The sequence below is a fragment of the Pseudophryne corroboree genome, chromosome 9 (assembly GCF_028390025.1).
Source record: "Pseudophryne corroboree isolate aPseCor3 chromosome 9, aPseCor3.hap2, whole genome shotgun sequence".
Classification (NCBI taxonomy): Eukaryota; Metazoa; Chordata; class Amphibia; order Anura; family Myobatrachidae; genus Pseudophryne; species Pseudophryne corroboree.
The window spans coordinates 470,657,234-470,779,953 of NC_086452.1; the positions used below are offsets into that span (position 1 = coordinate 470,657,234).

General features: G+C 49.1%; 1 protein-coding gene across 1 annotated transcript; it reads right to left on the reverse strand.

The window, feature by feature from the left end:
- Positions 1-22,732: 22,732 nt before the first annotated feature.
- On the reverse strand, positions 22,733-79,738 carry TWF2 (twinfilin actin binding protein 2). Its single transcript, XM_063941350.1, has 9 exons — positions 79,630-79,738; positions 52,001-52,078; positions 43,481-43,659; positions 40,541-40,636; positions 39,711-39,815; positions 39,498-39,623; positions 27,457-27,607; positions 26,953-27,074; positions 22,733-23,692 (listed from the first exon to the last, which is right to left on the reverse strand). Exons 1-9 carry the CDS (start codon positions 79,652-79,654, stop codon positions 23,525-23,527), a joined length of 1,050 nt encoding a protein of 349 aa, XP_063797420.1. The 5' UTR covers positions 79,655-79,738; the 3' UTR covers positions 22,733-23,524.
- Between the last annotated feature and the right edge of the window lie 42,982 nt (positions 79,739-122,720).

Below are 122,720 nucleotides of genomic sequence, written 5' to 3' on the forward strand. Positions count from 1 at the left end.
TGTCCGAATGGAAAATCAGATATGGGCTTTTGTAAGATAAAGCTGCCAATTCTGATACTCTCCTGGCAGAAGCCAGGGCTAGAAGCATGGTCACTTTCCAAGTGAGATATTTCAAATCCACCTTATTTAGTGGTTCAAACCAATGAGATTTTAGAAAGTCCAAAACCACATTGAGATCCCACGGTGCCACTGGAGGCACCACAGGAGGCTGTATATGCAGCACTCCCTGAACAAAGGTCTGGACTTCAGGGACTGAAGCCAATTCTTTTTGAAAGAAAATCGACAGGGCCGAAATTTGAACCTTAATAGATCCCAATTTGAGACCCATAGACAATCCTGATTGCAGGAAATGTAGGAATCGACCCAGTTGAAATTCCTCCGTCGGAGCACTCCGATCTTCGCACCACGCAACATATTTTCGCCAAATTCGGTGATAATGTTGCACGGTTACTTCCTTCCTTGCTTTAATCAAAGTAGGAATGACTTCTTCCGGCATGCCTTTTTCCTTTAGGATCCGGCGTTCAACCGCCATGCCGTCAAACGCAGCCGCGGTAAGTCTTGAAACAGACAGGGACCCTGCTGAAGCAAGTCCCTCCTTAGAGGTAGAGGCCACGGATCTTCCGTGATCATCTCTTGAAGTTCCGGGTACCAAGTCCTTCTTGGCCAATCCGGAACCACTAGTATCGTTCTTACGCCTCTTTGCCGTATAATTCTCAATACTTTTGGTATGAGAGGCAGAGGAGGAAACACATACACCGACTGGTACACCCAAGGCGTTACCAGCGCGTCCACAGCTATTGCCTGCGGATCTCTTGACCTGGCGCAATACCTGTCCAGTTTTTTGTTGAGGCGAGACGCCATCATGTCCACCATTGGTCTTTCCCAACGGGTTACCAGCATGTGGAAGACTTCTGGATGAAGTCCCCACTCTCCCGGGTGAAGATCGTGTCTGCTGAGGAAGTCTGCTTCCCAGTTGTCCACTCCCGGGATGAACACTGCTGACAGTGCTATCACATGATTCTCTGCCCAGCGAAGAATCCTTGCAGCTTCTGCCATTGCACTCCTGCTTCTTGTGCCGCCCTGTCTGTTCACATGGGCGACTGCCGTGATGTTGTCCGACTGGATCAACACCGGTTTTCCCTGAAGCAGAGGTTCTGCCTGGCTTAGAGCATTGTATATTGCTCTTAGTTCCAGAATGTTTATGTGAAGAGACGTTTCCAGGCTCGTCCATACTCCCTGGAAGTTTCTTCCTTGTGTGACTGCTCCCCAGCCTCTCAGGCTGGCGTCCGTGGTCACCAGGATCCAATCCTGTATGCCGAATCTGCGGCCCTCCAATAGATGAGGACTCTGCAACCACCACAGAAGAGACACCCTTGTCCTTGGAGACAGGGTTATCCGTAGGTGCATCTGAAGATGCGACCCTGACCATTTGTCCAACAGATCCCTTTGGAAAATTCTTGCGTGGAATCTGCCGAATGGAATTGCTTCGTAAGAAGCCACCATTTTTCCCAGGACTCTTGTGCATTGATGTACAGACACCTTTCCTGGTTTTAGGAGGTTCCTGACAAGGTCGGATAACTCCTTGGCTTTTTCCTCCGGGAGAAAAACCTTTTTCTGAACCGTGTCCAGAATCATCCCTAGGAACAGCAGACGAGTTGTCGGCATTAACTGGGATTTTGGAATATTCAGAATCCACCCGTGCTGTTTTAGCACTTCTTGAGACAGTGCTAATCCCATCTCTAGCTGTTCTCTGGACCTCGCCCTTATTAGGAGATCGTCCAAGTATGGGATAATTAATATGCCTTTTCTTCGAAGAAGAATCATCATCTCGGCCATTACCTTTGTAAAGATCCGAGGTGCCGTGGACAATCCGAACGGCAGCGTCTGAAACTGATAGTGACAGTTTTGTACAACGAACCTGAGGTACCCCTGGTGTGAGGGGTAAATTGGAACGTGGAGATACGCATCCTTGATGTCCAAGGATACCATAAAGTCCCCCTCTTCCAGGTTCGCTATCACTGCTCTGAGTGACTCCATCTTGAACTTGAACTTCTTTATGTACAGGTTCAAGGACTTCAGATTTAGAATAGGCCTTACCGAGCCATCCGGCTTCGGTACCACAAAAAGAGTGGAATAATACCCCTTCCCTTGTTGTAGAAGAGGTACCTTGACTATCACCTGCTGAGAGTACAGCTTGTGAATGGCTTCCAAAACCGTCTCCCTTTCGGAGGGGGACGTTGGTAAAGCAGACTTCAGGAAACGGCGAGGTGGATCTGTCTCTAATTCCAACCTGTACCCTTGAGATATTATCTGCAGGATCCAGGGATCTACCTGCGAGTGAGCCCACTGCGCGCTGTAATTTTTGAGACGACCGCCCACCGTCCCCGAGTCCGCTTGAGAAGCCCCAGCGTCATGCTGAGGCTTTTGTAGAAGCCGGGGAGGGCTTCTGTTCCTGGGAAGGAGCTGCGTGTTGCTGTCTCTTCCCTCGACCTCTGCCTCGTGGCAGATATGAATAGCCCTTTGCTCTCTTATTTTTAAAGGAACGAAAGGGCTGCGGTTGAAAAGTCGGTGCCTTTTTCTGTTGGGGAGTGACTTGAGGTAGAAAGGTGGATTTCCCGGCTGTAGCCGTGGCCACCAAATCTGATAGACCGACTCCAAATAACTCCTCCCCTTTATACGGCAAAACTTCCATATGCCGTTTTGAATCCGCATCGCCTGTCCACTGTCGCGTCCATAAAGCTCTTCTGGCCGAAATGGACATAGCACTTACCCGTGATGCCAGTGTGCAGATATCCCTCTGTGCATCACGCATATAAAGAAATGCATCCTTTATTTGTTCTAACGACAGTAAAATATTGTCCCTGTCCAGGGTATCAATATTTTCAATCAGGGACTCTGACCAAACTACCCCAGCACTGCCCATCCAGGCAGTCGCTACAGCTGGTCGTAGTATAACACCTGCATGTGTGTATATACTTTTTTGGATATTTTCCATCCGCCTATCTGATGGATCTTTAAGTGCGGCCGTCTCAGGAGAGGGTAACGCCACTTGTTTAGATAAGCGTGTTAGCGCCTTGTCCACCCTAGGAGGTGTTTCCCAGCGCTCCCTAACCTCTGGCGGGAAAGGGTATAATGCCAATAATTTCTTTGAAATTATCAGCTTTTTATCAGGGGCAACCCACGCTTCATTACACACGTCATTTAATTCTTCTGATTCAGGAAAAACTATAGGTAGTTTTTTTCATACCCCACATAATACCCTGTTTAGTGGTACCTGTAGTATCAGCTAAATGTAACGCCTCCTTCATTGCCAAAATCATATAACGTGTGGCCCTACTGGAAAATACGGTTGAATCGTCACCGTCACCACTGGAGTCCGTGCCTGCGTCTGGGTCTGTGTCGACCGACTGAGGCAAAGGGCGTTTCACAGCCCCTGACGGTGTTTGAGTCGCCTGGACAGGCACTAATTGATTGTCCGGCCGCCTCATGTCGTCCAACGACTGTTTTAGCGTGTTGACACTATCCCGTAGTTCCATAAATAAAGGCATCCATTCTGGTGTCGACTCCCTAGGGGGTGACATCCTCATATTTGGCAATTGCTCCGCCTCCACACCAATATCGTCCTCATACATGTCGACACACACGTACCGACACACAGCAGACACACAGGGAATGCTCCTAACGAAGACAGGACCCACTAGCCCTTTGGGGAGACAGAGGGAGAGTTTGCCAGCACACACCAAAAGCGCTATATATATATCAGGGATAGCCTTATAATAAGTGCTCCCTTATAGCTGCTTTGTTATATCAAAATATCGCCATAAATTTGCCCCCCCCTCTCTGTTTTACCCTGTTTCTGTAGTGCAGTGCAGGGGAGAGACTTGGGAGCCGTCCTGACCAGCGGAGCTGTGAGAGGAAATGGCGCCGTGTGCTGAGGAGATAGGCCCCGCCCCTTTTCTGGCGGGCTCGTCTCCCGCTATTTAGAAAAATCAGGCAGGGGTTAAATATCTCCATATAGCCTCTAGGGGCTATATGTGAGGTATTTTTAGCCTTTATAGGTATTCATTTGCCTCCCAGGGCGCCCCCCTCCCAGCGCCCTGCACCCTCAGTGACTGCCGTGTGAAGTGTGCTGAGAGGAAAATGGCGCACAGCTGCAGTGCTGTGCGCTACCTTTAGAAGACTGCAGGAGTCTTCAGCCGCCGATTCTGGACCTCTTCTGACTTCAGCATCTGCAAGGGGGCCGGCGGCGCGGCTCCGGTGACCATCCAGACTGTACCTGTGATCGTCCCTCTGGAGCTTGATGTCCAGTAGCCAAGAAGCCAATCCATCCTGCACGCAGGTGAGTTGACTCCTTCTCCCCTCAGTCCCTCGCTGCAGTGATCCTGTTGCCAGCAGGAATCACTGTAAAATAAAAAACCTAGCTAAACTTTGTCTAAGCAGCTCTTTAGGAGAGCCACCTAGATTGCACCCTTCTCGGCCGGGCACAAAAATCTAACTGGAGTCTGGAGGAGGGTCATAGGGGGAGGAGCCAGTGCACACCACCTGATCTGAAAAAGCTTTACTTTTTGTGCCCTGTCTCCTGCGGAGCCGCTATTCCCCATGGTCCTTTCAGGAACCCCAGCATCCACTAGGACGATAGAGAAATTGGTCTTACCGTACCGTCCGGTTTCAGTACTACAAACAAGTTGGAATAATACCCCTTGTTTTGCAGATGAGGTGGTACTGGAACAATGACCTGAGTCTGCACTAGTTTTTGAATGGCGTCCTGTAAAGTTATACTTGCCTCCTGTGAAACTGGTAAGCCTGATTTGAAGAATCTGTGAGGTGGGAGCTCTTGGAACTCCAGTCTGTAGCCCTGGGAAACAAGATTTATGACCCAGGGATCCTGGCACGAACTTGTTCAGATGTGACTGAAGAATTTTAACCAGGCTCCCACCCGCCAGTCTTCCAGGCATCGCGGTCCACCGTCATGCTGAAGGCTTTAAGGAAGCAGAGCTTGGTTTACCTCTAGCGCCTCTGGTGGCTGTAGAAGAACCTCTGGTTTTGCCCTTAAACTTGGCTGTCCGAAAGGACTGCAAATTGGAAGCTGAGTAGGTCTTCCTGGCTGGGGGAGCTGCGGAGGGAAGCTATGTGGACTTACCTGCAGTAGCTTTGGAGATCCATTTATCCAGTTCATCTCCAAATAAGGCCTCTCCTGTGAATGGTAGGCCTTCCACGCCTTTCCTGGAGTCCGCATCAGCAGTCCACTGGCGTAGCCATAAGCCCCTGCGTGCTGACACTGACATAGCCGTGGTGCGTGCATTAAGCAAGCCTATTTCTTTTATGGCTTCCACCATAAAGTCCTATATATGTTGCAGGAGTAAAACAATTTCCCCCCTAGATAAGGAATCTAACCCCTCAATTAGGTTACCTGACCATTTAGCAATGGCTTTTGTGATCCACGCACATGCTATAGTGGGTCTCTGAGCCACCCCATGTACAAGGATTTGAGTGTGGTCTCAATTCTACGATCATCCGCGTCTTTCAGGGAGGCTGCACCCGGGACAGGCAGTACTATTTTTCGTGACAACCTGGATACTGATGCGTCCACTATCAGTGGCATTTCCCATTTTTTCCTATCCTCAGGAAGAAAAGGAAAAGATTAGAGCAACCTCTTAGGGAATTGAAATTTCCTATCAGGATTAACCCATGGTTCTTCAAACAGGGTATTCAGTTCCTTTGACACAGGAAAATTGACTGAGGATTTCTTTTTTACATTAAAATAAGATTCCTCACACTCCTCTGTCAGCTTATCAGGAATTTGTAGAACATCTCTGATAGCCTCTATTGTCTGTGACAGAGACTCATTCCCCCCTTCTGTATCCACCTTCCGCTCCTCCATGTCTGACCCTGTATCATCAGAGTCAGACTGCAGGATATGTGCCAGAGTATGTTTTTGCGGACAAATAGTAGGGGTCTGAGACGCTGTTTTGGGTACGGAGTCTCTGTTCATAAACTCAGCCACAGACTGTCTTAAGTATTGCGTCTCTTTCTCATTGCGGGACAATTTAGTAGAAATATTGGAAATCATTCCTTTAATGGAATCCAGCGTTGCTGGTTCAGCCCCGCTAGCCTGGGAAGGTGCACTACACTGAGCACACAGTAGTGAGCCCCCTGGGGAAGAGGAACACTCTGCCTTACATGAAACACACTCTTTGCCTGACATATTGTAAATGTGACAACACACACACACACACAGGAAAGGTTAAAAGCACAATTAACCCACAAAGAGCCCTTCCAGGGAGACACAGATACTATGGAGCCAACACACACAGTGCCCTTAACGCTAATGCCAAGCTTAGCTGGGTCGCAGACTAAGTACCGAGATTGGTAACTTAGTGCACTAATAGTCGCTCCCCCCTGCTATGACCCCCTGGTACCGCTGAGGTAATCTGGAGTCTCTCTGGAGGAGCTGCACGTCCCTGTCAGTCAGCGTCTGTAACCACTGCAGAGGGAAAATGGTGCTGGCGAGCTGCTGTATCCACTCATAGTGAAGCCCCACCCCTTCCATGACGCGCGGGCTTCCCGCTTTTTTTTTAAATACTGGCTGAGGTAATTTAGTGCTTAAAATGTAGCCAGATCCATTTTAAGTCTTTGTTGCCAGTGTGGGTACTCTGTACAGTGTACAGAGACTCAGTTCGCCCTCTCAGAAGCTGTGCGTCTGCACTGTGTACTGAGTCTGGAGACGCAGTCCGCCCCGGTTAGAAGCCGTGCGTCTCCGTACCCTCATGCCACCATAATGGCTGGCGACCCGCTAACCGGGACGCCGGCTTAGTACTCACCACTCTTCATTCTTCTGGCTCTGGTAGGGGTGGCGGCGTGCTGCGGGAATGTACGCTCGCCATGTTGGGGCTTGTGAATAGTTCCCTTAGGAACTAGTGTCCTGTCAGCGGGGAACGGGACCATTAACCCTTCAAGAGGTTGGGCCGTCGCCCCCCCCCCCCCACCCCCCCCACACACACAAGTCAAACGAAGCAGGCAGGCTGGTGCCATCCAGTCCTGTCTGAAAATAACAGATGAAATAAATGTAGAAAACTCTTCAGGAGCTTCCATAAGCGTGACTGACTCCTCTGGGCACATTTTCTAAACTGAGTCTGGTAGGAGGGGCATAGAGGGAGGAGCCAGCCCACACTATCAAATTCTTAGTGCCCATGGCTCCTAGTGGACCCGTCTATAACCCATGGTACTAAATGGATCCCCAGTATCCTCTAGGACGTAACAGAAATAAAGGCGTCCAGGCAGGTATATAGGGAGAGCAACGCAGGAGTATGGGAGAAATCCTCGCGTGGGAATATCCTTCATTCTTTCTTGGTCCCAACTTGGTGAACTTTATAACCATCTTCGACCCACCTCTGTTGAAGTCCACCCAACTATCCCCACTTATTGCATTATACGTGACCTCACTTCCACGACTGCGCAGAAGAATCCGCACTCCACCGTAGTGCGTTGCATGGGGGCAGTTCCTCCAATGTGGCAGACGCGATGCGCCGTCCATTCAAATCTGGGCTCAGCTGCTCATCAAATATCTCACCATACATTAATAGAGTTTCCCACACAGAGCCTGCCACTTCCGGCCAATTCCCTCGTGTTTCTTTTATCCAGTTTCCGTGCATTCATTTGCGGTTGTATATTTGCCAGGATGTTACAGACACACAGCCTCGCGAGTCGGGTGCATCTGTGACAGCCGCGCAACCATCAGTGGTCGCATAACGGAAGAATCCAAAGCTCCTTTGTCTGCATTCGGTATGTACTCAATGACAAATACGGTATCCGGTCTTTAGGTCACCATGAGTTTTTCCCATTTTTCTTTTATTTTATTTTTTAACTTTTTCATACTTTACGATCCACGTGGACTACAATTGGGAATAGTAACCTGCCCATTCGAGGATACACAGTGCACTAATTGGGGTTCCCGGTCACTTTATGAAGAAAACGACACAAATTTAATTAAAAAAAACTCTTGTCAACCTTATCCATGTGTCGACCTAGTCACTGTCGTCCAATAGTAGTCGACCTAATGACTGTTGACCTAGTAGTTACTGTCGATCCAGCGAACCACACCCAACAAATACTTCCCCTTCCCGGAAGCACCCAGTATGGCAGCCCGTAGGCCCCTCAAGTTATTACTGATGGTTCCTTAAGCAATAGCTGTAAACACCCTCCCACAGCCCACCGGCGACCTCTCACCTTGTACAGTCCAACTTTAGCCCCATCGCACAGTCTTACCTTTGCCTGCTGTCTGCACAGCGTCACATAACATTACCCAGCAGCACAGTAACAGAGCAGGACGGGTGCAGAGGAACCACCTGGAAAGAACGGGAGGAACCAGTGGGGTAGTAAGAGCAGGAGACCGGTGAGGGGAGACGTGTAGCAGGAAGCCAGGAACCTGGTGAGGAACTGTCTGCAAGATAATTGTACTTTATTAACTCTAACTTAAAATAAGAATTTACTTACCGATAATTCTATTTCTCGGAGTCCGTAGTGGATGCTGGGGTTCCTGAAAGGACCATGGGGAATAGCGGCTCCGCAGGAGACAGGGCACAAAAGTAAAGCTTTTACAGGTCAGGTGGTGTGTACTGGCTCCTCCCCCTATGACCCTCCTCCAGACAGGTACTGTGCCCGGACGAGCGTACACAATAAGGGAGGATTTTGAATCCCGGGTAAGACTCATACCAGCCACACCAATCACACCGTACAACTTGTGATCTAAACCCAGTTAACAGTATGATAACAGAGGAGCCTCTGAAAGATGGCTTCCTAAACAATAACCCGAATTAGTTAACAATAACTATGTACAAGTATTGCAGATAATCCGCACTTGGGATGGGCGCCCAGCATCCACTACGGACTCCGAGAAATAGAATTATCGGTAAGTAAATTCTTATTTTCTCTATCGTCCTAAGTGGATGCTGGGGTTCCTGAAAGGACCATGGGGATTATACCAAAGCTCCCAAACGGGCGGGAGAGTGCGGATGACTCTGCAGCACCGAATGAGAGAACTCCAGGTCCTCCTTTGCCAGGGTATCAAATTTGTAAAAATTTACAAACGTGTTCTCCCCTGACCACGTAGCTGCTCGGCAGAGTTGTAATGCCGAGACCCCTCGGGCAGCCGCCCAAGATGAGCCCACCTTCCTTGCGGAATGGGCCTTAACAGATTTAGGCTGTGGCAGGCCTGCCACAGAATGTACAAGTTGAATTTTGTTACAAATCCAACGAGCAATCGACTGCTTAGAAGCAGGTGCACCCAACTTGTTGGGTGCATACAGTATAAACAGCGAGTCAGATTTTCTGACTCCAGCCGTCCTTTAAATGTATATTTTTAAGGCTCTGACAACGTCCAACAACTTGGAGTCCTTCAAGTCGTCTGTAGCCGCAGGCACTACAATAGGCTGGTTCAGGTGAAACGCTGATACCACCTTAGGGAGAAAATGCGGACGCGTCCGCAGCTCTGCCCTATGTCGAATGGAAAATTAAATAAGGGCTTTTATAAAACAAAGCCGCCAGTTCAGATACTCTCCCGGCCGAAGCCAGGGCCAGTAACATAGTCACTTTCCATGTGAGATATTTCAAATCCACCTTCTTTAGTGGTTCAAACCAATTTGATTTGAGGAAATCTAAAACTACATTTAGATCCCACGGTGCCACCTTAGGCACCACAGGAGGCTGTATATGCAGTACTCCTTTGATAAAAATCTGGACCTCAGGGACTGAGGCCAATTCTTTTTGGAAGAATATTGATAGGGCCGAAATTTGAACCTTAATAGATCCCAATTTGAGACCCATAGACAATCCTGATTGCAGGAAATGTAGGAAAACGACCCAGTTGAAATTCCTCCATCGGATCACTCCGCTGCTCGCACCACGCAACATATTTTCGCCAAATACGGCGATAATGCTTCGCGGTGACTTCCTTCCTTGCCTTTATCAAGGTAGGAATGACTTCTTCTGGAATGCCTTTTCCTTTTAGGATCTGGCATTCAAACGCCATGCCGTCAAACGCAGCCGCGGTAAGTCTTGAAAAAGACAAGTACCCTGCTGAAGCAGGTCCCTTCTCAGAAGTAGAGGCCACGGATCGACCGTGACCATCTCTTGAAGTTCCGGGTACCAAGTCCTTCTTGGCCAATCCGGAGCCACTAGTCTTACTCCACTTTGCCGTATAATCCTCAATACCTTTGGTATGAGAGGCAGAGGAGGAAACACATATACCGACTGGTACACCCAAGGTGTTACCAGCGCGTCCACAGCTATTGCCTGCGGATCTCTTGACCTGGCGCAATACCTGTCCAGTGTTTTGTTGAGGCGAGACGCCATCATGTCCACCATTGGTTTTACCCAACGGTTTAATAGCATGTGGAAAACTTCTGGATGAAGTCTCCACTCTCCCGGGTGAAGGTCGTGTCTGCTGAGGAAGTCTGCTTCCCAGTTGTCCACGCCCGGGATGAATACTGCTGACAGTGCTATCACGTGATTCTCCGCCCAGCGAAGGATCCTGGCAGCTTCTGCCATTGCCCTCCTGCTTCTTGTGCCGCCCTGTCTGTTTACATGGGCGACTGCCGTGATGTTGTCCGACTGGATCAACACCGGTCTTCCTTGAAGCAGAGGTTCCGCCTGGCTTAGAGCATTGTAGATTGCTCTTAGTTCCAGAATGCTTATGTGAAGAGACTTTTTCAGGCTCGACCACACTCCCTGGAAATTTCTTCCCTGTGTGACTGCTCCCCAGCCTCTCAGGCTGGCATCCGTGGTCACCAGGATCCAATCCTGCATGCCGAATCTGCGGCCCTCCAATAGATGAGCCTCCTGCAACCACCACAGAAGGGATACCCTTGTCCTCGGCGACAGGGTTATCCGCAGGTGCATCTGAAGATGCGACCCTGACCATTTGTCCAACAGATCCCTTTGCATGGAATCTGCCGAAAGGGATTGCTTCGTAAGAAGCTACCATTTTTTCCCAGGACTCTTGTGCATTGATGTACAGACACCTTTCCTGGTTTTAGGAGGTTCCTGACCAGGTCAGATAACTCCTTGGCTTTTTCTTCGGGAAGAAAAACCTTTTCTGAACTGTGTCCAGAATCATCCCCAGGAACAGCAGACGAGTTGTCGGCATTAATTGGGATTTTGGAATATTCAGAATCCATCCGTGCTGCTTTAGCACCTCTTGAGATAGTGCTAAACCCATCTCTAGCTGTTCTCTGGACCTTGCCCTTATTAGGAGATCGTCCAAGTATGGGATAATTAATACGCCTTTTCTTCGAAGAAGAAATATTATCTCGGCCATTACCCTTGTAAAGACCCGAGGTGCCGTGGACAAACCAAACGGCAGCGTCTGAAACTGATAGTGACAGTTTTGTACAACGAACCTGAGGTACCCCTGGTGTGAGGGGTAATTGGAACGTGGAGATACGCATCCTTGATGTCCAAGGATACCATAAAGTCCCCTTCTTCCAGGTTCGCTATCACTGCTCTGAGTGACTCCATCTTGAACTTGAACTTCTTTATGTACAGGTTCAAGGACTTCAGATTTAGAATAGGCCTTACCGAGCCATCCGGCTTCGGTACCACAAAAAGAGTGGAATAATACCCCTTCCCTTGTTGTAGAAGAGGTACCTTGACTATCACCTGCTGAGAATACAGCTTGTGAATGGCTTCCAAAACCGTCTCCCTTTCTGAGGGGGACGTTGGTAAAGCAGACTTCAGGAAACGGCGAGGTGGCTCTGTCTCTAATTTCAACCTGTACCCCTGAGATATTATCTGCAGGATCCAGGGATTTACCTGCGAGTGAGCCCACTGCGCGCTGTAATTCTTGAGACGACCGCCTACCGCCCCCGAGTCCGCTTGCGAAGCCCCAGCGTCACGCTGAGGCTTTTGTAGAAGCCGGGGAGGGCTTCTGTTCCTGGGAAGGAGCTGCCTGTTGCTGTCTCTTCCCTCGTCCTCTGCCTCGTGGCAGATATGAATAGCCCTTTGCTCTCTTATTTTTAAAGGAACGAAAAGGCTGCGGTTGAAAGGTCGGTGCCTTTTTCTGTTGGGGAGTGACTTGAGGTAGAAAGGTGGATTTCCCGGCCGTAGCCGTGGCCACCAAATCCGATAGACCGACCCCCAAATAACTCCTCTACGCATCGCCTGTCCACTGTCGTGTCCATAAAGCTCTTCTGGCCGAAATGGACATAGCACTTACCCGTGATGCCAGTGTGCAGATATCTCTCTGTGCATCACGCATATAAAGAAATGCATCCTTTATTTGTTCTAACGACAGTAAAATATTGTCCCTGTCCAGGGTATCAATATTTTCGATCAGGGACTCTGACCAAACTACCCCAGCACTGCACATCCAGGCAGTCGCAATAGCTGGTCGTAGTATAACACCTGCATGTGTGTATATACCTTTTTGGATATTTTCCATCCTCCTATCTGATGGATCTTTAAGTGCGGCCGTCTCAGGAGAGGGTAACGCCACTTGTTTTGATAAGCGTGTTAGCGCTTTGTCCACCCTAGGAGGTGTTTCCCAGCGCTCCCTAACCTCTGGCGGGAAAGGGTATAAAGCCAATAACTTCTTTGAAATTAGCAGTTTTTTATCGGGGCACCCCACGCTTCATCACACACGTCATTTAATTCTTCTGATTCGGTAAAAACTACTGGTAGTTTTTTTTTACACCCCCCATAATACCCTGTTTAGTGGTACCTGTAGTATCAGCTAAATGTAACATCTCCTTTATTGCCAAAATCATATAACGTGTGGCCCTACTGGAAAATACGGTTGATTCGTCACCTTCACTACCGGAATCAGTGCCTGTGTCTGGGTCTGTGTCGACCGACTGAGGCAAGGGGCGTTTTACAGCCCCTGACGGTGTTTGAGGCGCCTGGACAGGCACTAAGTGAGTGTCCGGCCGCCTCATGTCGGCAAACGACTGCTTAAGCGAGTTGACGCTATCCCGTAATTCCACAAATAAAGGCATCCATTCTGGTGTCGACCCCCTAGAAGGTGACATCCTCATATTTGGCAATTGCTCCGCCTCCACACCAATAACGTCCTCATACATGTCGACACACACGTACCGACACACAGCAGACACACAGGGAATGCTCTATACGAAGACAGGACCCACTAGCCCTTTGGGGAGACAGAGGGAGAGTCTGCCAGCACACACCAAAAAGCGCTATATATGACAGGGATAGCCTTATGATTAAGTGCTCCCTTATAGCTGCTTTTATATTAATATATTGCCATTTATTTTGCCCCCCCTCTCTGTTATACCCTGTTTCTGTAGTGCAGTGCAGGGGAGAGACCTGGGAGCCTTCCTGACCAGCGGAGCTGTGACAGAAAATGGCGCCGTGTGCTGAGGAAATAGGCCCCGCCCCTTTTCCGGCGGGCTCGTCTCCCGCTATTTAGTACATTTTGGCAGGGGTAAATATCTCCATATAGCCTCTGGGGCTATATGTGAGGTATTTTTAGCCTTTTTAAAGGTTTTCATTTGCCTCCCAGGGCGCCCCCCCCCCAGCGCCCTGCACCCTCAGTGACTGCCGTGTGAAGTGTGCTGAGAGGAAAATGGCGCACAGCTGCAGTGCTGTGCGCTACCTTAAGAAGACTGCAGGAGTCTTCAGCCGCCGATTCTGGACCTCTTCTTGCTTCAGCATCTGTGAGGGGGCCGGCGGCGTGGCTCCGGTGACCATCCAGGCTGTACCTGTGATCGTCCCTCTGGAGCTTCATGTCCAGTAGCCAAGAAGCCAATCCATCCTGCACGCAGGTGAGTTCACTTCTTCTCCCCTCTGTCCCTCGTTGCAGTGATCCTGTTGCCAGCAGGAATCACTGTAAAATAAAAAACCTAAGCTAAACTCTCTAAGCAGCTCTTTATGAGAGCCACCTAGAATTGCACCCTTCTCGGCCGGGCACAAAAATCTAACTGGAGTCTGGAGGAGGGTCATAGGGGGAGGAGCCAGTACACACCACCTGACCTGTAAAAGCTTTACTTTTGTGCCCTGTCTCCTGCGGAGCCGCTATTCCCCATGGTCCTTTCAGGAACCCCAGCATCCACTTAGGACGATAGAGAAATTAACTTTTTTACTTTATTAACTTTATTGCTGGAGCTTTATAGCGGGAGCCATTACTAGGGATGAATGTCCCACATAATAACTAGATTCTACGTGGGAACATTTTTACACTAGTCGCAAACTTGTAGGGCCTCGATAATCGTGTGGCTAGCAATTTAATATAAGTATGTAAAGAGCAGCTGATGACGACAAGTCGCGGAGCTTGGCCTCTAGGTCCCAAGCTGCTGTGTACGTGGGGTTATAGTCACACCATAAATCTGAACTCTCTGATACCAGCGTGACATCACAGCTACGGCTATACGTGGTTCAATGCCCATTTACTAATATGTGCAACGTGTGTGTCACACATCCAGAATGACCGGCAGTTCTAACATTCCTATGTGGTTATATGCTGGGTGTGAAGCTGTGGATACATACAGTAATTACAGGTGTTTCCTCCATTTGATAAGATATTCATTCCCAGCATAAGGGTGATCGTTACCTGGCAGCATTTGCGCAACTGACAGGATATTTTAAGGACACCAGCTTCCGGGCAGAGTCAGTGGATACTTCAGCCGGGTCATCTTTCGCCAAGTATAACCGGAAGCAGCAGCGGTACACAGATACGGTAACGCAGCAAGAGGTGTTTGGTGTAAGTAGACGCCTCCAGCGTGCATCTGTGATCCCGTGTTGCGTCCGAGGACATAGCATCGGATCACTTGCGATGCCATTGGCCGGCTGCGTGACCCTTGAGGTTTTGCTCGCTGGCTGCCGCAGCTTCTACCAAAAGATCTCCGACGCCCCCCAAACGGCTGCAGACTGTTACTGTCTGGCGCAAAAGCAAAGTACTGCACACCGGTAATTAGCGACATAACAGCGCCGGGACCTGAATTAGTGATGAGCGGATTCGATTTTACTCAGTTCTTAAAACGGCATCTTATTGGCTCACGGATGTCACGTGTTTTGGATAGCCAATAAGATGCCGTTTTGAGAACCGAGTAAAACCGAATCCGCTCATCACTAACCTGAATGCAGCATGCATAAACACATATATTTATAATATATATACGTATGTATGTATATATATATATATATATATATATATATATATATATATATATTTCTCTAACGTCCTAGTGGATGCTGGGGACTCCGAAAGGACCATGGGGAATAGCGGCTCCGCAGGAGACTGGGCACAAAGTAAAAGCTTTAGGACTAGCTGGTGTGCACTGGCTCCTCCCCCTATGACCCTCCTCCAAGCCCCAGTTAGATTTTGTGCCCGAACGAGAAGGGTGCAATCTAGGTGGCTCTCCTGAGCTGCTTAGAGTAAAAGTTTAAATAGGTTTTTTATTTTCAGTGAGACCTGCTGGCAACAGGCTCACTGCATCGAGGGACTTAGGGGAGAGAAACGAACTCACCTGCGTGCAGAGTGGATTGGGTTTCTTAGGCTACTGGACATTAGCTCCAGAGGGACGATCACAGGCCCAGCCATGGATGGGTCCCGGAGCCGCGCCGCCGGCCCCCTTACAGATGCTGAAGCAAGAAGAGGTCCATAAATCGGCGGCAGAAGACTTTCCTGTCTTCATAAGGTAGCGCACAGCACTGCAGCTGTGCGCCATTGCTCTCAGCACACTTCACACTCCGGTCACTGAGGGTGCAGGACGCTGGGGGGGGGCGTCCTGGGAAGCAATGAATTTACCTTAGTTGGCGAAAAATACATCACATATAGCTCCTGGGCTATATGGATGTATTTAACCCCTGCCAGTTTTCCAGTAAAAAGCGGGAGAAGAGCCCGCCGTGAAGGGGGCGGGGCCTATCTCCTCAGCACACAGCGCCATTTTTCCCACACAGCTCCGCTGGTAGGAAGGCTCCCAGAATCTCCCCTGCATCCTGCAACTACAGAAACAGGGTAAAAAAGAGAGGGGGGCACTTATTTGGCAAAATAACAGATATAAGCAGCTATAAGGGATAGACACTTATTGTAAGGTTGTCCCTATACATATATAGCGCTCTGGTGTGTGCTGGCAAACTCTCCCTCTGTCTCCCCAAAGGGCTAAGTGGGTCCTGTCCTCTATCAGAGCATTCCCTGTGTGTGTGCTGGGTGTCGGTACGTGTGTGTCGACATGTATGAGGAGGAAAATGATGTGGAGGCGGAGCAGAGTGTCTGTAACAGTGATGTCACCCCCTAGGGGGTCGACACCTGAGTGGATGTACTGTTGAAAATTACGTGACAGTGTCAGCTCTATATAAAAAAACAGTGGTTGACATGAGACAGCCGGCTACTCAGCTTGTGCCTGTCCAGACGTCTCATAGGCCGTCAGGCAGATGGCAGATACAGACGCCGACACGGATACTGACTCCTGTGTCGACGGTGAAGAGACAACCGTGATTTCCAGTAGGGCCACACGTTACATGATTGAGACAATGGAAAATGTTTTATACATTTCTGATAATACGAGTACCACCAAAAAAGGGGTATTATGTTCGGTGAGGGAAAAACTACCTGTAGTTTTCCTGAATCTGAGAAATAAAATGTGTGATGATGCGTGGGTTTCCCCCCGATAACAATTAATAATTTCTTAAAAAGTATTGGCTGCATACCCTTTCCCGCCAGAGGTTAGGATGCATTGGGAAACACCCCCTAGGGGGGATAAGGCGCTCACACGCTTGTAAGAACAAGGGCTCTACCCTCTCATGAGATGGCCGCCCTTAAGGATCCTGCTGATAGAAAGCAGGAGGGTATCCAAAAAAAGGTATTTACACACATACTGGTGTTATACTGCGACCAGCTATCGCCTCAGCCTGGAGGTGCAGTGCTGGGTTGGCATGGTCGGATTCCCTGACTGGAAATATTGATATCCTAGATAAGGATAGTATATTATTGCCTATAGAGCATTTAAAAGATGCATTTCTATATATGCATGATGCACAGCGGAATAATTGCCGACTGGCATCAAGTATAAGTGCGTTGTCCAATTCTACCAGTAAAATGGTCAGGTGATGCGGATTCCAAACGTCATTTGGAAGTATTGCCTTTGAAAGGGGACATTTGGGGTCGGTCTTTTAGACCTGGTGGCCACGGCAACAGCTGGGAAATCCACGTTTGTACCCCAGGTTGCCTCTCAAAATAAGACGCCGTATTATCAGGCGCAGTCCTTTGTTGGCAAGCGGACAAAAGGTTCCTCTTTTCTGCTCGTGACAGAGGGAGAGGAAAAAGGCTGCAGAGATCAGCCAGTTCCCAGGAACAGAAACCCTTTCCAGCCTCTGCCAAGCCCTCAGTATGACGCTAGGGCTTTACAAGCTCAGGCACGGTGGGGGCCCGTTCTCAATGAATTTCAGTGCGCAGTGGGCTCACTCGCAAGTAGACCCCTGGATCCTTCAGGTAATATCTCAGGGGTACATATTGGAATTCGAGACGTCTCCCCCTCGCCGTTTCCAAAAGTCGACTTTACCGACGTCTCCCTCGGACAGGGAGGCAGTTTTGGAAGCCATTCACAAGCTGTATTCCCAGCAGGTGATAATCAAGGTACCCCTCCTGCAACAGGGAACGGGGTATCATTCCACACTATTGTGGTACCGAAGCCAGACGGCTCGGTGAGACCGATTCTAAAATCTAAAATCTTTGAACACTTACATACAGAGGTTCAAATTCAAGATTGAGTCACTCAGAGCAGTGATTGCGAACCTGGAAGAAGGGGACTAACATGATGTCTCGGGACATCAAGGATGCTTACCTTCATGTCAAAATTTACCCTTCTCACCAAGGGTACCTCAGGTTTATGGTACAGAACTGTCACTATCAGTTCAGACGCTGCCGTAGGGATGGTCCACGGCACCCTGGGTCTTTACCAAGGTAATGGCCGAAATGATGATGTTCCTTCGAAGGAAGGGAATTTTAGTTATCCCTTACTTGGACGATTCCCTGATAAGGGTAAGATCCAGGGAACAGTTGGAGGTCGGTGTAGCACTATCTCAGATAGTGTTGCGGCAGCACGATTGGATTCTCAATATTCCAAAATCGCAGCTGGTTCCGTCGACGTGTCTTCTGTTCCTAGGGATGATCCTGGACACAGTCCAGAAAAAGGGGTTTCTCCCGGAGGAGAAAGCCAGGGAGTTATCCGAGCTAGTCAGGAACCTCCTCAAACCGAGCCAAGTCTCAGTGCATCAATGCACAAGGGTTCTGGGTAAAATGGGGGCTTCCTACGAAGCAATCCCATTTGGCAGATTCCACGCAAGAACTTTCCAGTGGGACCTGCTGGACAAATGGTCCGGGTCGCATCTTCAGATGCATCAGCGGATAACCCTGTCACCAAGGACAAGGGTGTCCCTCCTGTGGTGGTTGCAGAGTGCTCATCTTCTAGAGGGCCGCAGATTCGGCATTCAGGACTGGGTCCTGGTAACCACGGATGCCAGCCTGCGAGGCTGGGGAGCAGTCACACAGGGAAGGAATATCCAGGACTTATGGTCAAGCCTGGAGACATCACTTCACATAAATATCCTGAAGCTAAGGGACATTTACAATGCTCTAAGCTTAGCAAGACCTTTGCTTCAAGGACAGCCGGTGTTGATCCAGTCGGACAACATCAAGGCAGTCACCCACGTAAACAGACAGGGTGGCACAAGAAGCAGAAGGGCAATGACAGAAGCTGCAAGGATTCTTCGCTGGGCGGAAAATCATGGGAGAGCACTGTCAGCAGTATTCATTCCGGGAGTGGACAACTGGGAAGCAGACTTCCTCAGCACGACCTCCACCCGGGGAGAGTGGGGACTTCACCCAGAAGTCTTCCACAGGATTATAAACCGTTGGGAAAAACTCGACAGGTATTGCGCCAGGTCCAGGGACCCTCAGGCAATAGCTGTAGACGCTCTGGTAACACCGTGGGTGTACCAGTCAGGGTATGTGTTTCCTCCTCTGCCTCTCATACCCAAGGTACTGAGATTGATAAGATGGTGAGGAGTAAGCACTATATTCGTGGCTCCGGATTGGCCAAGAAGGACTTGGTAACCGGAACTTCAAGAGATGCTCACGGAGGATCCGTGGCCTCTACCTCTAAGAAGGGACCTGCTCCAGCAAGGACCCTGTCTGTTCCAAGACTTACCGCGGCTGCGTTTGACGGCATGGCGGTTGAACGCCGGATCCTGAAGGAAAAAGGGCATTCCGGATGAAGTAATCCCTATCCTGATCAAAGCCAGGAAGGATGTAACCGCAAAAACATTATCACCGCAATTGGCGAAAATATGTTGCGTGGTGCGAGGCCAGTAAGGCCCGACGGTGGAAATTCGACTGGGTCGATTCCTACATTTCCTGCAAACAGGAGTGTCTATGGGCCTGAAATTGGGGTCCATTAAGGTTCAAATTTCGGCCCTGTCAATTTTCTTCCAAAAAGAACTAGCTTCAGTCCCTGAAGTTCAGACGTTTGTAAAAGGGGTACTGCATATACAGCCTCCTTTTGTGCCTCCAGTGGCACTTGGGATCTCAATGTAGTTTTTTTTTTTGGATTCCAAAAGTCACATTGGTTTGAACCACTTAAATCTGTGGAGTTAAAATATCTCACATGGAAAGTGGTCATGCTGTTGGCCCTGGCCTGGGCCAGGCGCGTGTCAGAATTGGCGGCTTTATCCTGTAAAAGCCCTTATCTGATTTTCCATTCGGACAGGGCGGAATTGAGGACTCGTCCTCACTTTCTCCCTAAGGTGTTTTCAGCATTTCACTTAAACCAACCTATTGTGGTGCCTGCGGCTACTAGGGACTTGGAGGATTCCAAGTTGCTGGACGTAGTCAGGGCCCTGAAAATATATGTTTCCAGGACGGCTGGAGTCAGAAAATCTGACTCGCTGTTTATCCTGTATGCACCCAACAAGCTGGGTGCTCCTGCTTCTAAGCAGACGATTGCTCGTTGGATTTGCAGTACAATTCAGCTTGCACATTCTGTGGCAGGCCTGCCACAGCCAAAATCTGTAAAAGCCCATTCCACACGGAAAGTGGGCTCATCTTGGGCGGCTGCCCGAGGGGTCTCGGCTTTACAACTTTGTCGAGCAGCTACTTGGTCAGGGGCAAACACGTTTGCTAAATTCTACAAATTTGATACCCTGGCTGAGGAGGACCTGGAGTTCTCTCATTCGGTGCTGCAGAGTCATCCGCACTCTCCCGCCCGTTTGGGAGCTTTGGTATAATCCCCATGGTCCTTTCGGAGTCCCCAGCATCCACTAGGACGTTAGAGAAAATAAGAATTTACTTACCGATAATTCTATTTCTCATAGTCCGTAGTGGATGCTGGGCGCCCATCCCAAGTGCGGATTGTCTGCATTACTTGTACATAGTTATTGTTACAAAAATCGGGTTATTGTTGTTGTGAGCCATCTTTTCAGAGGCTCCTTCTGTTATCATGCTGTTAACTGGGTTCAGATCACAAGTTGTACGGTGTGATTGGTGTGGCTGGTAATGAGTCTTACCCGGGATTCAAAATCCTTCCTTATTGTGTACGCTCGTCCGGGCACAGTATCCTAACTGAGGCTTGGAGGAGGGTCATAGGGGGAGGAGCCAGTGCACACCAGCTAGTCCTAAAGCTTTTACTTTGTGCCCAGTCTCCTGCGGAGCCGCTATTCCCCATGGTCCTTTCGGAGTCCCCAGCATCCACTACGGACTATGAGAAATAGAATTATCGGTAAGTAAATTCTTATTATATATAGGTATGGATAACCCAGCACTCCACTCGGTATCAAAAGCAACTTGCTGCGGTGCCTTCCCAATAAGAGATACTGGATCCCAAGTAGACAGCAAAAGTTTCACGGGCGGCACTCGAGCAGACTCAGCAACAATATTAAATCAAGTCATTTATTGTAGCCAACATGTTTCGGGGACAGCGCCCCGTCCTCAGGGCCCTGTTGTACTATAGTACTGTGATGTGTGTAGAAAAAAAGGGGTAGGGGTAACGGCGACTAGTGTTATTTAGAAATATATTTAAAAAAAATACACTGTGGTAATATTTCTAAAAAGTGTGGAACTTTAAGAGCCAATAATAGTATATAAAACAATTTTAATACGCAAGAGAGTAAAAAGTATAACAATTAAAATATGTCAAGAGTTAGTAAAAATAGTAACAAAATCAGCATGGTATATTTCAGTAGGTCAGACTTATCTTAGTATCAATGGAGGTCAACAGGGGAACCCAACGCGTTTCGTCCTTTAGGACTTCATCAAGGGGTCTTGATGAAGTCCTAAAGGACGAAACGTGTTGGGCTTTTTATTCTCTTGTGTATTAAAATTGTTTTATATACTATTATTGGCTCTTAAAGTTCCACACTTTTTAGAAATATTACCAGTGTATTTTTTTTAAATATATTTCTAAATAACACTAGTCGCCGTTACCCCTACCCCTTTTTTTCTACACACATCACAGTACTATACCTGTACTGTATTTTTTAGGGGTTGGCTGACACCCGAATATTGCTGGGGTGTGTATTTTATGGTATTCTAGTCACATAGACTATTTTTATAAATATTTCTTATCAGTATGGGGGTGGAGGGGCAGGGGGGGGGGGGGGGGGGGGAGATAAATCTTCTCTAAATTTCCTTTTGCCTTAGTCGTTCTCCAACTGTTAGTGGTCCCCACTGACTTCCCTATCACTGTACGTAACCTTCTATGGCGTATCACCCAGTCTGACCTGCTCAGCATCTTACATTCCATGATACCAGTATAGAGCTCTTACCTAAATTACAGGAGAAACAGGTTTACCCTCCTCGTACTCCGCAGCTGGTGAGATGTTTGCACAATTTACTAAGTTTGCAAAAGTAAACACAGGGATTGGGGGGGACAAGTTCCTCGGTCTAAGTTATAGAGAGTTAATATGTTCTGGTGAAACGGAGAGTGCGCTACGGCTCGCCAGGAACGTTACAGGGAGGGAAGAGAAAGACGCGTCATGCACACGGACGCACGGTTCTGCACATCAGACACACAGGTTTGAAGGAAGGCTACGGAATTGCCTCTTTCCTCGATGTTCCCGTTTTACTTGTTTTAAACTTATGTTTAATCCAGCTAATCAATTGTTACAACGGAGCTAGTGTTGTGGTATTTCCACCTGGAGCCTCCCTTAGGACAGGAGATTGTGCATATAGCATTAGTTACCAGTCTATGGGCCAGACTCACAGTTGTATGTAATGCAGATAGTTAGAGTTCAGCGATGATCATCACGGTCGCACTGCATGTACGCGGCAATTCACTAGCGATGTCGGACGCAGAGAGGATTTGACAGTGACTGACAGGCAGGGGGCGCTTGTGGGAGATATTGGGGAGCAGAAGCACAAACGCCGGGTGTGCAGTTACCGTTTTGGGGGCATGTCTCAGGCTGCGACCCCGTGCACAGAAAACATGGCACCAGCGTCTCAGTTCCCACGCCAATCCTGCACAACCACAAAGATCTCAGGACCGCGACAAATCTAATGATCTGTGACGGAAGCCGCCTGTGGGCGTCTCTATACAAATCCTGGCGGCTAAAATAGTTGCATAGTTTTGCAAGGTATCAGCGCACGGGATGGCAGCTGCGAATGCACTACCGTACAGCCGAGTCAGGCCCTGCGTGGCTGAAAACGTGGCACGCACCCAGTAAATCACAGGTCAGCAGGATTATACAGCATCACCCCACCCCCGGGCAATAACAAGTCAGTCCGTACTTAAAAACAAAGTACTTTTATTAATTTTGTATAGAAAATACAGAGCTTAGGGTGAAATAATCTGATTTCCAAGGTAGACTGGGGTCTTGGCTGATGCTTTGTCTGGAATGTATGCCACCTCCGGGGAGTAAATGTAACAGGCCGGGATGAAGTGACTTGGCAGTAAGCAGGACCAGGAAAGGATTCTATCCCTTTGGGCCCAGGTCTCACCGGTGTAGTATGACCACAGCAATGGGAAGGGAAACCACCTTTTCCAGCATCTCGGAAGCGCAGCCGCCGACGCCTCCAGACGAGAGAAACTTTTCTGGCGAAGCCTTAAGCCGATTTCATGACATGTAACCCTAGATGCCTGTTGCCCAATTCCAAAGCTAAACAGTAACATAATTATACAGGCGGCTAATACCAGCACTACAGAAAGAGTATAAAAGTCATTAAATCCTCCTAATTGCACCACTCCTGTCCATTGTATGCAGACGGATGAAAGCGGCTGAGGTCACGCCAGTGGCATGTGTCAGGAAGCCGTGAGCGACACGACCTGGAACACGCACAATGTGGGTGACGGAGAGGTTGCGGGGGAGATTGGCACCAGGTCTGGCATCATTCTGGCTTAGACAAAAGCAAAACGTAAGAGATAAAAGGGAAGATTTCTCCCGGACCGTGTCCATGTAAGAAGCCACAGCTACAGAGGAAGAGGAGGGGGCGCAGACACCCACCCGTTTCAACTTAAAAACCATTACACAGGTCCATCCTGGCAGCATATGGAAGGCCCAGACTTGGACATCAGTCGCCTGTCTAACTGTCCTCCCCATTCTCCCCCGGCCCCTTTATCAGGCGCTTCTGTCCGCGTTTCCCTGCGGGACCTTTGGGTTTGGCAAAAGCCTGTTTGAAGGCGTGTTGTTTGGGGTGGACTTCGTCGTACAGAAACTCTGACGTCAGCTCAGACCCGTCTTCAATTTCAACCTGGAAAATAGAGACACAAACGTGGATACAGGTTTCGTCATGGGCCGAGAACTAACGGAGTCCGAGTTCACCCGACTGGCGGAATACCGGCCAAATCTAACTTTTATTTAAAGGGGCACTCTTCTGCTCTATTGTAATATAAAGATTAACAGGCAAAGACACAACCTGCCGACCTCTGTTCTATAGGGACATCATCCTATAGTGACAGCACCTTATGGAGTAACTAGGACTACTCTCTGTTCTATAGGGACATCATCCTATAGTGACGGCACCTTATGGAGTAACTAGGACTACTCTCTGTTCTATAGGGACATCATCCTATAGTGACGGCACCTTATGGAGTAACTAGGACTACTCTCTGTTCTATAGGGACATCATCCTATAGTGACGGCACCTTATGGAGTAACTAGGACTATTCTCTGTTCTATAGGGACATCATTCTATAGTGACAGCACCTTATGGAGTAACTAGGACTATTCTCTGTTCTATAGGGACATCATCCTATAGTGACAGCACCTTATGGAGTAACTAGGACTACTCTCTGTTCTATAGGGACATCATCCTATAGTGACAGCACCTTATGGAGTAACTAGGACTACTCTCTGTTCTATAGGTACATTATCCTATAGTTACGGCACCTTATGAAGTAACTAGGACTACTCTCTGTTCTATAGGGACATCATCCTATAGTGACGGCACCTTATGGAGTAACTAGGACTACTCTCTGTTCTATAGGGACATCATCCTATAGTGACAGCACCTTATGGAGTAACTAGGACTACTCTCTGTTCTATAGGGACATCATCCTATAGTGACGGCACCTTATGGAGTAACTAGGACTACTCTCTGTTCTATAGGTACATTATCCTATAGTGACGGCACCTTATGGAGTAACTAGGACTACTCTCTGTTCTATAGGGACATCATCCTATAGTGACGGCACCTTATGGAGTAACTAGGACTACTCTCTGTTCTATAGGGACATTATCCTATAGTGACAGCACCTTATGGAGTAACTAGGACTACTCTCTGTTCTATAGGGACATCATCCTATAGTGACTGCACCTTATGGAGTAACTAGGACTATTCTCAGTTCTATGGGGACATCATCCTATAGTGACGGCACCTTATGGAGTAACTAGGACTACTCTCTGTTCTATAGGGACATCATCCTATAGTGACAGCACCTTATGGAGTAACTAGGACTACTCTCTGTTCTATAGGGACATCATCCTATAGTGACGGCACCTTATGGAGTAACTAGGACTATTCTCTGTTCTATAGGGACATCATCCTATAGTGACGGCACCTTATGGAGTAACTAGGACTACTCTCTGTTCTATAGGGACATCATCCTATAGTGACAGCACCTTATGGAGTAACTAGGACTACTCTCTGTTCTATAGGGACATCATCCTATAGTGACAGCACCTTATGGAGTAACTAGGACTACTCTCTGTTCTATAGGGACATCATCCTATAGTGACGGCACCTTATGGAGTAACTAGGACTACTCTCTGTTCTATAGGGACATTATCCTATAGTGACAGCAGCTTATGGAGTAACTAGGACTACTCTCTGTTCTATAGGGACATCATCCTATAGTGACGGCACCTTATGGAGTAACTAGGACTATTCTCTGTTCTATAGGGACATCATCCTATAGTGACGGCACCTTATGGAGTAACTAGGACTATTCTCTGTTCTATAGGGACATCATCCTATACTGACGGCACCTTATGGAGTAACTAGGACTACTCTCTGTTCTATAGGGACATCATCCTATAGTGACAGCACCTTATGGAGTAACTAGGACTATTCTCTGTTCTATAGGGACATCATCCTATAGTGACGGCACCTTATGGAGTAACTAGGACTACTCTCTGTTCTATAGGGACATCATCCTATAGTGACAGCACCTTATAGAGTAACTAGGACTATTCTCTGTTCTATAGGGACATCATTCTATAGTGACAGCACCTTATGGAGTAACTAGGACTACTCTCTGTTCTATAGGGACATCATCCTATAGTGACAGCACCTTATGGAGTAACTAGGACTACTCTCTGTTCTAAAGGGACATCATCCTATAGTGACAGCACCTTATGGAGTAACTAGGACTACTCTCTGTTCTATAGGTACATCATCCTATAGTGACGGCACCTTATGGAGTAACTAGGACTACTCTCTGTTCTATAGGGACATCATTCTATAGTGACAGCACCTTATGGAGTAACTAGGACTACTCTCTGTTCTATAGGGACATCATCCTATAGTGACGGCACCTTATGGAGTAACTAGGACTACTCTCTGTTCTATAGGGACATCATCCTATAGTGACAGCACCTTATGGAGTAACTAGGACTACTCTCTGTTCTATAGGGACATCATCCTATAGTGACAGCACCTTATGGAGTAACTAGGACTACTCTCTGTTCTATAGGGACATCATTCTATAGTGACAGCACCTTATGGAGTAACTAGGACTACTCTCTGTTCTATAGGTACATCATCCTATAGTGACGGCACCTTATGGAGTAACTAGGACTACTCTCTGTTCTATAGGGACATCATTCTATAGTGACAGCACCTTATGGAGTAACTAGGACTACTCTCTGTTCTATAGGGACATCATCCTATAGTGACGGCACCTTATGGAGTAACTAGGACTACTCTCTGTTCTATAGGGACATCATCCTATAGTGACAGCACCTTATGGAGTAACTAGGACTACTCTCTGTTCTATAGGGACATCATCCTATACTGACACCTACAGGGCTACTCTGTAGTCAGATAACAGACCGATCTGTGACGGACGCTGTGCGATGTACGTAGCCGCCAGGACTCGCAGTGTCGCAGATGGGCGTCTCCGTACAAGTCCATGCGGCTGCGCACCGTATCTGCGCACACATTCCCGGTGGCATTAGCCCCAGTGTACGGTTCTCCTGTGGTGTGAACACTGCATCCGTCCACCAAACAGGGTCAGCTGCCTTTGTACCTAGCGTTCCCACGCTCACCCGTCAGCCATACTCCGCAGAGGCAGCGATTATGTGGCCTGATCCAATCGTGATGAGAACACACTCTAAATAATAGTGGTAATGAGGCACCAACACCTCACAATACAGTGCCTCATGATAGCCCGCACTGTTCCGCATACTGGTCCGGCAGTGGGCAGGTGACCGCGCAGTACTACCGATAATCTCAGCGTAACCAGAGTAAAGGACTCGGCTAGCCAGCCGTCACTACAGCGGCAATGTTACCTTCTTAGCAACGTCCAGCTGGAAGTCCTGCTCCACGGATTCCAGCAGCCGGTTCTTGCAGCTGGAGTACAGCATGCGCTCCTTGATACCACACTTGTAGCCCGGCATGGAGTAAATGAAGACTGGAAAGGAGAAGATTCAGTCACTGCACACACCAAAAGGACCTCTGGAGATTCTGTAACTAGCAATGGAAGGCGGAGATGCATCAAGCCTTGGAGAGAGATAAATTGGAGGTGTAACACACAGCAGCCAATCAGATTCTGTCATTTACATAGCAGAGTCTCTGAAATGACAGCTAGAAGCGGATTGGTTGCTTTGGGCAACTTCGCCACTTCAGCTCTCTCCAAGCCTTGATACATCCCCCCGTAGAGGAGGTCACTATTGGGAAACCTACGGGATCGTCTATAAGTTAGTGAAATGATTGCGCTCTCATTATAAGGAGGGTTTCCATGGAGGTGGGAGGGAGTAGCCCCATGGTCTAGGTTACACCAGGACAGCACTTACCTACAGACTCCAGGTAGTCCCCCTCGTGGGAGTGTTTGTAGAGGAAGAAATGATAGCGGGCGGTGTCCTTAGGGACCCTCGACGGCAGGTCTTGGATATCGGTGTGCTTTGTATGTACTAGGTCAATGGTCTCCTTTTCTAGATCCAGTTTCTAGACAATGAGAAGGAGCTATTATCAGCGGGGACAGAACAGGTATGGCGGAGCAGCCCTGAAAGGCCCGATGAGAGGGAGTTATATGAGCGGTGGCCTTCTCCTGTCCCTAATGTGAAGCATTCCTATATTATAAAAGCGTCTGGACTCCCGACTGATCCCGTGTGGAAATGTTATACTCCCTTGGGTGCCATCTGACATGACTGCCCTGGGGACGTCCGGGAGACAATGACAACATCATTGAGGCACGTGAGGCATCAGCTACTCGTGCCTCTGTGTCTTTCACACACTCCCCAGGCTGCCTTATGTACTGCAGGTGTTGGTGACAGCCTGATGCTGGGTCCCCTGAGCAGCCAGATGTTATACCGCTGTGTACACCACCGGTTACAGGATTCTATGTTCCTGTATGAGTTGAATGGACAGAAATACATGGCTTGCGCTACGTGTTATGTAAATGAATGGGGGGGGTGGGGGGTGGGGGGGGGGGGGAATTTGTCCACTCTGAATCTAAATTTTCCTACATTCCCTAAATTACATATAGGCGGGATGCCCTTCAGAGCTGCCGGGGTTTCTCCATAATCGGGAAAATCCAACATATTGGTGATAAATCCTTTATAAAACGCACAAATACATATATAAATGAAATAAACCTCTTCATCACTGCACACAGTGACACCTGCAGGCTGTAAGTATGTACTGCAGGCTGTTACCAAGTCATGGGGGGGGGAAAATAAGAATTTACTTACCGATAATTCTATTTCTCATAGTCCGTAGTGGATGCTGGGAACTCCGTAAGGACCATGGGGAATAGCGGCTCCGCAGGAGACTGGGCACAAAAGTAAAGCTTTAGGACTACCTGGTGTGCACTGGCTCCTCCCCCTATGACCCTCCTCCAAGCCTCAGTTAGGATACTGTGCCCGGACGAGCGTACACAATAAGGAAGGATTTATGAATCCCGGGTAAGACTCATACCAGCCAGACCAATCACACCGTACAACCTGTGATCTGAATCCAGTTAACAGCATGATAACAGAGGAGCCTCTGGATAGATGGCTCACAACAACAATAACCCGATTTAGTTAACAATAACTATGTACATGTATTGCAGACAATCCGCACTTGGGATGGGCGCCCAGCATCCACTACGGACTACGAGAAAATAAGAATTTACTTACCGATAATTCTATTTCTCGGAGTCCGTAGTGGATGCTGGGGTTCCTGAAAGGACCATGGGGAATAGCGGCTCCGCAGGAGACAGGGCACAAAAAGTAAAGCTTTACGATCAGGTGGTGTGTACTGGCTCCTCCCCCTATGACCCTCCTCCAAGCCTCAGTTAGGTACTGTGCCCGGACGAGCGTACACAATAAGGAAGGATTTTGAATCCCGGGTAAGACTCATACCAGCCACACCAATCACACTGTACAACCTGTGATCTGAACCCAGTTAACAGTATGATAACAGCGGAGCCTCTGAAAAGATGGCTCACAACAATAATAACCCGATTTTTGTAACTATGTACAAGTATTGCAGACAATCCGCACTTGGGATGGGCGCCCAGCATCCACTACGGACTCCGAGAAATAGAATTATCGGTAAGTAAATTCTTATTTTCTCTATCGTCCTAGTGGATGCTGGGGTTCCTGAAAGGACCATGGGGATAATACCAAAGCTCCCAAACGGGCGGGAGAGTGCGGATGACTCTGCAGCACCGAATGAGAGAACTCCAGGTCCTCCTTAGCCAGGGTATCAAATTTGTAGGATTTTACAAACGTGTTTGCCCCTGACTAAATAACCGCTCGGCAAAGTTGTAAAGCCGAGACCCCTCGGGCAGCCGCCCAAGATGAGCCCACCTTCCTTGTGGAATGGGCATTTACATATTTTGGCTGTGGCAGGCCTGCCACAGAATGTGCAAGCTGAATTGTATTACACATCCAACTAGCAATAGTCTGCTTAGAAGCAAGAGCACCCAGTTTGTTGGGTGCATACAGGATAACAGCAAGTCAGTTTTCCTGACTCCAGCCGTCCTGGAACATATTTTCAGGGCCCTGACAACATCTAGCAACTTGGAGTCCTCCAAGTCCCTAGTAGGTGCAAGGCACCACAATAAGCTGGTTCAGGTGAAAAACTGACACCACCTTAGGGAGAGAACTGGGGACGAGTCCGCAGCTCTGCCCTGTCCGAATGGACAAACAGATATGGGCTTTTTTGAGAAAAAAACACCAATTTGACACTCGCCTGGTCCAGGCCAGGGCCAAGAGCATGGTCACTTTTCATGTGAGATGCTTCAAATCCACAGATTTGACTGGTTTTAAACCAATGTGATTTGAGGAATCCCAGAACTACGTTGAGATCCCACAGTGCCACTGGAGGCACAAAAGGGGGTTGTATATGCAATACTCCCTTGACAAACTTCTGGACTTCAGGAACTGAAGCCAATTCTTTCTGGAAGAAAATCGACAGGGCCGAAATTTGAACCTTAATGGACCCCAATTTGCGGCCCATAGACACTCCTGTTTGCAGGAAATGCAGGAAACGACCGAGTTGAAATTTCTTTGAGGGGCCATCCTGGCCTCACACCACGCAACATATTTTCGCCACATGTGGTGATAATGTTGTGCGGTCACCTCCTTTCTGGCTTTGACCAGGGTAGGAATGACCTCTTCCGGAATGCCTTTTTCCCTTAGGATCCGGCGTTCCACCGCCATGCCGACAAACGCAGCTGCGGTAAGTCTTGGAACAGACATGGTACTTGCTGAAGCAAATCCCTTCTTAGCAGCAGAGGCCATAAGACCTCTGTAAGCATCTCTTGAAGTTCCGGGTACCAAGTCCTTCTTGGCCAATCCGGAGCCATGAGTATAGTTCTTACTCCTCTACGTCTTATAATTCTCAGCACCTTAGGTATGAGAAGCAGAGGAGGGAACACATACACCGACTGGTACACCCACGGTGTTACCAGAACGTCCACAGCTATTGCCTGAGGGTCTCTTGACCTGGCGCAATACCTGTCCCGTTTTTTGTTCAGACGGGACGCCATCATGTCCACCTTTGGTATTTCCCAACGGTTTACAATCATGTGGAAAAAACTTCCCGATGAAGTTTCCACTCTCCCGGGTGGAGGTCGTGCCTGCTGAGGAAGTCTGCTTCCCAGTTTCCATTCCCGGGATGAAACACTGCTGACAGTGCTATCACATGATTTTCCGCCCAGCGAAAAGTCCTTGCAGTTTTTGCCATTGCCCTCCTGCTTCTTGTGTCGCCCTGTCTGTTTACGTGGGCGACTGCCGTGATGTTTTTCCCACTGGATCAATACCGGCTGACCTTGAAGCAGAGGTCTTGCTAAGCTTAGAGCATTATAAATTTACCCTTAGCTCCAGTATATTTATGTGGAGAAAAGTCTCCAGACTTGATCACACTCCCTGGAAATTTTTTCCTTGTGTGACTGCTCCCCAGCCTCTCGGGCTGGGCTCCGTGGTCACCAGCATCCAATCCTGAATGCCGAATCTGCGGCCCTCTAGAAGATGAGCACTCTATAACCACCACAGGAGAGACACCCTTGTCCTTGGATATAGGGTTATCCGCTGATGCATCTGAAGATGCGATCCGGACCATTTGTCCAGCAGATCCCACTGAAAAGTTCTTGCGTGAAATCTGCCGAATGGAATTGCTTCGTAGGAAGCCACCATTTTTACCAGGACCCTTGTGCAATGATGCACTGTTTTTAGGAGGTTCCTGACTAGCTCGGATAACTCCCTGGCTTTCTCTTCCGGGAGAAACACCTTTTTCTGGACTGTGTCCAGAATCATCCCTAGGCACAGCAGACGTGTCGTCGGGATCAGCTGCGATTTTGGAATATTTAGAATCCACCCGTGCTGTTGTAGCAGTATCCGAGATAGTGCTACTCCGACCTCCAACTGTTCCCTGGACTATGCCCTTATCAGGAGATCGTCCAAGTAAGGGATAATTAAGACGCCTTTTCTTCGAAGAAGAATCATCATTTCGGCCATTACCTTGGTAAAGACCCGGGGTGCCGTGGACAATCCAAACGGCAGCGTCTGAAACTGATAGTGACAGTTCTGCACCACGAACCTGAGGTACCCTTAGTGAGAAGGGCAAATTTGGGACATAGATGTAAGCATCCCTGATGTCCCGGGACACTATATAGTCCCCTTCTTCCTGGTTCGTTATCACTGCTCTGAGTGACTCCATCTTGATTTGAACCTTTGTAAGTGTTCAAAAAATTTTTTAGAATAAGTCTCACCTAGCCTTCTGGCTTCAGTACCACAATATAGTGTGGAATAATACCCCTTTTCTTGTAGTAGGAGAGGTAATTTAATTATCACCTGCTGGGAATACAGCTTGTGAATTTTTTCCCATACTGCCTCCTTGTCGGAGGGAGACCTTGGTAAAGCAGACTTCAGGAGCCTGCGAAGGGGAAACGTCTCAACATTCCAATCTGTACCCCTGGGATACTACTTGTAGGATCCAGGGGTCCTGTACGGTCTCAGCGCCATGCTGAGAACTTGTCAGAAGCGGTGGAACGCTTCTGTTCCTGGGAATGGGCTGCCTGCTGCAGTCTTCTTCCCTTTCCTCTATCCCTGGGCAGATATGATCTTATAGGGACGAAAGGACTGAGGCTGAAAAGACGGTGTCTTTTTCTGCAGAGATGTGACTTAGGGTAAAAACGGTGGATTTTCCAGCAGTTGCCGTGGCCACCAGGTCCGATGGACCGACCCCAAATAACTCCTCTTCCTTTATACGGCAATACACCTTTGTGCCGTTTGGAATCTGCATCACCTGACCACTGTCGTGTCCATAACATCTTCTGGCAGATATGGACATCGCATTTACTCTTGATGCCAGAGTGCAAATATCCCTCTGTGCATCTCGCATATATAGAAATGCATCCTTTAAATGCTCTATAGTCAATAAAATACTGTCCCTGTCAAGGGTATCAATATTTTTAGTCAGGGAATCCGACCAAGCCACCCCAGCTCTGCACATCCAGGCTGAGGCGATCGCTGGTCGCAGTATAACACCAGTATGTGTGTATATACTTTTTATGATATTTTCCAGCCTCCTGTCAGCTGGTCCTTGAGGACGGCCCTATCTATAGACGGTACCGCCACTTGTTTTGATAAGCGTGTGAGCGCCTTAGCCACCCTAAGGGGTGTTTCCCAACGCGCCCTAACTTCTGGCGGGAAAGGGTATACCGCCCCTAATTTTCTATCGGGGGGAACCCACGCATCATCACACACTTTATTTAATTTATCTGATTCAGGAAAAACTACGGTAGTTTTTTCACATCCCACATAATACCCTCTTTTGTGGTACTTGTAGTATCAGAAATATGTAACACCTCCTTCATTGCCTTTAACGTGTGGCCCTAATAAGGAATACGTTTGTTTATTCACCGTCGACACTGGATTCAGTGTCCCTGTCTGTGTCTGTGTCGACCGACTAAAGTAAACGGGCGTTTTAAAACCCCTGACGGTGTTTTTGAGACGTCTGGACCGGTACTAATTGTTTGTCGGCCGTCTCATGTCGTCAACCGACCTTGCAGCGTGTTGACATTATCACGTAATTCCCTAAATAAGCCATCCATTCCGGTGTCGACTCCCTAGAGAGTGACATCACCATTACAGGCAATTGCTCCGCCTCCTCACCAACATCGTCCTCATACATGTCGACACACACGTACCGACACACAGCACACACACAGGGAATGCTCTGATAGAGGACAGGACCCACTAGCCCTTTGGAGAGACAGAGGGAGAGTTTGCCAGCACACACCAAAAACGCTATAATTATATAGGGACAACCTTATATAAGTGTTTTCCCTTATAGCATCTTTATTATATATTTCTAACGCCAAATTAGTGCCCCCCCTCTCTGTTTTAACCCTGTTTCTGTAGTGCAGTGCAGGGGAGAGCCTGGGAGCCTTCCCTCCAGCCTTTCTGTGAGGGAAAATGGCGCTGTGTGCTGAGGAGATAGGCCCCGCCCCTTTTTCGGCGGCCTCGTCTCCCGCTCTTAACGGATTCTGGCAGGGGTTAAATATCTCCATATAGCCTCCGGAGGCTATATGTGAGGTATTTTTAGCCAAAATAGGTTTTCATTTGCCTCCCAGGGCGCCCCCCTCCCAGCGCCCTGCACCCTCAGTGACTGCCGTGTGAAGTGTGCTGAGAGGAAAATGGCGCACAGCTGCAGTGCTGTGCGCTACCTTTAGAAGACTGAGGAGTCTTCTGCCGCCGATTCTGGACCTCTTCTTACTTCAGCATCTGCAAGGGGGCCGGCGGCAAGGCTCCGGTGACCATCCAGGCTGTACCTGTGATCGTCCCTCTGGAGCTGATGTCCAGTAGCCAAGAAGCCAATCCATCCTGCACGCAAGTGAGTTCACTTCTTCTCCCCTAAGTCCCTCGTTGCAGTGATCCTGTTGCCAGCAGGACTCACTGTAAAATAAAAAACCTAAGCTAAACTTTTCTAAGCAGCTCTTTAGGAGAGCCACCTAGATTGCACCCTTCTCGGCCGGGCACAAAATCTAACTGAGGCTTGGAGGAGGGTCATAGGGGGAGGAGCCAGTACACACCACCTGATCGTAAAGCTTTACTTTTTGTGCCCTGTCTCCTGCGGAGCCGCTATTCCCCATGGTCCTTTCAGGAACCCCAGCATCCACTAGGACGATAGAGAAATAGAATTATCGGTAAGTAAATTCTTATTTTCTCTGACATCCTAGTGGATGCTGGGAACTCCGTAAGGACCATGGGGATTATACCAAAGCTCCCAAACGGGCGGGAGAGTGCGGATGACTCTGCAGCACCGAATGAGAGAACTCCAGGTCCTCCTCAGCCAGGGTATCAAATTTGTAGAATTTAGCAAACGTGTTTGCCCCTGACCAAATAGCTGCTCGGCAAAGTTGTAAAGCCGAGACCCCTCGGGCAGCCGCCCAAGATGAGCCCACCTTCCTTGTGGAATGGGCTTTTACAGATTTTGGCTGTGGCAGGCCTGCCACAGAATGTGCAAGCTGAATTGTATTTCAAATCCAACGAGCAATAGTCTGCTTAGAAGCAGGAGCACCCAGCTTGTTGGGTGCATACAGGATAAACAGCAAGTCAGATTTTCTGACTCCAGCCGTCCTGGAAACATATATTTTCAGGGCCCTGACTATGTCCAACAACTTGGAGTCCTCCAAGTCACTAGTAGCCGCAGGTACCACAATAGGTTGGTCCAGATGAAACGCTGAAACCACCTTAGGGAGAAAATGAGGACGATTCCTCAATTCCGCCCTGTCTGAATGGAAGATCAGATAAGGGCTTTTACAGGATAAAGCCGCCAATTCTGACACGCGCCTGGCCTAGGCCAGGGCCAACAGCATGACCACTTTCCATGTGAGATATTTTAACTCCACAGATTCAAGTGGTTCAAACCATTGTGACTTTAGGAACCCCAAAACTACATTGAGATCCCAAGGTGCCACTGGAGGCACAAAAGGAGGCTGTATATGCAGTACCCCTTTTACAAACGTCTGAACTTCAGGAACTGAAGCTAGTTCTTTCTGGAAGAAAATTGACAGGGCCGAAATTTGAACCTTAATGGACCCCAATTTTAGGCCCATAGACACTCCTGTTTGCAGGAAATGCAGGAATCGACCTAGTTGAAATTCCTCCATCGGGGCCTTACTGGCCTCGCACCACGCAACATATTTTCGCCTAATGCGGTGATAATGCTTTGCGGTTACATCCTTCCTGGCTTTGATCAGGGTAGGGATGACTTCATCCGGAATGCCTTTTTCCTTCAGGATCCGGCGTTCAACCGCCCTGCCGTCAAACGTACCCGCGGTAAGTCTTGGAATATATAGGGTCCTTGATGGAGCAGGTCCCTTCTTAGAGGTAGAGGCCACGGGTCCTCCGTGAGCATCTCTTGAAGTTCCGGGTACCAAGTCCTTCTTGGCCAATCCGGAGCCACGAGTATAGTTCTTACTCCCCTCCGTCTTATAATTCTCAATACTTTTGGTAAGAGAGGAAGAGGAGGGAACCCATACACTGACTGGTACACCCACGGTGTTACCAGAGCGTCCACAGCTATTGCCTGAGGGTCCCTTGACCTGGCGCAATACCTGTCCAATTTTTTTGTTTAGGCGGGACGCCATCATGTCCACCTTTGGTTTTTCCCAACGGTTTACAATCATGTGGAAGACTTCTGCTGAGGAAGTCTGTTTCCCAGTTGTCCACTCCCGGAATGAACACTGCTGACAATGCTATCACATGATTTTCCGCCCAGCGAAAAATCCTTGCAGCTTCTCTACGTGGGCGACTGCCGTGATGTTGTCCGACTGGATCAGCACCGGCTGACCTTGAAGCAGAGGTCTTGCTTGGCTTAGGGCATTGTAAATGGCCCTTAGCTCCAAGATATTTATGTGAAGTGATGTCTCCAGGCTTGACCACAAGCCCTGGAAATTTTTTCCCTGTGTGACTGCTCCCCAGCCTCGCAGGCTGGCATCCGTGGTCACCAGGACCCAGTCCTGAATGCCGAATCTGCGCCCTCTAGAAGATGAGCACTCTGCAACCACCACAGGAGAGACACCCTTGTCTTTGGTGACAGGGTTATCCGCTGATGCATCTGAAGATGCGATCCGGACCACTTTCCCAGCAGGTCCCACTGGAAAGTTCTTGCGTGGAATCTGCCGAATGGAATTGCTTCGTAGGAAGCCACCATTTTTCCCAGGACCCTTGTGCACTGCTGCACTGACACTTGGCCTGGTTTTAGGAGGTTTCTGACTAGTTCGGATAACTCCCTGGCTTTCTCCTCCTGGAGAAACACCTTTTTCTGGACTGTGTCCAGGATCATCCTTAGGAATAGAAGACGTGTCGTCGGGATCAGCTGCGATTTTGGAATATTAAGAATCCAACCGTGCTGCCGCAACACTACTTGAGATAGTGCTACCCCGACTACCAACCGTTCCCTGGATCTTGCCCTTATCCGGAGATCGTCCAAGTAAGGGATAATTAAAACTCCCTTCCTTCGAAGGAGTATCATCATTTCGGCCATTACTTTGGTAAAGACCCGGGGTGCCGTGGACAATCCAAACGGCAGCGTCTGAAACGGATAGTGACAGTTCTGTACCACAAACCTGAGGTACCCTTGGTGAGAAGGGTAAATTGGGACATGGAGATAAGCATCCTTGATGTCCAGAGACACCATATAATCCCCTTCTTCCAGGTTTGCCATCACCGCTCTGAGTGACTCCATCTTGAATTTGAACCTTTGTATGTAAGTGTTCAAGGATTTCAGATTTAAATTAGGTCTCACCGAGCCGTCCGGCTTCGGTACCACAAACAGCGTGGAATAATACCCCTTTTCCTGTTGTAGGAGGGGTACCTTGATTATCACCTGCTGGGAATACAGCTTGTGAATGGCTTCCCATACCGCCTCCCTGTCGGAGGGAGACGTCGGTAAAGCAGACTTTAGGAAAACGGCGAAGGGGAGACGTCTCGAATTCCAATTTGTACCCCTGAGATACCACCTGAAGGATCCAGGGGTCCCCTGTGAGTGAGCCCACTGCACGCTGAAATTTTTGAGACGGGCCCCCACCGTGCCTGAGTCCGCTTGTAAAGCCCCAGCGTCATGCTGAGGACTTGGCAGAAAACGGGAGAGGGCTTCTGCTTATGGGGCGCAAAGGACTGCGCCTGATAATACGGCGTCTTCTTATGTTGAGAGGCTACCTGGGGTAAAAATGTGGATTTTCCAGCCGTTGCCGTGGCCACCAGGCCTGTTAGACCTACCCCAAATAACTCCTCCCTTTTATAAGGCGATACTTCCATATGCCTTTTGGAATCAGCATCACCTGACCACTGTCTTGTCCATAACCCTCTTCTGGCAGAAATGGACAGCGCACTTACTCTTGATGCCAGTCGGCAAATATCCCTCTGTGCATCACGCATATATAGAAATGCATCTTTTAAATGCTCTATAGTCAGTAATATACTGTCCCTATCTAGGGTATCAATATTGTCAGTCAGGGAATCCGACCAAGCCACCCCAGCACTGTACATCCAGGCTGAGGCGATTGCTGGTCGCAGTATCACACCCGTGTGAGTGTATATACATTTTAGGATATTTTACTGCTTTCTGTCAGCAGGTTCCTTAAGGGCGGCCGTATCCGGGGACGGTAGTGCCACCTGTTTAGACAAGCGTGTGAGCGCTTTATTCACCCTAGGGGGTGTTTCCCAACGTGCCCTATCCTCTGGCGGGAAGGGGTATGATGCTAATAACTTTTTAGGAATTAACAGTTTTTATCGGGGGAAACCCACGCATCATCACACACTTCATTTAATTCCTCAGATGCAGGAAAAACTACAGGCAGTTTTTTCTCACCCAACCTAATACCCTTTTTAGTGGTACTGGTATTATCAGAAATGTGTAAAAACATTTTCCATAGCCTCAATCATGTAACGTGTGGCCCTACTGGAAGTCACATTCGTCTCTTAATCGTCGACACTGGAGTCAGTATCCGTGTCGGCGTCTGTATCTGCCATCTGCGGTAACGGGCGTTTTAGAGCCCCTGATGGCTTTTGAGACACCTGGACAGGCACAGGCTGAGTCGCCGGCTGTCTCATGTCATCAATCTTTTGTAAAGAGCTGACTCACATAATTCCTTCCATAAGCTCATCCACTCAGATGTCGACTCCCTAGGGGGTGACATCTCTGTTACAGGCAATTGCTCCGCCTCCACCTCATTTTCCTCCTCATACATGTCGACACAACGTACCGACACACAGCACACACACAGGGAATGCTCTGATAGAGGACAGGACCCCACTAGCCCTTTGGGGAGACAGAGGGAGAGTATGCCAGCACACACCAGAGCGCTATATATATATACAGGGATAAGCTTATATAAGTGTTTTTCCCCTTATAGCTGCTGTATTGTTATACTGCGCCTAATTAGTGCCCCCCTCTCTTTTTTAACCCCTTTCTGTAGTGTAGTAACTGCAGGGGAGAGCCAGGGAGCTTCCCTCCAACGGAGCTGTGAGAGAAAATGGCGCCAGTGTGCTGAGGAGATAGGCTCCGCCCCCTTCTCGGCGGCCTTTTCTCCCGTTTTTCTGTGGAATCTGGCAGGGGTTAAAATTCATCCATATAGCCCTGGGGGCTATATGTGATGTATTTTCGCCAGCCAAGGTGTTTTTATTGCTGCTCAGGGCGCCCCCCCCTAGCGCCCTGCACCCTCAGTGACCGAAGTGTGAAGTGTGCTGAGGAGCAATGGCGCACAGCTGCAGTGCTGTGCGCTACCTTGGTGAAGACCGGATGTCTTCTGCCGCCGATTTTCCGGACCTCTTCTTGCTTCTGGCTCTGTAAGGGGGCCGGCGGCGCGGCTCTGGGACCGGACTCCGAGGCTGGGCCTGTGTTCGGTCCCTCTGGAGCTAATGGTGTCCAGTAGCCTAAGAAGCCCAATCCACTCTGCACGCAGGTGAGTTCGCTTCTTCTCCCCTTAGTCCCTCGATGCAGTGAGCCTGTTGCCAGCAGGTCTCACTGAAAATAAAAAACCTAAAACTAAACTTTCACTAAGAAGCTCAGGAGAGCCCCTAGTGTGCACCCTTCTCGGCCGGGCACAAAAATCTAACTGAGGCTTGGAGGAGGGTCATAGGGGGAGGAGCCAGTGCACACCAGGTAGTCCTAAAGCTTTACTTTTGTGCCCAGTCTCCTGCGGAGCCGCTATTCCCCTTGGTCCTTACGGAGTTCCCAGCATCCACTAGGACGTCAGAGAAAACCACGAAAACGGATAATAAAGTATTTTCTCCAGCATGAGAAGTGCTGAAACGGTAATCTATAATGAACGGTGCACCAACATATGTATATAAGACCCTGTGAGGATGACGGATGTGGACGCTATGCGACCTACCAGCTGAATGTAGTTGATTCTCTTCTGCTTCAAGAGCTGAATGGCCTCCTCTGCCTCTGGTCTTAGAGGGAAGAACAGTCCCTGCAGAGTCTGCTGTTTGCTCTCCACACTGATCTCCGTCTTTACCTGGGAAAGAGTCACCAGAGGTCACGGTGGAAGATCAACGCCTCAGCCCGCCTCCCCCTGTGGCCGCATATATCACGGCGCACTCACCTCATTTATTTTGATTTGCTGCAGTTCCCTCTCGGCAGCAGTAAGGGGCGCCGGAGCAGCGCAGAATGAAACGTGCTTCTGGTACCCACTGAGAGCGATGTCTTCCTGCCACACAGAATGGTACAATTAGTTCAGGAAATTACCAACAAGTTGTTAGAATTAAAGTTGCATTTGAGAAAATCGCCCGTCTGTGGGCCTAATTCACACCTGATCGCTGCGTTTTTTGTTGTCCTGCAATCAGATAGTCGCCGCCTACAGGGGGAGTGTATTTTAGCTGTTCAAGTGTGCGATCGCAAGTGTAGCCGAGCTGTACAATTTTGTGCAGTCTCTGCGCAGCCCAGAACTTACTCAGCCGCTGCGATTACATCAGCCTGTCCGGGACCGGATTTGACGTCAGGAACCCGCCCTGCAAACGCTTGGACACCCCTGCGTTTTTCCAAGCACTCCCAGAAAACGGTCAGTTGCCACCCACAAACGCCCTCTTCCTGTCAATCTCGTTGCGAACGCCCATGCAAATGGATCCTTCGCACAAACCCGTCGCTGACCGGCGACCCCCTTTGCAGCCGTGCGACGCGCCGGCGCAGTGCATACGCAGTTCGGATCTGATCGCACGCTGTGCGAAAACGCACAAAGGTGATCAGATCTGAATTACCCCCTATATCATTTATAAGCGAGTGCACCATATAATTAAGCTGCCAAACCCTAACTGCACATATACGATACAGACATCCCCCAGGCTAATGAATGGATAAGAGAAGACACCTTAAACCCCCACTTCAGTATCTCTGTTTATATACGTCTTAGAGACCTTACTGACGCAAATTACTGACCTTTAGTGTCCCGAACAATTCATCTTTAATGTGTCCACCTCCAAACTCCTTCTTGACGGTGGCCCGGGTTGCAGCGTACAGCATCTTCAGCCGCACCTGTCACAAAAGCACAAAGCTCAGACACGAGGACGGTTTCAAATAGCCGCTGTAACCGCCATATTGGACTGGGGAAGAACAGTAAAACATTACATGGTGGCCTCTGTGCTTCAATAAAGAACCAACAACCAACTAGGACATAATTTCATAAACACAACAGAGTAACAAAGGCAACTATTAAGGGATGAATCAGTACAGATGCCATTCTATCTCTTCCCTTCCCCATAACCACTATCTCCTCAAAAATCGGTAGAGATGCCATTGCAGCTCTTCCCGTCCCCATAACCCCTTTATCTCCTATCAAAAATCTCCTGTCAAACTTATTGAGTGTAATAATCCCCGCACGATACAACAGCATGGGGAGGTGACCCAGTGCAAAGTGTGTGGCGCCATTGAGGCCTAGGTATGACATATCTAGGGGTGCATTCAGGTATTAAAATATAACAGAGCAGATCTGGAGGTGGCAGACGCACAAAACTCCAGACTCGCTCGTAGTTTGCATAGGGTGAGAACATAAAACTTTGTCACGTGCAATCCCTACGCTAGGATCTAGCCAGAAAACAGTTGGACGTTACAGTCTCTTTAAATAGGATATTTTAATTTTCGGAAAACCTGAATTGTCCCCCAGTCATGACCCACAACTGGAGCGCTGAGAATCATAGTTACCTGTAAGGTTCTAGGCTTGTTACGCACCTGAGGGCCACTGCAGTCATGAGCACAGTGCAGACCGCGCTCCACCTGCGCAGCTAGGACCTGGTCATACAATGTACAACCATTTAATGATAACCGTAAGTAGTGTTCACTCTAGGCTGTTTTAGCAGGGCGTCGCGCCCTGCCCGTTTTTTTAGCAGGCAAAACCCGCCCTGCCCCTTTTGCGGCGCCCTTCTAGAACAGCCGCCCGCTTCCTGCCCTCCCGGCGTGTATAGATGCCGTGCGCATGCGCGCGGCATCCATTCACGCATTGGGAGAGGGCTGGGGGAAGCCCAACAGTGACGTCGCCGGCCACAGACGCTCTCTATAGTAGCGTCTGTGGGCCGCCCCGCCCCTAAAATGACGTAGGCATGGCCACGCCCCCTAATTTGCGTGGCCGCGCCCCGTTTCGGGCGTCCGGCGCCCTGCCCCTTTTTACTCCTTAAGGGCCAGATTTATATCCTCAGGGACATGAAATCCTCTGCTCATGGTTATTACAATGCACTTCTAGACTTGCCAGATAGAGTGGGGCAAAAAAGTATTTGGACAGCCCCCAATTGTGCAAGTTGACCCATCATAGATTTCAAGTGTGAGAGACAGAATCTGGAAATCACATTGTATGATTGTTACACTATTTATTTGTTTATTCTTGCAGAAAATAAATATTTGGACAATCAGAAAGTTGAACTCAATACTTTGTAATATAACCTCGGTTGGCAATTACAGAGGTCAAATGTTTCCTGTAGTTCTTGACCAGGTTTGCACACACTGTAGCAGGTATTTTGGCCCACTCTTCCATGCAGATCTTCTCTAGATCTGTCATGTTTTGGGGCTGTCGCCGGGCAACATGGACTTTCAACTCCCTCCACAGATTTTCTATTGGGTTGAGGTCTGGAGACTGGCTAGGCCACGCCAGGACCTTGAAATGCTTCTTACGTAGACACTCCTTAGTTGCCCATGTCAGTGTGTTTGGGGTAATTGTCATGCTGGAAGACCCAGCCACGTTCCATCTTCAATGCTCTTACTGAGGGAAGGAGGTTTTTGCCCAAAATCTCACGATACATGGCCCCATTCATACTCTCCTTAATACGGATCAGTCGTCCTATCCGCTTTGCAGAAAAGCAGCCCCAAAGCATGATGTTTCCACCCCCATGCTTCACAGTGGGTATGGTGTTCTTGGGATGCCATTCATCATTCTTCCCCCTCCAAACACGGCGAGTGGAGTTTATACCAAAAAGTTTGATTTTGCTCTCATCTGACCACATTACATTCTCCCAATCCTCCTCTGGATCATCCAGATGGTCACTGGCAAACTTTAGACGGGCCTGGACATGTGCTGGCTTAAGCAGGGGGACCATTTGGGCGCTGCAGGATTTCAATTTCAATCCATGACGACGTAGTGTGTTAGTAATGGTAACCTTTGTGACTGTGGTCCCAGCTCTCATGAGGTCTTTGACCAAGTCCTCCCGTGTAGTTCTGGACTGATTCCTCGCCGTTCTCAAGATCATTGATACCCCCATGAGGTGAAATCTTGCATGGAGCCCCAAGTCGAGGGAGATTGTCAGTGATCTTGTATTTCTTCCATTTTTTAATAATTGCGCCAACAGTTAATCTCTTCTCACCAAGCTGCTTGCCTGTATACAAGTAAATTGTTTAAAAATCATACACTGTGATTTCCTGGTTTTATTTTTCAGATTCTGTCTCTCGCAGTTGAAGTGTACCTATGATGGAAATTACACACCTCTCATCTTTTTAAGTGGTTGAACTTGCACAATCGGTGGCTGTCCAAATACTTTTTTTGCCCCACTGTAAGACCTCGTGGCATCCAGTCTCTGCCAGCGACATGGCGCTATACCTGTATCTGGCCACAAGGGGGAGTGTAATATACAGGTCTATGTACGGCTGGGAAACAACATGCGGCCCTCCAGCTGCTGAGGTACTACATATCCCAGCATGCCCTGCCACAGGTTTAGCATGCACTAATACTGTGGCAAGGCATGCTGGGATGTGTGGTACCTCAGCAGTTGGAGGGCTGCATGTTGCATACCCCTGCTGTACTGTATATTAGGGATGTGAGGTATAAGTGAGGCTGTGTGACAGGAGTGGGGGGAGTGTGTGACTGTATGGAGGCTGATCGGGGATCTTGCATCATACCGGAGAGTGGTCAGGTGACCATGACAGGAAGAGCCATTCGTATCCCTGAGCGTTCTGGCTATCCAGGCGGTACAGGATGTAGCAGGGCTGCGTCTCGTCCAGGAGAGGGAGGACGAGGGCGTCGTAGTCTTGGTCCCAGTTCAGCCTCAGCTCCTTGTGAGCTCCAAACACCAGCTGCTCTGCAGAGCCGAGAACACAAGCAATGAACCCGGATCACACACACTGTACTAACACAGGGGCAGGCATGCTGGGATGTATAGTTCCACAGTAGCTGGGGTGCCGGATGTGGCCTATGCCAGTACTAATCTATATACCGATCACACGTCCCCCGATCCCACCATCCTCCCCTATATACCGATCACACATACCCCGACCTAACCATCCTCCCCTATATACTGATCACACATCCCCCGACCTCACCATCCTCCCCTATATACTGATCATACATCCCCCGACCTCACCATCCTCCCCTATATACTGATCACACATCCCCCGACCCACCATCCTCCCCTATATACTGATCACACGTCCCCGACCCCACCATCCTCCCCTATATACTGATCATACATCCCCCGACCTCATCATCCTCCCCTATACACTGATCACACATCCCCCAACCCCACCATCCTCCCCTATATACTGATCACACATCCCCCGACCCACCATCCTCCCCTATACACTGATCACACATCCCCCGACCTCACCATCCTCCCCTATATACTGATCATACATCCCCCGACCAACCATCCTTCCCTATATACTGATCACACATCCCCCGACCTCATCATCCTCCCCTATACACTGATCACACATCCCCCGACCTCACCATCCTCCCCTATATACTGATCATACATCCCCCGACCAACCATCCTTCCCTATATACTGATCACACATCCCCCGACCTCATCATCCTCCCCTATATACTGATCACACATCCCCCGACCCACCATCCTCCCCTATATACTGATCACACATCCCCCGACCCCACCATCCTCCCCTATACACTGATCACACATCCCCCGACCTCACCATCCTCCCCTATATACTGACCACACATCCCCCGACCTCACCATCCTCTCCTATATACTGATCACACATCCCTCAACCCCACCATCCTCCCCTATATACTGATCACACATCCCCCGACCCCACCATCCTCCCCTATATACTGATCACACATCCCCCGACCTCACCATCCTCTCCTATATACTGATCACACATCCCCCGACCTCATCATCCTCCCCTATATACTGATCACACATCCCCCAACCTCACCATCCTCTCCTATATACTGATCACACATCCCCCGACCTCACCATCCTCCCCTATATACTGATCACACATCCCCCGACCCACCATCCTCCCCTATATACTGATCACACATCCCCCGACCCCACCATCCTCCCCTATATACTGATCACACATCCCTCGACCTCACCATCCTCCCCTATATACTGATCACACATCCCCCGACCCCACCATCCTCCCCTATATACTGATCACACATCCCTCGACCTCATCATCCTCCCCTATATACTGATCACACATCCCCCGACCCCACCATCCTCCCCTATATACTGATCACACATCCCTCGACCTCACCATCCTCCCCTATATACTGATCACACATCCCCCGACCTCACCATCCTCCCCTATATACTGATCACACATTCCCCGACCCCACCATCTTGCCCTATATACTGATCACACATCCCCCGACCGCACCATCCTCCCCTATATACTGATCACACATCCCCCGACCCCACCATCCTCCCCTGGTATCCGGACTCCAGGTTGACAACAAAAAGGTCAACACACCTTAGGTCGACGCCAATTGGTCGACACACCTTAGGTCGACATGGCCAAAAGGTCGACATGGACAAAAGGTCGACAGGAATAAGGTCGACATGGACAAAAGGTCGACATGAGTTTTTCACAATTTTTTTCTTTTTTGGAACTTTTTCATGCTTAACGATCCATGTGGACTACGATTGGAACGGTAATCTGTGCCGAGCGAAGCGGAGCGAAGGCACCATGCCCGAAGCATGGCGAGAGAAGCGAGCCATGCGAGGGGACGCGGTGCACTAATTGGGGTTCCCGGTTACTCTACGAAGAAAACAACACCAAAAAAACAAAAAACTCATGTCGACATTTTTCCATGTCGACCTTGTTCCTGTCGACCTTTTGTCCATGTCGACCTAAGGTGTGTCGACCAACTGGCGTCGACCTAAGGTGTGTCAACCTTTTTGTTGTCGACCTGGAGTCCCAGACCCCTCCCCTATATACTGATCACACATCCCCCAACCTCACCATCCTCCCCTATATACTGATCACACATCCCCCGACCCACCATCCTCCCCTATATACTGATCACACATCCCCCGACCCACCATCCTCCCCTATATACTGATCACACATCCCCCGACCTCACCATCCTCCCCTATTCACTGATCACACATCCCTCGACCTCACCATCCTCCCCTATATACTGATCACACATCCCCCGACCCACTATCCTCCCCTATATACTGATCACACATCCCCCGACCCCACCATCCTCCCCTATATACTGATCACACATACTCCGACCCCACCATCCTTCCCTATATACTGGTCACACATCCCCCGACCCCACCATTCTCCCCTATATACTGATCACACATCCCCCGACCCCACCATCCTCCCCTATACACTGATTACACATCCCCCGACCTCACCATCCTCCCCTATATACTGATCACACATCCCCCGACCCACCATCCTCCCCTATATACTGATCACACATCCCCCGACCCACCATCCTCCCCTATATACTGATCACACACACACCCCGACTCACCATCCTCCCCTATATACTGATCACACATCCCTCGACCTCACCATCCTCCCCTATATACTGATCACACATCCCCCGACCCACCATCCTCCCCTATATACTGATCACACATCCCCCAACCCCACCATCCTCCCCTATATACTGATCACACATCCCCCGACCCACCATCCTCCCCTATATACTGATCACACATCCCCCGACCTCACCATCCTCCCCTATATACTAATCACACATCCCCCGACCTCACCATCCTCCCCTATATACTGATCACACATCCCCCGACCTCACCATCCTCCCTAATATACTGATCACACACCGCCCGACCCACCATCCTCCCCTATATACTGATCACACATCCCCCAACCCCACCATCCTCCCCTATATACTGATCACACATCCCCCGACCCACCATCCTCCCCTATATACTAATTACACATCCCCAACCGTCCTCCCCTATGCGCCGATCACACGTCCCCCACCGTCCTTCCCTATATACTGATCACACATCCCCTGACCTCATCATCCTCCCCTATACACTGATCACACATCCCCTGACCTCATCATCCTCCCCTATATACTGATCACACATCCCCCGACCTCACCATCCTCCCCTATATACTGATCACACATCCCCCGACCCCACCATCCTCCCCTATATACTGATCACACATCCCCCAACCTCACCATCCTCCCCTATATACTGATCACACATCCCCCGACCTCATCATCCTCCCCTATATACTGATCACACATCCCCCAACCTCACCATCCTCCCCTATATACTGATCACACATCCCCCGACCCCACCATCCTCCCCTATATACTGATCACACATCCCCCGACCCCACCATCCTCCCCTATATACTGATCACACATCCCCAGACCCACCATCCTCCCCTATATACTGATCACACATCCCCCGACCTCACCACCCTCCCCTATATACTGATCACACATCCCCCGACCCCACCATCCTCCCCTATATACTGATCACACATCCCCCAACCTCACCATTCTCCCCTATACACTGATCACACATCCCCTGACCTCATCATCCTCCCCTATATACTGATCACACATCCCCCGACCTCATCATCCTCCCCTATATACTGATCACACATCCCCCGACCTCACCATCCTCCCCTAAATACTGATCACACATCCCCCGACCTCATCATCCTCCCCTATATACTGATCACACATCCCCCGACCCACCATCCTCCCCTATATACTAATTACACATCCCCAACCGTCCTCCCCTATACGCCGATCACCCGTCCTCCCCTATATACTGATCACACATCCCCTGAACTCATCATCCTCCCCTATATACTGATCACACGTCCCCCGACCCCACCATCCTCCCCTATATACTGATCACACATCCCCCGACCTCATCATCCTCCCCTATATACTAATCACACATCCCCCGACCTCATCATCCTCCCCTATATACTGATCACACATACCCCGACCCCACCATCCTCCCCTATATACTGATCACACATCCCCCGACCTCATCATCCTCCCCTATATACTGATCACACATCCCCCGACCTCACCATCCTCCCCTATATACTGATCACACATCGCCCAACCCCATCATCCTCCCCTATATACTGATCACACATCCCCCGACCCCACCATCCTCCCCTATATACTGATCACACATCCCCCGACCCCACCATCCTCCCCTATATACTGATCACACATCCCCCGACCTCACCATCCTCTCCTATATACTGATCACACATCCCCCGACCCCACCATCCTCCCCTATATACTGATCACACATCCCCCGACCTCATCATCCTCCCCTATATACTGATCACACATCCCCCGACCCCACCATCCTCCCCTATATACTGATCACACATCCCCCGACCCCACCATCCTCCCCTATATACTGATCACACATCCCCCGACCTCACCATCCTCCCCTATATACTGATCACACATCGCCCAACCCCATCATCCTCCCCTATATACTGATCACACATCCCCCGACCCCACCATCCTCCCCTATATACTGATCACACATCCCCCGACCCCACCATCCTCCCCTATATACTGATCACACATCCCCCGACCCACCATCCTCCCCTATATACTGATCACACATCCCCCGACCCCACCATCCTCCCCTATATACTGATCACACATCCCCCAACCTCACCATCCTCCCCTATATACTGATCACACAACCCCCGACCCCACCATCCTCCCCTATACACTGATCACACATCCCCCGACCCCACCATCCTCCCCTATATACTTGATCACACATCCCCCGACCTCACCATCCTCCCCTATATACTGATCACACATCCCCCGACCTCATCATCCTCCCCTATATACTGATCACACATCCCCCGACCTCACCATCCTCCCCTATATACTGATCACACATCCCCCGACCCACCATCCTCCCCTATATACTGATCACACATCCCCCGACCTCACCATCCTCCCCTATACACTGATCACACATCCCCCGGCCTCATCATCCTCCCCTATATACTGATCACACATCCCCCGACCTCACCATCCTCCCCTATATACTGATCACACATCCCCCGACCCCACCATCCTCCCCTATATACTGATCACACATCCCCCGACCTCACCATCCTCCCCTATATACTGATCACACATCCCCCGACCCCACCATCTTCCCCTATATACTGATCACACATCCCCCGACCTCACCATCTTCCCCTATATACTGATCACACATCCCCCGACCCACCATCCTCCCCTATATACTGATCACACATCCCCCGACCTCATCATCCTCCCCTATATACTGATCACACGTCCCCCGACCCCACCATCCTTCCCTATATACCGATCACACATCCCCCGACCTCACCATCCTTCCCTATATACCGATCACACATCCCCCGACCTCACCATCCTCCCCTATATACTGATCACACATCGCCCAACCCCATCATCCTCCCCTATATTCTGATCACACATCCCCCGACCCCACCATCCTCCCCTATATACTGATCACACATCCCCCGACCTCACCATCCTCCCCTATATATTGATCACACATCCCCCGTCCCCACCATCCTCCCCTATATACTGATCACACATCCCCCGACCTCACCATCCTCCCCTATATACTGATCACACACCGCCCGACCCACCATCCTCCCCTATATACTGATCACACATCCCCCAACCCCACCATCCTCCCCTATATACTGATCACACACCGCCCGACCCACCATCCTCCCCTATATACTGATCACACATCCCCCGACCTCACCATCCTCCCCTATTCACTGATCACACATCCTCCGGCCCCACCATCCTTCCCTATATACTGGTCACACATCCCCCGACCCCACCATTCTCCCCTATATACTGATCACACATCCCCGACCTCACCATCCTCCCCTATATACTAATCACACATCCCCCGACCTCACCATCCTCCCCTATATACTAATCACACATCCCCCCGACCTCACCATCCTCCCCTATATACTGATCACACATCCCCCGACCTCACCATCCTCCCCTATTCACTGATCACACATCCCCCAACCTCACCATCCTCCCCTATATACTGATCATACATCCCCCGACCTCACCATCCTCCCCTATATACTGATCACACACCGCCCGACCCACCATCCTCCCCTATATACTGATCACACATCCCCCGACCTCACCATCCTCCCCTATATACTGATCACACATCCCCCGACCTCACCATCCTCCCCTATATACTGATCACACATCCCCCGACCTCACCATCCTCCCCTATATACTGATCACACATCCCCTGACCTCACCATCCTCCCCTATATACTGATCACACGTCCCCCGACCCCACCATTCTCCCCTATATACTGATCACACATCCCCGACCTCACCATCCTCCCCTATATATTGATCACACATCCCCCGACCTCACCATCCTCCCCTATATACTGATCACACATCCCCCGACCCACCATCCTCCCTTATATACTGATCACACACCGCCCGACCCACCATCCTCCCCTATATACTGATCACACATCCCCCAACCCCACCATCCTCCCCTATATACTGATCACACATTCCCCGACCCCACCATCCTCCCCTATATACTGATCACACGTCCCCCGACCCCACCATCCTCCCATATATATATATATATATATATATATATATAGTCCAGTTACTTTTAGCAGTCATACACAGTAAGAATGTATAAGTGGAAATGACAGGACTGAGATTATCTATCCTAGTGTAACACACAGACTGTGTGTGTGTGTGTGTGTGTGTGTGTGTGTGTGTGTGTGTGTGTGTGTGTGTGTGTGTGTGTGTGTACACACACACACACTCTATATCGGATCACGCTGCATTGTACACGATTACTGTACACATTTCTGCTTTAGTATCTGAGCACATCAGGGTGAAATAACCCCCGGTCGGACAGGTACACGCAGCCACCGCGCTGTGCGGCACCGTTATGATGAACCCTTCCCGGTACCCTCTGTCACTGCCTGGGAGAAATGCCAGTGACCCGTGACAGTGACCAGCTATGGCGCAGGCATTGGGAAAGTACCCCCCCTCCCAGAGGTGAGTATATAGCTATATCGGTCTATATAACAAGCAGTGACATCCCCGTGTCTCTATGTACAATTGGCCAATGTGTTTATCTCTCAGCTATTCTAAGCCCACACATTCCAGGCGGCCTCGGAAACATTTTCCATGAGCTGGCTTCTGGCTCCGCTGTGCAGCTAAGCCCCTGTTATTTACCCCAGCGACAGACCCCTCTGACTGCTCTCGATCACTGCACCTGCGGGTCCTCTCTTGCGGCGGTCAGCGATGGCCGCGGATAACGCCCCACCTGTCGGCAAGGAGTCAGAGCTCCGTATCATCGGCACTAGAAGCTGCCGGCTACCCAGGCCACATCCACAGGCCCCCTTACCCGAACATAACCTCTGGCTTCATGTGTGCACACTGGGCCCTGACCCTTATTACATCAAAATAAAGCAGCTTCACCCTTTAGCCGAGTCAATCAGATATTAGCGCTTACTCGCGCTGAAAGAAGATATCCTGATTCGTTGCTGTGGGCTACAGGGTCTTATTTACAGGCCAGGGTGTCAGGATTTCCTCTACAGCTCAGGGGTAAATAAATCTGATTAGGTTAGAGATTATAACTCCTGGGCCCTCACTAGAAATCCCAACATGACCTGCTGGGGGTAGTAGTCCTGCAGACTGCGAGACAATGACACAAGCTCAAAGTCTAGACCAGACTTAGGTTTTGGTGACCCCAAAGGTTGAGGAACTGCAAGACCCAGCATGCAGTCACACTAATGTACAGCCGCAGGTCACCTACGTCTAATCTGTGGATAACTCTGGTCATTTCCATTTAAACCCTCGCTACATATGTATCATTACGCTGCTGCATACATACATATTATAGATATATATATATATATATATATACATATATACACACACACACACACAGTATATATATATATATATTTGGTTGGGGATCTCACTATAAGGTCTCACAGCATCAATATAAGGCCATGCGTACTATAAAGAAATGTCATTTCTTAGCTATAGGAAGTGTCTGTTACAATCCGCACATATGAAACGCTCTAGGACAATACAAAGTTGCATATTACCCGCTTCCCTCCATCCCCCCAGTCACCGCTACTCACCGTCTTCGATAACCACCTTTATGAGCCGGATAGATCCATTACGTGCCTTGGCGAAGAAATCCTTCAGTTCCGGTGTAGCTACAAGAAGCAAGAACATGCCGGTGAGTCAGCTGTACGCGGCGGGTGAAGAATCAGGCGGACGCTGCAGGGGAAAAGCTTCAGGACGTCTGCCGCAGATCACAGGCACATAGGGAATAACTGTCTGAGGACATGTGCTAAACTGGAACACAATCCTGACAGCATCACCTCCCAAATATAGCCCAGAGCTACACCGCCGGAGGAGGGGGGCCAGTCATACACAGGCAGACCTCCGAAGCTTGTCCCTAATGGGGGCAGAGGGCAACATCTAAAACAACAGACAATGTAACACCCAGAACTGCTCATTCCTCCAGTATAGATGATACCTCAGCGTCACTGCTCCGGCCACTGGGGGCACCGTATAGTACTGACTGCGGGGACGCCGCTGTCGCCGGGATACACGGCATAAGCGTACAGAGAAATAGTCCGCGGCTCTGAGAAGATGACCCTGGCCACAGAGGCCCCTAATAACATATGACACACACACACTGCTAAGTGCCGCACAAAGCAACAACTTCCTTTTATGTCTGTACAACACCTCCACCCTCCGGCCCAGTCATAACTAATATATATATATATATATATATATATATATATACACACACACACACACAGTACATACATACACCGTGATCTCACCATCTAACCTCCGCCGCTACCTGGTGGCCCAGACATATATATATATATATATATATATATATATATATATATATATATATATATGAAGAATTTACTTACCGATAATTCTATTTCTCGTAGTCCGTAGTGGATGCTGGAACTTCCGTAAGGACCATGGGGAATAGCGGCTCCGCAGGAGACTGGGCACAAAAGTAAAAGCTTTAAAATAGCTGGTGTGCACTGGCTCCTCCCCCTATGACCCTCCTCCAAGCCTCAGTTAGGATACTGTGCCCGGACGAGCGTACATAATAAGAAAGGATTTTGAATCCCGGGTAAGACTCATACCAGCCACACCAATCACACCGTACAACCTGTGATCTGAACCCAGTTAACAGTATGATAAACGTAGGAGCCTCTGAAAAGATGGCTCACAACAATAAACAACCCGATTTTTTTGTAACAATAACTATATACAAGTATTGCAGACAATCCGCACTTGGGATGGGCGCCCAGCATCCACTACGGACTACGAGAAATAGAATTATCGGTAAGTAAATTCTTATTTTCTCTGACGTCCTAGTGGATGCTGGGACTTCCGTAAGGACCATGGGGATTATACCAAAGCTCCCAAACGGGCGGGAGAGTGCGGATGACTCTGCAGCACCGAATGAGAGAACTCCAGGTCCTCCTCAGCCAGGGTATCAAATTTGTAGAATTTAGCAAACGTGTTTGCCCCTGACCAAGTAGCTGCTCGGCAAAGTTGTAAAGCCGAGACCCCTCGGGCAGCCGCCCAAGATGAGCCCACCTTCCTTGTGGAATGGGCTTTAACAGATTTTGGCTGTGGCAGGCCTGCCACAGAATGTGCAAGCTGAATTGTATTACAAATCCAACGAGCAATCGTCTGCTTAGAAGCAGGAGCACCCAGCTTGTTGGGTGCATGCAGTATAAACAGCGAGTCAGATTTTCTGACTCCAGCCGTCCTGGAAACATATATTTTCAGGGCCCTGACTACGTCCAGCAACTTGGAGTCCTCCAAGTCCCTAGTAGCCGCAGGTACCACAATAGGTTGGTTCATGTGAAACGCTGAAACCACCTTAGGGAGAAATTGAGGACGAGTACTCAATTCCGCCCTATCCGAATGAAATATCAGGTAAGGGCTTTTATAGGATAAAGCCGCCAATTCTGATACGCGCCTGGCTGAAGCCAGGGCTAACAGCATTACCACTTTCCATGTGAGATATTTTAAATCCACTGTGGCAAGTGATTCGAACCAATGTGATTTTAGGAATCCCAAAACCACATTGAGATCCCCAGGTGCCACTGGAGGCACAAAGGGAGGCTGTATATGCAGTACCCCCTTTACAAAAGTCTGGACTTCAGGAACTGAAGCCAGTTCCTTCTGGAAGAAGATCGACAGGGCCGAAATTTGAACCTTAATGGATCCTAATTTTAGGCCCATAGACAGTCCTGCTTGCAGGAAATGTAGGAATCGACCCAGTTGAATTTCCTCCGTCGGGCCTTACTGGCCTCGCACCACGCAACATATTTTCGCCAATTGCGGTGATAATGTTTTTGCGGTTACATCCTTCCTGGCTTTAGATCAGGATATGGATGACTTCATCAGGAATGCCTTTTTTCCTTCAGGATCCGGTGTTCAACCGGCATGCCGTCAAACGCAGCCGCGGTAAGTCTTGGAACAGACAGGGTCCTTGCTGGAGCAGGTCCCTTCTTAGAGGTAGAGGCCACGGATCCTCCGTGAGCATCTCTTGAAGTTCCGGTTACCAAATCCTTCTTGGCCAATCCGGAGCCACGAATATAGTGCTTACTCCTCTCCATCTTATCAATCTCAGTACCTTGGGTATGAGAGGCAGAGGAGGGAACACATACACTGACTGGTACACCCACGGTGTTACCAGAGCGTCTACAGCTATTGCCTGAGGGTCCCTGGACCTGGCGCAATACCTGTCGAGTTTTTTAATCATGTGGACGACTTCTGGGTGAAGTCCCCACTCTCCCGGGTGGAGGTCGTGCTGAGGAAGTCTGCTTCCCAGTTGTCCACTCCCGGAATGAATACTGTTGACAGTGCTATCACATGATTTTCCGCCCAGCGAAGAATCCCTGCAGCTTCTGCCATTGCCCTCCTGCTTCTTGTGCCACCCTGTCTGTTTACGTGGGTGACTGCCATGATGTTGTCCGACTGGATCAACACCGGCTGACCTTGAAGCAGAGGTCTTGCTAAGCTTAGAGCATTGTAAATGGCCCTTAGCTTCAGGATATTTATGTGAAGTGATGTATCCAGGCTTGACCCTAAGCCCTGGAAATTTCGTCCCTGTGTGACTGCTCCCCAGCCTCGCAGGCTGGCATCCGTGGTCACCAGGACCCAGTCCTGAATGCCGAATCTGCGGCCCTCTAGAAGATGAGCACTCTGCAACCACCACAGGATGGATACCCTTGTCCTTGGTGACAGGGTTATCCGCTGATGCATCTGAAAATGCGACCCGGACCATTTGTCCAGTAGGTTCCACTGGAAAGTTCTTGCGTGGAATCTAACGAATGGGATTGCTTCGTAGGAAGCCACCATTTTTACCCAGAACCCTTGTGCATTGATGCACTGAGACTTGGTTCGGTTTTAGGAGGTTCCTGACTAGCTCGGATAACTCCCTGGCTTTCTCTTCCGGGAGAAACACCTTTTTTCTGGACTGTGTCCAGGATCATCCCTAGGAAACAGAAGACAAGTCGTCGGAACCAGCTGCGATTTTGGAATATTGAGAATCCAATCGTGCTGCCGCAACACTACCTGAGATAGTGCTACACCGACTTCCAACTGTTCCCTGGATCTTACCCTTATCAGGGAATCGTCCAAGTAAGGGATAACTAAAATTCCCTTCCTTCGAAGGGATATCATTTCGGCCATTACCTTGGTAAAGACCCGGGGTGCCGTGGACCATCCCTACGGCAGCGTCTGAACTGATAGTGACAGTTCTGTACCATAACCTGAGGTACCCTTGGTGAGAAGGGTAAATTTTGACATGAAGGTAAGCATCCTTGATGTCCCGAGACATCATGTAGTCCCCTTCTTCCAGGTTCGCAATCACTGCTCTGAGTGACTCAATCTTGAATTTGAACCTCTGTATGTAAGTGTTCAAAGATTTTTGATTTTAGATTTAGATTTAGAATCGGTCTCACCGAGCCGTCTGGCTTCGGTACCACAATAGTGTGGAATAATACCCCGTTCCCTGTTGCAGGAGGGGTACCTTGATTATCACCTGCTGGGAATACAGCTTGTGAATGGCTTCCAAAACTGCCTCCCTGTTAGAGGGAGACGTCGGTAAAGCCGACTTTTGGAAACGGCGAGGGGGAGACGTCTCGAATTCCAATATGTACCCCTGAGATATTACCTGAAGGATCCAGGGGTCTACTTGCGAGTGAGCCACTGCGCACTGAAATTCATTGAGAACGGGCCCCCTCCGTGCCTGAGCTTGTAAGGCCCTATCGTCATACTGAGGGCTTGGCAGAGGCGGGAAAGGGTTTCTGTTCCTGGGAACTGGCTAATCTCTTCAGCCTTTTTCCTCTCCCTCTGTCACGAGCAGAAAAGAGGAACCTTTTGTCCGCTTGCCAACAAAGGACTGCGCCTGATAATACGGCGTCTTATTTTGAGAGGCGACCTGGGGTACAAACGTGGATTTCCCAGTTGTTGCCGTGGCCACCAGGTCTAAAAGACCGACCCCAAATGTCCCCTTTCAAAGGCAATACTTCCAAATGCCGTTTGGAATCCGCATCACCTGACCATTTTACTGGTAGAATTGGACAACGCACTTATACTTGATGCCAGTCGGCAAATATTCCGCTGTGCATCATGCATATATAGAAATGCATCTTTTAAATGCTCTATAGGCAATAATATACTATCCTTATCTAGGATATCAATATTTCCAGTCAGGGAATCCGACCATGCCAACCCAGCACTGCACCTCCAGGCTGAGGCGATTGCTGGTCGCAGTATAACACCAGTATGTGTGTGAATACATTTTTGGATACCCTCCTGCTTTCTATCAGCAGGATCCTTAAGGGCGGCCATCTCATGAGAGGGTAGAGCCCTTGTTCTTACAAGCGTGTGAGCGCCTTATACCCCCTAGGGGGTGTTTCCCAACGCACCCTAACCTCTGGCGGGAAAGGGTATACAGCCAATACTTTTTAAGAAATTATCAATTGTTATCGGGGGGAAACCCACGCATCATCACACACCTAATTTTATTTCTCAGATTCAGGAAAACTACAGGTAGTTTTTCCCTCACCGAACATAATACCCCTTTTTGGTGGTACTCGTATTATCAGAAATGTATAAAACATTTTCCATTGTCTCAATCATGTAACGTGTGGCCCTACTGGAAATCACGGTTGTCTCTTCACCGTCGACACAGGAGTCAGTATCCGTGTCGGCGTCTGTATCTGAGGTAACGGGCGCTTTAGAGCCCCTGACAGCCTATGAGACGTCTGGACAGGCACAAGCTGAGTAGCCGGCTGTCTCATGTCAACCACTGTTTTTGTTATACAGAGCTGACACTGTCACGTAATTTTCAACAGTACATCCACTCAGGTGTCGACCCCCTAGGGGGTGACATCACTGTTACAGACACTCTGCTCCGTCTCCACATCATTTTTCTCCTCATACATGTCGACACAAACGTACCGACACACAGCACACACACAGGGAATACTCTGATAGAGGACAGGACCCCACGAGCCCTTTGGGGAGACAGAGGGAGAGTTTGCCAGCACACACCAGAGCGCTATATATATACAGGGATAACCTTATATAAGTGTTTCTCCCTTTATAGCTGCTGTTTTATATTTGCTGCCAATAGTGCCCCCCCTCTCTTGTTTTACCCTGATTCTTGTTGCAGGGGAGAGTCAGGGAGCCGTCCTTCCAGCGGAGCTGTGAAAGAAAATGGCGCTTGTGTGCTGAGGAGAAAGGCTCCGCCCTCTTCACGGCGGCCTTTTCTCCCGCTTTTTTCAGGAAAACTGGCAGGGGTTAAATGCATCCATATAGCCCAGGAGCTATATGTGATGCATTTCTTTAGCCATATAAGGTTTTTATAGTGTTTTATTGCGTCTCAGGGCGCTCCCCCCCAGCGCCCTGCACCCTCAGTGACCGGAGTGTGAAGTGTGCTGAGAGCAATGGCGCACAGCTGCAGTGCTGTGCGCTACCTTATTTGAAGACAGGAACGTCTTCTGCCGCCGCTTTCTCCGGACCTCTTCGCTCTTCTGGCTCTGTAAGGGGGCCGGCGGCGCGGCTCCGGGACCCATCCAGGCTGAACCTGTGATCGTCCCTCTGGAGCTAATGTCCAGTAGCCAAGAAGCCCAATCCACTCTGCACGCAGGTGAGTTCGCTTCTTCTCCCCTTAGTCCCACGATGCAGTGAGCCTGTTGCCAGCAGGACTCACTGAAAATAAAAAACCTATTTAAACTTTTACTTCTAAGCAGCTCAGGAGAGCCACCTAGCCTGCACCCTTCTCGTTCGGGCACAAAAATCTAACTGAGGCTTGGAGGAGGGTCATAGGGGGAGGAGCCAGTGCACACCAGCTAGTCTAAAGCTTTTACTTTTGTGCCCAGTCTCCTGCGGAGCCGCTATTCCCCATGGTCCTTACGGAAGTCCCAGCATCCACTAGGACGTCAGAGAAATATATATATTTATATTATATATACATATACACACATACACACATTGCCACCAAAATGAGACCCTGGCACTCCGGTGTTACGTGTATCCTGCTCACGTGCCTTCCCATCAGAGTTATTCCTGCTGAATATAGTACATAAGCTGGGCGGCACTCAGAGACGCTCACGGACCAGGAAAAGGTTAACAAGCCCCGCAGGGCAACTTTGATGTGACCTTTCGGGGTAAAATGAGGAAGGGGATTTTACCCCGAAACGTCACATTAAAGTTGCCCTGCGGGGCTTGTTAACCTTTTCCTGGTACGTGAGAGTCTCTGAGTGCAGCCCAGCCTGTGGACTATATATATATATATATATATATATATATATATATATATATATATATATATATATATACACACACACACACACACACACACACACACAGGCGCGCGCGTGTACGGCGGCACTCGGATGACATAAAGACAGGACACACACACAGTGATCTCACCATCTAATTGCCACGCTCCATACTGGTGGCCCAGTCATAACTAAATATATACACACACACAAACAGACGCAGTTAATGCAATATCACCTCTAATAATACAAATAATACAAAGCGATGTCGTAGCAGATGAATATAGTACAAACAAATATATGTAGCGGCAGAATATCCCCGGTAACAGATTTAGGAACCCCCCTCTCCCCCCCAAGTGTACCCTTATTTCGGCAGACGTGTGTATCGGTGGATGCAAACTATGACGAGGGGCCAGTGATGTCCTCGTAATGTAAATTACTAAAATCCCAGATGTGTCACCTGCATGACATCCCATCAGGACACTTCCTAGATGTGTGAGCGGAGCTTCAGCTGTCTGTGACCGGGGGGGATACTTTATAACAGAGCTGATGTGCGGCATCAAACATCTAGCGGGAGATGTATTATTAGTGTACATACTGTATATGCTCAGCCGTCAGAGTGCGGGGGGGAGAAACCTCTGCAAGTCCAGTAGTGCACCCTGCCCCCTAGCCACCACCAATGCACCTATGCGTCATGCCCCCTGACCACCACCAATGCACCTACGCATCCTGCCCCCTGACCACCACCAATGCACCTATGCGTCATGCCCCCTGACCACCACCAATGCACCTACGCATCATGCCCCCTGACCACCACCAATGCACCTACGCATCATGCCCCCTGACCACCACCAATGCACCTACGCATCATGCCCCCTGACCACCACCAATGCACCTACGCATCATGCCCCCTGACCACCAATGCACCTATGCGTCATGCCCCTGACCACCACCAATGCACCTACGCGTCATGCCCCCTGACCACCACCAATGCACCTACGCGTCATGCCCCCTGACCACCACCAATGCACCTACGCATCATGCCCCCTGACCACCACCAATGCACCTACGCGTCATGCCCCCTGACCACCACCAATGCACCTACGCATCATGCCCCCTGACCACCACCAATGCACCTACGCATCATGCCCCCTGACCACCACCAATGCACCTACGCATCATGCCCCCTGACCACCAATGCACCTATGCGTCATGCCCCCTGACCACCACCAATGCACCTACGCGTCATGCCCCCTGACCACCACCAATGCACCTACGCATCATGCCCCCTGACCACCACCACTGCACCTACGCATCATGCCCCCTGACCACCACCAATGCACCTACGCATCATGCCCCCTGACCACCACCAATGCACCTACGCATCATGCCCCCTGACCACCACCAATGCACCTATGCGTCATGCCCCTGACCACCACCAATGCACCTACGCGTCATGCCCCCTGACCACCACCAATGCACCTACGCATCATGCCCCCTGACCACCACCAATGCACCTACGCATCATGCCCCCTGACCACCACCAATGCACCTACGCATCATGCCCCCTGACCACCACCAATGCACCTACGCATCATGCCCCCTGACCACCACCAATGCACCTACGCATCATGACCCCTGACCACCACCAATGCACCTATGCATCATGCCCCCTGACCACCACCAATGCACCTACACATCGTGCCCCCTGACCACCACCAATGCACCTACGCATCATGCCCCCTGACCACCACCAATGCACCTACGCATCACGCCCCCTGACCACCACCAATGCACCTACGCATCACGCCCCCTGACCACCACCAATGCACCTACGCATCATGCCCCCTGACCACCACCAATGCACCTACGCATCATGCCCCCTGACCACCACCAATGCACCTACGCATCATGCCCCCTGACCACCACCAATGCACCTACTCATCACGCCCCTGGCCACTCCCAATGCGCCTACTCATCACGCCCCCCGGCCACTCCCAATGCGCCTACTCATCACGCCCCCCCGGCCACTCCCAATGCGCCTACTCATCACGCCCCCCGGCCACTCCCAATGCGCCTACTCATCACGCCCCCCGGCCACTCCCAATGCGCCTACTCATCACGCCCCCCGGCCACTCCCAATGCGCCTACTCATCACGCCCCCCGGCCACTCCCAATGCGCCTACTCATCATGCTCCCGGCCACTCTCAATGCGCCTACTCATCATGCTCCCGACCACTCCCAATGCACCTACGCATCATGCCCCCGGCCACTCCCAATGCACCTACGCATCATGCCCCCGGCCACTCCCAATGCGCCTACTCATCACGCACCCCGGCCACTCCCAATGCGCCTACTCATCACGCCCCCCGGCCACTCCCAATGCGCCTACTCATCACGCCCCCCGGCCACTCCCAATGCGCCTACTCATCACGCCCCCCGGCCACTCCCAATGCGCCTACTCATCACGCCCCCCGGCCACTCCCAATGCGCCTACTCATCACGCACCCCGGCCACTCCCAATGCGCCTACTCATCATGCCCCCCGGCCACTCCCAATGCGCCTACTCATCACGCCCCCCGGCCACTTCCAATGCGCCTACTCATCACGCCCCCCGGCCACTCCCAATGCGCCTACTCATCATGCCCCCCGGCCACTCCCAATGCGCCTACTCATCACGCCCCCCGGCCACTCCCAATGCGCCTACTCATCACGCCCCCCGGCCACTCCCAATGCGCCTACTCATCACGCCCCCCGGCCACTCCCAATGCGCCTACTCATCATGCCCCCGGCCACTCCCAATGCGCCTACTCATTACGCCCCCCAGCCACTCCCAATGCGCCTACTCATCACGCCCCCCGGCCACTCCCAAAGCGCCTACTCATCACTCCCCCCGGCCACTCCCAATGCGCCTACTCATCACGCCCCCGGCCACTCCCATTGCACCTACTCATCACGCCCCCCGGCCACTCCCAATGCGCCTACTTATCACGCCCCCCGGCCACTCCCAATGCACCTACGCATCATGCCCCCCAGCCACTCCCAATGCGCCTACTCATCACACACCCCAGCCACCACCAATGCACCTACGCATCATGCCCCCTGGCCACTCCCAATGCGCCTACGCATCATGCCACCTGGCCACTCCCAATGCGCCTACGCATCATGCCCCCGGCCACACCCAATGAGCCTACATAAAAATGCCATCTCATTCACAGACGCTCGGCACCCAAGTAGGGATGCGCCCAATCGGGCACCGCTGGACTACACGAAGGTTATCCTGCCCTTATGTGGGGGGAAAGCAGGAAGCCACAGAAGTGAAAAGAAACCTGCCGCAATACACAATCGCCATATGACTGTATGGTGACTGCGGTATCGGTACACGTATGGAGACCCCATACAGTACAGTAGCCGCTATATAACATGCTGCTGAGCGATATAAGAGTCACATGTGCTGGATCTAGTGCTATTGTCATGTATCAGCTGATCATACGTCTCCCCCACAGTACTCAATGAAGGTTATTACCCCTATAATGTATAGTAGCATCTGGATGGAAGCGGTGACATTGCAGTATATGGCGTAATCACGATGATCCGGCCTCATACACATCATCCTCCATGTGTAGCAGGAGGCCTAGAGCGCATTGCATCACGTTACACAGATTCTGCATGTGTCATACATGTGCACACAGCCGGATTAGTGCACCGTGTTACACAGATTCTGCTTGTGTCATACATGTGCACACAGCCGGATTAGTGCACCGTGTTACACAGATTCTGCATGTGTCATACATGTGCACACAGCCGGATTAGTGCATCGTGTTACACAGATTCTGCATGTGTCATACATGTGCACACAGCCGGATTAGTGCATCGTGTTACACAGATTCTGCATGTGTCATACATGTGCACACAGCCGGATTAGTGCATCGTGTTACACAGATTCTGCATGTGTCATACATGTGCACACAGCCGGATTAGTGCATCGTGTTACACAGATTCTGCATGTGGCATACATGTGCACACAGCCGGATTAGTGCATCGCGTTACACAGATTCTGCATGTGGCATACATGTGCACACAGCCGGATTAGTGCATCGCGTTACACAGATTCTGCATGTGGCATACATGTGCACACAGCCGGATTAGTGCATCGCGTTACACAGATTCTGCATGTGTCATACATGTGCACACAGCCGGATTAGTGCATCGCGTTACACAGATTCTGCATGTGTCATACATGTGCACATAGCCGGATTAGTGCATCGTGTTACACAGATTCTGCATGTGGAATACATGTGCACACAGCCAGATTAGTGCATCGCGTTACACAGATTTTGCATGTGTCATACATGTGCACACAGCAGGATTAGTGCATCGTGTTACACAGATTCTGCATGTGGCATACATGTGCACACAGCCGGATTAGTGCATCGTGTTACACAGATTCTGCATGTGGCATACATGTGCACACAGCCGGATTAGTGCATCGCGTTACACAGATTTTGCATGTGTCATACATGTGCACACAGCTAGATTAGTGCATCGTGTTACACAGATTCTGCATGTCATACATGTGCACACAGCTGGATTAGTGCATCGCGTTACACAGATTCTGCATGTGGCATACATGTGCACACAGCTGGATTAGTGCATCGCGTTACACAGATTCTGCATGTGGCATACATGTGCACACAGCCGGATTAGTGCATCGTGTTACACAGATTCTGCATGTGGCATACATGTGCACACAGCTGGATTAGTGCATCGCGTTACACAGATTCTGCATGTGGCATACATGTGCACACAGCCGGATTAGTGCATCGTGTTACACAGATTCTGCATGTGGCATACATGTGCACACAGCTGGATTAGTGCATCGCGTTACACAGATTCTGCATGTGGCATACATGTGCACACAGCCGGATTAGTGCATCGTGTTACACAGATTCTGCATGTGGCATACATGTGCACACAGCTGGATTAGTGCATCGCGTTACACAGATTCTGCATGTGGCATACATGTGCACACAGCCGGATTAGTGCATCGTGTTACACAGATTCTGCATGTGGCATACATGTGCACACAGCCGGATTAGTGCATCGCGTTACACAGATTCTGCATGTGGCATACATGTGCACACAGCCGGATTAGTGCATCGCGTTACACAGATTCTGCATGTCATACATGTGCACATAGCCGGATTAGTGCATCGTGTTACACAGATTCTGCATGTGGCATACATGTGCACACAGCCGGATTAATGCATCGCGTTACACAGATTTTGCATGTGTCATACATGTGCACACAGCAGGATTAGTGCATCGTGTTACACAGATTCTGCATGTGGCATACATGTGCACACAGCCGGATTAGTGCATCGTGTTACACAGATTCTGCATGTGGCATACATGTGCACACAGCCGGATTAGTGCATCGCGTTACACAGATTTTGCATGTGTCATACATGTGCACACAGCTAGATTAGTGCATCGTGTTACACAGATTCTGCATGTGTCATACATGTGCACACAGCTGGATTAGTGCATCGCGTTACACAGATTCTGCATGTGGCATACATGTGCACACAGCCGGATTAGTGCATCGCGTTACACAGATTTTGCATGTGTCATACATGTGCACACAGCTAGATTAGTGCATCGTGTTACACAGATTCTGCATGTGTCATACATGTGCACACAGCTGGATTAGTGCATCGCGTTACACAGATTCTGCATGTGGCATACATGTGCACACAGCTGGATTAGTGCATCGCGTTACACAGATTCTGCATGTGGCATACATGTGCACACAGCCGGATTAGTGCATCGTGTTACACAGATTCTGCATGTGGCATACATGTGCACACAGCTGGATTAGTGCATCGCGTTACACAGATTCTGCATGTGGCATACATGTGCACACAGCCGGATTAGTGCATCGCGTTACACAGATTCTGCATGTCATACATGTGCACATAGCCGGATTAGTGCATCGTGTTACACAGATTCTGCATGTGGCATACATGTGCACACAGCCGGATTAATGCATCGCGTTACACAGATTTTGCATGTGTCATACATGTGCACACAGCAGGATTAGTGCATCGTGTTACACAGATTCTGCATGTGGCATACATGTGCACACAGCCGGATTAGTGCATCGTGTTACACAGATTCTGCATGTGGCATACATGTGCACACAGCTGGATTAAACATCTGTCTGGCCCCCTATGGTAAATCCCACTGACTCCGCAAAGATGAAGGCGATTAAGTCCTGTAGTGACTGAGTCTCTCTGCAGCAATGCTTCCCGCCTTCACAGGATTTATTTTACTTGTTTGTGCTTGAGCCTGTAAATTTTGCTGCATATATATCGGGGTAGGGGTTCCCAGCCACCCTCTGTGCTTCTCCATCATGTCAGTGTATCATCAGGCCATGCTGCTTATGTCTATTGTCCTGGTTGGTGACACTGATCTACTGAGCGCTCTGCACTGGTTACTGATATCTGTATAAAGCAGCTTTCCGTTTTACCCCATTGTAAAGAAAATAAGCAGTCCTGCCCGATGATATCAAGACCTGGCTGGAGGAACAGGGAGCGGTGACAATACGGTCAGGAGGAAGCGGCAGATTACACACTGGCAGGCAGCATCGCAGCCGGCTATATAGAGCAGAGGATGTGGGTGGTAAAGCTGTTTAATAGCGGAGTAACTCTGCAGCGCTGTTACATCATCTGATGTAAGCTATAAATAGCAGGGAAGCCGATCTGCTACCGTCAGACACAATCCTCCCGCATCCCAGCTGTGTCAAATCACACATCAGACTATGCCAGCTGGTGGAACTACAAATCCCAGCACACCCTGGCAGCTCCACTCAACTATGTCGGCTCACGCGGCCCCCTGGAAGTTGTAGTTTTGCAGCAGCTGGAAGGCAATGGATGACCGGCTCTGCCGCACTTACAGTACAGTCACCAACAGAAGTTCCTCATACCTAGGGGGAGGTGTATCAAACCTCAGAGAGAGAAAGTGAAGATGCCCATAGCAATTGTCATTTTATAGGCTGCGCTAGAGAAATGAGAGATAGAAACATCTCCACTTTATCTCTCTCAAAGGTTTGACACATCTGCCCCATAGTAAAGAGAAAGCTATAACAACTTAAAAACAGTGGTTGGTATAATGTGCAGTGGTTAGCATTGCTGCCTCACTGCGCTGGGGTCACGTGTTGAATTCCAGCTGGGGACGAATCTGTGTGGAGTTTGCACATTCTCCCCGCGATTGTAATGGTGCACGGAACAGATTCGAATGATTCAATATGTTTTCAAATACGATGCAGTGATGCAATGCTAGTCTTGTTACACTGCGGTATCAGGGCATATGCAGTGATGCTAGTCTCTTTACACTGCGGTGTCAGGGCCTATGCAGTGATGCAGTGCTAGTCTCGTTACACTGCGCTGTCAGGGCCTATGCAGTGATGCAATGCTAGTCTCGTTACACTGCGGTGTCAGGGCCTATGCAGTGATGCAATGCTAGTCTCGTTACACTGCGGTGTCAGGGCCTACGCAGTGATGCAATGCTAGTCTCGTTACACTGCTGTGTCAGGGCCTACGCAGTGATGCAGTGCTAGTCTCGTTACACTGCGTTGTCAGGGCCTATGCAGTGATGCAATGCTAGTCTCGTTACACTGCGGTGTCAGGCCTATGCAGTGATGCAATGCTAGTCTTGTTACACTGCGGTGTCAGGGCCTACGCAGTGATGCAATGCTAGTCTCGTTACACTGCGGTGTCAGGGCCTATGCAGTAATGCAATGCTAGTCTCGTTACACTGCGGTGTCAGGGCCTATGCAGTGATGGGGAACCTTAGGCACTCCACCTGTTGTTGAACTATACATACCAGCATGCCTTGTTACAGTTTTGCTATTTGGCCATGCTATAACGGTAGCAGGGCATGTTGTGATGTGTAGTTCAACAACAGCTGGAGTGCCGAAGGTTCCCCATCACTGACCTTGAGTAACTGCTTCCCGGTGGCTGATGTCCAGGCGGCTGCACTACCTTACCCACATATAAGGAGATGTGTGTCACACTTCCCCACCCCGCTCCTGCACACAGAGACACGCGTGTACTCTGTTCCTCTATATGAATAAAGAAGTACGGAACTCTGACACTTCCTGCATATCTTCCGCAGTGCGGGCAGCAATTGTGTGGGATGTAGTAGGAACCACAGACATTACTGAGGCATGAGGCATAGAGTGCCTCACATCTCAGTGATGTTACTAGCGCCTAGTAAATTTACAGGCTACACCTTGGTCCAGCAAAATAGAGGAAACAGAGGAAACTGGAGCATTTTAAGCTGTGTGCCCCCGCGCTGCGCAGTAACTGCATGATATAGTAGAGGTAATACTGCAGGCTATAAGACAAAGCCCTATAACAGCATCAGTCACGGAAAACTAATAATCCTTTCAGGTCATTATTTTGCTCTGCGTTTATAAACCCATCTGAGCGAAGAGTTTCCCACGTAAAGGACGGAGCTGTGAGGCATTATCCCCGCACAACGGGCGTCTCACAGGAATAGCATTATGCGCTGTAGCTTCTGTATACCTGGAATAGCTGCTTATACTGCCGCCCCTGCTCCTCACACAGCACTGCAAGAGGTGACACAAACCGCCCTCTGCGCCGGCAGCACGGGGCAAACCGCCCTCTGGCAAAGCGTCCTCTGCGCCGGCAGCACGGGGCAAACCGCCCTCTGGCAAAGCGTCCTCTGCGCCGGCAGCACGGGGCAAACCGCCCTCTGACAAAGCTTCCTCTGCGCCGGCAGCACGAGGCACACCGCCCACTGCGCCGGCAGTACGGCGCAGACCTCGTTCTACGGTAAATACTGGAGCTGGCTCCTCTCTACCCTTACGGCAGCAGGCAATGAGGCCCTATCTAATCACGTCCCCTTTGGCGAGTTGTGTTACTCCGGTGAGAAACCTACATGGCTATGGGTGCACACCCTCACTGAGCTCCTATCCAGACTCCTGCGTGTTCTGGCAGAATGGATGGGCCAGCAGCATATGCCAGGCGAGCGGAACAGAACGGCGTCTCGTCCCGTGGTAACAAGTTTCAGCATGTTCCAGGGGCCGGGAATCTGGCAGCCGAAGCAAAACACAAAGAGCAGACGGTGCGACGCTCCGGCCCAGAGCCTTGTGTTTCACTCTCCATAGTGATCAGTCGCTGATTTCCACAGACAGTTACCACCAATCTCATCCCAATACGCCGTCTTCTCCAGCTTTCACTGCCACCCTAGAGCACGCCACTGCAGACCCCCTGCACTTACCCACTCACATACACATCCAGGGGCTGAAAAAATCCTGCACTGACCAATAGCATACCCTCAATCTGCGCCGGCTGTAAGATGGGACCTGTACACCAAGGGGGAAAAATCTACGGCACCTATTACACCACCTCAGCGGCAGCTCCAGATATCGTACACCTGACCCAACACAGTTACTCCCACAACTATGATTCCTTCAGCAGGGCAAACATCACCCCTCATTCAGAGACTCCGGCAGCAGGTGAGACGGGATAATACACGTAGTGTCTTCACTTAAGATAATTATGATGGTATTTTAACAGGTGACGCGGCACCTGATTGGCTGTAACTTTTGGTTAGTATTACCCGGACGCTAGCTCACTTCCCCAGCCTTTCAGAGGCAGGTGAACCCCTGCCGCACAAGGTGTACGAAGAGGAAGAGATGAAGTCCTACACTTACTAACCTCTGCAAATCACATGCGTCACAAGAGCGCTCAGCATTTACACTGTATGCAGGTAATGAGAGGGTATCACTGCTGGTGTGACACAAGCTCAGCACTCACACTGTATGCAGGTAATGGGAGTATCACTGCTGGTGTGACACAAGCTCAGCATTTACACTGTATGCAGGTAATGGGAGGGGATCACTGCTGGTGTGACACAAGCTCAGCGCTTACACTGTATGCAGGTAATGGGAGGGTATCACTGCTGGTGTGACACAAGCTCAGCGCTTACACTGTATGCAGGTAATGGGAGGGGATCACTGCTGGTGTGACACAAGCTCAGCATTTACACTGTATGCAGGTAATGGGAGGGTATCACTGCTGGTGTGACACAAGCTCAGCGTTTACACTGTATGCAGGTAATGAGTGTATCACTGCTGGTGTGACACAAGCTCAGCGCTTACACTGTATACAGGTAATGGGAGTATCACTGCTGGTGTGACACAAGCTCAGCGCTTACACTGTATGCAGGTAATGGGAGGGTATCACTGCTGGTGTGACACAAGCTCAGCGCTTACACTGTATGCAGGTAATGGGAGGGTATCACTGCTGGTGTGACACAAGCTCAGCGTTTACACTGTATGCAGGTAATGAGAGTATCACTGCTGGTGTGACACAAGCTCAGCGCTTACACTGTATACAGGTAATGGGAGTATCACTGCTGGTGTGACACAAGCTCAGCTCTCACACTGTATACAGGTAATGGGAGGGTATCACTGCTGGTGTGACAAGCTCAGCGCTTACACTGTATACAGGTAATGGGAGTATCACTGCTGGTGTGACACAAGCTCAGCGCTTACACTGTATGCAGGTAATGAGAGTATCACTGCTGGTGTGACAAGCTCAGCACTCACTGTATACAGGTAATGGGAGTATCACTGCTGGTGTGACACAAGCTCAGCTCTCACACTGTATACAGGTAATGGGAGGGTATCACTGCTGGTGTGACAAGCTCAGCGCTTACACTGTATACAGGTAATGGGAGTATCACTGCTGGTGTGACACTAGCTCAGCACTCACACTGTATACAGGTAATGGGAGTATCACTGCTGGTGTGACAAGCTCAGCACTCACTGTATACAGGTAATGGGAGTATCACTGCTGGTGTGACACAAGCTCAGCTCTCACACTGTATACAGGTAATGGGAGGGTATCACTGCTGGTGTGACAAGCTCAGCGCTTACACTGTATACAGGTAATGGGAGTATCACTGCTGGTGTGACACAAGCTCAACACTCACACTGTGTACAGGTAATGGGAGGGGATCACTGCTGGTGTGACACAAGCTCAGCACTCACACTGTATGCAGGTAATGAGAGGGTATCACTGCTGGTGTGACACAAGCTCAGCGCTTACACTGTATACAGGTAATGAGAGTATCACTGCTGGTGTGACACAAGCTCAGCTCTCACACTGTATACAGGTAATGGGAGGGTATCACTGCTGGTGTGACACAAGCTCAGCACTCACACTGTATACAGGTAATGGGAGTATCACTGCTGGTGTGACAAGCTCAGCACTCACTGTATACAGGTAATGGGAGTATCACTGCTGGTGTGACAAGCTCAGCTCTCACACTGTATACAGGTAATGGGAGGGTATCACTGCTGGTGTGACACAAGCTCAGCACTCACACTGTATACAGGTAATGGGAGTATCACTGCTGGTGTGACACAAGCTCAGCATTTACACTGTATACAGGTAATGAGAGGGTATCACTGCTGGTGTGACACAAGCTCAGCACTCACACTGTATACAGGTAATGGGAGTATCACTGCTGGTGTGACACAAGCTCAGCACTCACACTGTATACAGGTAATGGGAGGGTATCACTGCTGGTGTGACACAAGCTCAGCACTCACACTGTATACAGGTAATGGGAGTATCACTGCTGGTGTGACACAAGCTCAGCTCTCACACTGTATACAGGTAATGAGAGGGTATCACTGCTGGTGTGACACAAGCTCAGCACTCACACTGTATACAGGTAATGGGAGTATCACTGCTGGTGTGACACAAGCTCAGCTCTCACACTGTATACAGGTAATGGGAGGGTATCACTGCTGGTGTGACACAAGCTCAGCTCTCACACTGTATACAGGTAATGGGAGGGTATCACTGCTGGTGTGACACAAGCTCAGCACTCACACTGTATACAGGTAATGGGAGTATCACTGCTGGTGTGACACAAGCTCAGCACTCACACTGTATACAGGTAATGGGAGTATCACTGCTGGTGTGACACAAGCTCAGCACTCACACTGTATACAGGTAATGGGAGTATCACTGCTGGTGTGACACAAGCTCAGCACTCACACTGCATACAGGTAATGGCAGTATCACTGCTGGTATGACACAAGCTCAGCACTCACACTGTATACGGGTAACGGCAGTATCACTGCTGGTGTGACACAAGCTCAGCACTCACACTGTATACAGGTAATGGGAGGGTATCACTGCTGGTGTGACACAAGCTCAGCACTCACACTGTATACAGGTAATGGGAGTATCACTGCTAGTGTGACACAAGCTCAGCACTCACACTGTATACAGGTAATGGGAGTATCACTGCTGGTGTGACACAAGCTCAGCACTCACACTGTGTACAGGTAATGGGAGTATCACTGCTGGTGTGACACAAGCTCAGCACTCACACTGTATACAGGTAATGGGAGGGTATCACTGCTGGTGTGACACAAGCTCAGCACTCACACTGTATACAGGTAATGGCAGTATCACTGCTGGTGTGACAAGCTCAGCTCTCACACTGTATACAGGTAATGGGAGGGTATCACTGCTGGTGTAACACAAGTTCAGCACTCACACTGTATACAGGTAATGGGAGTATCACTGCTGGTGTGACACAAGCTCAGCACTCACACTGTATACAGGTAATGGGAGGGTATCACTGCTGGTGTGACACAAGCTCAGCACTCACATTGTATACAGGTAATGGGAGTATCACTGCTGGTGTGAAACAAGCTCAGCACTCACACTGTATACAGGTAATGGGAGGGGATCACTGCTGGTGTGACACAAGCTCAGCACTCACACTGTATACAGGTAATGGGAGGGGATCACTGCTGGTGTGACACAAGCTCAGCACTCACACTGTATACAGGTAATGGGAGTATCACTGCTGGTGTGACAAGCTCAGCACTCACACTGTATACAGGTAATGGGAGTATCACTGCTGGTGTGACACTAGCTCAGCACTCACACTGTATACAGGTAATGGGAGTATCACTGCTGGTGTGACACAAGCTCAGCACTCACACTGTGTACAGGTAATGGGAGTATCACTGCTGGTGTGACACAAGCTCAGCACTCACACTGCATACAGGTAATGGGAGGGTATCACTGCTGGTGTGACACAAGCTCAGCACTCACACTGTATACAGGTAATGGCAGTATCACTGCTGGTATGACACAAGCTCAGCACTCACACTGTATACGGGTAACGGCAGTATCACTGCTGGTGTGACACAAGCTCAGCACTCACACTGTATACAGGTAATGGGAGGGTATCACTGCTGGTGTGACACAAGCTCAGCACTCACACTGTATACAGGTAATGGGAGTATCACTGCTGGTGTGACACAAGCTCAGCACTCACACTGTATACAGGTAACTGGAGTATCACTGCTGGTGTGACACAAGCTCAGCACTCACACTGTATACAGGTAAAGGGAGGGTATCACTGCTGGTGTAACACAAGTTCAGCACTCACACTGTATACAGGTAATGAGAGGGGATCACTGCTGGTGTGACACAAGCTCAGCACTCACACTGTATACAGGTAATGGGAGTATCACTGCTGGTGTGACACAAGCTCAGCACTCACACTGTATACAGGTAATGGGAGGGTATCACTGCTGGTGTGACACAAGCTCAGCACTCACACTGTATACAGGTAATGGGAGTATCACTGCTGGTGTGACACAAGCTCAGCTCTCACACTGTATACAGGTAATGGGAGGGTATCACTGCTGGTGTGACACTAGCTCAGCACTCACACTGTATACAGGTAATGGGAGTATCACTGCTGGTGTGACACAAGCTCAGCACTCACACTGTATACAGGTAATGGGAGGGTATCACTGCTGGTGTGACAAGCTCAGCACTCACACTGTATACAGGTAATGGGAGTATCACTGCTGGTGTGACACAAGCTCAGCACTCACACTGTATACAGGTAATGGGAGTATCACTGCTGGTGTGACACAAGCTCAGCACTCACACTGTATACAGGTAATGGGAGTATCACTGCTGGTGTGACACAAGCTCAGCACTCACACTGTGTACAGGTAATGGGAGTATCACTGCTGGTGTGACAAGCTCAGCACTCACACTGTGTACAGGTAATGGGAGGGTATCACTGCTGGTGTGACACAAGCTCAGCACTCACACTGTATACAGGTAATGGGAGTATCACTGCTGGTGTGACACAAGCTCAGCACTCACACTGTATACAGGTAATGGGAGGGTATCACTGCTGGTGTGACACAAGCTCAGCACGCACACTGTGTACAGGTAATGGGAGTATCACTGCTGGTGTGACACAAGCTCAGCACTCACACTGTATACAGGTAATGGGAGAGTATCACTGCTGGTGTGACACAAGCTCAGCACGCACACTGTGTACAGGTAATGGGAGTATCACTGCTGGTGTGACACAAGCTCAGCACTCACACTGTATACAGGTAATGGGAGGGTATCACTGCTGGTGTGACACAAGCTCAGCACTCACACTGTATACAGGTAATGGGAGGGTATCACTGCTGGTGTGACACAAGCTCAGCACTCACACTGTATACAGGTAATGGGAGTATCACTGCTGGTGTGACACAAGCTCAGCACTCACACTGAATACAGGTAATGGGAGGGTATCACTGCTGGTGTGACACAAGTTCAGCACTCACACTGTATACAGGTAATGGGAGCATCACTGCTGGTGTGACACAAGCTCAGCACTCACACTGTATACAGGTAATGGGAGCATCACTGCTGGTGTGACACAAGCTCAGCACTCACACTGTATACAGGTAATGGGAGTATCACTGCTGGTGTGACACAAGCTCAGCTCTCACACTGTATACAGGTAATGGGAGGGTATCACTGCTGGTGTGACACAAGCTCAGCACTCACACTGTATACAGGTAACGGGAGTATCACTGCTGGTGTGACACAAGCTCAGCACTCACACTGTATACTGGTAATGGGAGTATCACTGCTGGTGTGACAAGCTCAGCACTCACACTGTATACAGGTAATGGGAGTATCACTGCTGGTGTGACACAAGCTCAGCACTCACACTGTATACAGGTAATGGGAGTATCACTGCTGGTGTGACATAAGCTCAGCACTCACACTGTATACAGGTAATGGGAGTATCACTGCTGGTGTGACACAAGCTCAGCTCTCACACTGTATACAGGTAATGGGAGGGTATCACTGCTGGTGTGACACAAGCTCAGCACTCACACTGTATACAGGTAATGGGAGGGTATCACTGCTGGTGTGACACAAGCTCAGCACTCACACTGTATACGGGTAACGGCAGTATCACTGCTGGTGTGACACAAGCTCAGCACTCACACTGTATACAGGTAATGGGAGGGTATCACTGCTGGTGTGACACAAGCTCAGCACTCACACTGTATACAGGTAATGGGAGTATCACTGCTAGTGTGACACAAGCTCAGCACTCACACTGTATACAGGTAATGGGAGTATCACTGCTGGTGTGACACAAGCTCAGCACTCACACTGTATACAGGTAATGGGAGTATCACTGCTGGTGTGACACAAGCTCAGCACTCACACTGTATACAGGTAATGGGAGGGGATCACTGCTGGTGTGACACAAGCTCAGCACTCACACTGTATACAGGTAATGGGAGTATCACTGCTGGTGTGACACAAGCTCAGCACTCACACTGTGTACAGGTAATGGGAGTATCACTGCTGGTGTGACACAAGCTCAGCACTCACACTGTATACAGGTAATGGGAGGGTATCACTGCTGGTGTGACACAAGCTCAGCACTCACACTGTATACAGGTAATGGCAGTATCACTGCTGGTGTGACAAGCTCAGCTCTCACACTGTATACAGGTAATGGGAGGGTATCACTGCTGGTGTAACACAAGTTCAGCACTCACACTGTATACAGGTAATGGGAGTATCACTGCTGGTGTGACACAAGCTCAGCACTCACACTGTATACAGGTAATGGGAGGGTATCACTGCTGGTGTGACACAAGCTCAGCACTCACACTGTATACAGGTAATGGGAGTATCACTGCTGGTGTGAAACAAGCTCAGCACTCACACTGTATACAGGTAATGGGAGGGGATCACTGCTGGTGTGACACAAGCTCAGCACTCACACTGTATACAGGTAATGGGAGGGGATCACTGCTGGTGTGACACAAGCTCAGCACTCACACTGTATACAGGTAATGGGAGTATCACTGCTGGTGTGACAAGCTCAGCACTCACACTGTATACAGGTAATGGGAGTATCACTGCTGGTGTGACACTAGCTCAGCACTCACACTGTATACAGGTAATGGGAGTATCACTGCTGGTGTGACACAAGCTCAGCACTCACACTGTATACAGGTAATGGGAGTATCACTGCTGGTGTGACACAAGCTCAGCACTCACACTGCATACAGGTAATGGGAGGGTATCACTGCTGGTGTGACACAAGCTCAGCACTCACACTGTATACAGGTAATGGCAGTATCACTGCTGGTATGACACAAGCTCAGCACTCACACTGTATACGGGTAACGGCAGTATCACTGCTGGTGTGACACAAGCTCAGCACTCACACTGTATACAGGTAATGGGAGGGTATCACTGCTGGTGTGACACAAGCTCAGCACTCACACTGTATACAGGTAATGGGAGTATCACTGCTGGTGTGACACTAGCTCAGCACTCACACTGTATACAGGTAACTGGAGTATCACTGCTGGTGTGACACAAGCTCAGCACTCACACTGTATACAGGTAAAGGGAGGGTATCACTGCTGGTGTAACACAAGTTCAGCACTCACACTGTATACAGGTAATGAGAGGGGATCACTGCTGGTGTGACACAAGCTCAGCACTCACACTGTATACAGGTAATGGGAGTATCACTGCTGGTGTGACACAAGCTCAGCACTCACACTGTATACAGGTAATGGGAGGGTATCACTGCTGGTGTGACACAAGCTCAGCACTCACACTGTATACAGGTAATGGGAGTATCACTGCTGGTGTGACACAAGCTCAGCTCTCACACTGTATACAGGTAATGGGAGGGTATCACTGCTGGTGTGACACTAGCTCAGCACTCACACTGTATACAGGTAATGGGAGTATCACTGCTGGTGTGACACAAGCTCAGCACTCACACTGTATACAGGTAATGGGAGGGTATCACTGCTGGTGTGACAAGCTCAGCACTCACACTGTATACAGGTAATGGGAGTATCACTGCTGGTGTGACACAAGCTCAGCACTCACACTGTATACAGGTAATGGGAGTATCACTGCTGGTGTGACACAAGCTCAGCACTCACACTGTATACAGGTAATGGGAGTATCACTGCTGGTGTGACACAAGCTCAGCACTCACACTGTATACAGGTAATGGGAGTATCACTGCTGGTGTGACACAAGCTCAGCACTCACACTGTGTACAGGTAATGGGAGTATCACTGCTGGTGTGACAAGCTCAGCACTCACACTGTGTACAGGTAATGGGAGGGTATCACTGCTGGTGTGACACAAGCTCAGCACTCACACTGTATACAGGTAATGGGAGTATCACTGCTGGTGTGACAAGCTCAGCACGCACACTGTGTACAGGTAATGGGAGGGTATCACTGCTGGTGTGACACAAGCTCAGCACTCACACTGTATACAGGTAATGGGAGGGTATCACTGCTGGTGTGACAAGCTCAGCACGCACACTGTGTACAGGTAATGGGAGTATCACTGCTGGTGTGACACAAGCTCAGCACTCACACTGTATACAGGTAATGGGAGAGTATCACTGCTGGTGTGACACAAGCTCAGCACGCACACTGTGTACAGGTAATGGGAGTATCACTGCTGGTGTGACACAAGCTCAGCACTCACACTGTATACAGGTAATGGGAGGGTATCACTGCTGGTGTGACACAAGCTCAGCACTCACACTGTATACAGGTAATGGGAGTATCACTGCTGGTGTGACACAAGCTCAGCACTCACACTGTATACAGGTAATGGGAGTATCACTGCTGGTGTGACACAAGCTCAGCACTCACACTGTATACAGGTAATGGGAGTATCACTGCTGGTGTGACAAGCTCAGCTCTCACACTGTATACAGGTAATGGGAGGGTATCACTGCTGGTGTGACACAAGCTCAGCTCTCACACTGTATACAGGTAATGGGAGGGTATCACTGCTGGTGTGACACAAGCTCAGCACTCACACTGTATACAGGTAATGGGAGTATCACTGCTGGTGTGACACAAGCTCAGCACTCACACTGTATACAGGTAATGGGAGTATCACTGCTGGTGTGACACAAGCTCAGCACTCACACTGTATACAGGTAATGGGAGGGTATCACTGCTGGTGTGACAAGCTCAGCACTCACACTGTATACAGGTAATGGCAGTATCACTGCTGGTGTGACACAAGCTCAGCACTCACACTGTATACAGGTAATGGGAGTATCACTGCTGGTGTGACACAAGCTCAGCACTCACACTGTATACAGGTAATGGGAGTATCACTGCTGGTGTGACACAAGCTCAGCACTCACACTGTGTACAGGTAATGGGAGTATCACTGCTGGTGTGACAAGCTCAGCACTCACACTGTGTACAGGTAATGGGAGGGTATCACTGCTGGTGTGACACAAGCTCAGCACTCACACTGTATACAGGTAATGGGAGTATCACTGCTGGTGTGACAAGCTCAGCACGCACACTGTGTACAGGTAATGGGAGGGTATCACTGCTGGTGTGACACAAGCTCAGCACTCACACTGTATACAGGTAATGGGAGGGTATCACTGCTGGTGTGACACAAGCTCAGCACGCACACTGTGTACAGGTAATGGGAGTATCACTGCTGGTGTGACACAAGCTCAGCACTCACACTGTATACAGGTAATGGGAGAGTATCACTGCTGGTGTGACACAAGCTCAGCACGCACACTGTGTACAGGTAATGGGAGTATCACTGCTGGTGTGACACAAGCTCAGCACTCACACTGTATACAGGTAATGGGAGGGTATCACTGCTGGTGTGACACAAGCTCAGCACTCACACTGTATACAGGTAATGGGAGTATCACTGCTGGTGTGACACAAGCTCAGCACTCACACTGTATACAGGTAATGGGAGTATCACTGCTGGTGTGACACAAGCTCAGCACTCACACTGTATACAGGTAATGGGAGTATCACTGCTGGTGTGACAAGCTCAGCTCTCACACTGTATACAGGTAATGGGAGGGTATCACTGCTGGTGTGACACAAGCTCAGCTCTCACACTGTATACAGGTAATGGGAGGGTATCACTGCTGGTGTGACACAAGCTCAGCACTCACACTGTATACAGGTAATGGGAGTATCACTGCTGGTGTGACACAAGCTCAGCACTCACACTGAATACAGGTAATGGGAGGGTATCACTGCTGGTGTGACACAAGTTCAGCACTCACACTGTATACAGGTAATGGGAGCATCACTGCTGGTGTGACACAAGCTCAGCACTCACACTGTATACAGGTAATGGGAGCATCACTGCTGGTGTGACACAAGCTCAGCACTCACACTGTATACAGGTAATGGGAGTATCACTGCTGGTGTGACACAAGCTCAGCTCTCACACTGTATACAGGTAATGGGAGGGTATCACTGCTGGTGTGACACAAGCTCAGCACTCACACTGTATACAGGTAACGGGAGTATCACTGCTGGTGTGACACAAGCTCAGCACTCACACTGTATACTGGTAATGGGAGTATCACTGCTGGTGTGACACAAGCTCAGCACTCACACTGTATACAGGTAATGGGAGTATCACTGCTGGTGTGACACAAGCTCAGCACTCACACTGTATACAGGTAATGGGAGTATCACTGCTGGTGTGACACAAGCTCAGCACTCACACTGTATACAGGTAATGGGAGTATCACTGCTGGTGTGACACAAGCTCAGCTCTCACACTGTATACAGGTAATGGGAGGGTATCACTGCTGGTGTGACACAAGCTCAGCACTCACACTGTATACAGGTAATGGGAGGGTATCACTGCTGGTGTGACACAAGCTCAGCACTCACACTGTATACAGGTAATGGGAGTATCACTGCTGGTGTGACACAAGCTCAGCTCTCACACTGTATACAGGTAATGGGAGTATCACTGCTGGTGTGACACAAGCTCAGCTCTCACACTGTATACAGGTAATGGGAGTATCACTGCTGGTGTGACACAAGCTCAGCTCTCACACTGTATACAGGTAATGGGAGGGTATCACTGCTGGTGTGACACTAGCTCAGCACTCACACTGTATACAGGTAATGAGAGGGTATCACTGCTGGTGTGACACTAGCTCAGCACTCACACTGTATACAGGTAATGGGAGGGTATCACTGCTGGTGTGACACTAGCTCAGCACTCACACTGTATACAGGTAATGGGAGGGTATCACTGCTGGTGTGACACAAGCTCAGCGCTTACACTGTATACAGGTAATGGGAGGGTATCACTGCTGGTGTGACACAAGCTCAGCACTCACACTGTATACAGGTAATGGGAGGGTATCACTGCTGGTGTGACACTAGCTCAGCACTCACACTGTATACAGGTAATGGGAGTATCACTGCTGGTGTGACACAAGCTCAGCACTCACACTGTATACAGGTAATGGGAGCACACATGATACATAGTGTACAGTATATACAGTGCAGTAACGTGGGCTCAGGGGGCCTGCAGGGCACAGTATACTGGAGAGCTTTCCCCAGAAGCAGATACATTTATACATACATATACACACCCAGCCAGGGAGCAGGCCCCGCCGGGAACACCCGCACCCCCGGCCACGCCCGCCCTGTGAGTACATACCGTGGATGCCGGTCTGGTGCGCCATGTCAGGACAGCCCGGGATCAGGGAGCGGCTCACTCTGCGCTGGGGGGCGTGGCCGGGGACTCGGGGGGCGGGGCCAGCGCGGGCCTCTAATTTTACAGAAAAAGCCATTTACAGAGGGCTGCCGCACGGCATGCTGGGAGCACCGTGGGGCACGCCGGGAAATGTAGTTACCTGACGTAGCCAGTATATCACGTGTTAGAGGCTAGCACATTATATTATTACACACTGTGACCACCCCCCCCCCCGCCACTCACTGCTGCACCTAGTGCATTATATTATTACACACTGTGACCCCCCTTCCCCCCGCCACCACTCACTGCTGCAACTAGCACATTATATTATTACACACTGTGACCCCCCCCGCCACTCACCGCTGCACCTGGTGCATTATATTATTACACACTGTGGACCCCCCCCCGCCACTTACTGCTGCAACTAGCACATTATATTATTACACACTCACTGCTGCAACTAGCACATTATATTATTACACACTGTGACCCCCCCCGCCACTCACTGCTGCACCTAGTGCATTATATTATTACACACTGTGACACCCCCCCCCCCCCCCCCCGCCACCTCTCACTGCTGCAACTAGCACATTATATTATTACACACTGTGACCACTCACCGCTGCACCTGGTGCATTATATTATTACACACTGTGGACCCCCCCCCGCCGCCACTTACTGCTGCAACTAGCACATTATATTATTACACACTCACTGCTGCAACTAGCACATTATATCATTACACACTGTGACCCCCCCGTCCCCCCCCGCCACTCACTGCTGCACCTAGTGCATTATATTTTCTCTAACGTCCTAAGTGGATGCTGGGGACTCCGTCAGGACCATGGGGAATAGCGGCTCCGCAGGAGACAGGGCACAAAAATAAAGCTTTAGGATTAGGTGGTGTGTACTGGCTCCTCCCCCTATGACCCTCCTCCAAGCCTCAGTTAGGTTTTTGTGCCCGTCCGAGCAGGGTGCAATCTAGGTGGCTCTCCTAAAGAGCTGCTTAGAAAAAGTTTTTAGGTTTTTTATTTTCAGTGAGTCCTGCTGGCAACAGGCTCACTGCATCGAGGGACTTAGGGGAGAGAATTTCAACTCACCTGCGTGCAGGATGGATTGGATTCTTAGGCTACTGGACACCATTAGCTCCAGAGGGAGTCGGAACACAGGTCTCACCCTGGGGTTCGTCCCGGAGCCGCGCCGCCGACCCCCCTTACAGATGCTGAAGATTGAAGGTCCGGAAACAGGCGGCAGAAGGCTCTTCAGTCTTCATGAAGGTAGCGCACAGCACTGCAGCTGTGCGCCATTGTTGTCACACACTTCACACCAAGCGGTCACGGAGGGTGCAGGGCGCTGCTGGGGGCGCCCTGGGCAGCAATATTTAATACCTTTATGGCAAAAGAATACATCACATATAGCCAATGAGGCTATATATGTATGTATTTAACCCATGCCAGTTATCTAAAACTACGGGAGAAAAGCCAGCCGAAATAGGGGGCGGAGCTTATTCTCCTCAGCACACAGCGCCATTTTCCTGCTCAGCTCCGCTGTGAGGAAGGCTCCCAGGACTCTCCCCTGCACTGCACTACAGAAACAGGGTAAAACAGAGAGGGGGGGGCATTTTTTTGGCGATATTTTGATATATTTAAGCTGCTATAAAGAACAACACTTATATAAGGTTGTTCCCATATATATTATAGCGCTTGGGTGTGTGCTGGCAAACTCTCCCTCTGTCTCCCCAAAGGGCTAGTGGGGTCCTGTCTTCGATAAGAGCATTCCCTGTGTGTCTGCTGTGTGTCGGTACGTGTGTGTCGACATGTATGAGGACGATGTTGGTGTGGAGGCAGAGCAATTGCCGATAATGGTGATGTCACCCCCCAGGGAGTCGACACCGGAATGGATGGCTTTGTTTATGGAATTACGTGATAATGTCAGCACATTACAAAAATCAGTTGACGACATGAGACGGCCGGCAAACCAGTTAGTACCTGCCCAGGTGTCTCAGACACCGTCAGGGGCTGTAAAGCGCCCTTTACCTCAGTCGGTCGACACAGACCCAGACACAGACACTGAATCTAGTGTCGACGGTGATGAAACAAACGTATTTTCAAGTAGGGCCACACGTTATATGATCACGGCAATGAAGGAGGCTTTGCATATCTCTGATACTGCAAGTACCACAAAAAGGGGTATTATGTGGGGGGTGAAAAAACTACCTGTAGTTTTTCCTGAATCAGAGGAATTAAATGATGTATGTGATGAAGCGTGGGTTAACCCAGATAGAAAAATGCTAATTTCAAAAAAGTTATTAGCATTATACCCTTTCCCGCCAGAGGTTAGGGCGCGCTGGGAAACACCCCCTAGGGTGGATAAGGCGCTCACACGCTTATCAAAACAAGTGGCGTTACCGTCTCCTGATACGGCCGCCCTCAGGGATCCAGCTGATAGGAGAATGGAAACTACCCTAAAAAGTATATACACACATACTGGTGTTATACTGCGACCAGCCATCGCCTCAGCCTGGATGTGCAGTGCTGGGGTCGTCTGGTTGGATTCCCTGACTGAAAATATTGATACCCTGGATAGGGACAGTATTTTATTGACTATAGAGCAATTAAAGGATGCTTTCCTTTATATGCGAGATGCTCAGAGAGATATTTGCACTCTGGCATCGAGAGTAAATGCGATGTCCATATCTGCCAGAAGGAGTTTATGGACGCGACAGTGGTCAGGTGATGCGGATTCCAAACGACATATGGAAGTATTGCCGTATAAAGGGGAGGAATTATTTGGCGTCGGTCTATCGGATCTGGTGGCCACGGCAACTGCCGGAAAATCCACCTTTTTACCTCAGACCCCCTCCCAACAGAAAAAGACACCGTCTTTTCAGCCGCAGTCCTTTCGGTCCTATAAGAACAAGCGGACAAAAGGACAGTCATATCTGCCTCGGGGCAGAGGAAGGGGTAAGAGAGGGCAGCAAGCAGCCCCTGCCCAGGAACAGAAGCCCTCCCAGGGTTCTGCAAAGCCCTCAGCATGACGCTGGGGCCTTACAAGCGGACTCAGGAGCGGTGGGGGGTCGACTCAAGAATTTCAGCGCACAGTGGGCTTGCTCACAGGTGGACCCCTGGATTCTGCAGGTAGTATCTCAGGGTTACAGGTTGGAATTCGAGAAGTCTCCCCCTCGCCGGTTCCTAAAGTCTGCTTTGCCAACGTCTCCCTCAGACAGGGCGACGATATTGGAAGCCATTCACAAGCTGTTTTCTCAGCAGGTGATAGTCAAGGTACCCCTCCTACAACAGGGAAAGGGGTATTACTCCACGCTATTTGTGGTACCGAAGCCGGACGGCTCGGTAAGACCTATTCTAAATCTGAAATCTTTGAACCTGTACATACAAAAATTCAAGTTCAAGATGGAGTCACTCAGAGCAGTGATAGCGAATCTGGAAGAAGGGGACTTTATGGTGTCCCTGGACATAAAGGATGCTTACCTACATGTCCCAATTTGCCCTTCACATCAAGGGTACCTCAGGTTCGTGGTGCAAAACTGTCATTATCAGTTTCAGACGCTGCCGTTTGGATTGTCCACGGCACCTCGGGTCTTTACCAAGGTAATGGCCGAAATGATGATTCTTCTGCGAAGAAGAGGCGTATTAATTATCCCTTACTTGGACGATCTCCTGATAAGGGCAAGGTCCAGAGAACAGCTGGAGGACGGAGTAGCACTAACCCAACTAGTGCTGCAACAACACGGGTGGATTCTGAATTTTCCAAAATCTCAGTTGACCCCGACGACACGTCTGCTGTTCCTGGGAATGATTCTGGACACGGTTCAGAAAAAGGTGTTTCTTCCGGAGGAGAAAGCCAGGGAGTTATCCGAACTTGTCAGGAACCTCCTAAAACCAGGGAAAGTGTCTGTGCATCAATGCACAAGAGTCCTGGGAAAGATGGTGGCTTCTTACGAAGCGATTCCATTCGGCAGATTCCACGCACAAACTTTTCAGTGGGATCTGCTGGACAAATGGTCCGGATCGCATCTGCAGATGCATCAGCGGATAACCTTATCGCCACGGACAAGGGTGTCTCTTCTGTGGTGGTTGCAGAGTGCTCATCTGTTAGAGGGCCGCAGATTCGGCATACAGGACTGGGTCCTGGTGACCACGGATGCCAGTCTGAGAGGCTGGGGAGCGGTCACACAGGGAAGAAACTTCCAGGGAGTATGGTCAAGCCTGGAGATGTCTCTTCACATAAATATACTGGAGCTAAGAGCGATTTACAATGCTCTAAGTCTGGCAAAACCCCTGCTTCAGGGTCAGCCGGTGTTGATCCAGTCGGACAACATCACGGCAGTCGCCCACGTAAACAGACAGGGCGGCACAAGAAGCAGGACAGCAATGGCAGAAGCTGCAAGGATTCTTCGCTGGGCGGAAGATCATGTGATAGCACTGTCAGCAGTATTCATTCCGGGAGTGGACAACTGGGAAGCAGACTTCCTCAGCAGACACGATCTACACCCGGGAGAGTGGGGACTTCATCCAGAAGTCTTCCACATGATTGTGAACCGTTGGGAAAAACCAATGGTGGATATGATGGCGTCCCGCCTCAACAAAAAACTGGACAGGTATTGCGCCAGGTCAAGAGACCCTCAGGCAATAGCTGTGGACGCTCTGGTAACACCGTGGGTGTTCCAGTCAGTGTATGTGTTCCCTCCTCTGCCTCTCATACCAAAGGTACTGAGAATTATACGGCAAAAGGGAGTAAGAACGATACTAGTGGCTCCGGATTGGCCAAGAAGAACTTGGTACCCGGAACTTCAAGAGATGCTCACGGAGAATCCGTGGCCTCTACCTCTAAGACCGGACCTGCTTCAGCAGGGACCGTGTCTATTCCAAGACTTACCGCGGCTGCGTTTGACGGCATGGCGGTTGAACGCCGAATTCTAAGGGAAAAAGGCATTCCGGAAGAGGTCATTCCTACACTGGTAAAAGCCAGGAAGGAGGTGACTGCACAACATTATCACCGCATTTGGAGAAAATATGTTGCGTGGTGTGAGGCCAGGAAGGCCCCCACGGAGGAATTTCAATTGGGTCGATTCCTACATTTCCTGCAAACAGGATTGTCTATGGGCCTCAAATTGGGGTCCATTAAGGTTCAAATTTCGGCCCTGTCGATTTTCTTCCAGAAAGAATTGGCTTCAGTTCCTGAAGTCCAGACTTTTGTAAAAGGAGTACTACATATACAGCCCCCGGTTGTGCCCCCAGTGGCACCGTGGGATCTTAATGTAGTCTTGGATTTTCTCAAATCCCATTGGTTTGAGCCGCTCAAATCGGTGGAGTTGAAGTATCTTACATGGAAAGTAACCATGCTACTGGCCCTGGCTTCAGCCAGGAGAGTATCAGAATTGGCGGCTTTATCATATAAGAGCCCATATCTGATTTTCCATACGGACAGGGCAGAACTGCGGACACGTCCTCATTTTCTGCCTAAGGTGGTGTCAGCGTTTCACCTGAACCAGCCTATTGTGGTGCCTGCGGCTACTAACGATTTGGAGGATTCCAAGTTGTTGGACGTGGTCCGGGCATTGAAAATATATATTTCAAGAACGGCGGGAGTCAGAAAGTCTGACTCACTGTTTATATTGTATGCACCCAACAAGATGGGTGCTCCTGCTTCTAAGCAGACGATTGCTCGTTGGATTTGTAGCACAATTCAACTTGCACATTCTGTGGCAGGCTTGCCACAACCTAAATCTGTCAAGGCCCATTCCACAAGGAAAGTGGGCTCATCCTGGGCGGCTGCCCGGGGGGTCTCGGCATTACAACTCTGCCGAGCTGCTACTTGGTCAGGGGCAAACACATTTGCAAAATTCTACAAATTTGATACCCTGGCTGAGGAGGACCTTGAGTTCTCTCATTCGGTGCTGCAGAGTCATCCGCACTCTCCCGCCCGTTTGGGAGCTTTGGTATAATCCCCATGGTCCTGACGGAGTCCCCAGCATCCACTTAGGACGTTAGAGAAAATAAGAATTTACTTACCGATAATTCTATTTCTCGTAGTCCGTAGTGGATGCTGGGCGCCCATCCCAAGTGCGGACTGTCTGCAATACTTGTACATAGTTATTGTTACAAACAAATTCGGGTTGTTATTGTTGTGAGCCGTCTGTTCAGAGGCTCCTACGTTTGTCATACTGTTAACTGGGTTCAGATCACAAGTTATACGGTGTGATTGGTGTGGCTGGTATGAGTCTTACCCGGGATTCAATATCCTTCCTTATTGTGTACGCTCGTCCGGGCACAGTATCCTAACTGAGGCTTGGAGGAGGGTCATAGGGGGAGGAGCCAGTACACACCACCTAATCCTAAAGCTTTATTTTTGTGCCCTGTCTCCTGCGGAGCCGCTATTCCCCATGGTCCTGACGGAGTCCCCAGCATCCACTACGGACTACGAGAAATAGAATTATCGGTAAGTAAATTCTTATTATTACACACTGTGACCCCCTCACTCACTGCTGCACCTAGTGCATTATATTATACACACTGTGACCCCCCACACACACTCACTGCTGCACCTAGTGCATTATATTATTACACACTGTGACCCCCACACTCACTGCTGCACCTAGTGCATTATATTATACACACTGTGACCCCCCACACACACACTCACTGCTGCACCTAGTGCATTATATTACACACTGTGACCCCTCTCCCCCCCCCCCCCCCCACACACACAGACACACACACACTCACTGCTGCACCTAGTGCATTATATCTTGATCCGAGGCACCAACAGGCTCAAAGCTTTGACTGTTCCAAGAATGCATAGCGCCGCCTCCGTGCACAAGAGCTCAGTTTTTAGTTAACCAGTCCAATGCAGTAGCAGGAAAAGAGATGACAACGGTTAGTAGCCCCATACACCACATTCTCACGACAGGAGACGTGTCAGCGGCTAATGCCATACCAACCCAAAGAAGCTGAGTGCGTCAGGGTGGGCGCCTTGTGGAGCCCAGTGTACCTCGCAGAAAGAGTTTTAACAAAGGTAAGTTCTTACCATAAAACTCGTTTTCTGCTGCGGGGTACACTGGGCTCCACAAGGAATGGACAATGGGGTGTAGAGTAGGATCTTGATCCGAGGCACCAACAGGCTCAAAGCTTTGACCATACCTCCCAACTGTCCCGATTTTGGCGGGACAGTCCCGTTTTTCACGGTCTGTCCCGCTGTCCCACCCGCGGATCGCAGTGTCCCACGGGTGGGGGGGCAGTTGGGAGATCCCTCCCTGTCACTCGCTGCTCTGAGGAGAGCAGCGGTGAATAGATGCTGTGCGCATGCGCACAGCGTCTATTCACGGCAGAGAGAGGGACAGCGCTGTTCATGCCCCCCATAATGACGAGAATGGGGGCGTGGCTTGCGGTTGTGGCACTTGCCGTGAGGCCACGCCCCCTTCCCGTTAGGCCACGCCCCAAAAATGGGTCCCTACTCCCCTCATGCCAAAGTTGGGAGGTATGCTTTGACTGTTCCCAGAATGCATAGCGCCGCCTCCTATATCACCCCGCCTCCCAGCACGGGAGCACAGTTTTGTAAGTTGGTGCTGCAGTAGCAGGCACTTAACAGAGGGGCTGCTCCAGGCAGCCTAAGAAGTGCTTTTCTTCTGAGGAAAAAAGTGAAGACTTCAAGGGCAGCAGCAGGGGATGCAGTCAGTTTACCTCCAATCAAAATCCCGACGTTCAAACCGATCCCAGCAGCAGTGTTACATGTCAGTGGACATTCACTGCTTCAGCTCCATCTCTCCCCCAGCGGCGCTGTACACTCCCGAGCCCTGGTTGCCGAGTACCTACAGCGGAGGCTCCGGTTTTCTTCTTGTCAGGCACACACGACGGGGGCTCTCCGGAATCGCGTGGCCGCGCTTCGGGAGGTGGTAAGTGGGTCCCGCTTGCGGAACCCGGTCTTTATCGCGATCCGGCGCGGTCAGTGGGAGGCGGGCCGCGCGCGCTGGCGGTGGACACTGTGGCAGTACAGGCGATCCCACTAGATCACCAGGGCATGGGACAGGTCAGGTTTTCTCTATAAACCGTTTTATTAGAGCCCGCAGTACCCGAGGGTTTTGCCAGCAGAGGGGTAAGGCTTGGACCTGAAGCCCCTCCCCCAGGGCGCCATTTCTAGCAAGTGTTCCCGCCCTGGAGCTGCATATCTGCCTCTCCCTCACTCCCTGTCAGTGTCTGCGGCGCCATTATCCCTCAGCTCACTGTTCCTGGGACTACTTGGGCAAATCCTCCTATGTAAAGCCGCCTGGTTGTCAGTGCTGTGACTTTACAAGACACTTAAGTATTCTACCTGCCTTTTTAGACAGTGTTAGTTAAGAAAGAGTGCACTTAGTCAGGGGTTTATAGTACAATTACCCTGTGATATACATCCAGTTCTTACTGTGTACTGTTATATCTATTGTTATATAGCTGTGTAAGCTAGTCCAGTGCAGTATTATTGTCAGTAATAACCTCTGCATTGTACAAACTGTGACTATTTGTGTGTGCATTTGATAGCTGAGTGGTGTCCATCTCGTGTCTTTCACTCAACCTGCTATCCCTATATTCTATAACCTGAGGGGGCTTGGTGCGTCAGATTTTATCTAATATAGGATTTTCACAAAGATATAGTGTATTACGTATTTTTCTCTGTGATTTAGTCACCATATCTCTCCTTTATCTCTGCTGGTGCTGACTACACTGCGCAGGGGTTTGGGTTTAGAGGTATAGTGCTGCTGACAATTGTACTGTGTTACCTGATAGTGCAAGTTATATCATGTCTACTTCTGAGGGTAACGGTTCTGGGGCTGAACACACTGCCGGTGTTGCTGCAGTCACAGACCCATATGAGGAGAATATAGCAGCTTTGGGCTCTGGTTCTGGGGACTCCTTGGCCCCCAGTGGGACGGTGGCAACGGGGGCAAATAATGACCCGCCGTGGGCCGCGTTTTCCACGCTTCTGCATATGCTAGTTCATAAACTAACACCCCCTATGGGACCCCCAATGCCGGTGCAACCGTATGTGGTCCCTGCAGCTAACCCGCCGTGGGCAAACGATTTATCTGCTCAATTAAAGAAGTTGAACCAGTCCCTGACTACTAAAAAGTCTGACCGACGCTCGCCTACGCGAGCGCTTGTCTCCTCACAATCCACTGCTGTCACTGACACCTCGTCTGATGAAGACGGCACTTACACTGACCCCACAGGTTCTGACTCAGATACGGCTGATGGGGAGGGTGGTTCACATGTGGATATTCCTGATCTTTTGGAGGCTATTAATTTAATCTTACAGATTACGGATGATCCCGAGCCATCCGTTCCTCCTAAGAAACCAGATAGGTTCAAGCGTCAGAAGATGATTAAACAAGTTTTACCTCACTCTGACCACCTAATTGATATACGTCAGCAACCCTGGGAAAACCCGGGTACGAAGTTTGTGCCTCAAAAGAAGATGCTGGCTCGCTATCCCCTCGCGCCGGAGCTGTCTAAGAAGTGGGAAACGCCTCCTTCAGTGGACTCAACATGTGGCTAGGATGGTGGTTTCCTCAGCTCTACCGGTCACCACCGTCACGTCTCTAAAAGAGCCTACGGATAAACGTGTGGAGGGTTGTCTGAAAGCGATTTACACCCTCACGGGTGCTGCACAAAGGCCCACTATTGCAGCTACTTGGGCTGCAGAGGCTATTGAAGCATGGGCCTTGGAGTTAGATGCTGAAATCTCCTCTGACCATGCTAGACAATGCTTGTCTTATATTGTCACAGCTTCTCGTTATATTAACGAGGCGGCTTCTGATGCCGGTATCCTGGCAGCCAAGGCCTCTACTACGTCAGTCCTGGCTCGCCGGATATTGTGGCTGAGATCCTGGTCTGTGGATCTGAACTCTAGAAAAACCCTGGAGGTACTCCCTTTCAAGGGAGATTTTCTATTTGGGGAGGATTTAAATAAGATTGTGGCTGACTTGGCTACTGCCAAAACTGCCTGTCTGCCAAGTACTGCTCCTTCTGTGTCGAAGGCTAAAGTTACTTCCTTTCACCCCTTTCGTCCTTCAGGTAAAGCAAAAGGTCAGGCGTACAACAAGCAGGCCCGCACTTCCAAACCTGGTAAACCTAAGCCCAAAAGAGCCTGGGCGGCCCATCAGCCAGCTTCCAAGACGGATAAACCTGCCGCATGACGGGGCGGGCCTCCCTCTGGGGGATCCCAGGGTGGGGGGCCGGCTTATAGGGTATACCCAGGAATGGTTGAAGACCACTTCAGATGCCTGGGTACGGGAAGTCGTCACTCGAGGTTACGCCATAGCCTTCAAAAACCGACTCCTTCATCGATTTTGCCAGACAGATGTCCCGTTGGACAAGACAAAGGCAAACACTCTACATTCGGTGGTACAGACCCTCCTGGATACAGGAGTCGTAGTACAGGTGCCTCTTGCGCAGAGGGGCCGGGAGTACTATTCTCCGAAACCGTATGGGTCCTCCCGGCCCATTCTCAACCTCAAGGCATTGAACAAGTTTGTGAAGGTTTCCAAGTTCCGGATGGAAACCCTTCGCTCTATAGTTCTGGCCTTGGAACCTGGGGACTTCATGGTCTCCCTGGATATACAGGATGCTTACCTGCATATTCCTATAGCAGTGTCTCATCAGCAATACCCGAGATTAGCGATTGGCAACTGCCATTACCAGTTTCGGGCGTTACCTTTTGGTTTAACAACGGCTCCGCGAGTTTTTACAAAAGTCATGGCGGTGATGACGGTGGTACTCCGCTGTCAAGGGGTCAGGATACTGCCGTATTTGGACGACCTGTTAATCCTGGCAAATTCCCCAGAACTTCTCCTGCGTCATCTAGATGTGACGGTCCGGTTTCTGCAAGCCCACGGGTGGCTCATCAACTGGAAGAAGTCATCCCTGATCCCTGCTCAGAGCATGGTGCATCTGGGAGCACTATTGGACACTCACAACCAGCGGTTGTTCCTGTCTCAGGAGAAAGTCCTGAAACTTCAGGACAGGATTCGTTGCTTCCTATCTCGTTCGCAAGTGTCGATACATTCGGCGATGCAGGTGCTGGGCCTCATGGTATCAGCATTCGACATGGTGGAGTATGCTCAATTTCACTCTCGCCCTCTCCAGAGGCTGATTCTAGCCAAATGGGACGGCCTGCCTCACCGGATCAGGTCTCAAATGATCTCATTGACTCCGGAGGTCCGTCTGTCACTGCTCTGGTGGCTCCGGGACCAACAACTGTGCAGGGGCCGTCCGTTCTGGATATCCGACTGGGTCCTGATGACGACAGATGGCAGTCTAAGAGGTTGGGGCGCGGTGCTGGAGCAACACTCCCTCCAGGGGCGGTGGACCAAGGAGGAGTCCCTCCTCTCGATCAATATTCTGGAGTTGCGGGCGGTCTTCAGTGCCTTGAACCTAGCCCAGCATTTAATTCAGAATCGTCCTGTTCAAGTACAGTCGGACAACGCCACCACAGTGGCTTACATAAATCATCAAGGCGGCACTCGAAGCCGCCTAGCAATGAAGGAAGTCTCACGGATTCTAGAGTGGGCAGAACGCCATCTACCGGCTATATCGGCAATATTCATTCCGGGAGTCCTGAATTGGGAAGCAGACGTTCTCAGTCGTTAGGACGTGCATGCCGGCGAGTGGGGCCTCCATCCAGAAGTGTTTCAACTCCTAGTGGAAAGGTGGGGCCTTCCAGACGTAGATCTAACATAGTAACATAGTATCTGAGGTTGAAAAAAGACAATTGTCCATCGAGTTCAACCTATTTGTGGTGTCCTATGCATGATGATTTGACTAAAATTTCTGACTGATGCTGCTGTCAGCCGTTGCATTTTATCCCTATTTATAGTAACTATAATGCATGACTATGCACCATACCCCTGGATATCCTTATCCAATAGGAATTTATCTAACCCATTCTTAAAGGTGTTGACAGATTCCGCCATTACAACTCCCTCGGGCAGGGAATTCCAAACACGTATTGTCCTTACCGTGAAAAAGCCTTTACGCCGTATTGTGCGGAATCTCCTCTCCTCTAACCTGAGCGAGTGTCCACGAGTCCTCTGTGTTGATCTAACCAAAAACAGGTCCCGCGCAAGCTCTGTGTATTGTCCCCTTATATATTTGTAGATGTTGATCATATCCCCTCTTAGTCTCCGCTTTTCCAATGTAAACATGCCTAGTCTTTCAAGCCTTTCCTTGTATTCCATCGTCTCCATGCCCTTAATTAGTTTGGTCGCCCTCCTCTGTACCTTTTCAAGCTCCAGGATATCCTTTTTGTAGTACGGTGCCCAGAATTGTACACAGTATTCAAGGTGTGGCCTCACTAGTGATTTATATAACGGGAGTATAATACTCTCGTCCCTAGCCTCAATACCCCGTTTTATGCATGCTAATATCTTATTAGCCTTCTTTGCTGCAGTCCTACTTTGGGTACTACTGCTTAGCTTGCTATCTATGAGGACACCTAAGTCCTTTTCCAGTACAGAATCCCCTAATTTTACCCCATTTAGTAGGTAGGTGTAATTTTTGTTCTTGTTACCACAGTGCATTACCTTACACTTGTCTGTGTTGAAGCGCATTCTCCATTTGGCTGCCCATGCTTCTAATTTAACTAAGTCGTTCTGAAGAGACTCGGCATCCTCCTCTGTATTTATAGCCTTACACAATTTGGTATCATCTGCAAAAATTGACACCATGCTCTCTAGACCTTCTGTTAGGTCGTTAATGAAAATATTGAACAATAGCGGTCCTAATACTGAGCCTTGCGGCACACCACTTAGCACTTCAGTCCAAGTTGAAAAAGATCCATTAACCACAACGCGCTGCTTCCTATTATCTAACCAGTTTTTGACTCAAGTGCATATTGTGCTTCCTAGCCCCGATTCTTGTAGCTTGTAGATAAGTCTCATGTGTGGTACAGTATCAAACGCTTTGGCAAAGTCTAAAAAGATGACATCCACGTCTTTACCCTGATCTAGGTTTGCGCTTACTGTTTCATAAAAGCCAAGTAAGTTGGTTTAACAGGATCTGTCCTTCATAAACCCATGTTGATTCCTTTTAATGACCTTATTGGTTTCAAGGAACTTCTGAATACTATCTCTTAGAATACCTTCCAATACTTTCCCCATTATAGATGTAAGACTAACTGGTCTATAATTACCTGGTTCAGCTTTACTTCCCTTTTTGAATATAGGCACTACTTCCGCTATACGCCAGTCTTTGGGAACCATACCTGATATAACTGAATCCTCAAAGATCAAAGATAGCGGTTTTGCCAGTTCAGAGTGAAGCTCCATTAGAACCCTTGGATGAATACCATCGGGCCCTGGTGATTTATTAATCTTTAAATGTTTTAATCGGTCACAGACTACTTCCTCGCTTAAATAAGTACCTATCAGTGTGATATTCTCATTATTGAGATTGTGTGTCAGTCCCTGAATTGGGTCCTCTCTAGTGAATACTGTAGAAAAAAACTCATTTAGTGTGTCCGCTATGTCATTATCATTTTTGCTTAAGACTCCCAACTTGTCTTTTAAAGGGCCTATACTCTCCTTTTTTAATCTCTTGCTATTAATGTATTTAAAGAATTTTTTGGGATTCGCTTTGCTTTCCTTTGCTACTAGTTTTTCAGTTTCTACTTTAGCCGCTCTTATTTCCTTTTTGCAATTTTTGTTACATTCCTTATAGTGCTGAAATGACTCTGCTTCCCCGTCAGATTTGTATTTTTTAAATGCTCGCCTTTTCTTGCCCATAAGTTCCTTAATCTTTTTGTTAAGCCACATCGGTTTATGATTTTTATTCCCTTTTTTGCTACTCATAGGAATATATTTGAGTGTATTTTTAGCTAGCGGGAATTTTAGTACCTCCCATTTCTCCGTAGTATTTTTTCCTAAAAACAAACCTTCCCATTCAATATCCCTGAAAAATACCCTCATCTTTTCAAAATTTGCTTTGCTAAAGTTTAAAGTCCTAGTTGAGCCAGTATAGGGCTGTTTGTAGAAACTGATATTGAATGTGACCATATTGTGGTCGCTGTTTCCTATGGGTTCCCCTACTATAATACCCGATACCAAATCCTGATTGTTTGTTAATACCAGGTCTAAGATTGCATTGTACCTAGTTGGTTCCTCAATTAGTTGGACTAAGTAGTTATCATTTAGTGTGTTTAAAAACATATTGCCCCTAGCAGTATCACATGAATCGTTTTTCCAGTTTATCTCTGGATAGTTAAAATCTCCCATCACTACTATGTCTCCTACTCCTGTTGCTCTTTCAATTTGCTTTAGTAACAATTCATCATCAGATGCGTTGATACCAGGCGGCCTATAGCATACACCCAATACTTACTTTTTTATTCCTTTTTCTCCGCATGCAATTTCTACCCATAATGTCTCAACAGTGTCTACAGTCCCCTCCTGAATATCTTCCCATATATTAGGTTTTAAAAACGGCTTTACGTACAGACACACCTCTCCACCCTTTTTATTTAGTCTGTCTCTCCTAAACAGTTGTCAAAGTCAGAAAAATATCACGATGCACACTACCATATTTGCACCTCATACAGGTCCGTGCTGCGCATGCGTGCGCTCTCCCGTGCGTGCGCATACCCGCTGTTACGTGCACCCGCAGGCGCACGGTATGCGCATTTACGGTAGAGTTTCTGTGTGCCCAGCGTGCGACTCAATCGTTACATATTTTAACTATATAATGTATTTTGTAGATCATGGTCCCCTTGATAGATTCTGAAAGTTTAGTTAATATAGCATGTTCATGGACAAAGAGATCCCTCTTTGTTTGATACGAAGGGTCAGACATGGGTCATACAGTGGTGTTTAGTATCCATCGGAAGAGTATTTAATTAGCAATATTCCGGTGTTGGTTTGAAGCGGATTAATCGCTCGTGCGAATAGTTATGGACATAAGAAGTTTATGTACTTTTACTATTATTTGCACTTACTTATCCATGCGGCGGGAAACCTAGTTTCCCACCCACCTGAGCAGTTGGAAATAGACACAGCCCACCTGTATGAATCAACCTATGACCTTTTGTTATAATGCGAAGACGAATTCCTGTGTCCAATGAACAATGAGATTGTAGGGACCATTGAATTGTATTGTGTGTAGGGCATAAATAGACAAGCCGATCATATCCAGCTCACTCTCTTCAACGGTTCTCATCACTGATAATCGGGAGCTGGATATTCAGAAAGGCGCATGCGATCGTTTCCCCTTGTGCGTAAGTTTTCTCCGCAATCATATTGTCTTTATTGTTATTGTGAGCCATATCTCTCTCTCTCTCGCTCTCTCTCTCTCTTCCTCTTTCTCTCTCATTTTCCCTTAAAGGTAATTGTATTGTATTGTATTTCCTGTGTAGTTATCTGGTTAGTTAGTCTATGTTATATTGTAGTGTATGACTTGTATTGTATTATTCTTTTTCAAGTATAACATTCATATAAGGCGTTAGACCCTAAGCCCAGTATTTGTGTATTTCTTATAGTGTTAAGTATTCTCAGAGCGTCGGTGACGCTCGAACAGCTTTTAAGTTAATAAGGTTACACTGTGTTGCATCTACACTCTATCACTACACTAAGGTTTTCCTGTATAATACATTGTTCATGGTTAACATATAAAGGTTTAACATTGTGAGCGTCAGCGCCGCTGGTGATCTCCTCGTGGTCCCGAGCGTCCGCTACGCTATAGCGAAATATTACGTTAGTCGGCAGCCAATAGCGTGCCTGCCTGTGATCTCTTGGCCGTGAGCGAACGTGACGCTTGAGCGTCTCGACTACGGCTAAGCGATTGCTACGCAACGTGCGTACCCTTACGGTACTCCATACGTCAATAGCGTACAGTGTTCTTAGACCTCTTAAAGGGTTTTAAATAAGATAAATATTTGGCTTTATCAATTGGCGGCTCGTCCGTCCTTCACATATCTCTGCTAGGTAATTTCAGCAGACATTATCCATCAGCAAAGGGCGGGAGATCATATTCCTCGTAGTGCTGTCTGGATAAGCGTCTGCTTCGCTTAGTAAAGGGTGCTGAGGGAATCCGGAACCGGAGGTAAGAACAACACGCTAGTGTCTTTTAAAACTGTTTATTTCTGTCTTGCGTACGCACACACGCATATCTGCATTTCTTTTTATTCGTGTATTTTCATATATCACTCTCCTGTTTGCCATTTTATAATTGATAAACGTGCTAAGAGAGATTTGTCGCTATTTCATAGTTAAAGTGTAAAAGTAATACATTAAGGGATAAATTGCAAAGCACGCACACAGCTCTACCTAAAGATACAAGGAGAGATCGGTGTGGTGCTCGGTAGATGATCAAGGATCATCTACATTGATAAACGTGTTAGTTGTGTTACGGTGGATAAAGACTGGTGTACACGTGTCTCTAACAAAGGGTGAGACTCGCGTACGCAAAGGCCGACGCACGCAGCGTATATTACGCAACGGAGCGTCCGGGTACGCCCACGTAACTCAAATCACACGCTAGTGTTATTTAAACAGGCGAAAAGGTGGCGACGCGATAAATAGCGCAAGTCTATTTTAGTGTCCGAAATTTAGACTAACAGATCCTTCTCCAAATTTACAACACATCTGGTCTAAAGGAAAGAAATTTCTGCGCAGAAATAGAAATAGAAACAAAAGTGTACATGTGGTGAGTGAGTGTTTGCATATATAAGTTTTTACAATTTTGGGGATTGAACCACAGAAATCATCGAGTTCTCGTGAAATTACATACGTGTAAGTGACATGCACGGTGGCTAGGGAGGCATCCCTTGTTAAACATATAAAGAGCATTAGAGTGTAGTAGACCAGGAGGTCATACTGTAGCAGACCAGGAGGTCAGACCAGGAGGTCGCATAACAGACCAGGAGGTCCAGGTACAGCAGACAAGGAAGTCCGCTATAGAGTCAAGTAGCCCAACACCAAGAAGGGTTGGGGCGGAACCCATATAGGCCATAAAGCTCAGGCTGAAGGAATTCGCAGCTGCTGAATGTCGAATCCGTTGGTCGCTCCGTACATAAGATTAGTTGCTTATGTACTGAACGATTGTACCGCACGTAATTGTGTTCATTAGTTAGTAATCTGACCTAGTACCATTTGTGTACGAAAGGGGTCATAAACGCTATTTGTACATTCTAACGTGATTTGTGTAATTTTTTATTTTTAAAAGGGAAGTTCGCTGGTCACTCAGGAATTATCCAACAACCCCACAGTTACTGGAAAGGGTTAATACTCTGCGGATCACACTCACATGTTCCAGTAAACAAAGGTTCATAGGGGCCCTGGGTCGAGTACGCCAGCACTATATCAGTGTGGAGGTCGTATTGGTCGGCGTGGGCGAGTAAGTGGGGTACTCTGTAAACTACCACCGTCAACCTATCTTTGAATATTTTGGTTTTTTGTAAGGGTTCGCTGAAGACCCTGATATAAAGGTCAGAGGTAGAGCAAGCAACACCTGCAAATTATGGGGGCCAGTTGTTCAGGAAGGGGGCGATCAACCTCGGTTCGGGTTGATTTAGTGAACCAACCAATCGGGTCGGCAAGGTACGTAATGTGTGAAAAATACGGTTCACACACAGAAGTTTTATGTGATGAATGGGAGAGAATGACGGTACATGACGGGGAGAAGTTCCCAAGAGTAGGCAGCTTTAGCCCAGAAGTGTTACAAAATCTAAGGAGGAGGATATGTCTCATTAAATCAACAAAGAGACGGATCAAACATTATGATTATTTGCAGTTATGGCAACAGGAGGGTGAAATACAGAGAGGATTGGCTCAGGCGGCGGGATCTAATCCTATCAGGAAACTGATAGCCACGGCCCCGCCGCCACCATACATATCAGGAGAGAAATTGGTTGCGGAGAATGACGCACTAGGGTGTAACAAACAAACACTTAGCAACTGTGTAAATGTTAATAAGTTAACCAATGCAAGTATTAACCCGTGCAAGTTGTACCCTGTTTTGAACTTTCCCCAGGAGTGTGATCAAGAAGACGAAGCATCAACAATATCGGCACTCTCTCTAGCAGCCACCATATCGGAAACAACAGTAGGCACGGCCCAACCCTTAAGATTAGTAACAAAGGCCCCTAGCGGAGGGACAGGTGAGGTCGTATCAACGGGTAAGTACGGCACCTTACACTATGCTGAAACCATTTCACCACAGGCTGTAGAATCTAATCAGAATGACATTATTAAACTTGCTCCCGTTAGGGTGATAGCTGTTCCAAATGGGAAAACGGACACTACAGGAGTCACTCCCATTAGGAACATTGCCATGTATAGCCCATTTTCCCGAATGGAATTAAGAACCATAGTGTCTGAATTCCCTGATCCAAGGAAAGATCTAGTTGCTAGCCAGAAATACATCAGAGACCTAGGAAACACTGTAGAGCCAAATAACAAAGACTGGCAGATATTGCTGAGGGCATGTTTACCCTCCAATGTCGACTCAGCTCAATTTTTAGCTGACTGTGGATTGGATCAGGATGTACCCCTTACAGATGTGTACAACAAAGACAATGTAAAAAGAATACATTTACAGTTAAAGGAGTATTTTCCAGCTGTAGCCAAATGGAATAGAATTTTTTCCATTAAACAAAAAGAGTCAGAAACAGCTGCTGAGTATTTTCACCGGGCACTATTAGAAATGGCAAAATACACAGGCATAGAGGACATTAGGACCAATGCAAATCATCAAGAAGTAGCAGTATCTGTGCTAATGGATGGTTTAAAAGAAGCATTAAAGACAAGGGTACAGACCACGCAACCATGTTGGCGAGGTCTGTCGGTGGCTACTTTGAGAGAGGCTGCTATTGATCACGACCGGAATATCACCAGACACAGGGAGTCACAAGGTGATAAGTTAATGGCCGTAAGTATACAGGCCCTGACCACAAAGCAGCCTTTGTTTAAATCACCAAACCCGGTGGGTAAGTCAAATGTGGTAACATGTTATTTTTGTCATAAACAGGGACACATAGCACGAGACTGTAGAGCGAAAAATTCACAAAGATCATACCAACCCCCTAGACAACGACATGACACACGAAATTGGGATCAGGGTCCGCAGAGACGGAGTTATGAGCCACATACAGGGGAAACAAAAAGATATCCCCCAAAAGGAGACTGGCAAACTTCTGGCAGTTCCCATTTAACCCCTTCACAAGTAGTTGCTGCCAGCGGGATTCAGGGAGGTCACCATACCCAATAGGGGTGTGGCCATACCTGTAATCTGCAGCCAGTAAAATTGATTGCAAGTCTTGGAAGTGAACCCGAAATTGTAATTAATGTAGCTGGTAAATCATTAAACTTTCTTGTAGATACGGGGGCGGCCAAATCAGTGATAAATTCGACAGTGGGCATGAGAACCACTGGTAAGACAATTCCAGCCATGGGAGTAACGGGAGTAGTCCAGCACTACCCTGTTAGCAAACCAGCCGAGATTAGAATAGGGCCTTTACATACCAAGCATTCCTTTTTGCTGGCTGCATCGGCACCGACTAATCTCCTGGGAAGAGACTTATTGTGTAAAATGGGGTGCGTCATTTATTGTACTCCTGAAGGTGTATTCTTGGACATACCTGAGAATCACGCTCAGGAAGTGCGAGACATGTTAGACTCCCCATCAAAATTAATGTCACATACCATTATGACAAATAGGACTCCCTCCCAGGTAGAAGAAATGACATCCCAGATACCAGAGTCACTTTGGACTAAAGATGGACAGGACACTGGATTAATGGCAAACGTAGCTCCGGTAGTTGTACAAGTAAAAGATGGTAGGATAGCTCCAAAAATCCCACAGTACCCTCTGAAGCCAGAGGTGGAGTTAGGAGTGTATCCCGTAATAGAGCGCTTGCTACAACAGGGCATTCTGGTAAGAACATCCAGCACTGCCAATAGTCCCATCTTCCCTGTGAAAAAGAGTGGGGGGAGGGGTTACCGGCTAGTGCAGGATCTAAGGGGGATTAACAAAATAGTTGAGAGTCAGTTCCCCGTAGTGCCAAATCCAGCTGTCATCCTTATGCAAATCCCTCCCACTGCGAAATTTTTCACTGTTATTGACCTCTGCTCCGCTTTCTTTTCGGTACCTCTGCACCCTGACAGCCAATATTTGTTCGCATTTACATACAGAGGAGTCCAATACACATGGACTCGATTACCACAAGGATTCATAGACAGCCCAAGTATATTTTCCCAGGCTTTGCATGGTTGTTTACAGTCTTTCCAACCAGAGAGTGGATCAGTATTGATACAGTATGTGGATGATTTACTACTGTGTTCAGATTCATTGGAAGCGTCCCTGAAGGATACGAAACAGCTCCTGTTTCATCTTTCAGACACAGGACACAAGATTTCCAAAGACAAGTTACAATTATGCCAAACTAAAGTAAAATATTTGGGACACTGTCTAACACAAGGACTGAGACACCCGACCGCTGATAGAATTCAAGCAATTAGAGACATGACTCTGCCACAAACCCAGCAACAGATCAGAACGTTTTTAGGAATGTGTGGGTATTGCCGTAACTGGATCCCAGGATTTTCCATTCTGGCATTACCTTTGCAGGAGATGGTCTCCTCAAACAAACCTGATTGGATTTCGCATACAGACGAGTCCGAAATGGCATTTGAGAGACTTAAACAGTGCCTAACGCAGGCGCCAGCATTAGGTATGCCAGACTATGGGAAACCCTTTGAGCTGTACGGAACAGAAAGTGCTGGTTGCGCGGCAGGCGTCCTAACCCAAAAGCATGGTGATGCCAGCAGGCCGGTAGCATACTACAGCGCTCAGCTAGATACGGTAGCGCGATCCCTCCCCACATGCTTGCGAAGCGTTGCTGCGATAGCATTGCTAGTAACGAAAAGCGAAGATGTAGTGCTAGGTCACAACCTCACAATTCATACACCACATGCAGTGTCAGCCTTGTTAAATTCTGCCCAAACCAGGCACGTCTCATCAGCGCGGTTTACAAGATGGGAATTGGCACTAATGGCCCCCGTAAACATCACCATAAGGAGATGCAGTGCATTAAATCCTGCAACATATCTCCCAGGTGTGCCTGGACAGGCACAAAGGGTGGAGGATGAGAGTGGTGGGGAAGGAGGATTTAATACAAAAGATGACATGCATGATTGTATGGAATATTTGACCCAAAATTTTACCGCAAGGCATGACATCAGTGACAACCCACTGGAAGATGTAGATCTTACCTTCTACACGGATGGTAGTTGTCACAGATAGTCAGACTCGGGAGACTTGTGTACTGGATACGCAGTCGTAGACGACCAAGGCACCATAGAAGCTGAACCGCTAGGCCCACCTCACTCAGCCCAGGTTGCTGAACTGGTTGCCCTAACCAGAGCATGTGAATTGGCTAAGGGCAAGTCAGCCAATATCTACACCGATTCTAGATACGCCTTCGGGGTAGTCCATGATTTCGGAGCCCTATGGCGCCTCAGAAATTTCATGACGGCAGCTGGTACACCGGTAGCGCATGCAGCTCACATCAAAAGGCTTCTAACAGCAATACAGGAACCCGACAGAGTGGCTGTTATCAAGTGTAAAGCACACACATATAGCCAGGACCCAGTATCACTTGGTAACAGCCGAGCAGACGAAGCTGCTAAGTTAGCAGCTGGTACACCCAGACAGACAGACACCACACAACTGATGGTATTTAATACCATCAACACACAGAAGCTGTGTGAAATGCAAAATTTGTGTTCCACACAGGAAAAGGCAGTCTGGAAGGCAAAGGGATATGGCCAGGAGTCCTCAGGACTCTGGACGGATGGACAAGGTAAACCAGTGACCCCCAGAGCATATCTTCCATGTTTAGCTGAAGCAGCACACGGGCTGACTCATCTGGGCAAGGAGGGAATGTGCAAGTTGGTAAGAGCATATTGGTGCGCCCCAGGATTTTCATCTCATGCGAGTAAGAGAGCAATGTCATGCCTTACCTGCTTGAGAAAGAATATCGGAAAGGCAATACCAACAGAACCATCTCATATCCCACCTACAGGCGGCCCTTTTCAGGTAATACAGATTGACTTTATTCAATTACCCCCTTGTCGAAATTTGAAATATGTACTTGTTTGTATAGATGTATTCTCAAATTGGGTCGAAGCATTTCCTGCGGCCACAAACACCGCTATGTTTACTGCTAAGAAAATTGTGCAGGAATTTGTATGTAGATATGGTATCCCTAGAATAATTGAAAGTGATAGGGGTACCCATTTTACAGGTGATGTCTTTCAAGGAATGTGTAAGTTGATGGGAATTGATAGCAAGCTGCACACTCCATACCGTCCACAGGCGAGTGCGAAGGTGGAAAGAGTGAACAGCACTATTAAAAATAAACTGAGCAAAGTTATGGCAGAGACAGGATTGACATGGCCAGAAGCTTTACCCATTGTACTATACAGCATCAGAACCACTCCCAGGTCCCCTCTTAATCTGTCCCCCTTTAAGATCTTATTTGGTCGACAACCGCATGTTATGATTAATCCTCAGGATGATTTGAAGTGTAACAATGAAGTGACTGTAAAATACTTGATTAGCATGAGTAAACAGCTAAGGGATCAAAATGATAATTTGAAGTTAATGATTCCTGATTTACCAGATAGTAATTGTCATGACATTGAACCTGGGGATTATGTAATGATACAGAATTTTCTACGCTCAGGTTGCCTTATTGACAGATGGGAAGGACCATACCAAGTCTTATTGACTAGCACTACAGCATTGAAGGTTGCCGAGAGAGAGACTTGGGTCCATTCGTCCCATTGTAAGAAGGTTGCTGATCCAGAGAGGTCCCGTGATAAGGAACAGACGGTAGAGGAAGTTGTATCACTGGAGTGTCTGTTCCAGGAGGACTGAGACGGCACCTGAGCATTGAAAATAATAAGATCGGAGGCAGTTGTCGATCCCCTGTTCCCTTTTATTGTTTTTCTCCACTTCCCATCCCCTCTCCCTCAACTATTTTTTTCCCCTTCTCATTCTTCTCCGTTTCCTCCTATAAGATGGACTTGCCCCAAGAGACTGTGATCCGGATTTTCCTGTTGACCATGATGTTGACCAGAGCAGTCTGTTCCGGCGAGAGTACCATGGAGGTCGAGAGAGGTTCTGGAATGGGTTCTGATGATAAAGATGGAGGCGTAGTTTTCCAAGAACAACTTAACCAACAAGTAAAGGCGAGTATCAGAAAACGATCCGATAGCATTGATAATAGAAGGAATTGTGAAGGATTGTTAGCTGAAGAAAACTGTATCTGCAGGCTCTGTGACAATGTAGTTGAGGATGGGTGCATTAAGAAATGCCAATCCAGTTTTAATATCCACATGGACCGGCATCCATTGAGTGACTATCACTCCTTAGTGGGTAGTGTGTTAAATCAAACAGATTGTTGGGTATGCTCTCAAGTACCTCAAGGTCATAGCAAATCAGGACTAGTACCATTCCCTTTAACGGTAGGAGAGGTACTTGAGCTAAAGGGTGGGAGACCGGTGGACAGGAGGTTTAATATCTCCAGTCCTCCTAGTTTGAAGCTCCACCAATATCATGTGGATAGATCCCTAATATGTTTTAACATTACCAATCCCCGAAAGCCGGGAAATTGGGAAGTGTCATGGAGTAACCAAACCATGACCTTTTCATATAGAGCAGATAGAATGCCCACAGATACAGAGCTTATACGCCACATAGCCAGTAGAGAAAAATCTTTCCGATATAGGTATACCCTAGGAAGTAGGATTACGAGAGTTGGAGAGGTATCACCAGGATACTGTGCACATATCGTACAAACGGATACGTGTACTAGACAGATGGGAGAATTAGGGGTAGGAGATTTCACATGGAGGATGTGTAATATGGTTATGTCCTATTCCGTCCCATATGTTCTCCCCGATGATGCATATTTCATATGCGGGAGGAATGCGTATAAGTGGCTTGCCCCAAACTCTGAAGGATTGTGTTATATTGGAAAAGTACTGCCTGAAGTAATGACTGTATCACATGCCAAAATGAAAGATATACACCGTGGTGCCCAAGCTCCTTATACTCACACCCACTACGAGCACGTAGTTAAAAGGCAACTGACAGAAAGGACAGAGCATTCGGCCTCTGACATGATCCATGAATCCACCGGGATTCAGGTTCTACTTGCGCTAGATTTCACTCGCACCGCTAGAGGAGTGCTGAACTATAGATATATATCTGCGCTTGCAAATTTGTTAGATAATATCACAGAAATGTATGATGACACTTTTAGGTATACTGGAAGAGAGCTTCAAGCTTATAAAACAGAACTGGTTCAGCATAGAATGGTTCTTAATTATCTCACAGCAGTAACGGGTGGATATTGTGTCACACTGGCAACGCAGTACGGCGTGAAATGCTGCACATATATTACGAATAGTACCGAGGATCCGGTCGAGGTCATAGACCAAAAGATGGACGACATTCTCCAATTAAAGTGGGAATTTCGCAGGAGACACAATCTCACCCTTGCTGCTGTGGGTAATGAGCTGACTGGTTGGGTGTCATGGTTGAACCCGCGAAATTGGTTCTCTGGTTTAGGAGAATGGGCTCAAGGAGTCATAATGGATGTAGGGAAGTTTCTTCTATGTATCTTAGGTGTTGTCATATCGATTGGCTTGATATTTAGATGCGGTCAGGCTTTAATGAAGTGCAAACGTAGTACCAGGGTAATGAGTCTAAGGAGTGAGGAAATTGTAATTCCAATGGATTTGATTTATGACCCAACGGTAGAAACAATGATGTGATGAAAATGCGATTATACGGTCCGTTTCTTTCACCTGTTTTTCCGTTTTCTCCAAGGTAAAAAAAAAGACCCATTTGGACAAGGAATTTGATGAACCTGTATACAGACAACTGATGGATTAAAGAAGAAGTTTTGACAACCTTATACACAGATATTTGATGAACTATGCCATAGACCCCCAGTTTCCCTAGAAATTTTAAAATTACGCTAGCCCAACACTTTTGTAAGTCTATGGACATTGACAAAGCTTTTGCCCACACTTTTTGGCAAAAGCCCAAAGAAGACTGCATTCAACAGACACCAGACAAGACCTCAATCGGCAAATGTTCATTAACCTGACATAGAATACCACTGCATTTACCATAATTGTTCTTTATCTTCATTTCTACAACCTTCAGGTAATGACACACATAGTCGATAGGGAATACAGGCACAGATATCAGCAATCACATATTCCCCCATTCATGTATCATCAACTAAAATGTGCTCCCCCATTTTGTTGCAACCAAAATCCGAAAAGAGCTCGGTAAAGTTTGACAGCCCATCCACAGACCCGTACCGCGGGATAAGAAGGAATTCAAATGTATACTTCGCAATACCTCGAAGCTTGATCTAAAACACGTACGGCACGATGATACATGACCCCCCAAACATGGATTCATACACACATGCTTCTGCTATCTCACTAGGTCATACCCTTTTCACACCTTCTTCTCTCCTCCCTTACCCAACCATGGAAATGTATTTACACCTGACATATATTTTTCTCATTTTGAAATGTTTTAGGAAGTGGCAGTTATTGTTGACTGCCAAAGGGTGGACTGTCAAAGTCAGAAAAATATCACGATGCACACTACCATATTTGCACCTCATACAGGTCCGCGCTGCGCATGCGTGCGCTCTCCCGTGCGTGCGCATACCCGCTGTTACGTGCACCCGCAGGCGCACGGTATGCGCATTTACGGTAGAGTTTCTGTGTGCCCAGCGTGCGACTCAATCGTTACATATTTTAACTATATAATGTATTTTGTAGATCATGGTCCCCTTGATAGATTCTGAAAGTTTAGTTAATATAGCATGTTCATGGACAAAGAGATCCCTCTTTGTTTGATACGAAGGGTCAGACATGGGTCATACAGTGGTGTTTAGTATCCATCGGAAGAGTATTTAATTAGCAATATTCCGGTGTTGGTTTGAAGCGGATTAATCGCTCGTGCGGATAGTTATGGACATAAGAAGTTTATGTACTTTTACTATTATTTGCACTTACTTATCCATGCGGCGGGAAACCTAGTTTCCCACCCACCTGAGCAGTTGGAAATAGACACAGCCCACCTGTATGAATCAACCTATGACCTTTTGTTATAATGCGAAGACGAATTCCTGTGTCCAATGAACAATGAGATTGTAGGGACCATTGAATTGTATTGTGTGTAGGGCATAAATAGACAAGCCGATCATATCCAGCTCACTCTCTTCAACGGTTCTCATCACTGATAATCGGGAGCTGGATATTCAGAAAGGCGCATGCGATCGTTTCCCCTTGTGCGTAAGTTTTCTCCGCAATCATATTGTCTTTATTGTTATTGTGAGCCATATCTCTCTCTCTCTCGCTCTCTCTCTTCCTCTTTCTCTCTCATTTTCCCTTAAACGTAATTGTATTGTATTGTATTTCCTGTGTAGTTATCTGGTTAGTTAGTCTATGTTATATTGTAGTGTATGACTTGTATTGTATTATTCTTTTTCAAGTATAACATTCATATAAGGCGTTAGACCCTAAGCCCGGTATTTGTGTATTTCTTATAGTGTTAAGTATTCTCAGAGCGTCGGTGACGCTCGAACAGCTTTTAAGTTAATAAGGTTACACTGTGTTGCATCTACACTCTATCACTACACTAAGGTTTTCCTGTATAATACATTGTTCATGGTTAACATATAAAGGTTTAACATTGTGAGCGTCAGCGCCGCTGGTGATCTCCTCGTGGTCCCGAGCGTCCGCTACGCTATAGCGAAATATTACGTTAGTCGGCAGCCAATAGCGTGCCTGCCTGTGATCTCTTGGCCGTGAGCGAACGTGACGCTTGAGCGTCTCGACTACAGCTGAGCGATTGCTACGCAACGTGCGTACCCTTACGGTACTCCATACGTCAATAGCGTACAGTGTTCTTAGACCTCTTAAAGGGTTTTAAATAAGATAAATATTTGGCTTTATCACAGTGTATAGCCCTCTGGGATTGACTGTCCAATCATGAGATTCATCCCACCAAGTTTCAGTAATGCCTATAATATCATACTGTTTGCTTGCTGCAAGTATTTCTAGTTCACCCTTTTTACCAGTAATGCTTCTGGCGTTTACATACATACAACTAAGATAAGTATTTTCCCTTGCGTTAGGGACATCTTTCACCTTATGTGGCAAGGATGACCTGTAATCGTCATTGGTTAGTGCTTTAGTAAAATCCCTTTTAGTACCCATGTTAGTAACCTTACCGCCTGCTCTTACCCTCCCCCCAACTTCTCCCCCATTTCGTTTACTACCGCCATCCCCACTATTCTCACTGCATGACCCGTAGTTTCTAGCTAAACCCTCCCCCCAGGCTCCTAGTTTAAAATCTCCTCCAACCTTCTAACCATCCTTCCCCCCAGCACCGCTGCCCCCTCCTCAGTCAGGTGCAATCCGTCACGACAAAAGAGATGGCGCCTGACTGAGAAGTCCGCCCAGTGTTCCAGGAACACAAACCCCTCTTTCCTGCACCAATCCCTAAGCCACACATTTACCTCCCTAATCTCCCTCTGTCTCCCTGGACTAGCGCGTGGCACGGGTAATAATTCCGAGAATATTACCTTAGATGTCCTTGCCTTCAGTTTCTTTCCTAAGTCCCTATAGTCTTTCTTAAGGACATCCCACCTTCCGCTAACTTTGTCATTGGTGCCAACGTGCACCAAGACCGCCGGGTCTTTGCCAGCCCCTCCCAACAATCTATCTACCCGGTCCGCGATGTGCCGTACCCGAGCACCCGGGAGACAACAGACTGTACGGCGATCACGGTCCCGGTAGCAGATTGCCCTATCTGCCTTCCTGATGATAGAATCCCCTACCACCACCATTTGACTAGGTACCTCTCTATCTTTTATCCCAACCGCGCCAGAGGGACCGCACCTCTGGATGCTAGAGGGAGCAGTCTCCTCCGGCACCGTCATTTCTTCACTATCATCCTCCGATTCCTCGTCCAATCGGGCAAATTTGTTCGGGTTTGATAGTTCGGAGATGTCGTGCCTCCCCCTCTTTTTCTTCCTTCTAACTGTGACCCAACTGGCTACCTGATCATCATCCTCTTCTACCAGTGACCCCTCCCGCAACTCCTCCACCGTTCTGTCTAAACTACGCTCGAGATTGTGAATCTCCCTCAGTCGCGTAACGGTTTGCTCTAGATCAGTTACCTGGGCTTCCAGGGCAACCGTTCGCACACACCTCGTGCAGATGTATTCACACTGGGCCGGTAGCTCCAGGTGTGCATACATCTTGCACGACATGCACTGAGTGAGGTCCTCAATCACAGCCCCTCCCATATTGTTTGCAAGGTCTAACTCCCTGTTACACTCAAAGAAAAAGCGGCAAAAATAAAAAATAGAAAACAAACAATCTCACTTATACAATAATTAAGCTGGCTTATACTTATCTATCTTTGTGCGGTTCTTGGTCCTTCACTTTTATGCAGCCGTAGTACTCTCTCCTGCGGCACCTATACTCCACTTAGCAGTTGCAGTTGTTCCAGCTCACTGCTCCTCCTTTTCACTCGGCTTCCAGCTCACTTAGAAATCCCAGCAGCACTTGGAAGAGACCAGCCCCACAGAGCAGCGTCTCGACACAATCACAAGGTTCCGGTCTTCGGAGCAAGGGATCCTCAAGCAGCATTCGTGGATGCGCTGGCAGTACCGTGGAGGTTTCGGCTGCCGTACGTGTTCCCTCCGGTGTAACTCCTGCCCAGGGTAATTCGGAAGTTCAAGCAAGAAAAAGGAATTCTGCTTCTCATAGCTCCAGCGTGGCCCAGAGGCACGGGTTCTCAGACCTGCAAGGCCTATCGTCAGAGCGTCCAATTTTACTTCCACACCGCCCAGACCTCCTCTTCAGAGCCCCTGTGTCTACCAGGACCTAGCCCGGCTGTCTTTGACGGCGTGGCTCTTGAAGCTTCCGTCTTAAGGGCTAAAGGGTTTTCTGAGGCGGTCATTCAAACTTTGTTGCGGGCCCGGAAACCGGCTTCGGCTCGGATTTACTATAGGGTCTGGCATTCTTACTTTGTTTGGTGCGCATCTCACAATTATAACGCTTCCAAGTTTAGTATAGCCAAGTTGTTGGCTTTTCTGCAGCAGGGCCTGGACTTAGGCCTGCGTCTGGCCTCCCTCAAGGTTCAAATATCTGCCTTGTCGTGTGGTTTCAGAGAAAAATTGCGACCTTACCTGATGTGCATACCTTTACTCAGGGCGTGTTGCGTATCCAACCTCCCTATGTCCCGCCTGTGGCTCCTTGGGATTTGTCGGTGGTTTTGGAGGCGTTACAAGAGTCTCCGTTTGAACCTCTTGGTTCAGCTGACCTTAAGTGGCTTTCCCTTAAGGTGGTGTTTCTGCTGGCTATTGCTTCAGCTAGAAGAGTGTCGGATTTGGGTGCCTTGTCCTGTAGTTCCCCATATCTGATATTTCACCGTGACCGGGCGGTTCTTAGGACTCGTCCCGGCTATCTGCCTAAGGTGGTTTCCTCGTTCCACCTTAATCAGGAGATTGTAGTTCCGGCACTTGTTTCTCCTGATCTGTCTACCAAAGAGCGGTCTTTGGATGTGGTACGGGCTCTCCGTATCTATGTGAAGAGAACTGCTCCTATTAGGAAATCGGATTCTCTTTTTGTTGTGTTTGGGTTTTACAAACGGGGCTGGCCTGCTTACAAGCAAACTCTGGCCAGATGGATTAGAATGGTGATTGCACATGCTTATGTGAAGGCTGGTCTCTCTGCTCCTGATCACATTAAGGCCCATTCTACTCGGTCTGTTGGACCTTCTTGGGCGGCCCAACGTGGTGCGACCCTTGAACAATTGTGCAAGGCGGCTACATGGTCCTCTGTGAACACGTTCATAAGGTTCTATACCTTCGATGCTGCCGCTTCCCAGGATGCTTCCTTTGGACGCCGGGTTCTTGTGCCCGCTACAGTGCGTCCCCTCCCATAAGGAACTGCTTTAGGACATCCCCATTGTCCATTCCTTGTGGACCCCAGTGTACCCCACAGCAGAAAACAAGTTTTATGGTAAGAACTTACCTTTGTTAAAACTCTTTCTGCGAGGTACACTGGGCTCCACAAGGCGCCCACCCTGACGCACTTAGCTTCTTTAGGTTGGTATGGCATTAGCCGCTGACACGTCTCCTGTCGTGAGAATGCGGTGTTGTGGCTACTAACCGTTGTCGACTCTTTTCCTGCTACTGCATTGGACTGGTTAACTAAAAACTGAGCTCCTGTGCAGGGAGGCGGGGTGATATAGGAGGCGGCGCTATGCATTCTGGGAACAGTCAAAGCTTTGGGCCTGTTGGTGCCTCAGATCAAGATCCTACTCTACACCCCATTATCCATTCCTTGTGGAGCCCAGTGTACCTCGCAGAAAGAGTTAACAAAGGTAAGTTCTTACCATAAAACTCGTTATTACACACTGACTCCCACACTCACTGCTGCACCTAGTGCATTATATTATACACACTGTGACCCCCCACATTCACTGCTGCACCTAGTGCGTTATATTATACACACTGTGACCCCCCACACACACTCACTGCTGCACCTAGTGCATTATATGATTACACACTGTGACCCCCCCACACTCACTGCTGCACCTAGTGCATTATATTATAAACACTGTGACCCCCACACTTACTGCTGCACCTAGTGCATTATATTATATACACTGTGACCCCCACTCTCACTGCTGTACCTAGTGCATTATATTATTACACACTGTGACCCCCCACACTCACTGCTACATCTAATGCATTATATGATTACACGCTGTGACCCCCACACTCAGTGCTGCACATAGTACATTATATTCACACTGTGACCCCCTCCATAGCCAGATTAAGGTGTGTGTGTGTGCAGGGCATACTGTACCCAAGGCCCACCTCTGTCAGGGGGCCCCTGGCCAGAGCAGACTGACATCACTAGCTCTCCTTCTTGTGCGGCAGCAGAACCAGGCAGTCAGAATGGGAGCAGAACAGTATGCAGTGCAGGCAGAGACACAGGAGTATCAGGTTTCATGAGTTACCGTTGCCGACCAGAGAAGAGATAGGAGGGGGAGAGAGAACTGAAAGTGACACAAGGATCCCAGTCCCACATGCGTGTCTGGGTCCTGTGCAACTTGTTATCTAATGAGAGCATTCAGGTGTAGAGACAGAGACACAGAGAGTCCTCCTGAGTCCTGTCCCAGTGTGTAAGTCAGGGGTGGGGAACCTGCGGCCCTCCAGCTGAACTACACATGCCCCATACCTCCCAACATGACCCTCTCTAGGAGGGACAGAATGCTCTGTCCTGGACTTTTCACCTAATGTATGATTGCTATCACCTGTGCTGAACAGGTTAATGGATAAGAAAGGTGTTCCACCACAGGTGAGAGCAATCATACATTAGGAGAAAAGTCCAGAAACAGAGTATTCTGTCCCTTCTGGAGAGGGTCATGTTGGGAGGTATGCATGCCCTGCAACAGTTTTAGCATGGCCAAATAGCAAAACTGTAGCAGGGCATGCTGGTACGTGTAGTTCAACAACAGCTGGAGGCCCAAAGGTTACCCATCCCTGGTGTAAGCAGTACAAAGGCTGCTGCTGTTCTTGCATGTGAGAAAATAAACTATACATTTTATTTTTGCTATGTGTATTTTAATGTAGGTTAAGTTGTCTTTGTTCCACTACCAGAAAACTTTATACAATAGTTGACGGTCAATAAGATGGAGCTATAATAGTACACAGAAATTATTAAACTATTAGTTTCACTCAAATATACACCATTGGTTTAATTCACAGGTTCGTTCTCAAACTCGGTCCTCAGGACCCCACACAGTGCATCAGGTGTACTCATTACTCACTGACACATTTTAAAAGGTCCACAGGTGGAGTTAATTATTTCACTTGTGATTCTGTGAGGAGACCTGCAAAACATGCACTGTGTGGGGTCCTGAGGACCGAGTTTGAGAACCTATGGTTTAAATCAGGGCTGGCCAAACCAGTCCTCGAGATCTACCAACAGTTCACATTTTCCAGACCACCTAGCTGGTGCACAGGTGTAGTCATTACTAATTAAGATGTGCTACATTCATTCCTAACTGACCATTCTACAGATCTCCAGGAGGCCTGGAAAACATGAACTGTTGGTAGATCTCGAGGACCGGTTTGGCCAGCCCTGGTTTAAATGTAATATACACAATCTGTACCTCCCACCATGACCCATTCCAGGAGGAACAACATGCTCTCTACCTGGACTTCCTTCTTCATTTATGATTGCAATCACCTGTGATGAAACACCTTTCTTAGCAATTAAATAGTTCAACACAGGTGACGTCAATCATATATTAAGAGGGAAGCCCAGGTAGACAGCATCTTGTCCCTCCTGGAATGGGTCATGTTGGGAGGTATGCACAATCTAATATACACCCCCCACTTCCACCAGGCCCCCCCTTAACGCAAGTGCCCCCCCGCCCCCCAAGGCTTAATCCAGCCCTGGTAACCTCCACACTCAGTGCTTCACCTAGTACATTATATTATTACACAGTGACCCCCACACTTAGTGCTGCACCTGGTACATTACACACTGCTTTATTTACTTTCCCAGTATCATAATACAGAGTGCTCATAATGTGGAGGAGAGATGTACTAAGCCTTGGAGAGATAAAGTGGATTGAGATAAACCCCCAGCGTTGTATCAGATCGTTGAACACCTCCAGGTGAAGCGCCCATTCTCCCGGATGTAGATCCTGACGGCTGAGGTAGTCTGCTTCCCAATTGTCCACTCCTGGAATGAATACCGCCGAGAGAATTACTGCGTTGCTTTCTGCCCATTGGAGAATACGTGACACCTCTCGCATTGCCTGGCGACTGAGTTCCGCCTTGTTTGTTTACTACGCTACAGCAGTCGCGTTGTCCCACTGAACTTTTACCGCCTTTGATCGAAGAATGTGGGTGGCTTGTAACAGCGCATTGTAGATGGCTCTCAGTTCCAACACATTTATTGGCAACAGCAATTCTTGTGGAGACCAGCGGTCCTGAAGATGGGAGTTCAACCCAGCCGCTCAACCCCTAAGGCTGGCATCCGTTGTGAGGAGTGTCCAGTCCCACACACCAAACCGCCTGCGCACAGTGAGATTGTGCAGCTGGAGCCACCAAAGTTGCGAAAGTCGTGTCTCTAGTCAGATGAACTTACTGTTGAACGTGTAGATGCGACCCCGACCATTGATGTAACAGGTCCAGCTGGAAAGGACATGAATGAAAATGTCTGAACTCCAGAGTTTCGAAAGCAGCTACCATCTTCCCAAGTAGACGAATGCATAAATGGACTGATACCCGTCGTGACTTGAGAACAGCCCGGACCAGTTTCTGTATACTCAGAGCTTTGTCTTGTGGCAGAAAAACTCTGTACATTGGTGTCCAGGATCACACCGAGAAACTGGAGACGCTGTGACGGCTGAAGGTTAGTTTTCCGAAAATTGATTATCCATCCATGTTCTACCAACACACTGTATGTTAATAGAGCATGCTCCTGGAGAATGAGATCGAATGGAGCCTTGAGGAGGAGGTCGTCTAGGTATGGTATTATTGTGACTCCCAATGATCTGAGGTGAGCAATCATCACGGATATGACCTAGGTAAACACTCTAGGTGCTGTGGACAGTCCGAATGGTAAGGCTCTGAACTGAAAATGATCCTGTTAAATCACAGACCAGAGAAACACTTGGTGAGGTTCCCAGATCGGAATGTGGCGGTATACATCCTTGATGTCTAGAGATATCATGAATTCCTTGGGTTCCAGGCTCGAAATCACTGAGTTGAGCGACTCCTTCTTTCACCGGTAATAAGACAGAAACTGATTTAATGATTTCAGGTTCAGGATTGGTCTTACAGTACCGTCTGGTTTTGGAACTACGAAAAACTTAGAATAGTAACCCTTTTTCCTTGACTCAGTGATACCGGCATTAGCACAGCTGATTCTACGAAGGTCCGTATTGCACATTGAAGGGCTAAACGTTTGTCCAGAAAGATGGGAAGACTTGTCATAAAATATTTCTTTGGCGGTATAACTATGAAATCTAACTTGTACCCTTGGGAGATGTTACGAATCCACGCATTGTCGGATATTTTGAACCAGGCATCCTGAAAATTTTGAAACCACGCTCCCACAGTACCTGGGCCCCGGTGGGAATGGAGACCGTCATGCCACAGTCTTTTCTGTAGGCTTTGGGTCTTGACGACGAGCAGCGACTGGTTGCTTGACACGACCTCTACCTCGCAAGGGTGTAGCTCTTCGGCATCCTCTAAAAGGTTGAGTGGAACAAAAGGATCAAAAGGAGGTCCAGTATAAGAGCGTTTAGACCAGGGGTGGGGAACCTTTTTCATGCCAAGGGCCATTTGGATTTTTTCTACATCATTCGCGGGCCATTTTTTAAGCGCCCCCCACCCCCATGCACACACTCTCCTAGGAAAGTAGGCGTGGCATTAAATCCCCTTCTCAAAGCAAGAGTATTTTCTACATTGAAACTTCTTGCCCACAGAAATACCCCTCGCTCACTGATTTCACTCACACTCCCTTCCCCTGCGTTGAACCACACTGACACTCCACTCACATTCCCTCTCCCTGCACTGTACCACACACTGACCCCAACACACCCTCCCCTGCAACACACTGACACTCACACTCCCTCCCCTGCCCTGTAACACACACTGACACTCACACTCCCTCCCCTGCCCTGTAACACACTGACACTCACACGCCCCTGCCCTGTAACACACTGACACTCACACTCCCTCCCCTGCCCTGTAACACACTGACACTCACACTCCCTCCCCTGCCCTGTTACACACACTGACACTCACACTCCCTCCCATGCCCTGTAACACACACTGACACTCACACTCCCTCCCATGCCCTGTAACGGTATCCGTTCACATGGTCGACCATGTTACGGTCGACAGTCATTAGGTCGACCACTATTGGTCGACATTGACATGGTCGACATGGAGACATGGTCGACACATGAAAATGGTCGACACATGAAAGGTCGACACATGAAAAGGTCGACATGAGTTTTTTAACTTTTGTTCTTTTGGGGAACTTTTCCATACTTTACGATCCACATGGACTACGATTGGAACGGTAAAGTGTGCCGAGTGAAGCGGTAGCGGAGCGAAGGCACCATGCCCGAAGCATGGCGAGCGAACGCGGTGCACTAATTGGGGTTCCCAGTCACTTTACGCAAAAAACGACACCCAAAAAAAGTTAAAAAACTCATGTCGACCTTTTCATATGTCGACCTTTCACGTGTCGACCATGTTCATGTGTCGACCATGTGTCCATGTCGACCATGTCAATGTCGACCAATAGTGGTCGACCTAATGACTGTCGACCATAACATGGTCGACCATTCATACCGGAACCCCCTGTAACACACACTGACACTCACACTCCCTCCCATGCCCTGTAACACACTGACACTCACACTCCCTCCCCTGCCCTGTAACAGACACCGACACTCACACTCCCTCCCATGCCCTGTAACACACACTGACACTCACACTCCCTCCTCTGCCCTTTAACACACACTGACACTCACACTCCCTCCCCTGCACTGTACCACACACTGACACTCACACTCCCTCCCATGCCCTGTAACACACTGACACTCACACTCCCTCCCCTGCGCTGTACCACACACTGACACTCACACTCCCTCCCCTGCGCTGTACCACACACTGACACTCACACTCCCTCCCCTGCGCTGTACCACACACTGACACTCACACTCCCTCCCCTGCGCTGTACCACACACTGACACACTCCCTCCCCTGCCCTGTAACACACTGACACTCCCTCCCCTGCCCTGTAACACACTAACGCTAACAGTTACACTCCCTCCCCCTTGCACTGTATGTATTCTTACCGGCGGCTCCTGAGTATGCACCGGTCTTCCCTCAAGGTGGCCGCGCTGCTACCTGCAATGCTGGAGACGGGCGCGGAGCAAAGGCCCATGGGAAAGGCAGCTGCGGCATCAAGGGAGATGTAGTTCTCTCACAATGTACACTGAATACAGTGCACAGTGTGAGAAAACTACATCTCCCAGGAAGCCATGCACCGGGACGGCTTTACACAGCTGCCTCATACCTCTCTGAGCCGTCTGCCGCGCACTACATCATGGGAGATGTAGTTTACTCACACTGTACATTGAATACAGTGCACAGTGTAGAGAAAACTACATCTTCCAGGAAGCCGTGCGCCGCAAACGGCTTTACACTCGGCGGCTGCCTCCGGGCTGGTCAAGATGCCTCTCCGGGCCGGATAAGGCCCGCGGGCCGGAGGTTCACCACCCCTGGTTTAGACGGTGGCGGAAGGGTCGGTAAGAAGGTAGATTTACCACCCGTAGCTTGTGGAATTAACGTGTCTAGTTCTTTTCCAAAAAGAATGTCACCTGTAAACAGAAGTGCCTCCGTCGCTCTTTTTGACTACGCGTCTACTTGCCATGACCTCAGCCAAAGGGCTCTTCTGGCTGCAATAGTTGCTGCTGAGATTCTTGAGTTAACTTGTCCGATATCTCTAGCTGCTTCTCCTAAGTATATAGCGGATTCTTTAATGTGCTCCACTAGTATATAGTCTTCTAACGGAACCCCCTCTTGTAAATCTTTGATCAACTTAGTGACCCAATACTCCACTGCCTTGTTCACCCAGGAACTCACCAAGGTTGGTCTAAGTGCAACCCCAGCGGCCAAATAGATGGACTTCAACATGGTGTTCAACTTCCTGTCAGAAGGGTCTTTCAAAGAAGTTGCTCCGGAACAGGTAATGCCGTTTTCTTTGCCAACCTGGAAAAAGAGGAGTCCACTCGAGGTGACTTCTCCCATTTATCCATCGTAGCCGATGGACACTGATAAATACTAAGGAATCTTTTAGGCATCTGAAATCACTTGTCCGAGATTTTCCAAGCCTCCGTCAGCTGATCATCCAGTTTCTTTGAAAAAGGATACGTGACCGAAGAACGGTGTTTTGTACAAAATCCGCAGTATATGGCGACTCCGGTGTTGTAGTCTCGGAAATGTTCAAAACTTGTCTTATAGCTAAAATAAGAGGTTCAACCCCATGAGAAGGTTCTGGAAGAACTTCGTCATATGTGTCTGTAATTTCGCCCAACTCACGATAGTCCTCCTCAGCTTCGTCCTGAGAGAGAAGTTCTTCTCTGGATTCATCGGACTGAAGAATGAAGGGCACTGGACGTTTCTTAGCCTTGGACACCGTCTGCAGCTGTTTACTGGACAAGTCCAAGCATTTTGTGAGATACTCTACCGACCTGCGCTAATCCTGACACCCAGGGTGGTTCTGTAGCAGTAGAAGGTACATCACTGTGAGGAATCTCCCTAACAGTCTTCCGTAAAGCAGCCACCTCAGTGTGTAATTGTGAGATGGTTCCTGTTAGCGCTACCGCCCGGGGGGGAAATTTGCATCTTGGGACGGGTTAACTAATGTAACCTCCAAAGCACACGCCTCACACAGGGAGGAATCGTCTGTGAGAGCTTTTTTTGTTACATTTCGCACAAAAAGTCAGAAGGATAGAGGGAGGTACAGTATTTGACTGACTCCCCTATTCTAACTCCCCTCAGCCACCAGCCTGTAGTTTGTGTAGGCTTTTAAAGGGCCCCATACACTAGTACGATTTCATACAATTCTGATATATCCGTCTGTTATATTGTATGAGATTGTGTACAATCGTATGCGTTTTAGATCGTATCCAATCTAATGCGCGTCCCCGTGGCTGTCTGATAGGATCCCCTAGGTCGTTGGTGCTGCACTAATTATATATCGGAATTGGATGGAATCGGATGTTTTTTGTGCATGTGATATATGGCATGCGATGTATCACAGGGAAGTGTGACCGGCGTTCTCAGGACACACCCAGCCCCCGTAGCCCTCTATCCAGCCCATCAGATATATCTCATGGTACAATTGTATGCCGTACGATATATTGCATGCGATGTATAGCGGCTTTATCAATCGCATACGATATATCTTATGCAAAAATAGCACAAAAGTACCAGATCGTATGGAATCACTCCCAGGAAGGTCCCGAGGGAGATCAAGGGAAATTACATCCGACTTCAGCCTCAGACATACCGTGTAGTGTATGGGGCCCTTTAGTTTCTAGCAGTCTGTAGCAATGTGCACCCGTCTCTGCTCTACAGTGCAGATTCCGGAGGACAAAGAAACAATTGTCGCCATTAAAGAGCCGCCAACTCTGCCCCCATCCCCTATGCAGAGACACCCATCTCACCAGGTCCCCGCCATTTTCAGTGGGTGCCTCAATTACACAATAAGCTCATGTGCTCCTCCCCCTCTATAAATTAGACTTTAGCCTTACTGCACTGGAGTGCTGGACTCTCTCCCCAGTTCCAGATTAAGGGGTATATACAATAACTGTCGGAAGCTGCCGTCTTGTCGGAAAGATGGCAGCTTCCGACAGTTTTAGGTCGGAAGGGGTTCCGAGCTATTCATTAAGGCCCCATTTTTTCCGACAAGTCGGGAAACCCGTCTTGGCGGAATGCTGTCGGAATGCACGCTGATCGGCGGCTTCAGCCACCGATCACCGTGCATTGTCGGAAGAGGGGCCAAACCAGACAGGTTTTAGCCCCGTTTCCGACAATCTCAATCAGACTTTAAAAAAGTAATATTGAGATGAGTGAGCTGAGAGCAGGAGACAGGGGAGCAGCAGGGAGAGCAGGAACCCAGCGGCAGCGTCCACCCGGCTCCAGCAAGCGAGGTCCCGCTTGCTGGAGCCAGGTGGACGCCGCGGTGAGCCTCCGCAACTGCAGCCGCTGCTCCCCCGTCTCCTCCTCTCCCCGTCCGCTCCAACTCCTCCGCTGCTCCCCCCACCACAGAAAACATCTCCTCACCCCCGGCGCCGCTGACAGCTCCCTCTGCCGCTGCTGTCAGCGCACCCGCAGCGCTGACAGCAGCAGCAGGTCAGAAAACCAGGAATGGCCAAATCAGACAGTCGGATTTGGGCGCTCTTTTGAATAGGGGTTGTCGGGTCCATTCCGACAACTGTATGTCGGAATGGACCCAACTCTTATTGAATATACCCCTAAGTTTGTGTTTAATGCTGATAAACACTGCCGCGCTGTGTAATGTCAGCCCGGCAGTGCAGGGAGGTGGCTACTACATACATGATACCGGAACTGCGAGGTACGCGGCCACTTCACAATGTACAGAGGAACCACTCATTCACCCCACTGCGCCGTGTCGCGAACCAGAAACAGTGGGGAGGGGACAAACTGGAAGCGGGCGCCGCACTCTTCCTCCACACTGCCGCGCTGTGTACTGTTAGCGCGGCAGTGCAGGAAGATCTCAACGCTGTCGCTGGTGACATGAGCAGACGCACACTATTTCCCCACGCTGCCGCGCTGGATCTGTCAGCGTGGCAGTGCAGTGGGAGTCCCGCCGCTATTGCAGCCAGTGTGACCGAGCAGCGGAGTGGATGGAGGCCAGCTGCTGTGGCTACAAGGAGGTTCACTCACCAAACCGGAGCCTCAGGATGCGGCTGTGTTGGGAGGAACGGTGCTTCTCTGGTTAAGCGCCGTTTTCCTGCAGCTTGCTGCTGGTGTGTGACCCAGACCCCACTTCTCTGGATAAGTGGCAAAGGGTTCCTGAGGCTTGTCAGGAACAGGAGCTTTACCGTCGGCGGGTGCTCCCGGGGGTTGCCGTCCCGGTGGTTGGTGCGGCTGCAGCGGCAGGGAGCTACTGGCTGCGGCTGGTCCACCTAGACGGGTGTGCGGCTTCCGAGGGCCGGGTATCGCTGCAGTAAGGTCCTCTAGTGGTGACACAGCATTAGTGTGTCAGTGACCAGAGCTAGGCTAAAGCTGCGTGCTACAGCTGAGTATGTGTCCTGTGCTGGGGGGCAGCCCTGTTGGAGACCAGAGAATTGCCAATGAAGTTCCCAGTCCGTGTTCAGCCAATCCTGTGTGATCTCCCCTTACAAAAGGGGGCTGGCCCAGAGGGAAAGTGCCAGTGCTTCAAGTTACCTTCTTGTGAAAGGTTCTCCAGCTCTGTGCTCCCATGTTGCTTCTGGTGCCCTGGTCCTGGTTGCTCTCATCTATCGGTTACCTAACGCTGCTGCAGTCCTGCCGTCTAAGTCCGTTGCCACTCGTGGAAGCGCTCACGGGGTCCCAGGTCGTAGAGGAGCTTCAGGTGCTAACAGTGGTTCCTGCGGACGTCTTTCAATTACAAACCACAGTCTCCACTTCTTCAAAGCCAACGTTCTTCAGTCTCGTCTTTCGATCATAAACCAGTCTTTCAGTTCTTCTTTATCAGAGTTCTTCAGCTTCACTCTTCAAGCCATTTAACCATAGACTCTAGTTCTTTCATCCAGTTTCTTCAATTTCTCCATTATTCATGTACAGCCTGCTATTCTTTAAAACTACAGTTATTTCGCTACGGAGTCCTCCTTTTCTTTACTTTCTCCTGCCAACGCCAACACTTAGTAAGGCCTTCACCCCATGAGGAGAAATTACATTCAGCCACTTCGTTTACTCACCTCACAGGCAGCTGTCCCTTCAGCCAAAACTCAGTTGTCGGAACCCCAACTTACGCCGAGCGCGACTGTAAGCACTGGCCCCATGGATCCGGCAAGTGAGCAGGCTACCGGGGGCGATGCCTCTGCGGATATTCTGACTCGTGTTAACAGGAGGCCATGCAGGCACAGATTGTACAGTTCATGCAGAACATGTCCACTCGTTTGGATTCTCTTCACACAGCCATAACCACATCTCAGACTCCAGTCACATCCACCAGCACCTAATCCTCCTGTGTCGATTCCAGTTCCTCATCTACAACTGCCGCCACCCAGTAAATTTGACGGTAGTCCAAAGCAATGCCGAGGGTTCCTCAATCAATGCGAGATGCAGTTTGAGCTTCAGTCAGCTAACTTTCCATCTGATCGGACCAAAATCGCATACATCATTTCACTTCTGACCGGACAAGCTCTGGATTGGGCTTCACCCTTATGGGAGAGAGCTGATCCCATACTCTCAAACTACCCGGAATTTATGGCAACTTTTCGGAAAATCTTTGACGAGCCAGGCCGGACCACCTCTGCCTCTTTGGAGATTCTGCGTCTGTGTCAAGGAGCCCGTTCCGTCACCCAGCACGTGATCCAATTCCATACTGTCTTCTGAATTGGGCTGGAATGAAGAGGCTCTCATTGCCGCCTTTTGGAACGGTCTCTCTGACAAAATTAAAGATGACCTGGCCACTCAGGATGTGCCAGCTAAGCTCGACCAGCTAATTTCCTTATGTAACAAACTTGATCTGAGATACAAGGAGCGCCGTCTCGAGAGAACAAGGTTCGAGCAACCCAAACCTTGGGCCAGCCCCACACCTAGACCATCCTCACCGTCTACTGAAGAACCCATGCAGGTGAACCGTTCTCGTCTCACCAATGAGGAACGTCAAAGACGCAGACAGGGCAACCTCTGTATGTATTGTGGGGCAGCCGACCACTTTGTTAAGTCTTGTATTCAACGACCGGGAAACTCCCGCTCCTAGCTTACGCAGGAGATGTTAAGCTAGGAGCATTCCCCAACCAATTTACCAGGAAGGAATCACTGTTGGCGGTATGTTTGGAACTTCACCCTTCCTCCCTTCATGTTGCAGCACTTTTGGATTCTGGAGCTGCTGAAAGTTTCATTACTTCTACCTTAGTCCGACATTCTGAAATACCAACCATTCGTTTGGAGCGAGCTATTCGTATCACCGCCGTTGATGGAAGTTATATCCCTAAAGTGATCATCACCCTCCGTACATTTCCTCTGAAGATTAAAGTTGGTATTCTCCATTCCGAAGCTCTCTCTTTCCTGGTAATTCCCAAAGCTTCTCAAAAAATAATTCTAGGATTCCCGTGGTTACAGGAGCGCAATCCCCGCTTGGATTGGCAAACTATGGATGTACTCGCTTGGGGGAAGTCATGTTCTAGAAGCTGTTTATCCACCGTCAAACCACTTCTTACTCTACACTCCACTGATCTTTCAGATGCCTACCAGCCCTTTCTAGACGTCTTCAGTAAGCAGGGTACGGATACCTTGCCTCCCCAACCAAGTTGGGACTGCCCTATCTATTTACTGCCTGGTAAAACACTTCCCAGAGGCCGAACGTACCCTCTTTATCTCTCCCGGAAACCCAAGCGATGTCTGAGTATATGCAGGAGAATTTGGGCAAAGGGTTCCTTCGCCCTTCCTCTTCTCCATCCGGGGCGCGGGGGGGGGGGGGGGTTGCATTAATAAGGACGGGGGCCTACAGCCTTGCATCGACTATCGGGGTCTAATCGAAGTTACCGTTAAAAAAAGATACCCTTTGCCCTTGATCCCCAAACTATTCGACCGTGTAAAGGGAGCTACAATTTTCACCAGATTGGACCTGCGCGGAGCTTATAACCTTATACGCATTCGCATGGGAGATGAGTGGAAGACCGCGTTCAATACTCGCGAATGGCATTACGAATATCTGGTGATGCCCTTTGGCTTGTGCAATGCTTCAGTCTTCCAGAATTATGTTGTTATTTCAAGATCTCCTCTATAAGTGCCTGGTTGTGTATCTGGACGATATCCAAATATTTTCCAAGGATCTGGAGGTCCATCGAGAACAAGTCAGAGAAGTCTTGAGACGTCTAAAGGAAAATCGACTTTTTTCTAAACTGGAGAAGTGCACATTTCAGGTTTCTCCATCCCCTTCTTAGGTTATATCATCTCCGGGAGGGAATTACAGATGGATCCTGCCAAAGTCCAGGCAATAAGTGATTGGACTCTTCCTATCACTCTGAAGGGAATCCAGCGTTTTTTGGGCTTCGCCAATTTCTATAGGTAGTTCTTTAAAAATGACTCCTCCATCATTGCTCCGATTACAGCACTAACAAGAAAAGGGTCTAATTCTGCAAATTGGCCACCTGAGGCACTAAAAGCTTTTT

Coding starts and splice junctions, on each gene's coding strand:
- TWF2 (XM_063941350.1), bottom strand. CDS start 79,654: ATGGCGCACCAGACCGGCATCCACG. Junction 39,816..40,540: donor AATTGTTCGGGACACTAAAG/GTCAGTAATTTG, acceptor TCTGTGTGGCAG/GAAGACATCGCTCTCAGTGG. Junction 23,693..26,952: donor AGCTGGACGTTGCTAAGAAG/GTAACATTGCCG, acceptor TCTATTTTCCAG/GTTGAAATTGAAGACGGGTC.